General features: G+C 44.9%; 2 protein-coding genes across 4 annotated transcripts; both read left to right on the top strand.

Annotated features, from left to right (window-relative positions):
• Nucleotides 1-13,221: 13,221 nt before the first annotated feature.
• Nucleotides 13,222-23,211, top strand: LOC115476472 (cornifelin homolog A-like). The gene is made up of 4 exons (XM_030212866.1): nucleotides 13,222-13,307; nucleotides 14,257-14,387; nucleotides 18,377-18,513; nucleotides 22,998-23,211. The coding sequence occupies exons 2-4, from the start codon at nucleotides 14,264-14,266 to the stop codon at nucleotides 23,085-23,087; spliced, it is 351 nt and encodes a 116-aa protein (XP_030068726.1). The 5' UTR covers nucleotides 13,222-13,307; nucleotides 14,257-14,263; the 3' UTR covers nucleotides 23,088-23,211.
• Nucleotides 23,212-67,716: 44,505 nt separating this feature from the next.
• Nucleotides 67,717-142,098, top strand: RABAC1 (Rab acceptor 1). Of its 3 annotated transcripts, XM_030212224.1 has the most exons (7): nucleotides 67,724-67,828; nucleotides 68,200-68,281; nucleotides 77,432-77,582; nucleotides 84,032-84,244; nucleotides 114,890-114,987; nucleotides 141,082-141,183; nucleotides 141,263-142,098. In XM_030212224.1, exons 3-7 carry the CDS (start codon nucleotides 77,515-77,517, stop codon nucleotides 141,349-141,351), a joined length of 570 nt encoding a protein of 189 aa, XP_030068084.1. In that variant the 5' UTR covers nucleotides 67,724-67,828; nucleotides 68,200-68,281; nucleotides 77,432-77,514; the 3' UTR covers nucleotides 141,352-142,098. The 3 variants fall into 3 exon arrangements, with proteins under 3 accessions (XP_030068083.1, XP_030068084.1, XP_030068085.1); XM_030212223.1 differs by lacking the exon at nucleotides 68,200-68,281 and having other exon boundaries at nucleotides 67,717-67,828; XM_030212225.1 differs by lacking the exons at nucleotides 68,200-68,281; nucleotides 77,432-77,582 and having other exon boundaries at nucleotides 67,741-67,828.
• The last annotated feature ends 2,081 nt before the right edge of the window (nucleotides 142,099-144,179 follow it).

Below are 144,179 nucleotides of genomic sequence, written 5' to 3'. Positions count from 1 at the left end.
GTGATTCAATTATTGCTGCCTGCGCCAGCTCTGCAGGCTTCCATCATCTGGGTCCCGCCCTCGCTTTCATCATTTCCTGTCTGGCGGAACCCGGCTGATGGAAGCCTGCAAACAGCAATGATTGAATCACTGCAGGTGCCAGGGATGTCTGTAAGGTACACCAGCGGAACCGCTGAGAGACTGGGCCAGGACCGGGGCAAGGCCGCCCCCCAAGGTCATTGTCGTCGCTGCCCCCCTCCTTCCACCACCGGGCCAGGCCCCCCTGAATTCAAATTATAGCACCTCACCTCGACCTCGCTCCGTGTAAAAGAAGCGCAGCAGCGGCAGTCTGCAGATTGCCTCCCTTCAGGCCTTCCCTCCCTGTGTCCCGCCCTCGTGCAAGTTACGTCAGACGAGGATGGGACACAGGGGCGGAAGCCCCAAAGGGAGGCGATCTGCAGACTGCCTCTGCTGCGCTTCTTTCACACTGAGCGAGGTTGAGGTGAGGCGCTATGATTTGAATTCAGGTGGGCCCGGCCCGGTGGTGAACGGAGGGGGGCGGGTGGAGGGGACTGCGGCGCTGGGCCCCCCTTGGAGGCCCGGGCCCAGGGAATTTTGTCCCCCCTGCCCCCCCCTCTCAGCGGTCCTGTACACCAGGGAGGGATGGGGTTCAGTAATGGGCGGGCTGATGCTGGGACACCATAATTTTTAAAAATATCTCCTGTGTGACGGTGGGGGGGGGGGGGGGGGCGCTGTGGAGTGCCATGCCATGGAAGGGCATCTAAAATACTAGGTCTGTCTACCTAAGAGACTTGATTTGGCTTCCAGAACCTCCTTCTCACATTTTTAGTATGTTGTTGGTTCCCACATGTACTTGAGACAGCCAGCTGCTTCCCAGCACCTTCTAAAATCTTATTTTGGTGATGCATGAGATCCTCCACCTTTGTAACAGGCAGGCAAGTGACTAAGTGATCTTCACATCTACCTATCACCCAGCTATCTACATATCTAATGACTAAAATCTCCAACTAAAACAAGCCTTGCCTCCTGGGCAGAAGCCCCTGAAGACACATTCTCAGCACAGAGGCCACCAGACTGGAGCTGGGACTTCTCTACTATGTCCCTGTAGGTCTCTCTTATATACCTCTCTATTTGCCTCAGTTTCTCCAAGTCTACTATTCTAGCCTCAAGAGATTGGACTCATTCTCCTAGAGCTAGGAGCTCTTCACATCGAGTGCACCTGTTTGATGTCTCACCAACTGGGAGATAATCATTTTATTTTATTGTTACATTTGTATCCCGCACTTTCCCACTCATGGCAGGCTCAATGCAGCTTATATGGGGCAATGGAGGGTTAAGTGACTTGCCCAGAGTCACAAGGAGCTGCTTGTGCCTGAAGTGGGAATCAAACTCAGTTCCTTAGTTCCCCAGGACCAAAGTCCACCACCCTAACCACTAGGTCACTCCTCCATTCCATAATCATACATGTGAAACTCAGTGCAAAAGATTAGATAGCATCCATCTCTCTGATAGACTGCTGTCTTCATCTTACTATTGGTGAGTTCTGGGTGGTCCCAAGGGCCATTGTACAGTAAGCAGGGTGGGGGCGCTAGGGGGCATGCTGCACAAGGTGCGATTCCAGCTCAGGACACTCCTGCATGAATTGTTTAGTTATTTAAACTAGCCAAGAAAATACAGTAAGATTAATAAACTAATATAAGAGGGAAAGGGAAATGGGACTTGATATACTGCCTTTCTGAGGTTTTTGCAACTACATTCAAAGTGGTTTACATATATTCAGGTACTTATTTTGTACCAGGGGCAATGGAGGGTTAGGTGACTTGCCCAGAGTCACAAGGAGCTGCAGTGGGAATCAAACTCCCCAGGATCAAAATCCACTGCACTAACCACTAGGCTACTCCTCCAGCCCTTAAGACGGTTTGCTTGTCTTTATTTATTTTATTTTGTGATCATGTCTCACTGAACTGCAAATAAATTGCTCCTTAGGGTGAATTACTTTTGATGAAAATACCCTGTGGTGACAAATTTCTTTCTTGTCATCTCAATTGGAATAATTGACTATAAATTAAGAGGTGTGCCTAGAGTGGATGGGAGTTGGGGTTCATGGATTGGAAAGAAGACTAAACTAAGGCAAAATCATGTAAAGGGAAATGGGACTTGATATACCGCCTTTCTGAGGTTTTTGCAACTACATTCAAAGCGGTTTACATATTTTCAGGTACTTATTTTGTACCAGGGGCAATGGGGGGTTAAGTGATTTGCCCCGAATCACAAGGAGCTGTAGTGGGAATCAAACTCAGTTCCCCACGATCAAATTCCACTGCACTAACCACTGGGCTACTCCTCCACTGTAGACCTGATAAGTATCTAATACCTACCTTTTAGGGCTCTACCATTAAATTTATACTAAGTGAAAAGAATGTTAGACTATTTAAACAAGTTAATAACTAATGATTGCTTTTTTAATGAATTTTAAAACAGTTTTTCAATAAACCTACAAATTCTCTTCTATCCCAAGGGGCATAATCACAAGGGGCATGTCACCACAAGGGGCATAATCGAATGGCGCCGGCCAAATAGCTGGCAAGCCATCTTCGGGGCCGGCGCCGTAAGTGGGCGGAGCCAACTGTATTTTTGAAAAAGATGGCCGGCCATCTTTTCTTTCATGGGAGGAGCCAGCATTTGTAGTGCAGTGGTCCCCCTGACATGCTAGGACACCAACCGGGCACCCTAGGGGGGGCACTTCTAAAAATTAAAAAATAAAATAAAAATAGCTCCCAGGTGCATAGCTACCTTACCTTGGGTGCTGAACCCCCCCAAATCCCCCCCCCCCCAAAACCCACTCCGCACAACTCTACACCATTACCATAGCCCTTATGGATGAAGGGGGGCACCTACATGTGGGTACAGTGGGTTTTAGGGGTTTTTGGAGGGCTCCCATTTACCACCATAAGTGTAACAGGTAGGGGGGGATGGGCCTGGGTCCACCTGTCTGAAGTGCACTGCACCCACTAAAAACTGCTCCAGGGACCTGCATACTGCTGTCATGGAGCTGGGTATGACATTTCAGGCTGGCATAGAGGCTGGCAAAAAAAATGTTTTTTAATTTTTTTGGGGGGTGGGAAGGGGTTGGTGACCACTGGGGGAGTAAGGGGAGATCATCCCTGATTCCCTCCGGTGGTCATCTGGTGAGTTGGGGCTCCTTTTTGAAGCTTGGTTGTAAAAAAAAAGGGACCAAGTACAGCCAGCGAAATGCTCTACAAGCCTGGCTTTTTTTTTTCATTATTGGGCGAAGCCGGCCATCTCGTGAGCACGCCCCCGTCCCGCCCCGTCTCGCCTTCACTACCCTACCGACACACCCCCTTGATGTTTGGCTGGCTCCGCAACGGAAAGCAGGGCCGCCGAGAGCCGGAGCCGGGCCCGGGACAAGGCCGCCCCCGCCCCCCCACCCGAGGTCGCTGCCCACCCGAGATTGCCGGACTCCACCCATTCGAGGTTGCCGCCCACCCGAGATCGACGGGCCCCCCCGCCGCCCACCCACCCGAGGTCACCAGGCCCCCCTCCACCCGCTATCGGGCTGGGCCCTCGGAACTAACCTTAAGCCTCCTTTCACTTCACAGCAAGCAGCGGCAGGGCAGACCTCTCCTCCTTCCTTCCGTGCCCCGCCCTCGTGGACGTTATGTCAGGCGAGGGCGGGACATGGATGGAAGGAGTGGCCTGACCTGCTGCTGCTTGCTGCGCAGTGAAAGGAGGCTTAAGGTTAGTTCTGGGAGTGACGGAGGGTGGGCCAGGCGGCGGCGCCGGGCCCCCCTGGAGGCCCGGGCCCCGGGACTTTTGTCCCCCCTGTCCCCCCCTCTCGGCGGCCCTGACGGAAAGCAGTTGAACCCAGCCAAAATCGGCTTTCGATTATACTGATTTGGCCGGGTTCAGGAGATCGCCGGCCATCTCCCGATTTGTGTCGGAAGATGGCCGGTGATCACTTTCGAAAATGAGCTGGCACATCTCCCAGCAAAGTAATATTTCCTCATCCAGTGAGGCTTCCTCTGAAAAGAGAATGAATCCTCTTAATCTCTTATTTGTCCTGTTTGTCTGTCTTAAATAGATTGTAAGATGTATGGTGAAGGACTGTCTTTTATGTGTATATGTAAAGTGCTGTGTACATCAAGCAGTGATACAGAAATGATGAACAACAGTAATTGTACACAGGGGTTTACATATGTGAAAAGATTATTCACAGTGGGGATCCAGGAAGGTAGGCTCAGAATGTCTCTGCTGGTCAAATTGCATTGTATAGATCTTGTATATTTTTCAAATTGGGAATACTAGTGCATAAGATCATATGTGGGAAAGCTCCTCTATATCCCCCCCCCCCCCCCAGAATTCTATATATGGTGCTCAGAATTGTGTGTGTAAATTTGCGTGCACACACAATTTAATTGAATAACAAGCCAATTAGCATCAACAATTGAGTGTTAATAATCAATAATCAATGCTAATTAGCATTATTTATTTATTTATGTATTTATTTATTTATTATATTTGTATCCCACATTTTCCCACCTATTTGCAGGCTCAATGTGGCTTACATAGGACTGTAGTGACGTTCGCCAGTTCCGGAATAACAAATACAGGTGTTATTATAGTAGAATAGGTTTATGTAAGGTAGGTAAATTAGGGAACTTAGGGAGGAAGAGGGGAGTTGGGGTTTGTCCATTACGATTTTTGGTTTTGTTATGTTGCAGGTGCTCAGGTTTTTATGTTGGGTCGGTGGAATATGCCTTTCTGAACAGGTTTATTTTCAGTTCTTTCCGGAAATTTAGGTGGTTGTACATTGTTTTTACTATTTTTGGCAGTGCATTCCATAGTTGTCCGCTTAAATAGGAAAAGCTGGATGCATACGTTGATTTGTATTTGAGTCCTTTGCTGTTTGGGTAGTGAAGATTTAGGTATGTTCGTGGTGATCTTGTTGTGTTTCTGGTTGGCAGGTCTAGGAGGTCTGTCATGTATCTTGGGGCTTCGCCATAGATAATTTTATGAACCAGGGTGCAGATTTTGAACGCAATACGTTCTTTGATAGGGAGCCAGTGCAGTTTTTCTCGGAGGGGTTTGGCGCTTTCAAAATGTGTTTTTCCATATATAAGCCTGGCTGCTATGTTTTGAGCGGTCTGAAGTTTCTTTCTGATTTGTTCTTTGCAGCCCGCATAGATTCCATTGCAATAGTCAACCTGGCTCAGTACCATTGATTGTATCAAGTTGCGGAATATTTCCCTCGGGAAGAATGGTTTCACACATTTAAGTTTCCACATTGAGTGAAATATTTTCTTTATGGTAGATTTCGTTTGGTTCTCTAGTGAGAGGTTCCGGTCGATTATTACTCTGAGAATTTTCAGGTTGTCTGCAATAGGAAGGGTGTATCCTGGGGTGTTTATGTTAGTGTGTTTGTATGTGTTGTATTGGGATGAGATAATGAAAATTAAAATTCATATCTACATCTTTAGGCACTGGGTTCTGCACGTAAATTTTTTGGGTGGCTCCAAAAAGGGCACGTGGTCATGGGAGGGTCATGAGAGGATTTGGGGGCATTCCTAGAGTTTATGTGCACTGTTATAGAATAAGGGGGATCTGCGCCTAATATAGGGGCAACGATTTACACAAGGGTTTAGTTGGTATAAATCCTTGTATCTAAAGTTAGATGCTGATCCCAGTGCTAAGTATTGTTCCATAAGTAGTGACTAACTTTGAGCAGGGGCGTAGCCAGACTTCGGCGGGAGGGGGGGTCCAGATCCTGAGGTGAGGGGGCACATTTTAGCCCCCCCCCCAGTGCCACTGACCCCCCTGCTGCTGCAGCTGACACCCCCCCCCGCCGCTGCCGCCACAACTAACAACTTTGACCCCCCGACAACGACCCTCTCGATCCCCCTCCAGCCGCCAACCCTCCCCCGTCATCGCCTACCTTTGATGGCGGGGGACCCCAACCCCCACCAGCCGAGGTCCTCTTCTTCCAGCGCAAGGCTTTGTTCTGTTTCTGTCAGACTCACAGAAACAGAACGAAGCCTTGCAGATCAGCCAGCAACACGGCCGCTGACTGATCTGCAAGGCTTCATTCTGTTTCTGTGTGTCTGACGTCCTGCACGTTGTACGTGCAGGACGTCAGGCTCACAGAAACAGAACGAAGCCTTGCGCCAGAAGAGGAGCTCGGCTCGCGGGGGTTGGGGTCCCTCACCAGCAAAGGTAGCAGATGGCGATGGCGGCGGTGGAGGGATGGCAGTGGAGGGTTGGCGGCGGGAGGGGGGGTCGAGAGGGTCATTGGCAGGGGGTCCAGGGCCAAATCTATGGGGGCCCAGGCCCCCGTGGCCCCACGTAGCTATGACACTGACTTTGAGTACTATTTATAGAATAGCACTTAGCGAGTTTGGGGTTTTTTGCACTATTTATAGAATTTGGTCCTATATGTCTAAATTAATTTGTTGAATTTCCACAAATAGAATGAATACCCCATTCAATTGATCGTCTAGCTTTGACTTTCCTGTCAATTCAAAGCATTAAATATAAATCTGTTTTTACATCATCTTTTGGTTTTCAAGCAGCTAAATTCTGGAACATGCTACCTTTAAATATAAAAGCTGAAAACGATCACAAGTCATTTTTGTAGTCAGCTGAAGACTTTCATATTTAGGGAATTCTACAATTTTTAACTTTATTATATGTGGAATATTAGATGGATCTGTGATATCCCAGAAATATCTGATATATTTTAGTTGCAAATCCCCAATGAACTGAATGATTTTGGAAATTGTAGTATAGAAGTACTTATATCATATCAGAAGCAACATCAGAAAATATGTCTTCACAGAAAAGGTGTGGGGCAACATGAAACCACCTTCCGGAGAAGGGGAAACAGAAGCAAAATTAACGGAGGACACGGATAATCTAGTTCCAAAGAAGCTAAGTGAAAGACAATTGAGATCATCTAGTACCTATGTCTTTGCATTAGGATTCATATTCTATGCTTCTTTGTTAAAACTGATTTATTATTGTGATTTTTATTTATTGCATTTGTTTCCCACATTCCCCCACCTATTTGCAGGCTCAATGTGGCTTACATAGGTTTGATAATATTGTCATATCAGGATATCAGATACAGTTAGGAATGTGTAACGATTAGGAAGGGAGGAGAGAAGGAGAGAGTGAAGTGACTTAGTGAGGTTATGGGTTCTCATTGTAGGCCTTGTTGAAGAAGAATTTAATTACATTACACAAATACATTATAACACCCACCAGGGTCACACATATTTAAGCATACTGAAAGAGACTGAAGGTATGATCAACAGGAGCAGAGAGCATTCTCAGGTGTATTTGATTCCCAGGTCAGGTCTCACACTCCTCAGAGGCTGGATTTAAGGCCCAGGATTGCAAGATTCTAAAAGCAGCCCTGGCGTCTGGTCTCTCTGATCATCAACTGTCACAACAATGACTAGACTAATGTAAGTTGGAAGGGGATAACAAATAAGAGAGACATCTCCAGGTAGGTGAATGGAGGCCCATGGCATCAGATCTCACTCAGCCATAGTTTTGGCCGAGTTGGAACAACAAAGAGCAGAAAGAAGTTGCCAAGCCCAAAAGAAATCAAGTCACAAAGTGCAAGCAGTCTAAACAATGCACAATGACACTTTTTGCTGCATGAATGGGTGAAGGTGAGGTGAATAAGTGTGTGGAAGTGTGTGTATGAGTGATGGGTGAGCTGAGCATTTCAGAAATGTATGTGAGAGGAGAATGTGTCTGAGTTGAGGGGGGTGATTTAAGTGCTGCTGGGGGACAGTGCAAGTTCTTGGGAGGGTTGAGTTCTGGGGGATCTGAGTCAACCCCCTCTTCCCTCTTATTTACCTTCTTTCCCCTTCTGTCTCCTCTCATCCTCCCTTGTTCTGTTCTTCTGTCTCTTCTGCTCTCACCTTGCCATCTCCTCTGCAGGTCCAGGTCTGTTTCTGTTTCTTCTGCCTTTAGGGGTAGAAACACTGCTGTCACATCACACTGAAATCATTTCACTATCTATGCTGCCAGGCATGTGTACCAAAAGGCGTGCGTACAGAGTGATAGACCAATAGACAAACTCTTAACAATAGGTGCTGTTAGTGTAGTGCGAAATGTGCCGAAAGCAACATCTTGGGAAGCTCCTTCTGTGTGAGAACTAGTTTTTATATAAGAAAGATTGAAACTGTGAGGTGTGTTCTTGTGACCCTAGCACCAGTGCTTCTGTTCTACCTACTTCCTGTTCCCAGGCTGCCAGTATCGAGTTAATCACACCCCTGCTCTCCACCTTCACTGTGAGTTTCTCTCTCCACTGACAACAAACAAGGAAATAAAATACAGCAAAATAGGATTTACTCGATAGGCAGTAAACACAGAGTGCCCCAACTCCCTTTTATGTCTGTTAGAAACCCTGATGCTGCCTTCAGACAATACGCTGAAATCTGGCCAGTGTGCGGCAGAGGCCAAAAAAAAGCAAACAGGATGCTAGGAATTATTAGGAAAGGAATGGTAAATAAGATCATGAATACTATAATGCCTCTGTATCGCTCCATGGTGCAACCTCATCTTGAGTATTGCGTTCAGTTCTGGTCACCGTATCTCAAAAAGGTTCAAAGAAGAGCAACCAAAATGATAAAGAGGATGGAACTCCTCTCATATGAGGAAATACTAAAGAGGTTAGGGCTCTTCAGCTTGGAAAAGAGGCCACTGAGGGGAGATGTGATTGAGGACTATAAAATCCTGAGTGGTGTAGAACGGGTAGGAGTGAATTGATTTTTTTACTCTTTCAAAAAGTACAAAGACTAGGTGACACTCAATGAAGTTACATGGAAATATTTTTTTCACTCAACGAATAATTAAGCTCTGGAACTTGTTCCTGGAGAAAGTGGTAACATCAGTTAGAGTATCTCGATTTAAAAAGGTTTGGACAAGTTCCTAGAGGAAAGGTCCATAGTCTGCTATTGAGACAGACATGGGGAAGCCACTGCTTGCCCTGGGATTGGTAGCATGGAGTATTGGTACTATCTGTGTTTCTGCCAGGTAATTGTGTCCTGGATTGGCCACTGTTGGAAGCACAATACTGGGCTAGATGGACCATTAGTCTGACCCAGTATGGCTATTCTTATGTTCTAATGTTTTTAAATGATCCCTTGCCGCTCCCAATATGTGCTTTATTTTCAAAGAGAGAAGACCTTCAGTGAAGTTTGAGCCTAGGGGTTGGGGCCCTTTTGTCCCTATACTAAGGTTTCAGGGAGCTTCCAGCATCCTGACACTCTATGCTCTTACGTCTTTATTGTAAGCTGACAGTCTCTCCTCCTTAGCATTGCCAACTGGCTCCAAATTTGTCCACCAGAGTTGATCTGAGCCTGGGTTTACCCCATTGCATGCAGGGACTTGTAGTCATGTTTTTCTTAGGGGGTCTTTTACAAAGCAGCACTAGCATTTTTAGCTCACACTAAAAACCGCTACACGCTGAGATGCCCATAGGAATATAATGGGCGTCTCAGCATTTAGCACCAGGTGATATTTAGTGTGAGTTAAAAATGCTAGTGCTGCTTTGTAAAAGAACCCCTTAGGGAAGCCAGTTTGGAAATCAGAACTACAAGTCCCTGCATGCAGTGGAGTAAAATATGGACTGGATCAACCCTGTCGGGTGAATATGGAGCCAATTGCTGACCCTACTCCTCCTCCTCCTTTGTAGTTCTAGCTTAATCAGTGGCATGGCAAGAATCCAGCACCATGAGTCTTTATTCACAACCTCCCAGGGACTTTCCTCCTACGTTATATCCACTCTCCCCAGTACACCTAGTCTGATCATTGCAAAGACAATCATCAGCCAGGGGCTATTCCCCAGGGCTCTTTCTTCACCTTGCAATTGTAGGTCCTAAATCTGGCAACTAGATGTCACCCTTAAGCACTGACTATCTGGGTGCTGTTGAATGCCACCTCCACAGCAATCCCAGCTCTAGTTGAGCTGGAAAGTACAGAGCCTGACTCAAGGATTAAACTGAGGACTTCCTCATATCAGTGTACAGAACTAGTTATCTGAGCCACTAGTTTGGCCCACTTATGTGTCTTGATAGTCACCCTGCACACCTTGGCTCCTCCCTCCAGTCTGGCTGTTCTGTGATGGGATCCAAGATGGCAGATGATGCAGATGCTTGAGCTGAGCATGCTTATGTTTCTGAGCATTTGCGCCATTACTTCATGCTGAAGCATAACAGAAAGCAGTAGGGAATTCTGGTGCTTTCAATAACCAGGGGAGATGTATACACGATAAAAAGTCTTTATTAAAGAACATCAAATGACTTGACACAGCTGCTGTGTTTCAGCGCCTATGCGCCTGCCTCAGGAGTCTACAAAACATATAAAAATCATATAAAAATCATTTAAAAATAAACATAAACATGTAATCATGACAATGCAATAAACATAAAACATAAAGTTTCCCAGCACACCACTGGAAAGTGCGCTCTTTGTGCCAATTCATGTGAATGCAAGAGGGGGCTTTATGAAAGAAATGATCCATGGTTAACAAAAATTATCTTCACTATTTTTGGTATGCTGCTTCATATTCAGTCTTAGCCTGTTTGTTTTTTCCTTTGGAATAATCATGAATATGTATGAGATGTCTGTATGCAAATGAATATGTTAATGCACCAAACATCACCCTTCCCCCCCCCCCCCCCCCCCCCCCCCAATAAAACAGTCAAACTATGCCCATGATCACTGGAGTATTGTGTTCAGTTTTGGAGGCCGTGTCTTGCTAAGGAAGTAAAAAGACTAGAAGCAATCCAGAGGAAGGCGACAAATGATATGGAGCATGTGCCAAGACCTGTATGTAAACCCTAGAGGAGAGGAGGGACAGGGGAGATATGATACAGATGTTTAATTACTTGAAAGGCATTAATATAGAAACAAATCTTTTCCAGAGAAGGGGAAACTGTAAAACCAGAGGACATGAGTTGTGGGGTGGTAGACTTAGGAGTAATGTCAGGAAATTCTTTTTCAAGGAGAGGGTGGTCAATGCCTGGAATGCCCTCCCGAGGGAGGTGGTAGAGACAAAAATGGTGACAGAATTCAAAAAGGCATATGAACATAGAAAATCTCTATTTAGAAAATGGATGGTATAAAAAAAATGTAAATGGCTGCATGTGTGTGGATATGTGAGTGATACTTTGATGGTGACTTCAGCTGTGAAAAACTAAGGCCAGTGCCAGGTAGACTTTGTAGGTCTATGTTCTGTATATGGCAATCCAGTTTAGGATGGGCTGGAAAGAGCTTCAATTGCAACTTCAGTAGCCAGAACCGAGGACAGTGCTGGGCAGACTTTGATAATATGGGTCTCGCAAATGACAAGCTAGAGTGGGCTTTGACGGCAACTCCAGTAGTTGGAACATAAGGACAGAGCCGGGAGGACTGCTATGGTCTACTATGTCCCAGAAACACCAAAGAAAGACCATGAGCAAGTATATAATATCACATTCATTGTTGATTTAATCATGAATTGATAATGAATGTGACAGTTGGGCAGACTGAATGGACCGTTCAGGTCTTTATCTGCTGTCACTTACTATGTTACTGTGTTACATAGCTGAATATTAACCTCAAATAGTCTGCAAAATAGCCATTTACTGGAAATGAGGAACACTGCTTTGATAGCCTTTGGGCTTACAGGTGGTATATAAGAAATTATCAAAAAATCAATAAATCCTTTTCTATATGCCTCACTCGGGGCCTCTTTTATCAAGCCACGCTAACGGTTCCCACGCAGCAATGCTGATGGAGCCCATTCAAAGTGAATGGGCTTTGTCAGCATTACTGCACCGGGAGCCAGTAGCACGGCTTGATGAAAGAGGCCTTTGATTTGACACTTGTTCTATTTACCTTTGCTTATTCTCTTTGGATCTTAGAATGTGGAAGCATGATACTGTGGTACATTGATCTCTTTACATTGATTCTCTCTTTTTTTTAATTTATGATTCTTTGATGCATATCTTTTACTTTTTTCATTCCTTCTGGATATTTAATTGTATAAATGTATAAATTAAAAAGCTGCTCCTTGTCACAGACCCTAGTGCTGAGCTGAGAGAGAAATCAGGATCAGTGCTGGTGTCTTGTTACTATATCAGGGCATTCACAGGCTTGGTTTGAAGAACAGCACTAGGGCAGGGCTTCCTGAGACTGTCTTACTGACCTCACAGCCAGCTGAGTTTTCAGAATATCTACAATAAATATATAAGAGATAAATGTGCATGCAAATCTGTCTCATTCATATTCATATGACAGAGGTCTATAAAATTATGAGTGGAATGGAATGGGTAGACGTGAAGCGTCCGTTTATGCTTTCCAAAAATACTAGGACTAAGGGGCATGCAATGAAGCTACAAAGTAGCAAATTTAAAATGAATTGGAGAAAATTGTTCTTCACTCAACGTGTAATTCAAATCTGGAATTCGTTGCCAGAAAATGTGGTAAATGCGGTTACCTTAGCAGAGTTTAAAAAAGGCTTGGACGGCTTCCTAAAGGAAAAGTCCATAGACCATAATTAAATTGGACTTGGGGAAAATATTTCTGGATAAGCAGCATACAATGTCTTTTACTTTTTTGGGGATCTTGCCAGGTATTTGTGACCTGGATTTGCCACTGTTGGAAACAGGATGCTGGGCTTGATGGACCTTTGGTCTGTTCCATTATGTCAGTACTTATTGTGGATATCCTGAAAATCCCATTGGATGGAGGATCCCCAGGACAGGTTTGAGAAGTCCTGAGCTAGGGCATCAGACTCACAAGTTGTAGTGGTGGGTTTCAGCATGGACATACAGGAGTGAGGTTGCTGCTGTCACAGTAAAAAAATTCATGGGGCAATGTTACTTGGGCTGTCAATTGCGTCCTGTCCCTGTCCCAGAAGCTCCCACTGCTCCCTCTCTAGCACAAAGATGTCTCTCAGCTTCTCCCTGCTCTCCAGTAAGAGCAGTGTGTGAAAGTACATAGAGATCTTTATCTTCTGCACACATGCACAAAATAATCACAAATGCATACTTATTCACACATAGACTGTGCCACTCCTGTGTTTGCCAAACCGATAGCACTAGGTCCCAATGGCAGCAGCACACCCTTCCCCCTTCCTCTGCACCCCACCCATTTTCGGTTCCTGCAGACGTCACCTCATGTGACGGGATATATATACATGGTCACACCACAAGCGGGGGCGCTCCTGGATTCCTTGTTGTGTAACTGCATACAGTTGATCAGATCCAGAAGCATTACAGGAGCACAAGGTAAGATACTTCCCATCCCCAGAACTCAAAGGAAGCTGGTAGCTGGGGACTGCATCCAGACTGAACGTTTTTGAGCTTTGGGTTATGCTAGTAGGTTTTGGTTCTGCTGGTGCCACTAATTGTAGTTGGTTGGGCAGAAAGAAGACCAGAGGACCATCGAATCTGACTTCCTTCTGGTTGTTTGGCAGCTCACTTCCCACAGTGTTTTGGGGGTGGGTGGAAGGGGAGTAATGGGTCATGGATTTTATATACTACTTCTCTGTGGTACAACCAAGGCAGTTTACATTTATTATATGCCATGTTTGTGAATGGAATGGATTATTTTCTACAACCTGAAGGCCATAAAACCGATGAACAATGAAGCATTCCAAGCCATGCAGTTACCCTCTGCAGCATTTTATGCTCAGCTGCTGCCCATCACTGCACTCCATCTGCTGTTGGTGCCCACACGTTATTGTCAATGCAATGCTCTTCTTCATTGTGTCTCGACCCAGGGAATCACGGATATTGGCAAACTCCTGCAATGTCTGTATCTCAACAAATAACCATTCCCTGCCTGTTTCCACTGGTATTGCAACATCATGAGGGTAGCCTCCCTCACCCCCCTCACCCCCCCCCCCCCCCCCCCAGTCATGGAAAAGAGGTGAATTTTAGTGTGGCTGACAGCATGATGGTCATACAAATGCTGGGTAATTATACTGCATGTTGAGATAGCAGTAATTTCCCATGGTGTTTCTGAAATAAAATAATGGATTATTCTGTCACAGGCCTGATCACCACATATCCCATGTACATACAGGGCTCTGCTTACTCACCTCAGGCCTGGCTATAACCATCTGGTGCTGAGACACCCATACACACAACTCTGCCAGTATACCTCAAACCTGCCCTTTAGCATCCTCTGCTATTTCAGTACTGAGATTATGGCTCTTTTGTGTCTCTCAAACAGGCTAAGCATGGCATACCAGACCGAAATAATCTCCTCCCAGCCTCAGGGCACCACAACTTATATAGTGACTGGTGGTGGGCAGAGCAGCTGGAACTCAGACATGTGTGACTGCTGTGCTGACATGGAAGTGTGTAAGTAGTATCTAGTGTTTGTCACACCCATCTTAGGTGCCAAATTTGTAGCTGTTTAGGCAGTGTGTTTTTTCTAGCAAAAAAGGTGCCGGTACTCAAATGCTAGGCCACCCTTCAGGAGTGGGGTGATCACTGAGAGACCCACCCCAAAATAGCCAGGTCCCCTGCAAACAGTCACAGAATCTATGACAAGACAGAATTGGTGTGTAGAGCCTGAGCTCTATCATTAAAACTTGGGGTCCATGGGTCAATTTTAGCAGACAAAGGAAAAGGTGCCGGTACTCAGTAACCCAAGTACCCCCTCAAAAAAAGCCCTGTGTTTAGGTAGGGTTACCATATGGCTCCAGAAAAAGGAGGACAGATTGAGCCAGTCTGGGTTTTACTTCCATTGCTTTCAATGGAAGCAAAACCCGGACTGAATCAATGTTTCATTAATGCCTATCTGTTGAACAACGTTCCTCTGGATATTCTGTTGTGACTGTGGAGATGAAAACGGTAATGCAATTCAAACATGCGTGGGATAAACACAAATGAATCCTATTTAGAAGGAATGGATCTATGGAATCTTAGCAGAAATTGGGTGGCAACGCTGGTAATTGGGAAGCAAAACCAGTGCTGGATAAACTTCTACGGTCTACGCCCTGATAGTAACTGAATAGATATGGATAGTTCAAGAAGAGTGCTGGGCAGACTTTTACAGTCTGTGCCCTGAGAATGGCAAAGACAAATCAAGCTCAGGTGTACATATAAAATATCACATACCATGTAAAATGAGTTTATCTTGTTGGGTAGACTGGATTGACCGTCATTTACTACGTTACTATATGTTACTATGTTAAAGGTCTTTGTTCGTCATTAGGTTGCTATCCTGATCTATTAACAAAAAAAATTCTGATGCCAATACCAAAATCTTAAGTTCTGAGTTGACAGTGCCAGATAATTATAGACCGATTGCCAGTATATCTTGGCTTGCTAAACTTTTAGAATTTCTAATAAGTAATCAATTAAGGGATTACCTTTTTCTTTTGATGGATTACATCACACTCAGCATGGTTTTTGGCCTAAGCATAGCACTGGGTCTGTATTCTTGCTATTAACATCTAAAGTACGAACATTATTAAGCAAAGGCAGACAGGCAATTTTCCTTCAGTTTGATATATCAGCAGCTTTTGATGCTATTGACCACTCTTTACTGTAGTTTAAGCCGAGTGAGCTGGATATAACTGGCACAGTATTAAAATGGTTTGAAGCCTTTTTATCTACAAGATCTTATTGTGTATGAAAAAAAAACAAAAAAACAGTTTCATCAGATTGGTGAGTTCCTTAGGGATCTCCGCTATCACCACTGTTATTTACTTCCAAATTCTATAAAAAGCATTAAAAGTTATGCATGTAGAATTGGGTTCACACAGTCTGTAAAAACAAGTATATTTCAATGACTGATTCCTGGAATCAGAATGAGAATTCTCTGGCTTGGAAACTATGCTAAAATTCCAACGCAAGAATGTATCCTTTTTTTTTCAGGAGAAACATTGAAGTTTGAAAATGTTTAAAGTCTTAGGTTTCATTCTGGACTCTAAACTGATTTCTGAGCAATAAATAAATGACTTATGGAGAAAGGGGTTTTCTTTAAACTGAGGCAACTTCGGGTTATTCGTTCCTCAATAAGTGATCAGTTTTAGGATTATAACTCAGACTATTTTACTACCTCAAATAGATTATTGCAATTCGCTTTACCAAGGTTTGTCAACTAAATTACTCAAAAGGTTGCGATTGTTGCAGAATACTACAGCCAGATTGATTTTCAAGAGAGGTAAATTTGATAAAGTTTCTCCTTTGTTGGATAACCTTCACTGGCTTCCAATTAGTAAGCGAAAAAAAAATTAAGTTAGGATGTTTAGTTTTTAAATCTCTTTATGGTCAAGGTACAGAAGAATTAACTAATCTGCGTTGTATTCCAAAACACAGATATAATTCTTGATTTAAAAATAATGGACTAGATTCTTTATATCACACATAAAAATTTGGCGCCGAAATAGAATTCACTTAGGCGTGCATATTCTCTAAAGTATGCTTTAATTTAGGCGTACTTTATAGACTAAGGCTAAATTTCCACGCGGTTTATAGAATACACTGAGCACTGATCCACGTAACTAAATTTAGTTATGGTCAATTACACCAAGTAAAATCTGGTATAAATCCCGACAAATAACTTAGGTGCAGAGCGGGTGTATTCTATAACAACGTGAATAGAGTTTAGAAACACCCATGATCTGTCTGTTTCATGCACATAACCACGCTCACTTTTCAACAATGTGACTTTTATTTACATGCACCACATTACAGAATACGCTTAGCAAGTAGTGCCAATTAGTGCTGATAATTGGTTGTTAACCTAATTATCAGTGCTAATTAGTTGTTAATTAATTAAGCTATGTACATTGTTATGGAATATGCTTTAATTTCCATGCGGAAATCTGAGCATGATATATAGAATCCCAGGGAATATGCTTTCGGTCTATCCATCGGTCAAAAATCTTTGCTGTAAGTCTCATATTGAATTTACTTTCTCATGTCAAGGAGCAAAAGTGTGGAATGACCTTCCTAAACAATTACGGCAGGTTACTTCTTATTTTTTATTTCGTAAAGCTTTGAAGATTTAGTTATACACTATTTAGTTATTGCATTCTATCATGATATGTTATTCCCTTTTTGTTTAGGCTTCTTCGAGTGTAATCCACCTAAAACCCTGTGGGACATTGTGCAGAATATAAGAAATTGAATAGAATAGAATAGCCCAGGGGATGGGGAATCATGGAAGAAGAGGAGCAACAGAGGGGGACAGGAGACTTGGAATCAGCAGAGAGAGAGAGAGGTAGTATTATGTTAGCATAATACTAGTGAAACATCTAATAAGCACACATTAGAACATTCAAATCACATAGCTACGATACTAATGCTTTTCTACAATATAGCTTACCATATAGCTGAGGGGCTAAGTGAAGTTACATAGATCTGGACAAGATGTGTGGTACAGAGTCAGTTAGGATATATAGATGGTTAGCTAAACTCAAAGCAAGTTCTTTGTACAGTTAAATGAGAGATAAGGAACTGATCTAAATTGCAGTATGTGTAGCAAACTAGTCCAGATGCAGAATGAGTGTATAGCCAGTCACCTTATGTATTAAAGGCTTGGGAGAAGAGCTACGCTTTCACCTGCTTCCTGAAGTAGAGGTAGTTTCTAATCTTTGGCAGTGCCCCTGACTCTGTAGTCTGTCTGTCTGTCTGTATGTCCTGGCTGAGTCACTTTAACTGTCAGTGCCTGGGCTCTAATCCACTCTGCCTCTAACTCTGTGTGTGACACTTTGGAGAAGAAATCACATTGGGGCCCTCTTACTAAGCCGCGTAGGCATTTACGTACGCCCAACATGCGTCAATTTTGAGTTACCTCCTGGCTACCACATGGCCCCTGTGGTAATTTCATTTTTGATGCGCGTCTGATACGCGCGCCGGAAGATATTTTTATTCTCTGGTGCATGGGCAGTAACCAGGCAGTAATCAGCATTTTATGCACGTAGACCATTACCACCCGGTTACCGCGTGAGATGGTCTCAGACCCAAAATGGATGCACAGCAATTTTCATTTTGCCGCAGGCCCATTTTTGGCAAAAATGTTTAAAAAAGGCATTTTTTACAGGTGCACTGTAAAATGATTCTGCGCGCACCCAAAACACATGGCTACACTACCGCAGGCCATTTTTCAGGCCCCGTTATCTTGCTATGAGTTGTCTCTTCTAATGTGATCCTGTCATACTGCCTAACTGGCAGAAATACACTGCTAGGGCCTGGGGTGGCTGTTTCGGAAATGCCAGCACACAGTATATCCTGGTTTAGTTTGTTGTTTGATGCTCCAGAAGTCTCCATTTATTATGTTGCCAGTGATGGTTTTCAGGGTCAGTAGTGAAGTCTCTGGCTGTCTCTTGTTACAGGTCTCTGTGGCACTTTCTGTCCCTGCATTTTGGCTTGTCGGGTGGCCCAGGATTTTGGTGAATGCCTTTGCTTGCCTTGTCTGCCAGGGGCTCTGGTAGCTCTGCGTACCGGTGTAAGAGAGCGATACCGCATTGAGGTAAGACTTAGAGGAGGAAAATCATTCTGCTGTGGTATTGGGGAACACAGTGCCCTCACCCCCCCCCCCTCCAGACTGTTCATCTGTAAGCAGAAGCAGTCATTTAAAGCTGATACTTCTACAGTGTTGGGTACACTAATAAATAGCTACCCAGAAATCACAGCTGGTATTTTTACTTAGGTTGAATGGTAAACTGACACCAACAATCTTAGGGGTCTTTTTTCTAAGGTGGGATATAAAGTGACTTTAATGCACCCTTACACAGGTATTTCTTGTGTGCTAAGGCCATTTTTACTGCAGACATAAAATGGCCAATTTTCCTTTTTTGCATGAATGGCCATGCGCTAATGTCTAAACAATCTTAGAAGCTGAAGATTAAACAATATTTGTGCATCTTATATTTTATATATAATTGTTATTGTATCTCTCATCCATAAAATTACAAAAGGAGGAAAAAAAGACCTCAAATGTCCCAGCACGACAGCAAGCTGTAAAATCTTTATGCCAGCATATTTCGGACTCCAGTCATATCATTGTTCTAAAAAAAACCTCCTTGCAGAATATCTTATCTATTTTTTTATGATTTTTTTCACTTTCTATTATATATTGTGCACCAATGATATGACTGGAGTTCGAAATATGCTGGCATAAAGATTTTACAGCTTGCTGTCGTGCTGGGACATTTGAGGTCTTTTTTTCCTCCTTTTGTAATTTTATGGATGAGAGATACAATAACAATTATATATAAAATATAAGATGCACAAATATTGTTTCATCTTCAGCTTCTAAGATTGTTTACACATTTTTATTTTTTGCTGAAGTGTTTCCTGCCTAGATTTTTCTTTGAGTGAAATCAGGAATGCGCTAATGTCACCATTAATTCGTGGCCATTAATAAAATTACCATGTTATATCAAGAGCTTCTATTCTGCAATAACCTGATCAGTTCTATGCAGATAGCATAGAGGGTCTTTTACTTAGGCGTGCTGGCGTTTTTAGCGTGCGCTAATTGCTAAAGATGCCCATAGGAATACATAGGCGTCTTTAGCATTTAGCATGCACCTGTTTTTAGTGTGCACTAAAAACGCCAGCTTGCCTAAATAAAAGACCCCCATAGTCAAGAAGAAAACCAGAACAACCATCTGGGGATTTACAAAACCTAAAAGCAGTGCCTCAAATATAATCATTTCACATATTTTTTAAAATAAAACCGTCTTCAGTTGTTTACGGAAGGACCACAAATGAGATAGAGAGGACAGAAGGAAGAGAATTCCATATTGTTCCTGTTAGCACTTACTGACACCTAGTTTGTAGGTGTTAAGGGATCACACAGTAATCCTGCACCAATCAGCACACAGTAATGTGGAAGCGCTAACTGATTAGCATTGGAATGCCTACTCTCTGCCAGGGGCGTAGCCAGACCTTTCTGTGGGAAGGGGCCAGAGCCCGAGGTGTGGGGGCACATTTTGGTCTGCTGCCCCACTGCCCCCTGCTGCCCCACCGCTCCCCACCCACTTCCTGCCGCAGCACATACCTTGGCTGGTGGGGGTCCCTAACTCCCGCCAGCTGAAGCCTTGTCCAGAGCCGGTCTCCAGTGCCACCACATTATCTGCCCTGCTCTCTCTTCCCCTCATGTCCTGCATGCTCCTTTTAGTGAAACTGAGCATGCTCAGTTTCACTCAAAGGAGCATGCTGGATGTGAGGGGAAGAGCGAGCAGGGCAGGCAATGCTGCGGCACCGGAGACTGGCACTGGACAAGACTTAAGCTGGTGGGGGTTGGGGACCCCCGCCAGCAAAACCAGGGGCCCAGAGGAAATTCGGGGGGGCCCAGGCCCCCATGGCCCCATGTACCTACACCACTGTTTTCCACCTGAGCATGTCCCACAGTAAGCTATTTTAAGGTATGGTATGAGTGCGCTAGCACTTAACCCGACTTAGTAAAAGGGCTCCTTAGTGCTAAATGTTGCTCTATACCCAGTGGCATTCCTAGGCTGGCTGACACCCGGGGTGGATCGCCGATGCGCCCCCCAGGGAAATTACACCCCCCTGGGTGCAGTGCGACCTTCCCGGGTGTATTTTTACCTGCTGAAGGGGTGCCATGCGCCTGCTGGCTCCGAGTCCACTCGTTCCCTACTGCTCCCTCTGCCCCGGAACAGGAAGTAAACTGTTCCGCGCAGAGGGAGCAGCAGGGAGAGAATGAGCGGACTCGGCCAACAGGCGCGCGCAGTGGTGTGCTGGAGCAGGCTCTCACAGGCTCTCGAGAGCCATTTGTTAAGTTTTTAAGAATTTTGGGAGCCGGTTCTCCATGGCTACTTTAACAAATGGATCCCAAAATGTGGGCTTGGGCCCCTCCTGAATTCTCTTTTACTTTGCTGGCGAGAGAGAGCCTCCTGTTAACAATTTACCAGCACACCCCTGGGTGCGTGGCACCCCCCCCAGCGGCGTGCACCCGGGGCGGATCACCCCCACTGCCCCCCTTGGTACACCACTGTCTATACCCACGAACATAGAACATATTTCAAGATATTAGAAGACTTCATTACATCCCCAAGCACTCCCATCCACAACTGAACTTTGCCTCCCCCTTTCCCCTGCCCTGCAACTTCAGAAGTCTTTCTAATGTGACATCAAAACAAGGTGAATGAAAATCTCTCTCTTTACTTTTCAAAAATCAATCCTTCAGATGAAAGGAGATATCATATTAAAAAAAGCCAGAGGCAACAACAAAGAGCCTTTGGCACCATTCAATGCCTCTAGCAGTTCACCATTTATAATCATTTATGTCTCGTAATTCTTCAAAATATGGATGTATCAAACTAACTTCATAGTGCTTGCAAAATAATAAAGACTTCAGCAAGTGTGTTATTTAACTCTGAAAGAGATCAGAAGTTGGAGAGTCTACTGTAACCACCAGCTTTCTTTCGAAAGTCCCCCGACGCCAGCTTTTCCGTAGATACACTGCCCATCTCAAGGAGATCCTGTTGTGCCTTTCAAAAAAGTATGAAGTTCGGAGAAAGAAGGCAGACTGAATTAATCCTCTGCTCACACACACCCTTGAGACCAGCAAAACCTGGCACTGAGGGACTTCCATAAGAAAGCTGGTGACTCTAAATTCTAATCTCTTTCACAGTTAAGTCACACACTTGCTGAAGTCTTTAATGTTTTGCAAGCGCTATGAAGTTAGTTTGACACACTCATATTTTGAAGAATTACAAGAAATAAATGATTATAAAGTCAGTGGGGAACTGCTAGAGGCGTTGAATGGTGCTAGAGGCTCCTGGTTGTTGCCTCTGGCTTTTTTATACGATACCTGGTATTATCTGAAAGGATTGATTTTTTTTAAAGTAGAGATTTTTATTCACCTTATTTAGAAGTTGCATCGCACCATTTTTGTTGTTTTGCAGTGTTTCTGATGCCATGAGGTGCAGGGCTACAAAGCCCTGTTCCACCCCCAACTCCCCACCCCAGGCACAGGAGAGGTGTAAGGGTTTTTTTTTCCTGTAAATTTTACAGCCAGATCAAAGCTCATGTTTGGAAGTGAAGAGGATTTTGTGATCCTGGGCTTGTAAACTTTTCATTGGGTCCCTCATTTGCTTCTGAAAAGTAGTTTATTTACGCAAAACAGAGCAGTGGTTCTTAACCCAGTCCTCAGAGCACATCTAGCCAGTCAGGATTCAAGATATCCACAATGGCTATGGGTGAGATAGATTTCCATGCACTGCCTTCTTGGTATGCAAATCTATCTCATCAATAGTCATTGTTGATATCCAAAAAACCGGACTGGCAGGGTGTGCCCAGGATTAGATTGAGAATCACTAGGATAGATATCCACTGGTCTGTATAGTGCTTGTTACACATTTAGCACTTTTAAAAAGTACTAATAAAATGAATAAAGTGTTTACCATAATCCAATTGGAACCAGGTTATGTTGCTATAAATAAAGAATATAATTAAAGTGAGCCTCAATAATCCAAGGTGAGATTACATATCATCAAACACCTCCAAGCCCAGGAAAATAGCAGTGTAAAACCCCAGAGAAAACCACTGCTTCAAAAAACAGATTTGGGGATACTATACAGACAAAAATTACCAAATCAACATAACTTTGTTTCAAATAGGATTAAGAAAATTGAAGAAAACATAAAAAAACTTCTTCAAGGCTGCAAAAACACTTTTTAATGTGGAAGAGAATCAAACTCTTATCTGTGCTGTACAGTCTCGGTAATGGGTTATTCAACCCCCCTGGAATATCCACTGACTCACTGTCCACAGGCATTCATTTCAACTTATGTCTACTCCCCCAATATCTTTATGGAAGTGGAGCTTCAAGATTTTCCACCTCAGTTTTCCAGAATACAGGCCCTCCTTGTTTCATAACCCTGCTTCAGGAGAGGAAATCTTTGCTATGTGATTGTACAGTGCTGTGTACTCTGGCAGTGTTTTGTTGATTATAATGTGTTTTCTCTGTGTGTCACTTGCCTGCAGGGCTCTATCTGCTGCGACTGGGTGGCTATGGACTGTGTCGCCCTGTGTGCCCTCTGTCAGCTGGCTCGAGAACTGAAGACCAGGAACTGAGGGGTACGGGATAGGGACAGTGGGTGTGATCTAGTAACAAAAGCCATCCTTCACCAGTGACTCTATGCTTACCTGTACTTTGTTTGATTTATAATAAATTAATTTGGTGTTGTCTCTTATGATATAAACGTCATTTTCTGTAGTTCATGGACAGAAGAGACTCTCAGCTTCCCTTTATAGGACCATATGCATGCATCCCATAAGACAGTGGTTCCCAAATCTGGTCCTGTAGGCACCCCAGCCAGTCAGGTTTTCAGGATATCCACAATGAATGAGAGAGATTTGCATGCACTGCCTCCACTGCATGCAAATCTGTCTCAGGAATATTCATTGTGGATATCCTGAAAACCTGAGTGGCTGGGGTGCCTCCAGGGCCAGGTTTGGAAATCATTGCCATAACATGTGTCTTTCAGAGTGGCAGTTCCATCAGAAGAGTGCTATTAGCAGAAAACCACTTCCCAGTCTTAGTGCAAAAAAAATAGTGTGAGAACCCTCCCCACCCCACTCTCCTCATCACTAGAAATCTCTGTGTGTGCCTCCTTTCTGTACTTCTTAAGAGCTTGACTCAACAAAACTCTGAGCCACGAACATGGATGACTATTATGGATGTGCATAGCGGAACTAATTTCAGTTTGTTGGGCATTTACCACCATTTTTGTACACTTATTTCACACATTTAATTTTAAGAAAAATATACATGTTAATCAACTTAATGTGCATTACTTCATAGATTAACACACAGTAAACTGCTTTAGTGCATGCTAAATTTTTTAAGGCACACTAATGAATCAAGTGTGCACTAAAAAATACACATTCCTATGAGCTCCTGCAGATCATCAGGTCCAGGCTGAGCCAGGCATGCTTTTCCTCCCAGTGCATCCCTAGAGATTTGTGAACTCTGATGTGTGAAAGAGAATTTGGAACCAAATGTCCAAGTATAGATGCAATAACCAAGCACAGCCTGTCCATGAGACATGGAACCCAGAGCTGGGGCAAGAGAATGAGACATCTAGCCAAACCTTTAGCCATGCACCTTAACCTACCAACCCACACAAACACACTCATGCACTTTGGAAATTTTGTCTTCCCTCCCACCCCTTGAGCTCCAGCCATATCCATCTTAGAGAGCTGCACTGGAATGGGGATTGCAGGAATCTCATGGGTATGGAAGAAGCTACCATGGGATTCCCACAGGGATGGAAGAAGTTACCATGGGATTCCCAGGGGATGGAAGAACTTGCCATGGGATTCCCACGGAAGTGTAGTCAAAATCACTGAAGACTCCAGAATGAGGCTTGGAATACATTGAGAGAGGCAGCTGGAACACCAGACTGAGGCTGGGAACACTCATTGGTTGAATAGTGAACACAATCCAAAAAAACACAGGAGGCTGTTGGGGTTGGGAGGAAACAGAGAGTTGTAAGCAAGTAGCATTGACTCCTGTGGGTATGGGTAGGGATGGAGGAGATTAATTGTAGGGATAGGTGGAGATGGAATGGATCTTAGCTGGTATGTGTGAGTATGGGTTGGATTCCATTGGGGATGGGTAGGGATGGGTGACATTTCTGTCCCTATGCAACTTTTTAATCCATCTCTCCCCTTCCCCTTTCCCTGTCTCCTACCAGTAGTGCTTGGGGGCCTGCCTCCAGAACAAAATCTGCATGACCGTCAACTCTCTCTTGCCCTCTTCTCTCTTTTCTAACTGGTGCACAATGGTTCAAGTCATCCAATACTGCTGGGAAGCTCAGTTGACTTTCCTGCATACAGCACATAACTTCCACATTTTCCTATTGTTGGTGGCTATGTGCTTCACTGAATGACTTATGGGCTCATTTTCAAAAGAGAAAAACATCCAAAAAGTGGCATAAGTCTGCATTTGGATGTTTTTCTCACAAAAATGTCCAAATCAACATTTTTGAAACCTATTTTTAGACTTTTTCTCTGAAGTACACCAGAAGTGCATCCAAATCTCAAGGGGGAGTGCCAGAGGCGTGTTCAGGGCGGAACTTGGGCGCTCCTAGACTTAGACGTTTTTCAACCATAATGGAACAAAACTAAATCATCCAGGACTAAAACTTGGACATTTTGAGCTAGACCTGTATTTATTATGAATAAGGCACAAAAAGGTGCCCTAAATAACCAGATGACCACTGGAGGGAATCAGGAATTACCTTCCCTTATTCTCCCAGTGGTCACTAACCCCCTCCCACCCCCCAAAAATGTAATGAAAAACATTACTTACCTACCTCTATGCCAGCCTCAGATGTTATACTCAGGTTCAATAGAACAGCATGCAGGTCCCTGGAGTAGTCTAGTGTTGGGTGCAGTGCACTACAAACAGGTGGACCCAGGCTCCTACCTCTCCCTACCTGTTACACTTGTGGAGGAAACTGGGAGCCCTCTAAAACTCACCAGAAACCCACTGTATCCACATATAGGTTGCCCCTGCACCAGTAAGGGCTATGGTAGTGGTGTACAGTTGGGGTAGTGGGTTTTGGGGACTCAGCACACAAGGTAAGGGAGCAATGGTGAGATGTGTACCTGGGAGCATTTTATGAAGTACTACAAAAAAACCCAGAAGAACAGGTCTTCGCAAAAAAACAGAAAAACAAAACAGCCCACGACAGTGCCCCCTAGGGTGCCCTATTGCTGTCCTGGGATGTCAGGAGGACCAGTCTACTAAAAATGCTGGTTCCTCCAACATCCCAATGGCTTGATTTTGTGTGTTTTGCACTTGGGCGTTTTTTTGTTGGTTTTTTTTAAATGGACCAAAAAACAAAATGTCCAAATCACAAAACATTGTTCAAAACAGTATTTTTGAAAACAAAAGATAGACGTTTTTCTTTTTTGAAAATGACCTTCTTTCCTATTCGGATTTTGGACGTTTTTTTTGCAAAACTTCCAAAATGGGACTTAGAAATATAAAAAATGCCCTTCTTAATGTCCTAGCTGACTTCACCCATTGGAAAAGCATCACTGCATCTCAAGGACAAACGCCTTCCCCCTCCCCATACACACACATACACACACTGCTACCTATGGGAAACAGTCTCTGTACAATTTTGGACCCCCTCTCAGCCAGCAACATCTAGATCACCTGGCCACATGGCCTGCACATGAATGACACCAAGGGCAGACACTCTATCCACCCCAACTTACCTTGTCATGAAGTTATGGGTCAGCAGTTTGTATTGGCACTGTTGGATGGAAAGATATCAGTACTTTTTGACACTTAGAACATAATATACCTCAGAGCATGGCGGGATGGAAGTCAATAGACATTTCAATGATTCAATGAGGTATCTCTTAAACATATCTTGAGCAGAAATGGAAAAAAATGTTTGGGAAATTGATCAGACATAGATTAGAACATCTGACCATATTTTCCAAAGATTCCACCTTGTTTCTTAAGTCAAGACTATTTTTCATCCAGATCTCACCATGTGACTAAAGTTTGCATTTTCCCTTCAAAAGTCTCTGACTCCCTTTCCAAATCAGAGACTCTGCCAAAAAGAAGCTATCTTCTCCTCAACCACCCAAGGTTTCTATGGATAGTTTAGATCTAACAAACCTTTTGGAGAGATCAGATAAATGAGGTGGTGACTTCTACAATGTTGCTAGTACAATTGCCTGGGATTCAAATAGAGAAAGGCTTATGAGACTTTTCTTCAAGAACAGAGATGTGTTGTTTATGAACTGCAAGATTCATATGTTTTCTGATCGGTCCCAGGTAACTCAAAGAAAGAGAATACAAATTTTGCTGTTAAGACCTCTGGTGTTACAGATGGGGGCTACTTTTGTTCTCCGATATTCTTGCAAATGTGTTCTTACTCTTCAGGAAGTTTGCTATATTTTTTTACGATCCCTCCCAGTCAGAAGCAGACTGACCATTGGAACAATAGGGCAGTGCCCGAGGGCCCACAGCTGTAGGGGCCCAATCTCCCCTAGGATATATTTAATCAGTTTTGATAGGTGGTTAGGGGCCCATGACCCTTATTGCCCGAGGGCCCAGATCACTGTCAGAACGTCCCTCCTCCCAGCTTTTGGTGTTTGTTTCCCATAGGCCCGAAAGGGACTCTAGAGCTTCTCAGTGACTTGAGCATATATACTCCTAATTTTTTTGTTCTCTGGCTGAACCTCAACCGTGTCTTATGTTTAACTGTAATAATTTAGTTTCCATTTATTCCCATTTAGTTCTTGAATCTCTTTCCCAGAATGGTGGACTATTAGCATTGTATGTAACATGTTTACTAATGGAATTGAATTTTCCCTTCTTTTTCCTTATTATGATACAATGGGGCTCATTTTCGAAAGAAAAAAAAAGTCCAAAAAGTGTCATAAAGCAGCATTTGGACATATTTCTTCTCAAAAAGTTCAAATAGGTTTTCTCAAAACCTGTTTTGTAGACGTCTATGTATTTTCTTTGTCCAAATAACAAGGGGGCATTGCAGAGGTGGGAATAGGGCGGGCTTAGGGTGTGTCTAGAACTAGGCCATTTTACAGCTATAATGGAACAAAACAAAAACACTCCGGGTGAAAATCTAAATGCTTGGGGTTAAACCTGTTTTTAAAATGAATAAGGGACAAAAAGGTGCCCTAAATAGTAACATAGTAGATGACGGCAGAAAAAGACCTGCACGGTCCATCCAGTCTGCCCAACAAGATAACTCATATTTGCTACTTTTTGTGTATACCCTACTTTGATTTGTACCTGTGCTCTTCAGGGCACAGACCGTATAAGTCTGCCCAGCACTATCCCCACCTCCCAACCACCAGCCCCGCCTCCCAACCACCGGCTCTGGCACAGACCGTATAAGTCTGCCCAGCACTATCCTCGCCTCCCAACCACCAGCCCCGCCTCCCAACCACCGGCTCTGGCACAGACCGTATAAGTCTGCCCAGCACTATCCCCGCCTCCCAACCACCAGTCCCACTTCCCACCACCGGCTCTGGCACAGACCGTATAAGTCTGCCCAGCACTATCCCCGCCTCCCAACCACCAGCCCCGCCTCCCGATCTTGACTAAGCTCGGCACAGGATTCCTTTATGCTTATCCCACGTATGTTTGAATTCCGTTACCGTTTTCATTTCCACCACCTCCCGCGGGAGGGCATTCCAAGCATCCACTACTCTCTCCGTGAAAAAATACTTCCTGACATTTTTCTTGAGTCTGCCCCCCTTCAATCTCATTTCATGTCCTCTCGTTCTACCGCCTTCCCATCTCCGGAAAAGGTTCGTTTGCGGATTAATACCTTTCAAATATTTGAACATCTGTATCATATCACCCAAGTTTCTCCTTTCCTCCAGAGTATACATGTTTAGTTCAGCAAGTCTCTCCTCATACGTCTTGTAACGCAAATCCCATACCATTCTCGTAGCTTTTCTTTGCACCGCTTCAATTCTTTTTACATCCTTAACAAGATACGGCCTCCAAAACTGAACACAATGCTCCAGGTGGGGCCTCACCAACGACTTATACAGGGGCATCAACACCCCCTTTCTTCTGCTGGTCACACCTCTCTCTTTACAGCCTAACAACCTTCTAGCTACGGCCACCGCCTTGTCACACTGTTTCGTCGCCTTCAAATCCTCAGATACTATCACCCCAAGATCCCTCTCTCTGCCCGTACCTATCAGACTCTCCCCACCTAACACATACGTCTCCCGTGGATTTCTATTCCCTAAGTGCATCACTTTGCATTTCTTCGAACTGAATTTTAATTGCCAAACCTTAGACCATTCTTCTAGCTTCCTCAGACCAGTGGGCTCATTTTCGAAAGAGAAGGACGTCCATCTTTTGACATAAATCGGAAGATGGATGTCCTTCTCCCAGGGACGCCCAAATCATTATAATCGAAACCCGATTTGGGACGTCCCCAACTGCACTCCATTGCAAGGATGGCCAAAGTTCAAGGAGGCATGTCGGAGGCGTAGTGAAGGCAGGACTTGGGCATGCCTAACACTTGGACGTCCTTCACCCATAATCGAAAAAAACAAGGACGTCCCTGACGAACACTTGGACGTTTTCATCCGGGCGTGTTTTTATTATGACTAAGGCACAAAAAGGTGCCCAAAATGACCAGATGACCACTGGAGAGAATCGGGGATGACCACCCTTTGCTCTCCCAGTGGTCACTAACCCCCTCCCACCTTCAAAAAACATCTTTCAAAATATGTTGTGCCAGCCTGTATGCCAGCCTCAGATGTCATACTCAGGTCCATGACAGCGCATGCAGGTCCCTTGAGATGTTTTAGTGGGTACTGCAGTGCACTTCAGACAGGCGGACCCAGGCCCATACCCCCCCTACCTGTTACATTTGTGGAGGAAACAGCGAGCTCTACAAAACCCACAACAAACCCACTGTACCCATATATAGGTACCCCCTTCACCTGTAAGGGCTATGGTAGTGGTGTACAGTTGTGGGTAGTGGGTTTGGGTGGCTCAGCACACAAGATAAGGGAGCTATGTTCCTGGGAGCAATTTATGAAGTCCACTGCAGTGCCCCCTAGGGTACCCGGTTGCTGTCCTGGCATGTCAGGGGGACCAGTGCACTACAAATGCTGGCTCCTCCCACGCCCAAATGGCTTGCATTTGGCCGTTTTTGGCATGGACATCTTTGGTTTTGAAAATCATCAAAAGTCAGAAACATCCATGTCTAGGGACGACCAAATCTAGGGGCTTCCAAATTTAAGGATTGATGTCTCTGACGGTGTTTTCGAAACGAAAGATGGACGTCCATCTTGTTTCGAAAATACGGGTTTCCCTACCCCTGGATTTCGCCATTTTCTCCTCATCTCTTATCATTCCCTTCCCTAAACCTTCTCTTTCTCTTCTCCTCTACATTGGTACCTGAAATCCCCCCTCTATAAATCAACTCAAAAAAACCTATAATAAATTATTCACACACAAAGTAAGGGTGGAAAACCATTGTATTTTATTATGCTACTTTAAATTAACATCATATAATACACAACATAATTAAAATTTATGCAAACGTGTCACATAATTGCCAAAGACTTCCTGAAAGCTGTCACTTTAAACAAGGGGTTGTGGTTTTTTTCTCTCTCTTTTTCCAGTCTCTGGAGATAACCTGTTGTCACTATGCTGAATCTTAGAAACTTCTTCTCTCTCTTTTCTTTGTCTCTAGAGGAGGAGTTCTCAGGACACTCATAGCCAGTCAGGTTTTTAGGATACCCACAATGAATATGAGATAGATTTGCATGCAATAGAGGTGCTGCGTACAAATTTATCTCATGTATATATATTTTTTTTCTTACATTTGTACCCCGCTCTTTCCCACTCTTAGCAGGTTCAATGTGGCTTACATATTATATACAGGTATGTATTTGTACCTGGGGCAATGGAGGGTTAAGTGACTTGCCCAGTCACAAGGAGCTGCCTGTGCCTGCAGTGAGAATCAAACCCAGTTCCCCAGGACCAAAGTCCACCACTCTAACCACTAGGCCACTCCTCCACTCATTATTCATTGTGGATATCCCAAAAACCTGACCAGCTGAGTGCCTCCTGAAAACTATGTTGAGAACCCTGCTCTAGAGAAATCCAGCAGTCATTGTGTTGCAAGCCAGTTGCCTCTGTTTTCTGCATGTTTTTGTCTTCAGTGATCTTTCTTTATGACATACTGGGGTCCTTGTAGTTATATGGCAGGCCTGCATGTTTTTGTCTTCAGTGATCTTTCTTTATGACATACTGGGGTCCTTGTAGTTATATGGCAGACCTTTTCTCCTTCTTAAAGGGTCTGGCCTATGGAAAAAACCTGCAAGTTGACTGTTCCTTACAAAATTGGGAGACTAGCTTTGCTTAGTTCCTTCAAAGCACACACACCGTTGAAACAGAACAAAGGGAAAGCTGGCGATTCACTGTGCAGGTGGAGCCATGATATATTTACTTTATAAGGGTAAATAAAAGAGAAATGGGAAAACATGTGGTTTTTAAAAGGTTACTGGAAGGGTACAGATGAAAAGATTAGCATTCAAAAGGTAGCTGGGTTCTCAGAAAGGAGAGGGCAGAGAGAAATTTATTTATTGGGATTTATTAATTGCCTTTATGAAGAGATTCACCCAAGGCGGTGTACAGTAGGTACAGTTTAACATCAAACTTACAATTTTGTTAACAGCATAACAATAGTAAAATGTACAAGTATAAACATAAATACAATGAAAGAAGAAAACTTGAAAACAGCAAATTGATACCTAATAATAAGACAACCGTGAGACAGGATAAAAAATATACACATTAACAGCACTGAAATTCAAATAACAGAGATATAAGAGAAATACCTGAAAAGGTGGAAGAAGCAGGGAAGACAGTCAAAATGACAAAGGTCTGAGTGAGGCAAAACTAGCTAAGGTGTGCATGAAAAGCAAAAGGGGCAAGACTTTTACAGAAACATCAAGGGAAGGAAAGTGTGATGAGGTAGGATTGTAAGATGGAGGTGAAATGCAGAAACAGAAAGGCTGGTCAAATATCTAAGTTCACCATAGGGGGAGAGGCCTTGAGGGCCTCGGCCACCTCACTTTGATTCAGGGTGCCCCTGCCTGTTGCACCATTCAAAATTATACTATACCTAGTACAGATCCCCAGGACCTGCCAGCTGAATAAATCAAGAGCAGAATTGCAGGCCCAGTGCCAGCATAACCAAAGGAACCAGAAGAGGAGCTTGTAATGCTGCCAACATAAGCACATTCAGCACTTCCTGATCCTGATCTCATGACTGTGCTTGTAGTGCCAGCATTAGAGGTTTCTGCTACCCCTCCTTCAGTACTCATGGCTGTGACAGTGCCAGGCCTGCAGCCCTGCTCCAGATTTCTTCAGCTGGCAGGGCCTGGGAATCCCCACCAGCTATGGTGGAATTTCAGAATGATGAAGAGAGAAAACATGAGGATGAAAAAGGGAAAGGAGAGATGAAGAAAGATGATGAGGGGAGGGGGAGAAGCAGAGGCAGAGGAAATGGGTGCTGGAAAGGGGGAAGAAAGGCAGGATGGAGGATACTGAGATCCTGGGGAGAGGGAGAGACACAGGAATTGGGTGTGGGAAAAGGCAGAGAAAGGCAGGAGGGAATACACTGGGGGAATGGAGGAAGGGTGAAGCAAGTAGGAGAATACATGAGCTGAAGGTTGAGTAGGGATTCACAGTGACTCTTTGATTGGGTAGGAAAACATAGACGACAGACCCAGAAATTAGAGGGGTGTTGGGGAGAGTGAGGTCTCAAGGGCTGAGTGGCGATTGGGTAAGACAGAAAAATAAGAACTTGGAAATTAGGCTGAGCTTGAGTGAGGACTAAGCAGTTGGGTGGGGGTATAAATAGGGTTGTGTTGGATAAGCTCTGGGATGTACCACTGGGAGATGGTGTGAAGTCACAGGAGGATCTCAAGTGAGCTTGGGAGCCAGTAAAAAGGCCCAAAGAAGAAGCAGCCAAAGGGAACAGCCAGGAGCCATCAAAAATAACATTTATTACTAAAGCAACCTTTGATAAAAGTGTGTCCATATCATCCTACCATTCAGTTGTTTAGATACTTGCCCAATATGTTTCAGTAATGGATTCCAGTATCCGGAACAAAAACAATTCTTGTTTTAAGGACAACTGTCACACCTTACAAGAGCTAATCAAAGAACCAAGAAAATGTACTGATTCAAAAATCATTATTAATAAAGTAAAAGAAGCTCCCTCAGAAAAATAAACATCCACATGGTAGTCTTACTAGACCACTATCAGGTGAAACATAGCACTTCATTCATTGGGTTGTTCACTCTCCCTGTGATTTTTTTAATATACCAAAGTGCTATTAGTGCTCAGTTCTTGTGCAATTGTGCCCTTAATCCGTTTCTATCCAAAATGCACTGCAGTTTGTCACAGAAGCCAGCTTAAATAACAAACCAAATTAATGTTAAAGAGGAATGAAGAAACTTTGCACTTATCTTATGAGCCCGGCGTCGCCAAACACCCAGGGCTTCATGAAGAAAGTCACTTTACATTCATACTCTTGCTGAAAGACCGCTCTCCCCTGGATATTAAAATTCACCCGACACTGCGAGTTTCAGAACAACTTTCCTCATGGACTTGGGTTAGGGCTGTTGCTCTCTCCTGAATTGCTCAACGTGTGCCAAATTGGAGTTACCACCCGGTTACTGCGTGGCCCTTGCGGTAATTTCAATTTCAGCACACGTCCGCTACGCGCGTCTGAAAAATATTTTTTTATTTTCTGGTGTGCGGCAGCTACACGCGTCAAGTGGCATTTGAAGCGCGTAGACCATTACCACCCAGTTACCACGTGAGACCTTACCGCTAGGTTAATGGCATGCGGTAAGGTCTCAGACCCCAAATGGACGTGCAGCAATTTTCATTTTGCCGCACATCCTTTTTCAGGGGGGAAAAAGGCATTTTTTGTAGGTGCGCTAAAAATAATTCTGTGTCCGCCCAAAACCCAGGCTTACACTACCGCAGGCCATTTTTCAGCGCACCTTAGTTAAAAGGACCCCTCAGTGTGTCAAAGGTTGCCTGAATCCAGTACACACTTCATAAATGTATGAAGCATTCATGTTTGCAAGGTGTTGATGCAACTCTATCAACAATTAGCCGCCTGACTGAAGACTGAACACATTTTAGGGCAACTATTCATAGGATTGCCATGAGTTGATACTGACTCAATGCTATTTTACAACAACAACAGCTCATGTTACTTTGGGACATTGCAGGATTTATATTCCACATCATTCTTTGTGATCTGTGCAGGTCATTCTTGTGGAAATTCTATCAGTCAAACAATGTTGAAGAGTTCTTTGAAAGGTTTTGCTCTTCAGCTTAGGAATAGGCTCCTGAGGGAAATAAGATTGGAAAGAAATGTGAAATTTTGCAAACTGGTTAAAACTTGGCTATTTCAGCAGTGGTTATATTCCATCAATATACAATAAGTATATTCTCTTATTTAAATCTGGTTAGGTAGGTAAATTTATGTATTAGTGAGATATATTATAATGCTGATTGGTTTGATATTTTATTTGTTAGCAGTCAGGAGATCATTGTGCTAAGTTTATGTGGAGGGGCATAATCGAAAGGGGCGCCCAAGGTTTCCTGAGGATGTCCTCGCAGGACATCTCTGCGAAGGGACGGAGAAACTCGTATTATCGAAACAAGACGGACGTCCATCTTTCGTTTCGATAATACGGTCGTGGATGCCCAAATCGCGAAATTTATGTCGACCTTAGAGATGGTCGTCCCCGATTTTCGGCAATAATGGAAACCGGGGACGCCCATCTCAGAAACGACCAATCCAAGCCATTTGGTCGTAGGAGGAGCCAGCATTCATAGTGCACTGATCCCCCTGACATGCCAAGACATCAACCAGCACCCTAGGGGGCACTGCAGTGGACTTCAGATAATGCTCCCAGGTGGCTAGCTCCCTTACCTTTTGTGCTGAGCCCCCCAAATCCCCCCCAAACCCCACTCCCCACAATTGTACACCACTACCATAGCCCTAAGGGGTGAAGGGGGCACCTACATGTGGGTACAGTGGGTTTGTGGTGGGTTTTGAAGGGCTCACATTTACCATCCCAAGTGTAACAGGTAGGAGAGAGATGGGCCTGGGTCCGACTGCCTGAAGTGCACTGCAGCCACTAAAACTGCTCCAGGGACCTGCATACTGCTGTCATGGAGCTGGGTATGATATTTGAGGCTGGCATAGAGGCTGGAAAAATATTTAAAAACATTTTTTTGAGGGTGGGAGGGAGTTAGTGACCACTGGGGGAGTAAGGGGAGGTCATCCCCGAGTCCCTCTGGTGGTCATCTGGTCATTTAGGGCACATTTTTGTGGCTTGGTCGTAAGAAAAAAAAGACCAGGTAAAGTCGTCCAAGTGTTCGTCAGGGACGCCCTTCTTTTTTCTATTATCAGTCGAGGATGCCCATGTGTTAGGCATGCCCCAGTCCCGCCTTCGCTACACCTCCGACACCCCCCCGTGAACTTTGGTCGTCCCCATGATGGAAAGCAGTTGAGGATGCCCAAAATCGGCTTTCGATTATGCCGATTTGGGCGACCCTGGGAGAAGGACGCCCATCTTCCGATTTGTGTCGAAAAATGGATGTCCTTCTTTTTCGAAAATAAGCCTGTTAATGATGTATGAATTGCTTTAAAAAGTGTAAACCACCTTGAGCCACTAGGGGAAGAAAAAGGCAGGTTAGACATGCACAAACTAAGGTAAACTAAGGATGGAGGGGAAGCCTAATGGTTAGAGCAGTGGGAGAAGAACCAAGAAAGAAAGGGTGCAAATCCCACTACAGCTGTTTGTGATCTTGGTCAAAGCACCTAAACCTCCATTGGTTCATGGATAAAATTGGATTATAAGCTCTCTGGGAACAAGAAAATACTCACAACACTCAATATTCAAAGCAAGGCTGCTACGAGAGGTCACAGCAGTATTTATATTATATGAGACTTAGCACCTGCCAGCTCTCTCAAACTGAGATTCAAGGTGAGAATACGAATATAAAAAGAGATTGATACATACATCAGGAATTACGAAGTATAACAGGAATAAAATTATATATATATTAAAACAATTGACATGATATTCTACTTAAACTTAAACAAATACGTTTTCAATGCTTAATGAAAAGAGTAATAACAACTCAATGAGCGCAATTCCACTGAGATCATTCCACAATTGGACAGCTAAAAATAGAAGAGTGGGAAAATAAAGTCCCCCATCACCGACTGGACCCCAAGGATATGAGGTAGGCCCAGGGGGGTTGGGGAATGTTCCGGGGGAAGGGGGTTGTTATTGTCACGGGCTGGGGAAAGGGTATCCAGAGGAGGGGAGTTTAGGATCAGGGAGGGGGGGAGGAAGGAAAAAAGAGTTTATTTGAGTCTCAGCCAATATTCAGCTGGGGCCCGCATAACCGTCTTATGCGGTCCCCAGCTGAATATCAGCCAGGATCCACATAAGTACCAGTGGTTAGCAGCAGGTACATTATTATTATTATTATTATTATTAACATTTGTATAGCGCTACCAGACGCACGCAGCACTGAACACCTGACATAGAGAGACAGTCCCTGCTCAATAGAGCTTACAATCTAAAAATAATACAGACAAACAAGACAATTAAGGGCGAGGGAGTACTGGGTGAGACGGAACAAGGGGAGGCAATTGAGTAGTAGCTAGAAGCCAAAAGCAGTGGTGAAAAGGTGGGTTTTCAGCACAGATTTGAAAACAGGTAGAGATGGAGCTAGACGTACAGGCTCAGGAAGTTTATTCCAGGCATAAGGAGCCGCGAGGGAAAAGAAACGAAGCCTGGAGTTAGCAGTGGAGGAGAAGGGGGACAACAAGAGAGATTTGTCCAGTGAGCGGAGATCACGGGAAGGAATGTAGGGAGAGATGAGAGTGGAGAGGTAATAGGGAGCTGCAAAATGGATGCACTTAAAGGTCAGTAAGAGAAGTTTGAATTGTATTAGCCTGGGATACTCAATGCCCATGCCACACAGGGTCCGGCACTGAATATCCAGGGCTAATTTAGCTGGCCATTGTTAGCTGATTATTACCCCCATTGTACCTGAATGCAACTCATCTTGAGATGAAATTAAAAAAAAAAAAATCCCTGCTTACATCTTTCAATTTTGTTTAGCACAAGACAATGCATCTATTTCTCTTTCTTGAGTGCTCCACAAGAATACAGGAAATGCCTGTTTTCAGGTCTCAAACCCTCCTGTGGTACTGGCAGCAGAACCAGCTATGAATAACAATGCAGTGGAAGCAAAGACACAAGCTTCCACCACTGTAAAGGATGAGCCAGCAAGGCAAGACTTTGGCACTCTTAAGCTGCAGTGCCCTAAGCCACTTCAGTGCCTCACTGGCTTGCCCCTGAAGCCATGGGGTCACTTTTATTTATTTATTTATTGGGATTTATTTACCAACTTTTTGAAAGAATTCACTCAAGGCAGTGTACAGTAAGAATAAATCAAACATAAGCAATAAATTACAGCAGTAACAATATTCAAATAACAATACAAAGTATGGCACAGTAAGTAGTACTTACAATGTCAACACAGTACGTAATATAATATTTTAACAGACAGCATAGGGTATAAGCAAAGATGAAACAAATAGATAGGTAAGAGAGTAAGAGGAGTTAGAAAATAAGGTGACTAATTTAAAGAAAGTTGCACATGAGGTCAGAGAGTTGATTAAAGGTTATCACAGCTAGGGTAAGAGTGGATATCAGTGGCGTAGCTACGTGGGGCCATGGGGGCCTGGGCCCCTGTAGATTTGGCCCTGGACCCCCCTGCTGATGACCTCTCGACCCCCCTCCTACCGCCAACCCTCCCCTGCAGCCGTCACCTACCTTTGCTGGTGGACGACCCCAACCCCCACCAGCCGAGGTCCTCTTCTTCTGGTGCAAGGCGAAGCCTTGTGCCGGAAGAAGAGGGTCCCCCGCCAGCAAAGGTAGGCGACGGCAGGGGAGGGTTGGCGGCGGTAAGGGGGGTCAAGAGGGTCGGCGGCGGGGGGGGGGTCAAAGTTGGTGGTAGAGGTGGTGGGGGCATGGGGGGTCAGCAATGGCGGGAGGGGGGTCGGCGGCGCAGGGGGGGCTAAAATGTGCTCCCTCACCACGGGCTCTGGACCCCCCTCCTGCCGAAGTCTGGCTATGCCCCTGGTGGATATCCATTCTTTTAGAAGAATAAATAACAGAGTATTGAATATTCTGCAGTTTACAGGAGCCAAGGCAGCATGATGCTACAAGAAATGTAATTTACATCATACAATGTTCTTGCAATAAGACATATGTCGGTAGGAGCAGTAGACCAGTGAAGATATGTCTAACAGAACATAAATCTAAAATATTTACTCACGTTCAAGATGCAACATTGGTGAAACATTGGTTACTGTTAGGCCACTTATTAATTGATTTGCGCTGGAGAATCATCGATTTAGTGGTCAGTGGGTGGGAGGGTGGCAATCTTGAGCAGATTCTTAATTATAAGGAACAGCATTGGATTTTCAAACTAGATTCGTTTGAGCCTAATGGGCTCATTAAAGATATTGAATGGCTGTCTTTAATTTTAAAAGATCCTGTTATTGGTTGGTGTGTGCCATGTGACCATTGCAGTTTTAAGAACTTGAGGGGTCCTTTTACTAAGGTGCACTGAAAAATGGCTTGCAGTAGTGTAGACTTAGGTTTTGGGAACATGCCAATCCATTTTTCAGTGCGCCTGTAAAAAAGGCCTTTAAAAAATTTTTTTTTGCTGAAAATGGACATGTGGCAAAATCAAAATTGCCACGCATCCATTTTGGATCTGTGACCTTACTGCCAGCCACGTGGAAACCAGGCGGTAATGACCTATGCGCATCAAATGCCACTTGGCACATCTGAAAATAAAAGTTATTTTTCAGCTGTGCATATTAGATGCATGCCAAAATTGAAATGACTGCAAAAGCCATGGTAGCCGGGCGGTAGCTCCATTTTGGCGTGCGTTGGGCGTGCGTAGACGCTTACGCAGCTTAGTAAAAGGGCTCCTGAGTTAGATGCCGTGCCCATGTTGATGAAAGGGGTGAAGAACTAAGTACTCAATTTCGAGACTGAAAGGTACATGACTATCATGATGAATGGTACATTTTTCTTGAATATTTTGAGATTCTTCATTCATTTTTTAATTGCAGGGGCTTGCCTTGAAAAAGCAGAAGCAAAACACGTGTCAGTGTATTGCCCCATGAGAAGTGCTTGTGGATTTTAAGTCCCCTAAAAAAAACATTGCCTAAGATAAGTACATATATCTTGCAATTTCAAGAATTTCTGACGTGCTGTCAAACATGTTTCTTTTAAAAAATGGACCGATGATGAAAAAAGGTGGAAATTACTATTGCACCATTGTATAGTAACAGAGTACTGCCTCTGGTGGTCCAAAGATACCTTATTATGTGAATGACTTTTTGATTCAGTTTAGCAGCAGCATATTTTAGTGTTTCACCAAAGAGAGACCATGCTAAACAAATCTAATCAATTTTTATGATTTGGTAATTAGAGAATTAAGAGCCCCTTTTACTAAGCAGCGGTAAACAGCCTGGCGGTACTTCCCACATCCAGCTCGCCGTCATATGCGGCACTACCCAAATACATTTATTTTTGTAGCACCAGGGTGTACTCAGCGGTAATCGGGCATTGCTGTACACTGCACAGTTATCGCCGGGTTAGTGTGGTGGGTGGTAGGTGGTGGTAAGAGCTCTCTCCCAAAAATGGCTGTGCGGCATGTGGTTTACTTGCCACAAGGCCATTTCCTGCAGGAAAGAAAGACTTCCTTTTTACCTGCTGCATTAAAAGGGGGCCTCAGCATGCATGAAAAACATGCACTGACACCAGCACAGGCCCCCTTTTGCCGCAGCTTGGTAAAAGGGGCCCTAAATAAACACGTTGTTGGGATTTTTTATAGACTTTTGTGTTATGTGATTGTTAGTATATTTTTAATTATGCATGTTCTATTGTTAACCGCTTTGGGTATAAATGGAATAGAAATTTTAAAAATATATAAATAAAATCTAGGGACAATATAAAAACCAGGATTCAAGATGATTGACTGGTAGCAAGCTTAGTTAGAACTCCACTGCATATCTCCCTTTTTCTTTTCTTTATATTGTACACTTTCTTACCAACCTGTTTTATTTGATGGTAACATAAAAGGGGAAGACTCAGACCTACCCAGCTTTGCCAATTGTGCCACCATAGTGAAGACTAAGTAGTCCAGTCTCAAGCGTGATGCCTAAGTAGTAGAGAGTGAGCTGTCACCAACAATGAGTCTGGAAGTCATCTTAAGCCCAGATCAACATGCCCCTCCTCCTTTAAAAAAAAAACATGTTTTTATTGGATCTGTAAAGTGAAGTCACAACAAATTTGAATGGCTTACATCTTAACAGTTAAACATTACGCAAGAAAAACATCTTCTATAGCAAGTACTCTCACAATTGATAAGTAATAGCCCAGATTATCCATATTTTGTACAATGCAGAAAACAGGATGCTCCACAAATCCGTTTTCCCATATTTTCTGTCCCTCACATAACCACTGCGCACAACACTCTCACAAATATTCATACCCACCTTCACACTACCATGAACACCACTAGAGATTCATATATGTATGCCAGTTAGTTGTAAATGTCAGCCAAAGTATCTGAGTACAATAAATCGAAGGGACCCTTTTTACTAAGCTGCGATAAAAATGGCCCTGTGCTAGCGGCAGAGGCCATTTATGCTGCGCGCTGAGGTCCTTTTTACCGCAGCAGGTAAAAAGGCTGAAAAAAGGCATGGCCATGTGGTAAGATTGCTCTTACTGTGTGGCAATGCAGGGGAAGAACGTACCGCCACCCATTGAGGTGGTGGTAAGAGCTCCCGCGTTAACCCATCAGTAACCAGATAGCAGTGGCGTAGCTACGTGGGGCCTGGGGGGCCTGGGCCCCCGTAGATTCAGCCCTGACCTCCTGCTGACGACCCTCTTGAACCCCCCTCCCACCACCAACCCTCCCCCGCCATTGCCGTCCGCCCCGCCGCCGCATGAGGTACCTTGTTTGCTGGCAGGGGGTCCCCGTGCAGGACGTAAGGCGTCAAAAACAGCTGATCTTCACACGAACCTCGTTGAACGAAGGCGCAGGAGTCTACTAACTCCAGCGCTGAAGAAGACTCTTTGGCTGGCGGGGTTTGGGGACCCCAACCAGCAAACAAGGTACCTCATGTGGCAGCAGGGCGGGCGGCGATGGTGGGAGAGGGTTGGTGGTGGGAGGGGGGGTTCAAGAGGGTCGTACTCGGCAGGGGGGGTCCAAATTGGCGGCAGTGGCGAGCGGGGGGAGGGGGGTCAGCGGTGGGGGGGAGGCGGCTAAACAGTGCCCCCCCTCACCTTGGGCTCTGGCCCCCCGTCCTGGCGTGGTCTGGCTACACCCCTGCCGGGTAGCGCCCGGCACTGTCTGATTACCACTGGGTAATCCCCTGCGGAAATACTTTTTGACTATTTCTGCTAGCAGTGGAAATGTCACGCGCTGGGGGTGGACCTACAACCGGTTCCCGCTTTGGGCTGATGGTAGCTCCAGATTGGCACGCGGTAAGCCTGCAGTGGGCTTACTGTTGCTTAGTAAAAGGGCCTCTAAGGTAGCATCCTGCAACACCCATGAGAAATCCATCGATGTTTAGTCAGTATTCTCAATGGAGAAGGGTAGATACTGAGGTTCCGCAGGGGTCTGTGCTGGGGCTGCTGCTTTTTAACAAATTTATAAATGATCTAGAGATGGGAGTAACTAGTGAGGTAATTAAATTTGCTGATGACACAAAGTTATTCAAAGTTGTTAAATCACAAGAGAATTGTTTGAAAAATTACAAGAGGACCTTACGAGACTGGGAGACTGGGCATCCAAATGGCAGATGATGTTTAATGTGAGCAAGTGCAAAGTGATACATATAGGAAAGAGGAACCCAAACTACAGCTACGTGATGCAAGATTCCACAATAGGAGTCACCGACGAGGGAAGGGATCTAGGTGTCATCGTTGATGATACGTTGAAACTCTCTGCTCAGTGTGTGGCAGTGGCGGCTAAGAAAGCAAATACATGTTAGGTATTGTTAGGAAAGGAATGAAAAACAAAAATGAGGACATTATAATGTCTTTGTATCACTCCATGATGTGGCAGCACCTCGAATACTGTGCGCAGTTCTGGTCATCGTATCTAAAAAAAGATATAGTGGAATTAGAAAAGGTACAGAGAAGGTCCACGAAAATGATAAAGGGGATGGGACTGCTTCCCTATGATGAAAGGCTAAAGTAGCTAGGCTCTTCAGCTTCGAGGAAACATGGCTGAGGGGAGATATAATAAAGATCTATAAAATAATGAGTGGAGTGGAACGGGTAGACATAAATTACTTGTTTACTTTTTCCAAAAATACTAGGACTAGGGGGCACATAATGAAGCTACAAAGTAGTAAATTTAAAACAAATCGGAGAAAACATTTCTTCACTCAACATTTAAGTAAACGCTGGAATTAATTACCAGAGAATGTGGTAAAAGCAGTTAGCTTAGCAGGGTTTAAAAAAGGTTTGGATAACTTCCTAAAAGTCCATAAGCCATTATTAGTAAGATGGACTTGGGGAAACTCCATTGTGTATTTCTAGGATAAGCTGCCTTATAAAGACACTCAATGACCTGCCTCTACCACAGGGTATTTCCGTAGCAGGAAAAAAATGGCCTCAAAGAGCTTCCAGATCAAAATTAAATCTGTTAAAGCTGATACGGGTTCCTTGACCCTGCCTTCATCATTGGCCCAAAAACCTGATATTATATTAACTTTCCTGCTAATTACATTAGTCTCATACGAGACTAATATGAGACTAATGTAATTAGCAGGAAAGTTAATATAATATCAGGTTTTTGGGCCAATGATGAAGGCAGGGTCAAGGAACCCGTATCAGCTTTAACAGATTTAATTTTGATCTGGAAGCTCTTTGAGGCCATTTTTTTCCTGCTACGGAAATACCCTGCGATAGAGGCAGGTCATTGAGTGTCATTATAAGGCAGCAGATTTTTTGTAGTATTAACGATTATTATAGCCTGTCTGCAAACAGACTTTGTATTGTATAGTTGTTTCTAGGATAAACAACATAAAATGTATTGTACTGTTTTGGGATCTTGCCAGGTACTTGTAACCTGGATTTATCCACTGTTGGAAACAGGATGCTGGACTTGATGGACCTTTGGTCTGTCCCAGTATGGCAATACTTATGTTCTTAACTCTGGCTATATCAACTAAGGCCAGCGCTGGGCTGGCTTGTACAGTCTGAGTCCTGCATACAGCAATCCAGTCTATGATGGACTGGAGAGAGCTTCGACAGAAACTCAAGTAATTTATTTTCCACATTGGGATGATGTGGGATATAAATGTAAAAAAACAAAAAAAGAAACTTTCAAATAAGTAATAAATAAACCCAAACCTTTTGTCCTCCACCTTTTAAGGCACTGCCTATCCACGTGGAACAGCCTTAGACTGTGTACAGAATGGACCACACATAGGCAGTCCTTTCTAATAATCTTTGGCTACTCTTTTCAAATGTATTTGCTATTGTTTTGGGTGAGCAAAAATGGCGGCAATCTCTGCCTATTGGCTTCAACCCATATAGGGCCAGATTCTATATATGGTGCCTAAAATATCTGCAGGGCCGGTCTTAGCAAGTGCGGGGCCCTGTGCAGACCAATTTGATGGGACCCCATCCTAGCCCCGCCCCATCCTAGCTCCACCCCCACTCTAGATCCACCCCTCTGAGCTCCAGGGCCACCACCCCTCCCTCTGAACTCCCTCCGAGCTCCAGGACCATCCCCCCTCCCTCCCTCTGAGCTCCAGGGCCCCCTCCCTCCAGTCCCGGCTCTAAGGCCCCCTCCCCTCCCTCCCTCCCTCCCAGCTCCAAGGTCTCCCTCCCAGCTCCAAGGCTCCCCTCCCTCCGAGGCCTCCCTCCGAGCTCCAGGGGCCTCCAGCCCTCCCTCCGAATTTTAAAAATCATCTTACCTCGTCAGGGTTACAGCGGCAGGCAGCAGCAGTGAAAAGTGTGCGAGCTCGGCGCTTCAGGAGCCTTCCTTTCTCTCTCTCAGCTCTGGTCCCGACTCCTGCCCTCATTTCCTGTTTCCGCAAAGGTGGGAGGGCGGGACCAGAGCTGAGAGAGGGAAGGGAAGGCTCCTGAAGCACCGAGCAGCTCGCACGCTTTTCACTGCTGCCGCCTGCCACCGTAACTCCAATGAGGTAACTTAGATTACTGTTAAAGTTCAGAGGGAGGGGGACTAGAACTCGGGTGGTTGGGGCAGAGTTCAGGCGCGCCGCACCGGTCCCCCTTGAGCGCAAGGCCCTATGCGGTCGCCTCGCCCTAAGACCGGCCCTGAATATCTGCATGGGTAGGCATGGTTTATAAAATATACTTTCTTGATACTGTAGTGCCTAAATCTACATGCACCCATTTATGCCAATAAAAACCTGGTGTAAATCCATGTATGTAAATTTAGGTGCACTGACCCATATTCTGTAATTATATGCAGAAATTCACACCTATAAACATGCCCCTTTTAAACTACGCACATTTATTTTGAACTGTGAGCTTTTCAATTTAGTCGCAGTTCTTTATAGCATGCGCTTAGCGATTTCCATGCATAAATTCTGATAACTGCCAATTAGTGCTTGTTATTGCTTGTTTAGTGCTGTTATCAGCACTCATTTGCTTGCTAAAGCCAATTAAGTTATGCATAGTGTTATAGAATATATGCCTATTTTGGCACTTAAATCTAAGCACACTATATAGAATCCAGGGGATAATTAGCTAAATAGGCTCACCCCCATCTCCTGTTCATCAAACCTCTTTAGGGGAGATTAACCCCATTAGCTTCAGCTGTTTGACATCATGCCCAAGGAGGGTTGATTGAGACCAAGCCATGGCATGACATCAAAAAGTTGAAGCCACTTAGCTTAATCTCTGTTTCCCCTTCCCTGCGTAGCCATCATTCTGTGTACACTGAAAATAAAGCAAACAAACCTATGAGCTGCTGTATCCACGTTGTCATTCTTTATTGTTGAAAGCACTTTATTTAATCTCACTTATAATTTCAAACATGCCAGCTTGTGCAGCATACGGATGTACACAGAGGAAGTATAATAACAGAATAACTTTTCATAGGTAGAGTAGTAATTTGTTGTAAATCGTAATTAGTGTGTCATTTGGAGGGGCTGGTTATAGGGACTCCTTAGCATGTGTTGTATTCGTGCAGGTATTTCTTTTCTCCTGGTAAAGCATCAATAAAACAGACATCATGTTATGAAAATCAGGTGCTCAATATTTATAGAGTTTATATCTATTTATTTATGTATTTATTTATTTACTTATTTAAGACATTTATATCCCACATCATACATGAATTAGGTTGAAACCTGGGAACATTTAAAATCTTTTTTCCTGTGCCTAGATCAAAAGAAAAAGATGTTTTGTGGGAAATTGCGCCTTTTGTTTTGTGGAATGCACAGAATAATCGCATTCCACTGACACCTCTATTATCAATGCTGTTCTTGTATTTTTTCCTTTACCATGATGTCTGGTTCTATTGAATAGAGATTTTTAGTAGTTGAAATTGGAATATCGCAGACAGTCACAACCTTCATTTTCCATAATTCTCGTAGAGTTGTGTTCTCAATGCTTTTCTGGTACACCTATGATATAATAATGGTTACAAAATTTCCAGTGGATGAAACGTCATTTTATGGTACTTTTTTGTATTTAAACCTTTTCCTTTCAGAACTTTGCATCAGTTACCAGATGAGACACTGTTTCCAGCTCTTTCTTACAAAATCTTCATATGTCTATTTTACAGTTTTTTTTCTGTACTTGCTAGGAGTCATCTCATCTCTAATCCACTGTCCTGGCCTGCAACTATCAATCTGTCATCTTTAGATTTCAGTTCACCTCTCAAGAAACCATTCATGTCTCCCGGTTTGGTCAACGTACGATTCCCAGAACAATACTTCATATTTCCCTCTCTATATGTGCATTTGCCTCTTGTTTTCCCTTGTTTGCTGATCTAATTATTTAAAGAGTTTTCTTTTGTTTCACAAATTCAGTTGTTTCCTTCCCTATGTATACTGTTGGATTCTCATTCCTTCTACTTATCAGAATGCTTGTTCAAGTTTAGATGGAGACTGATTTTGGATGTTTACTCTCATATTCAACACTTTTTGTATATTTAGATCTGTTGAAACTGTTAAATAGTCTTCCCATGGCAGATTACAAGAACAGTTAAGATGAACCCATCAGTAAACAGGATATCCTCACTGAGGGGTCCTTTTACTAAGCTGAGGTAAAAAGTGGCCTGCAGCAGTACTGGAGCATATTTTTGGCATGCTCCGGGCCATACCACATCTGGGAAAAAGGGTATTCTTTAATTGGGCCGGAAAATGGGCGTGAACTAAAATTAAAACTAGTGTGTGCCTATTTACAGCCTAAGCCCTTACCACTACTACTACTACTACTACTTAACATTTCTAGAGCGCTACAAGGGTTACGCAGTGCTGTACAGTTTAACAAAGAAGGACAGTCCCTGCTCAAGCAGCTTACAACCTAAAGGACGAAATGTCAAGTTGGGGCAGTCTAGATTTCCTGAAGAGAGGTATAGTGGTTAGGTGCCGAAGGTGACATTGAAGAGCTGGGCTTTTAGTAAGGATTTGAAGATGGGCAAGGAGGGAGCCTGGCGTATGGGCTCAGGGAGTTTATTCCAAGCATGGGGTGAGGCGAGGCAGAAAGGGCAGAGCCTAGAGCTGGCGGTGGTGGAGAGGGGTACTGAAAGGAGGGATTTGTCTTGAGAGCAGAGGTTACGGGTAGGAACGTAAGGGGAGTATCACGTCTGTGGCCATGACCACCCTCATTCTTACCCTCTTTCTGGGAGTCAGTGGCTGTGCTGGCTTCTGCTTGTCTCTGTGTCTGTCTCTGTCTTAGTTTCTCTCTGGCTCTGTGTGCTGATTGCCTTACTGGACCTCACCTGTGTGGGCTATGCCTCTTCCAAGATGGCTGCCGACTCCTCTATGCCAGTATCCAAGATGGCTCCCGCTGTTCCTTCCTGTGGGCTGACTTCTCTGTGTGTCAAGCCTCTGTTTGGAGGCAAGGAGATTGCTGCAGCTGTGCCTCTGGTGTTGAAAGGCTTTATTAATCACTTAGAGCCTGCAGCCCTTGCCTTTGCATTTCGTCTAAGGGCCCTGGTATGTAGAGTGCTCTGTTCACTGCTACATTGTTTGCTCTGTGTGAGTTTCTATGTTTGACTTGTTAGCTTGGGCACAGCTTTGTTTGTTAGCTTGTGTACAGCTTTACTAGTTCTCCTGAGTCTGCTTTGTGTATGTTTCTGGTGTATGACTTGTTAGCTTGGGCACAGCTTTGTTTGTTAGCTTGTGTACAGCTTTACTAGTTCTCCTGAGTCTGCTCTGTGTATGTTTCTGGTGAATGACTGGTTAGCTTGGACTTTGCTTGAACCTGTCTACTGCTTTGCTAGCCGCCTGCCCAGAGACTTTGCTTTGAACCTGACTACTGCTTTGCTAGCCGCCTGCCCAGAGACTGTGCTTTGAACCTGACTACTGCTTTGCTAGCCGCCTGCCCAGAGACTTTGCTTTGAACCTGACTACTGCTTTGCTAGCCGCCTGCCCAGAGACTTTGCTTTGAACCTGACTACTGCTTTGCTAGCCGCCTGCCCAGAGACTGTGCTTTGAACCTGACTACTGCTTTGCTAGCCGCCTGCCCAGAGACTGTGCTTTGAACCTGACTACTGCTTTGCTAGCCGCCTGCCCAGAGACTTTGCTTTGAACCTGACTACTGCTTTGCTAGCCGCCTGCCCAGAGACTGTGCTTTGAACCTGACTACTGCTTTGCTAGCCGCCTGCCCAGAGACTTTGCTTTGAACCTGACTACTGCTTTGCTAGCCGCCTGCCCAGAGACTGTGCTTTGAACCTGACTACTGCTTTGTTAGCTGCCTGCCCAGAGACTTTGCTTTGACCCCGACTTCTGTTTTGCCAGCCGCCCGCCCTGTGACTTGCTTTGAACCTGCCTTCTGCTGGAACCCAGACATTCCCTGCCTGTCTGCCTTGCTTTCGCCTAGGTGCCGGGGGGCACTGCTGTATCCTGATTCCTGCTGTTCCTGCTTGCAAGTTCCAGTTCCGGTTTTCCCTGTAAGCCCTGCCGGCTGCCCGAACCTGAGGGCTTAACCCTCGGGGAAAGGTGGCTAAGCTTAGGTGAAGCCTAGGTCCTGTGTGTTCCAGTCCAGCGGGTTCCGGTCCTGTGGTTCCAGTCCAGTGGGTCCACTCCGGTGTGTTCCAGTCCAGCGGGCTCCACTCCAGTGCGCACCCGTCCGGTGCGTTCCAGTCCTGGGTATTCCTGTGTAGTACTCCAGTCCGGGGTTCCGGTCCAGTCTTGTCTCGTCTCTACCTTGAAGGTGATCTTGCCTGCCACTGCCGCTCCACGGTAGTGGCCCAAGGACTCACGAACCCAGTGCTCCCTGGGAAGAAGCCTGACAGTATGCCAAGGTCCCCGAGAACGCGACAGGGAGATGAGGGTAGAGAGGTAAAGAGGGGCTGTAGATTGAGTGCATTTGTAGGTTAGTAGGAGAAGCTTGAACTGCATGCGGTACCTGATCGGAAGCCAGTGAAGTGACTTGAGGAGAGGGTGATATGTCGGTCAAGGCGGAAGATAAGACATGCAGCAGAGTTCTGAATGGACTGAAGGGGGGATAGATGGCTAAGTGGGAGGCCAATGAGGAGTAGGTTGCAGTAGTCAAGGCGAGAGGTAATGAGAGAGTGGATGAGAGTTCGGGTGGTGTGCTCAGAGAGGAAAGGGTGAATCTTGCTAATGTTATAGAGGAAGAAGCGACAGGTCTTGGCTATCTGCTGGATATGCGCAGAGAAGGAGAGGGAGGAGCCGAAGATGACTCCGAGGTTGCGGGCAGATGAGACGGGGACGACGAGGGTGTTATCAACTGAGATAGAGAGTGGAGTGAGAGGAGAAGTGGGTTTGAGTGGGAAGACAATAAGCTCGGTCTTGGCTATGTTCAGTTTCAGGTGGCGGTTGGACATCCAGGCAGCAATGTCGGATAAGCAGGCCGATACTTTGGCCTCGGTTTCCGCAGTGATGTATGGTGTGCAGGGCCGTGCCTAGGGCCTCTGGTGCCCCCCTGCAGACTATCAGTTGGCGCCCCCCCCCCCCCCCCTCCGTCTAGCAGAGCAGGAACAGAAGGGAGCAGGCAAGTAAGCCGGACATCAGGAAAAAATAGCACTGTATGTATCCCTCACTGATAAGTCTCTGACTCTAAAGTTTAGCAATTTCATTAAAGCAAAATGTATTTTCATAACACTTCACAGATTTCCAACTCAAAATAGGAATGCTAATTCAAAATGTGAGCAAAGTCCTCTTAGTTTCCAAAGATTCTTTTTCTAATCTCCTTTGCACCAAAGGATATAATTCAGATCAAACATTTGTCTCTGATCAACTATCTCAGATCAAATATTTATTTCAGATCAAATATTAAGGTTTCCTTGCTTACAGTCACTTAAATCTACCTAGCCTTTATATAGCTTATAGGATTTAAACACTCTTAAACTGAAATTCACCCTTTTCTATTCTTCATAAACTTCAAGTAATCCTGAAATATTCAGATCCTTTTTCACTTGAGAAACCTCAAACTTCAATCTCCTCCAACCTCTTTTCATTCATATTTTCTCATTTACCACATAATCTGGCAGTCTTTTATAATTTCAGTCAACACACACAGGAACTCACAGCTGCATGTCTCTCTTGGCCAAACCCACAGTCAGTTGCTGTCTCACTCTGTTCCCTTCCCTGCAGATTTCTAACAGAAGCTGATCATCCAATCAGAGAGCTCTATTTGAATGCAGCTTAACATACAGACACTGTAATGGGAATTTTTAGTGAAAAACACTAGATAAACCCTTCGTTTTTGGACCAAACTTCACACTTTTGATCAGAGCCATGCCCTAACATTAAGGCTGTAAACACTTCCATCATTTTTTATTCATAAATATGCAAATGAGAACCTCCCAAAAACGGACTAATTTGCATATGATTTAAACAAATCTGAGCATATGACAACCAAGTACAGACTCCCAGCACCTGAATTCTGCAATTAGATTTAATACAAATACTTTTAAAACTTATTTTAGCACTTTTAAAATTTCAGGTTCTCTTTAATTTGAATGCTGTTCAAGCTCTGAAGCTCACCCTGAGTGAGGAGTTAGCCGCAAACCACAGCATATATAGCAATTTGGTTGCATTCCTTCAAATAACTTGAAGAGCCTGCCTGCCTCGGGGAATACTGCTGTGTTGCTATCACTTCCCGGTTGCCATGAAAAGGAGGGCAGGGGCGATCTCAACTTCAGGTAGAAGATTTTGCAAGTGAGTGGAAGGCAGGGACCGCAGGGCAGCAGCGCCCCTCGAAGGCAGGCGCCCCCCTGCCTTGCTTACCCTGGCACGGCCCTGATGGTGTGGAGAGATAAAGCTGGGTGTCGTCAGCATAAAGATGATATTGGAAACCATGAGATGAGATCAGGGAGCCCAGGGAAGAGGTGTAGATTGAAAAGAGAAGGGGTCCAAGGACAGATCCCTGAGGAACTCCAACAGAGAGCGGGATGGGGGTGGAGGAAGAACCATGAGAATGTACTCTGAAGCAGTGGTGTGCTGGAGCTGGCTCTGTCCGGCTCGCAAGAGCCGCTTGTTAAATTTTGACAGCTCTTGCGAGCCGGTTGTTGTTGGGGGCGAGCCAGCTCCTTTAGGGGAGGTAAGCATGGCAGGAGGGCGCCATTACAGGCCATGCTTACCTCCCCTGCCGCTCCAAAACATGGTAAACGATGTCCTTCACCCCCACCCTCCCGCTGCCGCTCCCATCTGACTTTTTAAATTACCTCCATCGAAACCGCTATTTAAAGCCCTGCTGCGTGCAGGCCATCTCTCCAGGCTTTCCCTGCTTGCTTCGGTGACGTTCGCGCCCTTAGTCCCGCCTTCTGACGTCATTCTGACGTCCTTTCCTTTTTCTGCGAAGGCGGGACTAAGGGCACGAACATCACCGAAGCAAGCAGGGGAAGCCTGGAGAGACGGCCTGAACGCAGCAGGGCTTTAAATAGCGCGGGCTTCGACGGAGGTAATTAAAAAAGACAGATGGGAGTGGGAGGGGAGGGTGGGGGCGAAGGACATCGTTCGCTGGACATGTTTGGGAGCGGGAGGGAAGGGCAGGGAAGGGAGGAGAATCACTGGGTATGGATGGGGAGAGGGGGGCAGGGGAGAGACTTGCTGGGCATGGATGGGGAGAGGGAGGCAGGGGAGAGACTTGCTGGGCATGGATGGGGAGAGGGGCAGGGGAGAGACATTGCTGGGCATGGATGGGGAGAGGGGGCAGGGGAGAGACTTGCTTGGCATGGATGGGGAGAGGGGGCAGGGGAGAGACATTGCTGGGCATGGATGGGGAGAGGGGGCAGGGGAGAGACCTGCTGGGCATGGATGGGGAGAGGGGGGCAGGGGAGAGACTTGCTGGGCATGGATGGGGAGAGGGGGGCAGGTGAGAGACTTGCTGGGCATGGATGGGGAGAGGGGGCAGGGGAGAGAGGAGAGTTTCAGGACATGGATGGAGGGGAGAGCAAGAGAAATTCTGGACATGGATGGAGGGGAGGGAAGGGAGAGAGAAGAAATGCTGGACATGGAGGGAAGATAGAGGAAGGAGATTAGATGAGGGAAAAGGAATTGAGGAGAGAAACTGCACATGGATGGAGAAAATAGGAAGAAGCTAGATCCACTGGACAGTCAAGTCTGCGGAGGACCAGAAATGAAGAAGAAAGGAGGAAAGAAAAGAAATAAATGGAAAGGAAGCCCTGGAAACGGAGTCAAGGGAACAGACAGAGAGCAGCAGAATCAGACACTGGACCAGCATGATCAGAGAAACAAAGTCACCAGACAACAAAGGTAGAAAAAAATAATTTTATTTTCATTATAGTGTTTGGAATATGTCCACTTTGAGAATCAGGTGCTGAACGTTAAAAGTTTATATTTATTTACTTATTTATGGCATTTTATCCCATATTAAACATGAATTAGATTGGAACCTGGGATCATTTAATTTTTTTTCCTGAAGAGAGTAATGCATTGCCCCCTCCCCCTGGCTATGGCCAGCTCTGCAATTTTGGGGGGGGCGCAGAGGTGGGGGGGGGGGGGGGGGCGCCCAGGTGGACGGGGGGGGGGGGGGGGGGGGGGGGGGGGCGCCCAGGTGGACCGGGGAGAGAGCCTGTTGTTAAAAAATTTACCAGCACACCACTGCTCTGAAGGTACGGTGGGAGAGATAAGAGGAGAACCAGGAGAGGACAGAGCCCTGGAACCCAAATGAGGACAGTGTGGCAAGAAGTAAATTGTGATTGACAGTGTCAAAAGCGGCGGATAGGTCGAGGAGGATGAGGATGGAGTAGTGACCTTTGGATTTGGCAAGGAACAGGTCATTGCAGACTTTAGATAGTGCTGTTTCTGTCGAGTGTAGGGGGCGAAAGCCGGATTGAAGCGGATCGAGGATGGCATGAGAGGAGAGAAAGTCAAGGCAACGGCTGTGAACGGTGTGTTCAAGTATCTTGGAGAGGAAGGGTAGGAGGGAAATGGGGCGGTAGTTGGAGGGATAAGTAGGGTCAAGTGATGGTTTTTTAAGGAGTGGTGTGACAACAGCATGCTTGAAGGTGTCAGGTACAGTTGCAGTGGAGAGAGAGAGGTTGAGGATATGACAGATGGAGGGGGTGACAGTAGGAGAGATGGTGTTAAGTAAGTTGGTGGGGATGGGGTCAGAGGAACAGGTGGTGGATTTCGAGGAGGAAAGAAGATGGGCAGTTTCCTCTTCGGTGATGTCGGGAAAAGAGGAGAAGGAGGCCTGGGTTGGTTGGTTGAGGGAGTGGGTTATAGGGTGAAAAGGAGGAGAAGGCTTGGTGGTGAATTCTAGGTTGATCTTCTGCACCTTGTCGCGGAAGTAGTCAGCGGGGGGGGGGGGGGGGGGAGCGGAGGGCACTTTGAGGAGGGAGTTAAGGGTGGCAAAGAGACGACGAGGGTTAGAGCTGAGGGCATTAGTCAATTGGGTATAGTAGTCCTGTTTGTCGAGGAATAGGGAGGACTGGAAGGAGGATAGCATGAATTTGTAATGAATGAAATCAGTATGGATGCGAGATTTCCTCCAGAGGCGTTCAGCCGATCGGGCGCAGGAGCAAGGGTGCAAGGGGTCAGCCAGGGCTGGGGATTAGTACGCCTTGGGGATTAGTACCACCACCTATTGATCAACTGGTAAGGGTTCACGCGTTTCACACATGGTAATCATTCGGCATGCACCAACTACTGATTACCACCGGAAACACTGTGCGGTAGAAAATAAAATCATTTCTACCGCCGGAATAAGCGCACGTCAAATCTGAAATTACTGCCAGGGGGTACGCTAGCCTGACGGTAGTCTCGTTTTGGCGCATACTGCATGCATGTATGCCCTACCGCAGCTTAGTAAAAGGGCCCCTGAAATTTGACCATGTACTACTGTATTGTATGGAACAGTGTACAAAAATGAGCAAAAAATGTAGCCTTTATTAGTGCTGTTTCCACCAGCTACAATAATTTTTGAAGCTGTTTTAGTGATATTCAGTTTTTATTTCATGATATTTATATCTACATATGGGAACCTTTCAAATAAAAAGCTGTCAAATAAGTAAAAACTAAATTTTTTGTACTCCACCTTTTAAGGCACTGCCTACTCAACTAGAACATCTTTTGACTTTTCACAGATAGACCACACATAGGCAGTCCATTATTTCTAATAATTTTTTACTATTGCTTTCAATAGCATTTGCTATTGTTTTGGGTGAACCAGTGACTCCGCCTAGTGCCAGCAAGCTTTGCCTACTGGCTTCAACACATATAATGAGCTAGACAGTCTTGTACCATTCCTGTTCTCAACCTAACCTCCTTGGTCATGCAATCTCTTATCTCAATCTAACCTCCTTGGCCTCAACCTCTCTGCCAAGGAGATAGATAAAACAGGAGGTGGGGTGAGCAGATCTAGTCCATTATATGGGCTGAAGCCAGTAGGCAGAGCTTGCTGGCAGTAGACAGAGATTGATGCCACACTGGTTCACCCAAAACAACAGCAAACACTATTGAAAACAAGAGCAAAACGATTATTAGAAATAAGGGACTGCCAATACGTGATCCATCTGTAAAAAGTCAAAAGCTGTTCCAAATTGGATAGGCAGTGCCTTAATAGGTGGAGGACAAAAGATTTTTTTTAAATTTATTTGACAGCTTTTTAATTTATCTGAAAGCTTTCCCATATGTAGATATAAATATTATGAAATAAAAACTGAATATCACTAAAACAGCTTCAAAAATTATTGTAATTTGTGCTCATTTTTCTACACTGTTCTATACAATACAGTAATACATGGCCAAATTTCAGTGAGGATATCCTGTTTATTGAAGGGTCCATCTTAACTGTTGTTGCAATCTACCATGGGAAGCCTGATGTTATAAAGATTGGAAGTAAAATTAAACTCTCGTTTCATTGGGGCACATGGAATCACATCTTCACCTCACCTCTTTTGTACAAATGGATTATTCTGTTTTGAGCATGTTTCAGGGACAAGTGGTTTTCATAAGTCAAAATAATAAAAATAAATATTTTCTGTCATGCAGATCTATTTGTTTAAAGATAACTAAATGGGCTATAAGCCCCTAATGCAATCCATTGGTTTCCTTATATTTTGTCCTTGTGATGACTTACACTGTGCCAAAACTAGAAATACAGTGAGACAAAAAAATAAGTAACATCCAAAACTTACTTAATAGCATTATATTTGTGTTCGCATTTGGGTAATAACTGAGAAAATACTGTTAAAAAATTATATTAGAAAGCATGAAGTCGACTTGGTTAACTTCTGCTGTATATCAACCAGTAGTAAATAGTAGTAAGAAAAAATATCAAGTGCATTTTTTAAAATATACCACTGCAATCCACAAAACAAAAGGAGCAAGTTCTCACGTGCCATCTTTTTCTTTTGACCTAGGCACAGAAAAAAAAAAGATTTTAAATGCTCCCAGTTTCAACCTAATTCATGTTTGATGTGGCTGTGGCCTGCAGTAGTGTGGGTGCATCTTTTTGGCGCGTGCTGGGCCACTTTTTACTGCGACTGGGGAAAAGGCCATTTTTAATGGGCCAGGAAATGGGCATGCACAGAAATTAAAACTAGTGTGCACCTATTTATGGCATGAGCCCTTACCACCAGCCATTGACCTAGCTGTAAGGGCTCACAAGTTACCCACACAGTGACCATACAGTGTGCGCCCATGTGGCCGTGCTGCTGATTACTGCCGGGAACACCTCCCATATATATATATATATATATATATATATATATATATAAAGACATATTTTCTACCATGGGATTTGGCGTATGCCAAATTTGTAATTACCACCGGGCGCATGCACTACCCCGGCAGTAGTGCCGAATTGGCAGCATTAGCCCTTCAGTGGCTTTGAAAAAAGGCCCCTAAATAAATAGATAGAAACTCTAAATGTTGAGTACCTGATTGTCATAACATGATGTCTGTTTTAGTGGCCCTTTATCAGGAGAAAAAAATCTCTGCATGAATATAACAGGTGCTAAGGTGTCTCTAGTCCTGCCAAGTTTCCCGCATTCAGCAGGAGACTCCCACTTTGGTAGGTTATCTCCCGCACTCCCATCAAAGCAGGAAAGTCTCCTGCTGAGGCACACTGCAACCAGGGGATCCACTGCTGCTGCTTCTCTCTTGTCTTGATGAGCAGCCACAGCCGCAGGTACAGCTGCAGCAAAACAAGGAAAACAAGCGCAGGGCCGCAGCAGCCTTCAGGCATGCGCTGTTGGCTCTGCAGGTCCTCTGACCCTGGAATGAGAAATTGATGTCAGCGGGGGCAAAGGACAGCAGAGCCAACAGCGCATGCCTGAAGGCTGCTGTGGCCCTACGCTTGTTTTTCTTGTTTTGCCAGGGCCGCTGCTGCGACATCGGGAGAAGCAGCAGTGGCCAGGAAACACAGGGTACTGGGTAGACAGGGTAGGGGAAGGGGGAAAGGTTGTTGAGAGGGAGGCAGGAGATGATAAATGGAGAGAGCAGAGGGGAGAAAAAGAAAGAAGAGTGGGGACACTGGATGGAAGAGGGGTACAGAGAGAGATGAGTGGAAAGATGGGGAGAGAAAGAGGGGACATGGAAAAGGGCAGGGGAGAGACAAGCTGCTGGAGAGAAGGAAGGGGAGCAAGGGGAAGACCCTAGCTGGTCAGATGGAGAAATAGGACAAATGCTGGATGAAAGGAGGGAGAGAAAGTGGAAAACTGCTAGAACGAGAGGGCAGAAAGAGGGAATACGCTGGATGGAAGAGGGGTACAGAGAGAGAGATAAGTAGAAAGATGGGGAGAAAAAGAGGGGACATGGAAAAGGGCAGGAGAGAGAGAGAAGTTGCTGGGGAGAAGCATGGGGAGAAACTGGGGGAGATCCTAGCTGGTCAGATAGAGAAATGCTGGATGATTGGAGGGAGAGAGAGGGAAAATGCTGGAAGTAGGGGCAGAAAGAGGGAAGACATTGGATGGAAGGGTAGGGAGAGAAAGAGGAAAGACACTGGAAGGATGGGGAAAGAGAGGACATGTTGATGGAAAAGATTAGAGAGAACTGGCTAGAAGGAAGGGGAAATAGAGGGAGACAATGGATGGAAGGATTGGGAAAGGGTAGATGGGTGGAAGGATGGGGGAGAGAAAGAGGGATGACACTGGATGGAAGGGTAGGAGAGAAAGAGGGAAGGTTCTGGATGGAAGGATAGGGAGAGAAAGAGGAGACGTTGGATAGAAAGATGCAGAGAGAAAGAGGGAGAGACAATGGAAGGATGGGGAGAGAAAAAGGGGAGATGCTGGATGGAAAGGGGGAGAGAATAGAGTTAGTGAAAGACTGGAGAATAAGAGGAAGGGGAAGAACAAAAGTGAGGAAAAGAAGACAAGCCATAGGTAGATGAAGTAAAAAGAGGGAAATTAAAAGAATGGATAGTAAGAATAAATTAAATCTGGACTTAGAGGTAGAAAAATAAATTGAAGAAAACAAAGAAAAAGGAGAGAAAAATGGCAAATGGACAGGAAATCCTGGCAAGAGAGTTAAGAGAAGATGAAGGAAAGCAGTATCAAGAGCCTGGGACCAACCAACACCATTACATAAGTACATAAGTATTGCCATACGGGGACAGACCAAAGGCCCATCAAGCCCACCATCCTGTTTCCAACAGTGGCCAATCCAGGTCACAAATACCTGGTAAGATCCCAAAAAAGTACAGAACATTTTATACTGCTTATCCCAGAAATAGTGGATTTTCCCCAAGTCCAATTTAATAATGGTCTATGAACTTTTCCTTTAGGAAGCCGTCCAAACCTTTTTAAAACTTTGCTAAGCTAACCGCCTTTACCACATTCTTTGGCAACGAATTCCAGAGTTGAATTACACATTGAGTGAAGAAAGATTTTCTCCAATTCATTTTAAATTTACTACTTTGTAGCTTCATCGCATGGCCCTTAGTCCTAGTATTTTTGGAAAGCGTGAACAGATGCTTCATGTCTACCCTTTCAACTCCACTCATTACTTTATAGACCTTTATCATATCTCCCCTCAGTCGCCTTTTCTTCAAGCTGAAGAGTCCTAGCCGCTTTAGCCTTTCTTCATAGGGAAGTCGTCCCATCCCCTTTATCATTTTCATCGCCCTTCTCTGCACCTTTTCTAATTCCACTATATCTTTTTTGAGATGCGGCGACCAGAATTGAACACAATATTCGAGGTGCGGTCGCACCATGGAGCGATACAAAGGCATTATAACATCCTCATTTTTGTTTTCCATTCCTTTCCTAATAATACCTAACATTCTATTTGCTTTCTTAGCCACAGCAGCACACTGAGCAGAAGGTTTCAACGTTTCATCAACGACGACACCTAGATCCCTTTCTTGGTCCGTGACTCCTAACGTGGAACCTTGCATGACATAGCTATAATTCGGGTTCCTTTTTCCCACATGCATCACTTTGCACTTGCTCACATTAAACGTCATCTGCCATTTAGACGCCTAGTCTCCCAGTCTCGTAAGGTTCGCTTGTAATTTTTCACAATCCTCCCGCGATTTAACAACTTTGAATAACTTTGTGTCATCAGCAAATTTAATTACCTTGTAACAAGAAATATTTGATTTGGGGATATTGCTCTAGAGCACTCGCTAATATTTATAAGTTTTAAGATATATATTGAATAATTCTCCACCAGTTACCCATTAAGGTAACAAGATTCACAATTGCAATGAATTAGAGGAATTAGATGCTATATTTATTGGATTACATTAACCTGCATTACCAGGTTTAAGAACATATGTAAAGGACAGACCATATATTTAGCTTCAAAAGGGGTTTATTTAGAATACAATTGCAAGCAAGAGGTAGTTTCTTTTAAGGATCTGGGAAACAACAAAGTAACAGGTTTAAATCAAAGGTTTTTAACTTACAGAAAAGTCTTTGTTGCAGAATTGTTGAAGCTGAGAGAGAGAGTGAAGAAGGAATCCTCTCTGCTGAAGGAGTACTTTTCTTTTAAAGTTGGTTGCTGGAGCCTAGAGAGAAGTCTTGTCTAGATGTGTGTGTGGAGTTCAGCAAAGGAAACAGGTCCCAAGAGCAGCAGATTCCCAAGAGAGTGAGGGCTTTTTCCAGGCTTTTTATACAGTCTGTTTGCAGGGAAATATGAGTGCATGTCCTGTGTGCATTTGCTTCCTGGTTTGCACTCGACCCTGAGTAGTTGCAAAGCATTGTGGTATCTGGTCTTATGTCTTATGACATCATAAGACTTCCTGTCTGGACAGTGTTGCCAGGTGGGCGGTTTTCCGCCCAATTGGGCGGTTTTCGCGGCGGGTTGCATTTTGTTTGGGCTTGTTTTGGGGTTTTTCTGCGATTTTTTTAGCGTTTTTTCGGGCCGTGGGGGCGGGGCTAGTGACGTTTTGGGCGGGGTTAGTGATGTTCTGGGCGGGGCCGGTGACGGAAGAGGTGGGGCCGATGACGGCGGGGGCGGGGTTGATGACGGCGGGGGCGGGGGTGTCAGGGGCGGGGTTTGACTTTGGGCGGGTTTTGGGCTGGTTTTGGGCTCGATTGGGTGGGGAAACAATTTTCCACCTGGCAACACTGTGTCTGGATTTTGCTGACAAATAGTCTATTGAAGCGAAAGGCTTCCTGTTTGAATCTCTGTGGCAGATACACATTATACTTTCCTTTTGTCAATAGGTGTGTGGATTCCCACCTCTACAGGTTTTCTGTCTCCTTGGGCTAGATGCATCAACCAAACGTAAAAAATTCAAAAACGTTAAACTCCCTAACGAATTTGAAAAAACGAAGCATGCACCAAAAAAAAAAAAGTTGCACATGTTCGGTGCGGTATTGAAAAGTACAATGTATCAAAAGATTCATAATCCCCGTCAGTAATCGGCCCCTAAATCATGCGCAGAGCAGCCAAGCATTATGCTGGCTGCTCTGCGCATGCCACAAACATCAGAACAACAACAACAAAACCACAAACACGTGGCTCCCTGCTTCCCCCTGCATCACTACAAAAGTACACACACCTCAAAAAAGGATCGGGAGGGGGCAAAGGCGCTCGTCAGAAGCGTCCTGTATGGACGGCCTTGCCCCCCCCCCCCCCGAGATCGCTGCTGTTCCCCGCTTCCGCCCTTTACTAAATTAAAAACTGAAAATAAAAATCTAAACTTTTATATTTTATGCAGGGGAAAGCGGGGAGCCAGTGTTTGTGGTGTTTTTATTTTTTTTATCTCACTTTTCTGTTTAAACATGCCAGCTTTGATTTTTATGGTGCAGGGGGCAGCGGGGAGATAACAGCTCAGGCCTTTACGACTGCTCTGACCATACGTTTAATATGTCGCAGTAAATGATTCGGTGTGATCGTCGGTATTGTTAGTGCATCCCGAATCACCCACATTACAATGGTAGTTACTCTTTTGTATTCCTTTTTCGTTAGCTGCTTGCTTCGTTGGAAAAAGGCCTTTAATGCATGCAATGGTTAGGAATTTCCTTCGTTAAAGGGTTGTTAGAGGGTCGTTAAGGTTTAGTGCATCTGGCTCCTTGTGTCTACTGGTTGCCTTTTGATCCTTTGTTCACCTTCAGGAAGGCCTTTTGATCAGAGGAAGGGAGTAAGTTTAAAAACACTCTTTGAAGTAGCCTCTTACTTGTTTGTATTTGAATAGTTCTTTTGTTAAGAGTCCTAGAGGTGTTAACTACCTAGCCAAGCTTTGGCTGTCAAAAGTTTCCCAGGAAAAAGGGAGGGGGAGATGAAATGCAGGCTAGCTGATCTCAAAGCTGTATTTTTATACTAGTATCTGATTCAGCACAATTAATAACTCTGACAATTAAACTTATATCATGTTACAACCTCACTACTTACTCCCATCTCTAGGTCATTTATAAATATGTTAAAAAGCAGTGGTCCCAGCACAGAGCCCTGGGGAACCCCACTAACTACCCTTCTCCATTGAGAATACTGACCATTTAACCCTACTCTCTGTTTTCTATCTTTTAACCAGTTTTTAATCCACAATAGAACACTACCTCCTATCCCATGACTCTCCAATTTCCTCTGGAGTCTTTCATGAGGTACTTTGTCAAGCACCTTCTAAAAATCCAGATACACAATCAGGTTCATTTTCGAAAGGGATCGCCGGCGATCTTCCGACACAAATCGGGAGATCACCGGCGATCTCCTGATCCCGGCCAAATCGGTATTATCGAAAGCCGATTTTGGCTGGTCCCAACTGCTTTTTCATTGCGGTGCCGGCCAACCTTCAAGGGGGCGTGTTGGTAGGGTAGCGAAGGCGGGACGGGGGCGTGGGTAAGGGATGGCCAGCTTCACCTTATAATGAAAATAAAATGGCCGGTTCGAACGAGCATTTCGCCAGCCGGACTTGGTCCATTTATTTTAACGACCAAGTCTGAAAAAAGTGCCCCAACTGACCAGATGACCACTGGAGGGAAGTGGGCATCACCTCCCCTTATTGCCCCAATGGTCACCAACCCCCTCCCACCCAAAAAAAACTACAACTTTTTTGGCCAGCCTGAATGCTAGCCTGAAATGTCATACCCAGCTTCTTGACAGCAGTATGCAGATCCCTGGAGCAGTTTTTAGTGGGTGTAGTGCACTTCAGGCAGGTGGGCTCAGGCCCATTCCCCCCACTGTACCCACATGTAGGTGCCCCCTTCACCCCTTAGGGCTATGGTAATGGTGTAGAGTTGTGGGAGTGGGTTTTGGGGGAGGATTTGGGGAGGGGGGCTCAGCATCCAAGATAAGGGTGCTATGCACCTGGAAGCTATTTTTTTTTTAATTTTTTTAAGTGCCCAGTTGGTGTCCTGGCACTACAAATGCTGGCTCCTCCCATGCCCAAATGCCTTGCATTTTGCTGGGTTTGAGATGGCTGGGCCCGGGTTCCATTATGGCTGAAAAACGAAGCCGGCCATCTCATATAAACCCAGCGATCCGGTTCTAAACCCAGCGAGCGATTTGGCCGGCGCCAAGCATATTTCGAAAATACGCTTAGCTCCGCCCCGTCACGGAGCCGGCCCCGAAGATCGCTGGCCATCGTTTTGGCCAGCGCCATTCGATTATGCCCCTCAATATCAACCAGCTCCCCTTTAGCCACATGTTTGTTCACCCCTTCAAAGAAATGTAGTAGACTGGTGAGGCAAGATTTCCCTTCACTAAATCCATGCTGACTTTGTCTCATTAATCCATGCTTTTGAATATGCTCTGTAATTTTGTTCTTAATAATAGTCTCTACCATTTTGCCCGGCACCGACATCAGACTCACCGGTCTATAATTTCCCGGATCTCCTCTGGAACCTTTTTAAAAAATCGACGTTACATTGGCCACCCTCCAATCTTCCGGTACCACGCTCGACTTTAAGGATAAATTACATATTTCTAACAATAGCTCCGCAAGCTCATTTTTTAGTTCTTTCAGTACTCTGGGATGAATACCATCCGGTCCAGGAGATTCATATGCCATGAAGCTACAATGTAGTAAATTTAAATTTTTTTTTCACTCAACGTGTAATTAAACTCTGGAATTCGTTGCCAGAGAATGTGGTAAAGGCGGTTAGCTTAGTGAAGTTTAAAAAGGGTTTGGACGGCAGGGCCGCGCCTAGGGTCTCTGGTGCCCCCCTGCAGACTATCAGTTGGCGCCTCCCCCCCCCCCCCCCCCCGTCTAGCATAAAATGCCATAAATAAGTAAATAAATATAAACTTTTAACGTTGAACACCTGATTATCAAAGTGGACATATTCCAAACACTATAATGAAAATAAAATGATCTTTTTCTACCTTTGTTGTCTGGTGACTTTGTTTTTCTGATCATGCTGGCCCAGTACCTGCTTCTGCTGCTATCTGTCCTCTTAACTCCATTTCCAGGTCTTCCTTTCCATTTATTTCTTTACTTTCCTCCTTTCTTGCCTTACATCCGTAAGTAAAAGCTGGGTCCTCTGCAGACTTGACTGTCCAGTGGATCCAGCTTCTGCCTATTTTCTCCATCCATGTGCAGGTTTTCTCCCTTTTCCCTCATCTCATCTCCTTCCTCTCTCTTCCCTCCCCTCCATCCATGTCGATCATTTCTTCTCTCTCCCTACCCCTCCATCCATCTGCATCGCCTTCCTCTGTCTTCCTTCCCCTCCATCCATGTCCAGAATTTCTCCCCTTCATCCATGTGCATCTCCTTCCTGTCTTCCCTTCCCTCTCCTCCATCCATGTCCAGCAACCCTCCTCTCCCACCTGCCCTCCCCTCCATCCACCCATGCCCAGCACCTTCCCTCTTGCTCTCCTACCCTTCCATCCAGTGTCATCCCTCTTTCTCTCTCCATCCTTCCACCCACCCATTACTCTCTCCCAATCCTTCCGTCCATTGTCTCCCTCTCCTTCCATCCATTGTCTCCCTCTATCTCCCCTTCCTTCTAGACAGTTCTCTTTCTCGATCCTTTTCCATTCAGCATGTCCTCTCTCACCCTATCCTTCCAGTGTCTTTCCTCTTTCCCTCCCTACCAGCGTCTTCCCTCATTCTGACCCCTCCTTCCAGCATTTTTCCTTTCTCACTCCTTTCATCCAGCATTTCTCAGTCTGACAGCTAGGGTCTCCACCAGTTTCTCCCCAGCAGCTTCTCTCTATCTCCTGCCCATGTCCCCTCTTTCTCTCCCCATCTTTCCACTCATCTCTCTCTCTCTCTCTCTCTCTGTACCCCCTTCCATCCAGCATCTTCTCTCTGGCTCTCACCTGCTCTTTTCCATGTCCCCTCTTTCTCTCACCATCTCTCTCTAGCTCTCCCCTGCTCTTTTCCATGTCCCTGGCTCTCCCCTGTTCTTTTCCATGGCCCCTTTTTCTGTTCCCATCTCTTTCTGGCTCTCCCCTGCTCTTTTCCATGTCCCAGGCTCTCCACTGTTCTTTTCCATGGCCCCTCTTTCTCTCCCCATCTCTTTCTGGCTCTCCCCTGCTCTTTTCTATGTCCCTGGCTCTCCCCTGCTCTTTTCCATGTCCCCTCTTTCTCTCCCTATCTCTCTCTGGCTCTCCCTCTCTCTCTCCTCCTACCGTTTCCAGCCACGTTCTCTTCTCTCCCTCCGGGCCTCTTTACAGTTCCAGTTACCCAGTTCCAGGCTGGAAATTTTGGGACAGCAGTGGCGTAGGAAAGGGGGGGCGGTGGGGCGGTCCGCCCCGGGTGCACGCACTGGGGGGGGGGGGGGCGGTGTCGGCTCGCTGGTTCCCTGCTCTTTTCTGCCCCGGAACAGGTTACTTCCTGTTCCGGGGCAGAGAAAGCAGGGAAGCAGCAGAGCCGATGCAGCTCCCAGTGACGTGCACTGGGGGCGGATCGGCCCTCCCGCTACAAGGTAGGCTTCATTTCGGGGGGGAGGGTGCGTTTTCAGGGGGGAGGCGCCGTGCGCTCTGGAGGGGGGGCACCGTGCCTGCACCCGGGGGGGGGGGGGGTGCGCAGCGGCGACCCGCCCCGGGTGTCAGGCACCCGCGCTACGGCACTGTGGGACAGTCCTGCATTTCTGCCCATTCTATGCTGTTGCATTAAGGGACTCGAAGCACTCAATGGGCACTACAAATCCCACACTATTTTGGGATATAAGTTCAAAACCAGGATTGCCCCAAAATCTCCAGCCTGGAACTGGATAGATTCCTGGCACAGGCAGCTCCTTGTGACTCTGGGCAAGTCACTTAACCCTCCATTGCCCCATGTAAGCCGCATTGAGCCTGCCATGAGTGGGAAAGCGCAGGGTACAAATGTAACAAAAATAAAAAAATAAAAAAATCTCTGCAGCCCTACCCTTCCCTACCCTTCATACCCCAACATCAGCCCTGCCCTTGCCTACCACTTTCCCCATCCTTCCTTGTAGCTCAACATCAGTCCTGTCCTTCCCTTCCCCCATAGCTCAGCATCAGCTCTCTTACCTACTCATAGTCTGGGAACAGTCCTGCCCTTCCTTCCCCCATCCCCCATAGTCTAACATCTCCTCTTCCCTTCCCAATCACCCACCCCCACCCAGAAGCCCAATATAAAAAATATATATATTGTCCACCTGTTAAGGCACTGCCTATCCAACTAGAACAGCTTTAGACTTCTTACAGATGGACCCACACATAGGCAGTCGTTTATTTCTAATAATCTTTTTGCTATTGTTTTCAATAGCATTTACTATCGTTGTGGGTTAAGTCTAGATAGCCCCCCCCCCCCCCCCCCCCAGTCCAGCACCGCTGTTTCCCCTCTCTCCAACCCCCCAGTACCGCTGTTTCCCTCCTCTCTCCCTCCAACGCTTTGTTTTCCCCTCTTTCTCTCCCCCAAGTCCAGCACCATTTTGTTCCCCCCCTCCTCTCTCTCCCCCTGTGTCCAGTGCCCCTTTTGTCATTCCTCCCTCCACGGACCGTCAAACCTTAGCAACGACGATAGCACACTGCCCACATCCTTCCCTCGCTCTACCGCGTCTCGCTCCTCCGAGTCCTCCTCTCGCTCAGACACTTCCTGTTTGCGCGAGGGTGGGACTCGTGAGTGACGTAAGCAAAGGGAAGGATCCGACGCCAGCCGGGCTCAAATCAGCTTGTTATTGCTGCAACAAAGTAAGAGAAAACTTGACAGTCAGGGCCCGGGGGTGGGAGGATGAGAGGGAGAACAGAACGTGGTTGGTGGAAGGCTTGGGAAGGGTCTGGGACTCGGGAGGCATGTTGTGGAACGGTGGGTGGGAGGAAAGGGAGGGGAGAAAGCGCACATTAAAAAAAAATGTGCCTGCCTGCATTTTTTTGAAAAATCCGTTTTAGCTACGCCACTGCGGGGAGGATATGCGAGGGGATGTTGGGTGGGCGGGCTCCAGGGCTACTGTCGGGGTCCGGGAGCAGAGGTAAGTGGCGGTGGTAAGCATGGCGCGGCGGCGGCGCCCTCCAGAGGTCGGCGCCCCCCTGCCATGCTTACCTCGCTTACTGGGTTGGCACGACCCTCTGTTGGACGGCTTCCTAAAGGAAAAGTCCATAGACAGTTATTAAATGGACTTGGGGAAAATCCACTATTTCTGGGATAAGCAGTATAAAATGTTTTGTACATTTTTGGGATCTTGCCGGGTATTTGTGACCTGGATTGGCCACTGTTGGAAACAGGATGCTGGGCTCGATGGACCTTTGGTGTTTCCCAGTATGGCAATACTTATGTACTTATGTACTGGTTTGAGGTGTACAAAAAATAGAAGAAACCAGTCTTCGCAAAAAAACACCTAAAAATCAAAACAGCGAAGATGACTAACAAAAACAAAAATAATAAAAAATTAAAAACAAGAAAAAATCAAATTTGTATTTAAAAATACAAATGCATAAAAAAATAATAATAAAAAAATATGAAAAAGATGACACTTGTTTATTAAAAAATTAAAACACTTTATTAACCAAAGGACAGGCCTGCGTCAGGAGTCTTCTCACCGTGTGTTGATTTTTAATTCTATCCAATTGTAAAGGGAATATGTGTGTCTCTTTTTAAACTGTGGCGTTAAATGATCCTTGAAACAAAGTTAAGCAAAAAGCATCAGAGCAGCGTCTCTTCTCTGTAGACACACATATTCCCTTTACAATTGGATAGAATTAAAAATCAACACACGGTGAGAAGACTCCTGACGCAGGCCTGTACGGCCGAAACACAGCTGTGTCGCGTCTCTTTCTCCCTGCTATCCTTTGGTTAATAAAGTGTTTTAATATTTTAATAAACAAGTTTCGTCTTTTTCATATTTTTTTTTATTATTATTTTTTTTTATGCATTTGTATTTTTAAATACAAATTTGATTTTTTCTTGTTTTTAATTTTTGATTATTTTTGTTTTTGTTAGTCATCTTCACTGTTTTGCTTTTCTGGTTTGAGGTGTGCCAGGGGGTGGGGCAGTATAGAGTGGGTGGAGCCAGTGCAAAGTGGGGCTGGGCTGGGGGCTTGTACTAAAATCTCCCTGTCAAAAATTGGGACCCCAGAAAATAAGGTGATACCTTTACTGATTTTAAAACATTTTTGATTAGCCTTCAGAGACCAGCACTCCCTTCCTCAGGTAGGAGAGGATAACATAACAGCATTATACTGTCCTGACCTGAGGCAGGAGGTTTTAGCCTCTTAAAGTTAATTGAAAAGGATATTAGGCTAGTAAATAAAATATTTTCTGAAATGGCCTGGGATTGAGGTGCCAGGGGGAGGAGCCATGTAGTGGGTGGAGCGAGGACATGGCTGGGGGCGTGTACTAAAATCTCTCAAAAATTGAAGTCCCATGGCAGCTCTGTTTTCCTATAACTACACCCTCCAAATGACACACTGATTATGATTTGTAACATATTACTACTCTACCTATGAAAAGTTTATTCATTTATTATACTTCCTCTGTGTACATCAGTATGCTGCACAAGCGGCATGTTTAAAAATATAAGTGAGATTGAATAAAAATGCTCCCAGCAATAAAGAACGACAACCGAGTCTGTGCGTCTTGCCCCATCCTTGGCCGTTTTCAAGTCCAGGGTAAAAGCCCACCTCTTTGACACTGCTTTTGACTCCTAGCCACTTCTCACTTGCCCTGTACCCCTCCTCTTTAATTCCCTTACCCCTTAGTTGTTCTGTCTGTCTACCTGTCTTATTTAGATTGTGAGCTCTTTGAGCAGGGATTGTCTTTTCATGTATGGTGTACAGCGCTGCGTATGTCTTGCAGCGCTATAGAAATAAGTAGTAGTAACAAGGATGCAGCAGCTCATAACAATTGTTTACTTTGTTTTGAGTGTACGTCGGTGGATGACGACTGTGAAGGGGAGGGGAAAAAGATGCATTTAATTGGCTTCAGCTTTTTGACGTCATCCTTTCTCCTGTTTTTTTATCCCCTCCTTGCTCTCGACTATTTCCGCGCATGCTTGGGTCCGCTCACAAATGTCCACGCATGCGCAGGAATCACCCGGAGGCCAATGCAGCTACACTACAGACTTTCCTGCAACTAGCGCTAAAACACGGCGCCAGCCATTCTGATGGCTCCGGAGGCACCCGCGACCCGCAGCAGCCCTCCTACCAAAGAAAGCAGGAGCTCACAACGGAGCTCCATCCTGATGCCACCAACCAGCCTTAATGAACAATTTTTAATTAAAACAACAATTTTAATTCTGTTTACACTGTGTTAGCAACAAGGAGTATTTATCTAACCTCCTCATTTAGCAACCTTAGCAGTTTTCCTTTAAGAAAATGGTGAGGGCTATGTATTTTTAATGCACGTTTTATATCCTCAGTCCCCTCGAGCTGCAGCCTTGTTTGCTCAGCTACAGACCAGTCAAACTCAAAATGTATCAATCATCGTCCCACAGCACCGACCGCTTCTCTTTTTTGTTTTGTTCTTACTACAATTCCCATAATCCCATTTGTTCAGTGACGTTACACGCTCTTGAACCCGCCCCTTTTTATGACAGTTCCGCGCACTATGCGGAATTTTGTTGCCTTGGAGGTGCATGGGGGCGGAGTTTGGTTGCCAAGCCGATTTGTGGTTGTGACAGATCACTTCCGTTGAGTTGGACTGGTCCGGGAGGCAGAAGCTGAAGAGGAGTCTACTGCAGTATACAGAGGTAAAGGAGTTTTAACCGCGTTGAAAAGGTTGGAGGGACTGAGGCGTTCGGGGAGGAGAGAAAAAGATGTCATTATTAGACATATTTTGATATAGCGCTGTTAAAGCTGTGGCATAGCTAAGAGGTAATTCATAGCTCACGCCCTTATTTAAAGCCGTTCCCCTTTTATTCTTGTTGTACAGCTTCAGTTTAAGCATCTCCTCCCCCCCCCCCCCCCCATCTAGTATTTTTCTTTACACTTTCACTTTAAATCTTTCCCCAGTTTAAAGTGCTGTTTTGTGCTTTAAAACTCTTGTCAAACTCTTCCCAAAGGCCTGCCTCACTACCCAACTTTAAGGCTCATCCCTGTTCTTCTTGCTCCGTACTTTTAGATTCGAGATGTAATTACTCCGGGATCAAGTCATGCAACAAACAAGTATACAAGTTATTTCCTTGTCTCTGTGGCCTTTCAATGTAAGTTGTACGCGAGTTAGTGGAGGATGACGTGACTTCCCCATGGTGACATGGAGAATCAGTTGGAGAAGCAGGATTTGAGCTCTGTCAAGTCAACCCTGGTTTTCAGCTCACTAGGCTACCCTATATTTCATTAAGGCTATTCAAGGACCTTATGTGAGGCATCAAATGTTTTGTCTATCTACATAAAGGTTTATATCACTGGTTCCCAAACATGTCCTGGAGCTCTCTAGCTAGTTAAGTTTTCAGGATATCCACTGAGAATATTCCTGAGAGATTTGTATGCAGTGGTGGCAGAGTATATAAATCTGTATTCATGGTGAATTTCCTGAAAACTTAACTGGCTAGGGAGCCCCAGGACGGGTTTGAGAACCACTGGTTTATGCTTTGGTCACTCTGGCACAAGCATGCATATGCTGCTTTTTCAAGGCATAGGGAGGGCAATCATATGACAGAGCACTTGGGGCCAATGTCACCAAATGATTTAGTTTTGAACATACCTTGATTACTACTTAATATTTTATAGTACTATTAGACATGGTCAGCAATGTACACTAAGACATAAAAAACAATCCCCCTGAAAAGAGTTTACAATCTGTTTAAGACAAACAGGCCAAACAGTTTAATTTATTTTGGAAATCATTAAAACAACATGGTTATTAAACAGACAAATAAGAGGTTAAGATTTATTTTTATTTTTTTTTTAATTGAATTTAACATTTTTATTACAAGTTAAACACTTGTGAAAGAAAACACAGCTTAAGATAAAGAAAGACGAAATAATATTTGACGTATAAAAAAAAGATCAGCTTCCTTAGACCACTAATGTTGAGGGGACGCAGCAGGAATAAAAGGAGTCATTTAGGTATAGTCTAAACAATTCAACAAAAGACTTAAATGTGATTACCCTCCCCAATATTATCAATCTTTAACCCAACAAAATTACAACTTTTTCAAATCCAAAAATGCCCTTAACTGTTCAGGTGAATAAAATATGTACTTTACATCCAAATATCTTATCAAACATTTACACGGATAGGCTAGGAAGAAAGTGCCCCCCAAGTCCAGAACCTCCTTTTTCATAATCAAGAAATTTTTTTCTCCTCTCTTGAGTGGACTTTGTGACATCTGGATATATCCAGATCCTATTTCCTCCAAAAGGAATTTTTGATTGTTTGAAGTATAATCTTAAAATTGTATTGAGGTCCTGTTCAAAAACAAATATCACCAAAAGAAGAGGTTAAGATTTAAAAGCAGCCTCATAAAGATTGGCTTTTGCCCTGGGTTTGAATGGAAACAGCATAAAAGTAATGACCCTCGCTCCTAAACCAGGTTATGTGGTGTGTGATCTCTGGACTCTCAAATTTACGGCTAACACCGTAGTACTTGCACCCAGCAAAAAAGAGCTTCTTTCTGGATTTCATAAAATGTAACATGAATAGGTAACTTATCAAGATGTGTTGAAAATTAGTTTTAATTGAGCCTGTGGCACCCAGTACAATGGGGAGTATAGCTTTCTGCCACATTTTCTAGGTCTCTGACAGCATTGCTTGGTACTTGAGGGTTTTCTCTTTCTCCACTTGATGCACAGTGTCACGATGGTGACTGTTTCCTTGTCTGTGCTCATCTCGCCCTCTGGTGGCCAGAACCGGTGGCTGCTATGGACTGTCACACGTTCCAGACTTCAGCCCAGTCCGGTCCAGATCTTCCGGGCTGCCAGACTTGCTTTTCTTGTTTGTGCCTGAACAGCACCCGTAGCTGCCTTGTGATTCCTGCAGCTGAACTTCAGCTGCTGATGGGCTTTATTAACCACCTGGAAACTTCTGTGTTTGCCTTTGCATCGTCTAAGGTCCCTGGTATGTGGGTGTGCTCTGTGCACTTCTGCCTAGTCCAGTTCTAGTCTGAGTTTCTTGCCTGGTTCTAGTTTTTGTGTGTAGTTAGCTTTGGTTTTATTGCTTAGTTCCTAGTCTTGTTTCTGGTCTGCATTTCCTTGTCTTGTGTCTGTGTTCCTTTTTAGTGGCTGCTTGGCAGCTTTCAGTCCTGACTCTCACCTGTCTGTGTTTCTGTCTTAGTGGCTGCCTGGCAGCTTTTAGTCCTGACTCTGTTGTGTGTTTCCTGTTGGTATCCAGTTCCTGCCCTGTCCTGTAAGTCCTTTCGGCCGCCTGCACCCAGGGGCTCAACTCCTGGGGAACAGTGGTCAAGCGCAGGTGAAGTCTAGCTGTTCCTTCTCTGCCTGTCCCAGCTTGTTTGCCTCTGCTGCAACTCCAGTCCGGGGTTCCATTCCTGTTCTGCCTTGTCTCTGGTTTGGGGGTGGTTTTGCCTGCCACTCAGCAGTGGCCCAAGGGCTCACAAACCCAGTGTTTCCGTGAGAAGCCTGACACGCAGACTAATTGGGTTCTACTCACACCTCTATTATCAATGCTGTTCTTGTGTTTTTCTCCTTTACCATGATGTCTGGTTCTGTTGGTTAGCGATTTCTAGTAGTTTATTGCAGGCAGTCATAACCTTCATTTTCCATAATTCTCGTTGAGTTGTGTTCTCAATGCTTTTCTGGGACAGCTATGATGTAACAATGGTTACAAAATTTCCAGTGGATGAAACATATCATTTGATTGTTCCTTTCTCTATTTATTTATTCACTCAAGGCAGTGTATAGTAAGAATAGATCAAACATGAGCAATAGGCAATTACAGCAGTAAAATATTCAAATAACAATATAAAGTACGGTATAGTATACTACTTACAATGTATTTAAACCTTTTCCTTTCAGAACTTTGCACAAGTTACCAGATGAGACACTGTTTCCAGCTCTTTCTTACAGAATCTTCATATGTCTATTTTACAGGGTTTTTTTTTTTCTGTACTTGCTAGGAACCATCTCATCTCTAATCCACTGTCCTGGCCTGCAACTATCAATCTGTCATCTTTAGATTTCAGTTCACCTCTCATGAAACCATTCATGTCTCCTGGTTTGGTCAACGTATGATTCCCAGAACAATACTTCATATTTCCCACTCTATATGTGCATTTGCCTCTTGTTTTCCCTTGTTTGCTGATCTAATTCTTTAAAGAGTTTTCTTTTGTTTCGCAAATTCAGTTGTTTCCTTCCCTATGTATACTGTTGGATTCTCATTCCTTCTTATCAGAATGTTTGTCCAAGTTTAGATGGAGACTGATTTTGGACATTTACTTTCATATTCAATACTTTTTATATATTTGGATCTGTTAACTGTTAAATAGGTACAGAGGCCTGTGATAGTATAATCTGTCTATATGAGATCCATTTCTCCTCCTGTTAAAGGAATGTACAGTTTTGGTATATATTGATTCTTCTAAATGACCTGGTGAGCATCGAGCAGTTTTCTTATTCATACATCCAGTTTTTCAAGATGTTTAAGAGGATCGTCTAGAATTTCAGAGCTGTATGAAAGTTCTGGAATTGCCAGCTGAGTAATGGCTTGGATCTTCTTGACGTATTAATTTTATTCTCCTGTAATATTTTTTGCTGGTCTTTTCTTTCAGTGATTTTGTGCTGGCTGTGGCTCCTTACTCTCTTCCTAGGTACTGTATACACACCATCTTGTTCGTGTTCTTTTGTGTCTCAGTCAGAAAGATGTTGTCAGTTTTGCTCAATTTTCCTCTGAGGAAGGTTGCCTTAGCACATTTGGCCTGGCCAAAAGTCATCCTGATATCATCTGAGAAGCCTTTCATAGGGCAGTGTCTCCAAATGAGTTAGTTTTGTGCATCAGGACAAAGGAATGGAGGTGGCCAGAGGGGATGAAAAAACAACCAGTAATTGCCACCTTTTCACCTTCTGGGGCACAGAAAAAAATGTCCATTGTACTGACAGATCTGTGTTTTGGCAATCTGCCTGCCAAGGGGGCCTGAATAGCTGCAGGATTCAAACCACAATAACATAGAGGCAGCACATCAATGCGATCTGTTTCCTTAGCCTTCAGAAGTTTGATTTTTTTTAAAATCTCATCCTACCAATAGATGAATCTCTATGTTCACTTAGTTGGAATGATGGGGAAGTTGTGAGAGCTTCCAGCATCTGGCACTTTGGCACTTACATTTTTGGAATGGCCCCTAAATCCAAGGAAAATTTGTCACTGCCTTCCTTAATAGTTTTAATTAAAAATAAATTACAATAAAACAGTTTTCTTAAGGGATACAGAACTACTTTGTGTGCTTTTTTTTAAGGTTGAGCACATTGTATGGACATATAAGTATCATTCATTTTCTGCTGGCGTTTGTCATATTTCTGGTGCTGTTAAATATTTATATTTCTGATAATGTTTCATATTAGTCCTGTGACTAGAATTCAATTTTGCCAACTCCAGGTTCACCTCTTTGATTGTATTTATGCTTATGTTTAATCTTTTCACTATTATGCTGTTTAGAAAGTTCTAAGTGTTATATACCGCCTTGGGTGAATCTCGTTATAAAGGCAGTAAACCCAAATAAACAAAAGCTTTACATTATTGTCTTGGCCTCTCTGCTGGGAAATGAACTTGCTCAGTGTAAGAACAGATGCACTTTTACCTGTTGTGCAATGTTGAAACAAGTGGTGTTCCTGGTGCTGGAAGAGGTCACTTTATTTATTAACTAGAGCAAATGAAACGGGCGCTAGCAGGGTTTTCGTCGCCAACACCCCCCCTCCCTTCCTGGCCAACCCCTTTGTTGTTCTGCCATTGCTCCGCCCCCAATGTCATGACGTTTGACGCGAGGGCGGGGCCCGGAGCGATTTCCCACCCACCCCCGCCTCCCTCCCTGCCAACCCCTTCGTTGTTCTGCCATTGCTCCGCCCTTGACGGCGGGGCCCGGAGCGATTTTGGTGGCTTCACCACCACGAACCTTCAAACCTTTTTGAAGGAAGTCAGGGCTTGGCTTCACTGACGTCAGTGTCCTCAGAACGTTGAGGGTGAGTTTTATTATAGTAGATTTCAATTTCTTTATTGCCTTTGTCAAAAATTGCTCCAAGCAGTGTACCAAATAAAATAACAGAGAAAACAAATAACATCTACACTAGTGGATAGCTACAGAATATTTGCGTTGGCCCCAGCATTTGTGTTCACTCATTCTCCCCCCCCCATACACTCTCCTTTCCTCAGCAAGGCTCGGACTCGCTAATCCCTACTTCTATCCTCACAGTATCTCTCTCTCTGCCCTCCTCCTTCAACTGTCCGGTTCCCCCAGCTCTTCAACAGTGACTCCAGCTCCCACCTAACACACACTTTGCACTCCACCAACAGACAGATGTCATTTCCAGCCCTTCCTCTCCTCAGGCGTCTTATGCATGTAGATAAAAGCTCATGAACAGAAAATGCATTTACCTAAAATATTTATTTATTTATTTATTTATTAGGCTTTATTTACCGCCTTTTTGATTGAATTCACTCAAGGTGGTGAACAGTAAGAATAGAACAAACATGAGAAATAGGCAATTACAGCAGTAAAAATATTCAAAAAATACAAAGTATGGCATGGTATACTATTTACAATATCAACACAATACATAATAGAACATTATAATTGATAGTGAAGGTTAAAGCAAAGATGTAACATATTGATAGGTAAGAAAGTAGAAAGTAAGGTGATTGATTTAAAATATAAAATCAGTATCAAACTTTTTTGACAGGCCCTAACACTAATGGGTAAAGAAAATGGCTATATCCAGCACCTTACCTTCTGTTTGTTATCGGTTGTCATGATTTATCATCAGACATGCTGTTCGTTGGATTGATGGGGAATAGGGGCACTAAGGCACAGCACAGAATGCAATCACCCTTTATGCACAGAACACCAGTGATCATAGCTTGAACTCTGGGTAAAAGAGTTAGGATATGGATTTAGTTCATGCCTTTCCTAGTAGTTCATTGTAATATATTAAAATGTCACTTTTCCCACATGATTTTGTGTATATGGGACTGTATGATGACCTCATACTATAGAGTGATATTAGCTTTGTAGGCTTGGGGTAGATTTAAATCTCTTTCTCTTTTTTTGTTTTTTTGTTTTGTTTAGGCATTTCACATCAAGCAATACTACTTATTGTGGAGAGTCAGATTATCTGTCTATCCGTCCGTATGCATCTGTTTGTTTAAGCACATTACAGATAGGTGCCAGCAGGAGTCCCCAGATCCAAAAGGGCAAAGAACAGGACAATGGTGGCTCATAGCAAAGAGCTGGCAGGAGTCCCCATTAAAGTTTATCTTGCTACAGTGAAAGGAAGGGGAGGAATTAGAGTGAGGGGGGAAGGGGAGGGATTGGAGTGGGGGGGGGGAGGAAGGGAGGAGCCAATTTTCACTACCACACCCGCTCCTCATTCCTTTCTATCCCTTTGCACTCAAAGCTACACCCCATACACCCCCAGAAAAGACACTCCACATTCCTATGAAGTCACAGTCATTGGTACCTTGCACTCAAGCAGACCCCATGTACTTCCATCCCTGCACTCATGCACAAATACAATTTGGCCCCCTTTAGACCCTTACTACTTACTCCCTTGTCACACACACACAACTCTCTTGCCCCATAGTCCACATCCTAAAAGCCCACAAACTTCCTAAAGTAAATATACAGGTACAAAGTTAAACAGTGAAACCTCTGGGGACAGAAAATTACTTACTGTATGTGAACGTAAATCACTTTGAACTACTGGGAAAGGCATATCCCTTTTACCCAGAGTTCAAGACACATATAAAGAGCACCTTGTCACCTTTCCCTTGGAATCTCCAGAACCCTACTCATTCCCTGAGCACTGGCACCCATTTATACTAGTCATAAGCTTTCCATCCACTTACTCCTCATTGAGATGCCCTGCTGCTCTTAAATTCCCGTCCACTAACTAACTCACAGAGACAAACCAACAGTGCACTCCAGCAGCAAAATACACTGTACAATGCTTAAAGCAGGGTTTCTCAAGCTTGTCCTAGAGTACTCCTAGCCCGTGCAGTTTTCAGGATATCTATAGTGTATATGCAGGAGGGGGATTTTGCATGTGGTGCCTCTACTATATGGAGATTATTCATTCATATTTATGGTGGAGATCCTGAAAACCAAACTAGCTAGGGGGGTACCAGAGGACTTAAAAAGTGCATGTTCTAAGCCAGTGTTTCTCAACTTATATTATGTATGCAGACAGTTAATTGCAAATTATGGGGTTAGGGTAGTGGACAGAAGCCTTTAGAAATCTTGGCATGCACTGTTGTATATTATCTTGGGGGTTTTATCCATGACAATAAAAAGAATTTAAGAAGTGATGGTCAAACTAGGAATATTTCACAGCTTTATTGTTTGATTTCTTTATCCAATTTACAACATCTGTATTAGAAAAAAAAATTCAAAGTCCAAATGTTATACAAGTGTTATGTAAAGTAAAAGAAACCCTCAAAATAGTCTCTAATTTCCTCTTCCTGGAATAGTTTCAACATTTTGCAGTACATCCAAGCAGACTAAAGAGAGCTGGATTCCACCCCAATACTTACATAGTAGATGACAGATAAAGACCTGTACAGTCCATCCAGTCTGCCCAACAACATAAACTCATCGTATGTGATACTTTATATGTATACCTGACCTTGATGTGTCTTTGCCATTTTCAGGGCACAGACCGTAGAAGTTTGCCAAGCAATGGCTTTGTTTCCCCATTACTAGTGTTGCTACCCAATCTCTGTTAAGCTTCTATGGACCCAATCCTTCTAAACAGGATTCCTTTGTGGTTATCCCATGCATCTCCACCACCTCCTGTGGGAAGGCATTCCAAGTATCTACCACCCTCTCCATGAAAAAATACTTCTTGACATTTGTAGCCTAGTGGTTAGTGCAGCGGACTTTGATCCTGGGGATCTGGATTCGATTTCCACTGCAACTCCTTGTGACTCTGGGCAAGTCAGTTAACCCTCCATTGCCCCAGGTACAAATAAGTACCTGTATATAATTTGTAAACCGCTTTGAATGTAGTTGCAAAAAACACAGAATAATGGTATATCAGGTCCCATTTCCCTTTTCCCTTCAACCTCAATTCATGTCGTCTAGTTCTACTGCCTTCCCATCTCCAGAAAAGGTTTGTTTGTGGATTAATACTTTTCAAATATTTGAACATCTGTGTCATATCACCCTGTTTCTTCTTTCCTCCAGAGTATACATGTTCAGATTAGTAAGTCTCTACTCGTATGTCTTGCAACGCAAATCCCATACCATTTTTGTAGCTTTTCTTTGCACCACTTCAAGTCTTTTTACATCCTTAGCAAGATACAGCCTCCAAAATTGAACAAGATACTCCAAGTTGGGCCTCACTAATGACTTGTAGAGGAGGCATTGACACCTCCTTTCTTCTGCAGCCTAGCATCCTTTTTGTCACCCCTCGGACACCATCACCCCAAGGCCCTTCCCCTGAGTCAAGCTTACCAAGCTTTTGGGTTTCTGCATCCCAAATGCATCACTCTGCATTTAGCAGGTGGAAGATAATTCAAGCTAGACAATTTTGAAATCTCCGCTTAGCCCGTCACTTAGGGCAAGAGGATTTCCTCCATGGGTGAGACATCAGCCTCTTCAACCTGGATTAGGGTTCTGGGAGGAAAATGTGGCACCTTTGGCTCAGATTGTGATCTGGGGGTAGGAAGAAGGTGATCTTTTAAGTTCTGATTGACACAAAGGGATGGGAGGACAAGGCATCGTTGGCCAGCTGGGCCTGAAAGGACAGACTGCTGCAGGGGTGGGAAAGTAGAGTAGGAAAGCAAGAGAGGGAAGAAATATGGAAGGTAGGGACTGAAGGAGGAGAATGAAGACTGTGTCAGTTTAGGTTGGGATTGGAGGGGGAAAGAGTAAAGGCAGCATGGGAGTGGGGAAGATCTGACTCCTTAAGGAAAAAATGCACTCGCCTAGTGCTCCTGTCATCCCCATCCTCTTTCAAAAGTAATTACCAGAGTCAACAAATTAAGTGATAGGTCCCATTGTGGTAAGATGGTTCCCCCTGGCTCTTAATTCTTGACAGAATAAGTAAAATAACAAATAGTACATTTTAACCCCACTAGTGGGAGCTCCAACACCAAGCAGCTGCTGTGCATCTGCCATCTTGAGTCAAAAGCCATTCTTTTCCTTGACAAATGATGTGGCTTACTGTTTTGTCTGGTTTTACTTCTACAGTATTCCCTTCTTGCTGTGCTGGCACACTGAAAGGCTTTTGACTGACGTCCCAGCCAGGGAAGTGTCCAGTTGCAACCAACGCTATGGCTGCCAAGGTTGGCGACCTATTTAGTGATGGAGTCGGAGAGGAGACTGGTGGGATCGGCAACAAGTAAAACCAAAATGTTTATTAATGTTATCCCTCCCATCTTCTATTCATATGTTCACTTATCCTCACCATTTAAGCAAAGAGATCACATTTCTTTATTCATTTTTATGCATAACATGCTTGTACATAATGGGCTAGATTCTATATATGGTGCCTAAAAAAGCACTATTCTATAAGCCATGCCTAAAGTTAGGTGCAGTTTATAGAATAGCGGTTACCCCAGGACTCGCGTCTAACTTTAGGCTCGGCCATTTGCACCAGCTGAAATGTGGTACAAATGTACACTCCTAAATTAGATACGTTTTCCCCATTATTCTATAACAATGTGCATAAATGCTAGGAACGTCCCCGTTCTGCCCATGACCCTCCCATTTCCGCTCCCCTTTTTTGTTTTTTACTTGCGTGTAAAATTTAGATGCAGATGTTCCAATTAAATCTAATTGGTGCCAATAACTGCTTGTTAAAGTCAATTTATGGCACTAATTGGCTCATTCAATTAAATTGCGCACACCTAAATTTTTAGCGCAGTGTTTGGAGACTTTTATAGAATTAGTCAGAAAATGCTCTGATCAAGGAGCAGCAATCAGAATGAGCAATTGAAGATAATGAGGTCAGTTTTCAGAAGCACTCACGTAGCTGGTAGAGGTTGTTGACAGTGTATATGCTTGTTTCAAAGTTGCTGTTCATGACACGGATAAATATTGACCTTGCAAGTTACTATTCAGCCAAGATGAATTCATAGCGTTAAAGGAAGGGCCAGAGGCATTTTGGTGCCAGATTTATAAGTACTGCTTATAGCAGGAACATTCAGGCTGTGATAATTCTGCCAATAGGACACCAACATTTAGGTGCCAAGAACACATGTAAATGTCCAGAATATCACTATTTATCTATGTGCTGTTCTGTATGATGGTGGCCTAAATTCAATGGCCTGTAGTTTGAAGCTGGGTGTGCACACAGGCAGAGCATAGTTACAAGGGTAAATTATAGAATACTGTAACTTCAATGCATTTTTTACTAGTCTAGGCTCTGGTATAAGCAGTTACACTTAAATTATATGCACATATTTGCCCTGCTAGACTAGTGTTCTGTAAAGAAAAGTTGGTGCTTACTTTACTTTGTAGAATAGGCTCCTCTTTATAGAATAGTTTCCTAGCCGTTTAAGGGGCATAGCTATCAACTTGGGCTACCATTAATATGTTTTAGCACAGGTTCCATTTTATGCAGTGAGGCCTAGTTACTGATAACTCAGACTAATAGTAAAATAACATGTCTTAATGGGAGCCCACATTGATAACTCCCCCCCCACCAACTTAAGTAAAGAAATGTTTCTAGACATCAAAATCACTGCTGTATGGATTAAAAGTGATCCATTTATAGGGCAATCAAGCTATTGTGACATCACTGATGAGGTTGGCTCTTAGGCATTGGTGGAATGAGGCATTATGACATCACAATATCGGTTCTGGTTACCTGAGGCTGAAACTCTTCACACTAAGTCGGGGGAGTTATCATCGTGGGCTACTGTTAAGACGTTATTTTACCACTAACTCATGCTATTTTAGCACAGGTCCCATTTTTATGCAATGAGACGTAGTTATTAATAACCCTGGTTAACAGTAAAATAACACGTCTTAACATTAGCAGACATTGATAATCCTCCCTTTAAATGAATAGGAATACTGACAATATGCACGTGGGAGTAATTTTATAAAGGTTTTTCCATGTGTAAACAAAAAGGAATTTTATAAAATTGTTTATTGTCTCCCACTTCCAGTCCCAAAGGCCACTAATGATAAACCAGTGGTTTCCACTTCCAATCCGTAAGGGTCACCAACAGGTCAGATGATTTTCAGTATATCTCTAATGAATATGCACGAGAGATATTTGCATTCAGTGGAGCTGGCAGGCATGCAAATCCCTTTCATACATACTCATTAGGTATATCCTGAAAATCGTCTGACCTGTTGGTGCCCCTTTCGGATTGGAAGTGGGAACCACTGGTTTATCGTTTTTATTGTCTTGATAAACTGCCAAATCACAGTAGACCAAAGTGGTTTGCATCATCATAAAACAGCAAGATTAGAAAAGAAGTCCAAAACAATAGGAAAGCACAAACACATAATAATCCGGATTATTTGTATCCATTCACAGGTACATTACTGTCCCACTAGGGACCCAAATCCTTTTTTAAAGAAATATTTTTTATTTATTTAAAAACTTATATCTTGTCTTAACACTAAGCAGCTTACAATAAAAACATACATAAAATGAAACAAAAATAAAACAGTAACACACTTTTGTTATGTTTTCTATAGAGTTTGTCATTTTTTATAAGTAACTTCCACCCCAGTGTTTTTTTTAATTTGTATTATATAATCTGTATTACAATAAAATAATACAAGAAAATACCATAAGAAAATTAAAAATAAAGCAAACCACGTAATCTAGTACAAATTCAACATCAAGGGAGAAACATAGGAAAAGAAAATTACAATAATCATTCAAACAACCCCGAAGGGACCCCACCTTGTAGGGGTTGGGGGGGGGGGGGCTTCCGTGTTTCAATGACTCAGAGGGCTATGCTGAAGGGTTACCCATATCAGACAGGCCTCTGAGGAGAAACCAGACAAAGAGTGTCCCAAACTGGAGAATCCAAGATGGCGTTGAGGGAGGACGTATGTTAGTTGAGTTCCCGTTTTAAACCAGAATACCTGAAGAAGTAGGCGTGCTCCCCAGAGAATGGGGAAGAGAAAAGGCAAAGTCGTGGTGTTGTCCTCTTCGAACACGGCTGGGGTTCCCACGACTTCTCAGCCTACTTTGGAGAGATTCGAGGTCATAACGTCGGGGATATCGGTTCCTGCTTCGGGGAACAGCAAGGCTTTATCGCCGAATCTCAGTGGAGAGGGAGTGACTTTGAGTCCTCCTGCTGGCACGACCCCTCCAAGACCCGGAAACAGTAATGCTGCGCTATTTAGGTCGACAGTGGAAACGCCTGAAGTGGGTTAGGATTTTCACGTGACCCGAGGAGGTCCTGGCACAGCATCGACTCCGGATAATAAACCAACTGGGGGATTGGAGAGTGAGCTCCTCCCCCTGAAGATATCTGGAGCGGTTTCTGTGGAGAAATTGGATCTGATGAAGCCAATAATGTCACAATGGACGTACTATGGGAAGTGCTGCAGAGTGTGAATAACTCTCTTCTTCAGATGTTTAAAATTTTTCAGGAATAAACATGCGAGTTAAAGAATTTATATTAATACTTATCTAACAAAGTGGAAGTCCAAGATATAAAAATAGAGACTTTGACTACGGAAATGGTTTCTCTACGAAAATCAGTTAATTTGGCAATGAAGGACAGCCATGTTTCTTGTAAAAATTGGAATTTCTGGAGAACCATTTAAGGAAAAATAACTTGAGAATGATACATTTTCCTATAACATCCTATATGTCAGCTACTGAACTGTTGAAGAAATATTTCTCTGATATTTTGCAAATACCTTCTGATAGCCACCCTCTGGTGTCTAAAGTGATTTATATTTCCCTTAAAATTTTCTTTATCAGAGAAAAGAGATGTGAACTTAACTGACATTTTGGAAAATTCAGAAATTACAGATAAGAGTTATATTATTAGTGACTTTCGCCTTTGATTTAGATAGGAACAATGTTTTGAAATTGTATTTCCGACACATGGCGGCTAGTTTTTTGGGTTCAAAGATGAATATATTTCCTGACATATCAAGGGAATCGCAGACTAGGAGACGTGAATTCTTGGCTTTTAAGCCAGGAATCATTGCCCTAGGTGGGACCTTCCTAGTGCGATTCCCTTATAAGTGTTTTATTTCCTTATTACTTATTTGTTGAACCTAAGAAATTACAAGTTTGTGGAGTTGAAAGAACAGATGAAGAACCCTCTGCAGCAACTTCCTTTAGTTACCACTGTACCAGCTGCAATTACCGATTAACCTTCCTCCCTCAGAAAATGTGAATTGTAAGATTAACCATTTTGAGTTTTTCTTATTTTCTTTGAGATTGTTTCCCTGATCTTGGATCTCCCAATTGTGGACAATTACATAATGATGAGAGAAAATGTTTTCTTTTTCCTTTATATTAATTTCTGTTTTTCTTTACATTTATGTGATAAATGTGAATGTAATTAAGTAAAATGATAAAAAAATATGAAAAAAAATCATTCATACAGATAAATAATTGGAAAAGGCAGAAAATATGTTTTAGACCCAATATTACTTACTCAATCCAAATGTTAACACATCACTTTAGTCTCCTCCAGCACTACTTTATCATGCAAAAACTCCTCTAGCTGCTGAGAATCAAACGTGTGAGAGAAATCAATATGTGCTGCCTCCACTGTATGCATGTGTGGCTCATACATATTCATTGTGGATCTCCTGAAAACCAGGTAGGCTACATGTGTCCCAAGAAATGAGATGAGATGAACCGTTGGCTTAGCTTAAGTCCATCCACTAGAAGTTTCCTAAATAACAAGGTTTTGACTACCTTATAAAGGCTGAATACAGATGTGATTATTAGGCTTCCAGGGCTGCCTGGTTCCGAATTGATGGATCAGGACACTAAAAGACATGCTCATAAGTAAACAAAGGTGAGCTATATTTAGGAAGACAGCTTACCTTCCCACTGCAGCTCCTTGTGACCCTGGGCAAATCACATAACGCTCCATTGCCCCTAGTACAAAAATTTAGATTGTAGGCCCTCTAGGGAAAGAGAAAGTACCTGAATAATATGTAAACCATTTTGGTTGTACCACAGAAAGGTGGTATATCAAATGCATGACCCTTTACCCAAAAAGGAAAAGAGCCTCAGAAGATCTCATGGTGCCCCTCCACATATTGGTTTAAAAATCAGGCACACTATTTTAAAACTATCCACAGGCAGACCGGAAGCCTAACCTGTGTGAAACGAGAACCATCCTGTCCCTCTAGTTTGCACCAGATACGATCCCGGCAGCAGCATTGTGGACTGGCTAATTGCAATGTAAATAAATATTTCTAAGAAGTTCATTTAATGGCTGTTAGAATAATCTAGCCTTGTTACTTTTAATAGTTGGTCCTGAAAGTGATGAGCAGCCTGGTGAATCAGCTGGGATTTCATCAAAATTGTTTTGCACATTTGCAGAAATTTGGGGAATCATAGATGAGTTACTATCAAATGCAAACCGTAACTTGGGTGGTGGGTTCATTGAAATTTCTAACCAATCATTCAGACAATAATAAGGTCTATTCTTACCAATCCATAAAATTTGCACTTTTTAATAGATATATTCAGTTGTAACGTATTCTTTTCCAGTATAATATGCTCACAACTAAACAGTCTTTTTTTTGTTTTTTTTTTGTGAGTGTCTGCCTTAACTTGTCCTAGTGAAATGTAAAGCTGTAACTCATCTGCATGAGAAAATATCTCATTTCAGAATCATGGATAATTTTGCCCAATAGTAGGGAAAAAAAAAAAGATTGACCCCAAGGTACACTGGACAAAGCTGAGAGTGATCAAGAGCAAAAAGTCCTCTTCTAGAGGGAAATTTTAAAACAGATTTCCTAGGTTTAGCAGGCAAGAAAGTGCCTATTTGTCTTTATAAAATACTATCGCAAATACAGCAGCAGTAGCGCCGAGGTTGAAGGTGGAAACATACCTACTTGAGAGCAGGTGTAAATGTGTGTGTGTGTAGATTGGAATACTTTAGAATCCATGCATATACTTCACGACTCCACCCACACCCTTCCCAGACCACACTCCTGACAGCACCTACAATAAAACTATGTTCATTCAAGCCAATGTGTGTACCTTTTACACCTTACCTAATTTTATAAAAAACATTTTACCCGTGTATGTTCCTAGCTCCTGTTGGTTTTGTAAACAGTCGACAGATTCTTTTAAACACATGATTTTTAAATCCCCTTACATATGGAAGATTTGCTTAGATGTGGGGTATAAAAGTCCTCATGTTCTTTTCTTTTTACTTATTTGTTACTGTTTCTTTTTCCATTGTTTATGCTAAAATTCAATAAAGATACTAAGACTTAAAAAAAAAAAAGTACTCCCTGTTGTGTTACAATGAGTCAAGCCAGGCTAAAACTTTCCCACTTATCCCTGAGTAAGTCAGACTTTCAAGCAAAATGGAGTGATCACTTTAAAAGTCAACATGAGATTCAAACAGTCAACAGACAGTTGTATTACTTCTATCTCTTTCCAGTCCAGGGTCATGAGACAAGGCCAGCATGAGCTTTACCCATTGCACATGCTTACCCTTATACCTAGGTAGCCAAACACTAAACATCAGGGTAATGTATAAATCCCTTCAGATTCATGCTCAGGGATAACATACCTTATGTACCAATCCATCTCATATTGCAATGCAAAACACTAGCTAGTGACATCTCTAATCTCTCTTCCTTGTATTTTGTTTCTTTCTGCAGGATTTACCTCCCAAAAATGATTTCTCAGGGTGCAGCCAAGGAGTGGCTGGATCGGCGCCGTGCCACTATCCGCCCCTGGGCCAATTTTGTGGATCAGCGACGCTTTTCCAGGCCACGGAATTTTGGAGACATGTGCAAACGCCTGGTGAAAAATGTGGAGTACTTCCAGAGTAACTATGTGTTCGTCTTCCTGGGGCTCATCATCTACTGCATGTGAGTTTCTGCTGTTTCTGCGGTGCTCTTCTTCCAGCCGCTGTCTTGGAGCTCATCCTCTGCTACCTATGAATCCATGCCACCCAGTACATCCGCTGTACTCCAGGGGCTCATTCTGTGCTGCCTATGAATCCATGCCACCCAGTGCATCTGCTGTCCTCCAGGGGCTCATCTTCTGCAGCCTATGAATCCATGCCACCCTCCAGGGTACCTAATGTGACATGACATAAAGTAGATGTCTGCAGATGAATACCAATTGACCCATTTAACTTGTCCAATTATTCTAGTCTACATGGCTAAAAATATAATTACTCCTTAAATCAGTTACTATGGTTCAGTTCTCTTTGGTTCTGTGTCATTCAGGGTGGATGAGCATACATATTCTCATATTTGTTCCAGTACCCAGCAACTACCCTTCAACCCCTTCCTATCGTGTTCTTAATAACCCAAAACAGGAGTGAGCAAATCATGTGGTCAGGGGATCATATTGAGATCTATAACAGGGTTGGGGGGTGCTAATGGGGATGTTGAGTCAGAGGAGTGCGGGGGAAAGCCTTGGTGGAAGTCTGGAGTCAGGGGGGGCAGAGATCTAAAGATGTAATCATTTGTACTCACTGGGATGGCAGTGGTCAAAGTTTGTGCTAAAATACTACAATGATACCTAGCTCTCCATTTGCTCTTCTGATGTCATCATTGAATGCCCAAAATTTCCACTTTTTGACACACATATCAGCACATCATCAAAGATGGACTTTTTGGGCCTTGATAACATCACATGAGCAACCTCAGAGTTAGACCAGAGCTGATGCAATTTTCCCAGTGCCAAACAGACCAGAAAACATGAGTGATTGTAACTGTTTTATAATTCACGAAAAACAGTTGTCACGTCTCTTTTGAAGGAGCAACATTGGCTGCCATCAGAGACAGAATCACATTTAAAATTATTGATATTGGCTTACCCTGCCTATTATTCTGGTCTGCTTCATCAGAATGAACGTAGAATTCAATCTTTGCATTCCTCACAAATTAATTTATTTACTGTCCCCACTTAATCAACCCTGTTTTTCTGTATATCGGCCCCTTCTCTCTGGAACTCAATGCCAATAACTTTATGTATGGAAAGTTCCTATCCTAAATTTAAGACCAGGATCAAAGCTTGGATATTTGACCAGTGTTTTCTTAATTGTTGATTCCTTGGGCATCTGGACCTAGTGGCTTACTCCCTACTTTTACAATTTACCTTGTTTTATGGGATTTTTGTTTATAGGTTTTGTTATGAAGTGCCACTTCACTCTTTCCTATTTAATTTATCTGTGATTCCCTGATTTTTATAGTTTGTTCTGATGGTGATTTTTATTGAATTGTAACCTGCCAAATGGTGTTATATCAAATACAGGAAGTAGTTTATTAATCCCTGACCTTAACAGCTACCAAAACTAGTGAGTCTGTCCTTGCCTTTACTTTGAAGGTAGTGAAGGGTGGATTGTTTGCAATATTACAACTTCCCAAACCTGTTCCTAGTACTTTTCCCATCATCTGTCAAAAGCATGCTGGAATTCTGTCTCAGTGCTGATTTCAACCACCTCTGCTGAAAGGTTATTCCAGGTATCCACCAGTCTTTCAGTAAAGAAGTGTTTTCTCATGTATTCCCTGACTCTTTCTCCAGCTTTCTCTAATGACCCTTGTCCTTGAAATTCTTTCTGTGAAAAATGTCCCCTTTCTGTGTTGTAGCTTAAGTCAAACTATAACAGAAGAAAGACCTCCACTGAGGGAAAGCACCAGGCATCAAACAGTAGAGAAAAAAAGAAGAGAAACCTCTTGCAGATGGTGTCCAGGAAAGATCTTTATTTAACAGTCTTCAAAAACAAAATAGGGGACCTGACACCACTCGTATTTTGGCCCTACCAGTCTGCATCAGGGGTCTAAAAAAAGTTTTAAAACAAATAAATAATATACATAAAAACCATAATTAATAAAAGTAATAATAATGCATAAATGAATCATAGAAAGAAGTATAAATAATACATACCTAGGAATTTATCATGTCACACACATTCCCAGACAAGTAATGAAACAAAGTCTCGTAATTACAATCTAAACATATGCAAAGAATAAATAAACAAAATAATACATGTTACAAATGTATATAAGATAATGTGTAAAGAAACACATAGAAAAATCAAATATTAAAACATTAATAAACAATATAGAAATCTATGTTTAGAGACATCAAGATCATAATTGAGCTTGTGTGGTATGGTAATGTAAATGCATAAATACACATGTATACCTCATGTCTTTTATATAGTTTGTATACTTATGCATTTATATTAACCATACCAGACAAGCTCGGTTACGATCTTGATGTTTCTATGTATAGATTTCTGTATTGCTGTTAGGAGACTTTGTTTCATGACTTGCCTGGGAATACGTGCGACATGATAAATTCCTAGGTATGTATTATTTATACTTCTTTCTATCATTCATTTATGCATTATTACTTTTATTGATTATGGTTTTTATGTGTATTTATTTTTGTTTTAAAGAGTTAAAAACAGGGCGTTGGGAGCGGTTGCGGTTTGCTGAGCTCTGGGAGAATTTCTTCTGTTCATTTCCACTGTTGCAAATACTTTAAGTCTCCATGCCTAAAAGGAAGGGGAAAATTAGAGGAGGTTTCTCCTCAACCTCTGATACCCCTTCCTTGCGACAGGCGCAGATCACTGCATTCGCGACTCCGATTACTACACGAGACGCTTCATTGGCCGGTGCGGAGAGGAGCCCCGGCCTGGAAAGTGATCTTTCACTTAGTCCGCGGAGTCCAGCGAGGAGGGTTGAGGTGGCAGAAAGTCATCTGGGAGATCAACGCGTCAAACCGCCGGAAGTAGCGGCGGAGACTCACGCTGAGGAGAATCTCCTTCGGTCTCGGACACTGCCCCAACCGGGAGTTTCTTCTCGGACTACCAACCTTCTGTTTACCACCAAGGAAGTAGGAGCAGGAGAGCTTGTCTCAGAAGAAAGATCTGCTGTGATTCAGGAAGTGGAGATGCGGCCTATACCTGAGACAGCCCTACTAACCTTGGAAAAACCAACAACGGTAACTTTAGATTCCCTGTGGTCTGCTGTGGAATCGTTGCACAAGGTATGTCTTGCCTTCGTTACTAAAACAAACACTAATACAACAAGGATAGACTCTCTTTAGTCTCAAATAGGTTTTCAGGAATCTAATATTAAAAAGTTTGAAACATCTTTAACCCAAGTAAAAGAATTGGAGACTAAATTGCTTCAAAATGCTGATGTGGCACAACGAAAATTGGAGAATTTAGAAAATATGGCAAGAGCATTAAATTTGAGATTACTGAATCTTCCATCTATTAAATACACCCTGATTAAAGAAATATTTCAAAAATTCTTAAAAGAAATTCTCCATTACTCCGAAGATACAAAAGATTTATTATCTGCCCAACCGAGAAAACAGAGCTTCTGCTTTATTACCTACAAATGTTTCCTCTGAAAGTCTAGATGTTTCTGTTCTTCTCGAGACTTCGCAAGAAATAGTAGACTTTCGGTCTACTTTACTGGTTTCATTTGTTTTTCTTCAAAATAAGGAGACAGTAATAAGACTTTACTTAAGACAAAAGACTCTAGTATCTTTTATGGGAGAGAGGATTCAGATATTTCCGGATGTGTCAGGAGTGACACAGGAAAGAAGAAAGAAATTTTTGTCTATGAGACAAGAGACTCTGTCTTTGGGAATTAAATTTCAACTAAGATTTCCATGTAAATGTGTAATACGGTTAGATAATACGATGTATCATTTCTTTGAACCATCTCAATTACGTACATTCATTGATGCAAGGCTCCCCAAATGACTGCAGAGATCTATTTTAATTGTTGGAAAAATAGAGTGTAATCTTAACTCTCGATATCCATCTTTTCCATATCATCAAGCTGATCAATCCATAGACTGGTGGGTTGTGTCCATCTACCAGCAGGTGGAGATAGAGAGCAAACTTTTGCCTCCCTATATGTGGTCATGTGCTGCCGGAAACTCCTCAGTATGTTCTCTATCTCAGCAGGTGGTGGTCACACACAGCAGCAGCTCTGGCTAGGCCTCCAAGCCTAATTTTTAGGTTTTGTTGAGTGCCTGGGGTTGAGGGCTCTTTTGAGCAAGTGCAAACCTGGTGGTGCCAGGTCCCTCCTTTTCTCCCCCCTCCCGCTGGCTCCGTTTAAAAAAAAAACAAAAACAAAAAAAAAAACTTTGAACGTCCTTAAAGGCGTTTATTTCGACGTTTATTTAAACGTTTATTGCAGCTACTCACTGGGACACCAGGTCGTTACAGCTCGGAGCGGACAGCAGGTAATTTTTACCTTTTTATAGCGGGCAGGGGGTTCCCCGATTTATCTCCACGTGGCATATGGCGTCGGAGGGCGAGGGCGTAAAGAGTCGCTCCCCGGATTGCTTGGGCGCTTCTAGAGGGGATGCGGGGGTCTTAAAGCCTGATTCGCCCTTGTTGGGTGACAGTTTCGTGGCCGATGAATGTCCCGGTCCTTCCTCCGGCGTGGCGATTTTTCCCGCCATAAACGCCCATCCCCCGCTCCTCGCCTCCGCCATCTTGGCCGGCCAAACGGCTCGGACGGCTTCTTCTTGGGCCGCCCTTGAGCTGGGAGACATTAATGCCATAAACGCCCTTAATTTGGGCGACGGCACAAAAGCGGCTAAAGTTAAGCGCCGTTCTTCCCGCGCGGCTCCTTCGCGGAGTGTCGCGCCGGACGCCATTTTGGATGCGCAGCATGTCTCTCCCCCGCTCTTGCGAGCGCCGGTTGAGGGTGCGTCTAGGGCTGTTGCCCAGGCTGCGGAAGTACACAGTCTGGGGGGTTTCTCCCCCGAGTTTGTTTTGCTGCTGCATCAGGCCTTCCTTATGCAAAACGCTGCCCCTGCTCCCTCGTCTGGTAAAGAGGTTGAGGTTCCCAGAGGTAAACGCCCTCGGGTTGATTCACAGGCCTTGGAGGACTTTGTCTCCTCCGATGTAGATGAGGGCAGCGTATCTGAGGTCTCCCAACGGTCCTTTGCGGATTCCTTGGAGGAGACGGATCCCCGCTCGGTTGGAGTGGATGACCCCTCTGCAGCGCGGCTTTTTAGCTCAGAGGATTTGTCCAACCTGTTGGTACAGGCCATGGACACTTTGAAGATTTCCTCTCCGGAGGACGTCTCTCCCTCAGCCCCTGTTGGCTCTGCCATTATGCTGGGGACGAAGCGCCCGCCTAGAACCTTCCACGTGCATGATGCCATGCACACCTTAATTGCGGCTCAATGGGATGTCCCGGAAGCGAGCCTTAAAGTGGCTAGGGCTATGTCCCGCCTCTATCTTTTGACTGAAAGTGAACGTGAGGCCTATCTGTGGCCTACCGTGGATTCTTTAATCACTCGGTGACTAAGAAAACGGCGTTGCCGGTGGAAGGTGGCACGGCCCTAAAGGACGCCCAAGACAGAAGATTGGAGGCGGCCTTAAGGTCGTCCTTTGAGGCAGCTGCTTTAAGTTTGCAGGCCTCAATTTGCGGCTCCTATGTGGCCAGGGCGTGCCTGACTATGGTGCAGCAGGCTTTCCCCTCGGATCTTTCCTTGAGGGCTGATTGGCCGGCCCTGGAATCGGGCTTAGCTGTATGATGTCTTGAGGGCCTCAGCGAAAGGCATGGCTCAGACAATCTCTGCGCGGCGGTGGCTTTGGCTGAAACATTGGTCTGCTGACCACGCCTCTAAATCCCGCCTGCTAGATTGCCTTTTAAAGGCAAGCTGCTCTTTGGGGTCGAGCTGGACAAAATCGTGACCGATCTTGGCACGTCTAAGGGCAAGAAGTTACCAGAGGTCAGGGCTCGGGCTAGTACTTGCCCTGGTACCTCCAGAGGACGGTTTCAGGAAACCCGTCGGTACCGCCCGGGCAGGTCGGGCTCCTCTGCCCCCTCTTCCTTCAAGAGGAACTTCTCCCCCAAGCAGCATTCCTTTCGCAGAGACCGCCGTCCCGGAGGTGCTCCCTCCGGTCCTCCCCCAGGGTCTCGTACCCAATGACGGGGCCTTGGTCCACGCCCCAGTGCAGATTGGAGGACGGCTGTCCTCGTTTATGGGCGAGTGGACCACAATAACTTCAGACACTTGGGCGCTGGAAGTCATCAGAGACGGCTACAAGCTAGAGTTCTGCCGACCCTTAAAAGACGGGTTTGTACTCTCTCCCTGCAAGTCTCCGGTCAAAGCTGTGGTAGTGCAGCAGACCTTGAACAATCTGATCCGCCTGGGGACTGTCGTTCCGGTGCCAGAAACTCAGCTTGGCAAGGGATGTTACTCCTTTTTCTTTGTAATTCCAAAGAAAGGAGGTTCTGTACGGCCTATCCTCGACCTCAAAGGGGTCAATTGGGCCTTGAAAGTTCGGCACTTTCGCATGGAGACCCTCCGCTCTGTTATAGCGGCAGTGAAGGCAGGAGAGTTCCTGGCATCCTTGGACATCAAGGAAGCGTACTTGCATATTCCCATCTGGCCTCCTCATCAACGCTTTCTGCGTTTTGCAGTAATGGGCCGACACTTCCAGTTCAGAGCCCTCCCGTTCGGGTTGGCTACTGCTCCGCGGACCTTCTCCAAAGTAATGGTGGTCTTCGTGGCCTTCCTGAGGAAGGAAGGAGTTCAAGTCCATCCTTATCTGGACGACTGGTTGATCCAAGCCCCCTCTTATGCAGAGTGCGGCAAAGCTGTGAACCGGGTGGTTGCTCTTTTGAGCTCCCTGGGTTGGATCATCAACTGGGAGTAAAGCCAGCTGCGCCCGACTCAGTCCCTGGAGTATCTGGGAGTTCGATTCGACACCCAAGTGGGCAGAGTGTTCCTGCCAGACAATCGGATTGTCAAGTTTCAGGCTCAGGTGGACTAGTTCCTAGTAGCCTCTCCTATTCGGGCTTGGGACTACGTGCAGCTGTTGGGCTCTATGCCGGCCATGATGGAAGTAGTGCCCTGGGCAGGGCTCATATGAGACCACTACAACAATCTCTGCTGCTGCGCTGGACTCCGATGTCGGAGGATTATGCTGTGCGCCTTCCCTTGGACCCAGCAGTGCGCAAGGCGCTGAGCTGGTGGACGCAGACAGACAAGTTGTCTGCAGGAATGCCTCTGGTGACCCCGGAGTGGATTGTCGTCGCGACAGACGCCTCTTTGATGGGCTGGGGAGCCCACTGCTTGGGAAGGACAGCGCAGGGGCTCTGCTCTCCTGCAGAGGCAAGTGGTCTATCAACCTCCTGGAACTCGGAGCCATTCGGTTGGTGTTGTTGGAGTTCATCCCGGTACTGTTGAAGCCTGTACGGGTCCTGTCGGACAATGCCACGGCTGTGGCCTAAGTCAACCGCCAGGGAGGTACCAAGAGCGCCCCTCTAGCCAAGGAGGCCATGAATCTATGCCAGTGGGCGGAAGCGAACCTGGAACAGCTGTCAGCGGCCCACATTGCCGGAGTCATGAATGTCAAGGCGGACTTTCTCAGTCGCCATACCTTGGAGCCCGGAGAGTGGCAGCTATCTGCTCAGGCGTTCTTGGGCATCACGAAGCGCTGGGGCCAGCCGAGCCTAGATCTGATGGCGTCATCGGCCGATTGCCAAGTGCCGCGCTTTTTCAGCAGAGGACGGGACCCTCGATCCCTGGGATCTCCAACGGTGGCCGACACAAGAGCTTCTCTATGTGTTCCCGCCCTGGCCCTTGTTGGGCAGGGTGCTAGACTGGGTGGCAAAGCATCCCGGCAGGGTAATCCTGGTGGGTCCGGATTGGCCCAGACGTCCCTGGTATGCGGACTTGATCAGGCTCTCAGTCGGCGATCCTCTGCGGCTGCCAGTGGAGCAGGGCCTGTTACATCAGGGTCCCGTGGTGATGGAGGATCCCTCCCCCTTTGGTCTTACGGCCTGGCTATTGAGCGGCAGCGTCTGAGACAGAAGGACTTCTCAGACAAGGTCATCGCCACTATGCTGAGAGCGAGGAAGCGCTCTACTTCTACTGCTTACGCCAGGGTTTGGCGTATCTTTGCAGCGTGGTGTGAAGCAGGCTCACTTTCTCCCTTCACTGCTCCAATTTCTTCAGTGTTGGCGTTCCTGCAAGAAGGTCTGGACAAAGGTCTGTCGCTCAGTTCCCTGAAAGTTCAGGTAGCGGCTCTGGCTTGCTTCAGGGGCCGCCTGATGGGTGCTTCCCTGGCTTCGCAGCCAGATGTGGTGCGCTTTCTCAAGGGAGTTAATCACCTGCACCCTCCTCTGCACTCAGTGGTGCCTGCGTGGAATCTCAACCTGGTGCTAAGAGCATTGCAGAAGCCGCCTTTTGAACCCTTGTCGAGGGCATCTCTGAAAGACCTGACGTTGCAAGCAGTCTTTTTGGTGGCTACCTCTTCAGCCAGAAGAGTTTCCGAGCTCCAGGCACTCTCATGTCGAGAGCTTTTTCTGCAGTTCACTGAGGCAGGAGTGACTATTCGCACAGTGCCTTCCTTCCTGCCCAAGATTGTTTTTCGCTTCCATGTGATTCAGCAGCTCTGTCTCCCTTCCTTTCGTAGGGAGGTCTACCCAGAGGAATACTCTGCTCTCAATTTCTGGATGTGAGACGAGTCATCATCAGATACTTGGAAGTGACCAATGATTTCCGGAAATCGGATCATCTGTTTGTCCTGTTTACAGGTACTCGTAAGGGTCTGCAGGATTCTAAGCCTACAGTGGCAAGATGGGCAAGGAAGCCATTGCAGCGGCTTGGGTGGCCGCGGGGAAGGCCCATACCTTTGTCAGGCATTACCGCTTGACTGTGGCTGCTCGGGCGGAGGCCCGGTTTGGAGCTTCAGTGTTGCGGTCAGGGATTTCTATGTCCCGCCCTGGGTGAGTACTGCTTCGGTACATCCCACCAGTCTATGGATTGATGAGCTTGATGATATGGAAGGTAAAATTATGTATCATACCTGATAATTTTCTTTCCATTAATCATAGCTGATCAATCCATAGCCCCTCCCAGATATCTGTACTGTTTATATTCTGGTTGAATTTTAGGTTCAAGTTTAGCCTTCAGTTACTTCAGGAGGACTTCGTGTTCAAGTTCTTCTTTCACTTGGATTCTTCAAGAGTTGAGACGAGTTTGTGTTACAGTGAGCTGCTGCATTCCTCTCCCCTCCGTTTTACGGGGCTGGATTGAGATTTAAATTCTGCCGGCACTCCCTCCCGCTTCGTGCGGCTGTAGGGCAGCTTTGTACCCCTCCCGCTTCGGCGGTGTTAGGGTCAGTCAGCTCCTCCCGCGGTTGCGGTTGCAGGATAAGCCAGATCCCCCCGCATCGGCGGGTGTGGTGTCCCTCCCCCGCTCCGCGGGGATGAGCTGGACGGATTCCCCTCCCCCACTTGTGTGGGGATGAGCTGGGTTAATTCCCCTCCCCAGTTTCGGCGGTGGTGAGCTGGGCAGAGTGTCCCTTTGTGGGTGTAATTCTCTAAGTGCTGAGTCCTGCGGATGGAGCTTTGATATCGACATACTGAGGAGTTTCCGGCAGCACATGACCACATATAGGGAGGCAAAAGTTTGCTCTCTATCTCCACCTGCTGGTAGATGGACACAACCCACCAGTCTATGGATTGATCAGCTATGATTAATGGAAAGAAAATTATCAGGTATGATACATAATTTTACCTTTTGTTATTATTGTTTTTCCTTTTGATTATCCTTATCTTCTATTAAGGTTATATATATCAGTCTCCCCCCAGATAGTAGACTACTGCATTGTTAATTTAATAATTGATGGGGTATAATATTTCCCCAAAATATTGTTTCTTGATAATCAAATGGCATATTTCTTGACAAAGTTCGCTTTGGAAATGTATTGAAAAATTGAATAAATAAATAAAGAATTAAAGAGTTAAAAACAGCTAACACAAAAATGTTTGTGATAATCAGCAATCAAAAAACAATACGTTGAAAGAAAAAAATGAAGGAAAAAGCCTCAGGAAAAGAGAAGCAACATCTATGACTTGGTGCACCAATTTTTTTCAGTCGTGGGCAAAAAAACTTCCAAAAATCCTTAATGCATAAATATTTTTAAATTGTGCATTCAATCAAATAGTCAATAATATATATTGATTCCAAATATCAAAAAATATTTTACTACTACTACTACTTAACATTTCTAGAGCACTACTAGGGTTACGCAGCGCTGTACAAATTAACAATTAAGGACGGTCCCTGCTCGGAAGAGCTTACAATCTAAAGGACGAAATGTCAAGTTGGGGTAGATAAGTTTTCCTGAGAAGAGGTGAAGTGGTTAGGTGCCGAAGGCGATATTGAAGAGGTGGGCTTTGAGCATTGATTTGAAGATGGGTAGGGAGGGGGCACGGCGTATGGGCTCAGGGAGTTTGTTCCAGGCGTGGGGTGAGGCGAGACAGAAGGGGCGGAGCCTGGAGTTGGAGGTGGTGGACAAGGGTACTGAAAGGAGGGATTTGTCTTGAGAGCGGAGGTTACGGGTAGGGACGTAAGGGGAGATGAGGGTAGAGAGGTACGGAGGGGCCGCAGATCGAGTGCATTTGTAGGTGAGTAAGAGAAGCTTGAACTGTATGCGGTATCCGATTGGGAGCCAGTGAAGTGACTTGAGGAGAGGGGTGACATGAGTATATCGGTTAAGGCGGAAGATAAGACGTGCGGCAGAGTTCTGGATGGACTGAAGGGGAGATAGATGGCTACGTGGGAGGCCGGTCAGGAGTAGGTTGCAGTAGTCAAGGCGAGAGGTAATGAGAGAGTGGATGAGAGTTCGGGTGGTGTGCTCGTAGAGGAAGGGGCGAATTTTGCTAATGTTGTAGAGGAAGAAGCGACAGGTCTTGGCTATCTGCTGGATGTGCGCAGAAAAGGAGAGGGAGGAGTCGAAGATGACACCGAGGTTGCGGGCAGATGAGACGGGGACGATGAGGGTGTTATCAACTGAGATAGAGAGTGAAGGGAGAGGGGAAGTGGGTTTGGGTGGGAAAACAATAAGTTCAGTCTTAGACATATTCAGTTTCAGGTGGCGGTTGGACATCCAGGCAGCAATGTCGGATAAGCAGGCCGAGACTTTGGCCTGGGTATCCGCAGTGATTTGTGGTGTGGAGAGATAAAGCTGGGTGTCGTCGGCATAAAGATGATAGTGGAAACCATGAGAAGAAATCAGGGAGCCTAGGGAAGAGGTGTAGATTGAGAAAAGAAGGGGCCCAAGGACAGATCCCTGAGGAACTCCAACAGAGAGCGGGATAGGGGAGGAGGACGCACCATGAGAGTGTACTCTGAAGGTACGATGGGAGAGATAAGAAGAGAACCAGGAGAGGACAGAGCCCTGGAACCCAAGGGAGGACAGTGTGTCAAGAAGTAGGTTGTGATTGACAGTGTCAAAGGCGGCGGAGAGGTCGAGGAGGATGAGGATGGAGTAGTGACCTTTGGATTTGGCGAGGAATAGGTCATTGCAGACTTTAGATAGTGCTGTTTCTGTTGAGTGTAGGGGGCGAAAGCCGGATTGAAGCGGATCAAGGATGGCATGAGAGGAGAGAAAATCAATACAGCGGCTGTGAACGGCGCGTTCAAGTATCTTGGAGAGGAAGGGTAGGAGGGAAATGGGGCGGTAGTTGGAGGGACAGGTAGGGTCGTGATGGTTTTTTGAGGAGTGGAGTGACCACAGCATGCTTGAAGGTGTCCGGGACCGATGCAGTGGAGAGAGAGAGGTTAAGGATATGACAGATGGTGGGGGTGATGGTAGGAGTGATGGTGTTGAGTAGGTTGGTGGGGATGGGGTCAGAGGAACAAGTGGTGGCTTTCGAGGAGGAGAGGAGATGGGTGATTTCCTCTTCGGTGATAGCAGGAAAGGAGGAGAAGGAGGCCTGGGTAGGTTGGATGACAGAGTGAGATATAGGCTGAAGAGGAGGAGAGGGAGTAGTGGAGAATTCGAGGTTGATCTTCTGGACCTTGTCACGGAAGTAGTGGGCTAGAGATTGAGGAGAGAGTGAAGGGGGGGTGGGAGCAGAGGGCACTTTGAGGAGGGAGTTGAGGGTGGCGAATAGACGACGAGGGTTAGAGCTGAGGGAATTGGTCAATTGGATATAGTAGTCCTGCTTAGCGAGGAATAGGGAGGATTGGAAGGAGGATAGCATGAATTTGAAGTGAATGAAGTCAGTAAGGGTGCGAGATTTCCTCCAGAGGCGTTCAGCCGAACGGGCGCAGGAGCGGAGGTATCGGGTGCAAGGGGTCAGCCAGGGCTGGGGATTGGTACGTCTTGTGGGCCGGGAGGTGGACGGTGCAAGGGTGTCAAGAGCAGAGGAAAGAGTGGCATTGTAAGTGGAGACAGCTTTGTCAACGGATGTGGAGGACAAGATGGAAGGGAGGAGATCAGAGATAGTAGAGGATAAGGTGGGGGGGTCGACAGCCTGGAGATTTCTGGACGTAGTAGTTAGTGTTGGGTGAGATTGAGGGGGAGGGTGCTGAAGTGTGAATGTGATAAGGTGGTGGTCGGAGAGGGGAAGAGGTGAAACGCAGAAAGTGGAGGGTGAGCAAGTAGAAGAGAGGACGAGATCAAGACAGTGGCCAGATTTGTGAGTAGGGGTGGTGGGGCTCAGTTGGAGGTTGAAGGAGGAGGTAAGAGTGAGGAACTGAGAAACATACGAATCGGAAGGGTTGTCAGTGTGGATGTTGAAGTCACCGAGAATGAGGGATGGGGATGAGGGCTCAAGAAAGACGGAGAGCCAGGCATCGAAGTCGGTAAGGAAGGAAGGAAGGGATTTCTCAGGGGGGCGGTAAATGACTGCAACTCTGAGTGGCAGTGGGTGGAATAGACGGATGGAGTGAACTTCAAAGGATGAGAAGCTGTGAGACTGAGGTAGGTGGAGAGGTTGGAAGCTGCAGGCGGGCGAAAGTAGTAGTCCGACGCCGCCACCGCGGCCGACTGGGCGGGGCGAATGGGAGAAAAGATAACCTCCGTGGCATAGGGCTGCGATTGAGGCAGAGTTGTCCGGGGTGAGCCAGGTTTCAGTTAGGGCAAGCAGGTGAAGGGAATGGGAGATGAAGAGATCGTGGGTGAAGGGAAGTTTGTTGCAGATTGAGTGGGCGTTCCATAGGGCACACGAGAAAGGGAGGGAGGAGGGGGGGAGGAGGGGAATAGGGATGAGATTGGAGATATCGCGGGATCGTTTGCATAAATGAGATGAGGATGAGGACAGGTGTGGGGGACCTGGGTTGGGATTGATGTCACCCGCGGATAGCAGGAGAAGGAGCAAGAGAGTGCGGAGAAGGGTGGGTGATGAAGGGTGACGAAGGCGGCGAAGACGGGATGCGCTTAGGAGGAAAGGGGAAGGGTTCATGGCAGGAAGGAGGTGTTGAAGGTTGATAATAATAATATTTTCATAATAAACATTTTCTGGTTCAGTCTTTTATACTTTCTCAGCTGGGTTACTGTAATTCGGTTTATGTTCTACTTCCACAGAATGAACTTGATAGATTACAATTATAAAGTACGGCTACTAAAATGATTTTTTGAGACAATAAGTATGATAGTCACTACTTTTTTAATTGATTTACACTGGTTACCGTTGATAGCTAAGATTATTTACAAGATTGATTGATTGATTTTGACTTCTATACCCCATGTTATCCCAAACATACTCGAGTTCAGTGTGGCTTACAATAAATAAAACAACAGGCAAGATTTACAATACCATAAACAGAATATCAGGTAAGAGCAGAGTAGCACAAGTAAGATACAAATAAGAACTAAATAATAAACCATTGATGGCAAGTTACAATCTAATTTCTTGTCTAGTTTTTAAATCTTTTCATGGTCAGGCTCTTGTTTATGTACATGATTTACTTTTTCACTAAGTTAGCATTTAAATTTAAGGATAATGATTTTCCTCTTTATCCTCTGGCTCATTCTAGTATCAGAGAGACAGTATGAACGTTTATACCCTTTTCAGGCAGCCTTTTATTGGAATTCTCTGCCGATTGAATTAAGAACTGAAAATTCATACTCTTTATTTTGCAAAAATCTTATTATTTTTATTTAATTTTTATTTAATGACTATTTACTTGGAACTTCTGTTTAATGAATATTTAGCTGTAATTTTTGTTTTAACATATGATTTATGTTATTTTGTACTTTTTAACTTTTGTACACTGCCTTGGACCTTCTTAGGATTTGGAAGTTAGTAATCATTAGATCTGATAAAAGAGATCCTTGGTTTTTCTAATCTAGCCACCCACTTTGAACAGGCTCCATCAGCATTGCAGTTCGGGAACCACTAGTGCGGCTTGATAGATTAGGCCCCAAGTTATCAAAATGCAAGAAGTATTTAAGACTTGTCTGAGCATATCAACAAACTTTGTGTGCTTCTGATGATGGCCAGTGTTTCAAAAGTCTGCATAAGGAAAGTTTGGGCCACAGTGTCTGGGAAGAGAAGCATAAAGTCAAATCCAGTCAACCTAGTCTATTGAATTTCTCAAATCCTGTTGCAATTCTTACATACTTAAATTGATGCTTTCAAATTCTTCAGCATTCACAGCAAATAATCATGACCATGGGCAATTTAAAACCCCTCCCCTTCTTTAACCAAAAACTATTTTATTGAACAATAGATCACAACCAATATAAAATATTTCACCCGACCATATAAGAAACCGTTAAAAACATTTTAAGATGATACATTAAAAAAAATGCTGGCATTCCAGTCTAGCATTCAACCCATTCAGTTCAACTGTATTTAAACTTTAAATCCGTTGTTGTTCAAAGCACAACAGTTGTATTTTCAAATCACTTTCCCTTTTCTTCAAAGAAATGTGATCACCACAAAAAGTTTAATGACATCAAATTTATGGTTATACTATTGGAGACTCCTATCTTTTATGTTCAGCCATATAAACACTGTGAATGCTGAAGAGCTTGATCAAGTCAATTTAAGTATTTTAAGAAATGCGACAAGATTTGAGAAATTCAATAGTGTATTGACTGGATCTGACTTTGCTTCTCTTCTTGGACATCGTGGCCTGAACTTCCCTGATGCAGACTATCGGAATGCTGGTCATCATATTGGGTGACAAGATTGCTGATATGCTTAGATAGATTTTAAATACGCCTTGCGTTTTGATAACTTGGTTTTTGATAAAGATTTTTGGAAATTTGGAACTGACATGATTGAAATGTACAGTTTAAAAATATATATGTAATGATTTTTGGAAGGTTTTTTGGAGCACCAAGTCATAGGTGCTGCTATTATTTTTTTTAAGCTTTTTTTTTCCTTACTTTTTTTCTTTCTTTCAAAGAATTTCAGTTATTTGCTGAATCTTGCAAAAAGTTTAGTTGGTTATTTTTTTTTTGCCAATGTAGCTTGACAATTATTTAAATGTTTCTGCCTTATCCCTCCAGTCAGTATGTTTTCAGAGTCTTTGGCCTTTCTTCACGAGGGTTATATTGCTCTTGCTTCATCTTTTCCTTTCTCTCAATATTCTTACAAAGTTATGGTTTCTACAGCTGAACACAGTACTCTAGGTGGCAGCATTCCCTTCTTTGACCTGCTGTTGCCACTCTGCATATGCAGTCAAGCATACTGTTAGCCTTCCCTGGTGCTTTGCTACATTCACTGGCATTCTTCAGAACATCGGAGTTGACTATTATTCCTCGTCTCTTTCTGGTTTAATAGTTGTTAGTCCTTATCCTTGTTGGTGTGAGGCTTATGAATTTCTGCTCCACAAATGCATGATTTTATGCATTTTAGCACTGATAGTATGTCTTCCAGACATTCATATAGCCCCTTTAATTTGTTTTAGGCGCAGTTTGCACAAAATTGTTAGTGCCTGCTGTTAAGGGTCTTTCCTTTAGTCATTCATCTGTCTGCACTTTTGCCTATACCCAGCATTATGACTCGGCTGACTTGCAGCAGTAAGACTGAAGAGCCAGCGGGGGGTGCCCAGCTTCCGCCAATTGAAGGTGTGGTCACACCTGCCGCATTGTTGAAGAGAATGAAGAACTAGTGTGGTTCCTACCCCTCAACAGTTGTATTTATTTATTTAAAAACTTTTATTTCATGCTTTATCCACAGATCTAGGCAGGGTCCAATAAAACATTCATAAAATCAACAAATAATATATACATTAAAACAAACAATACATAAGAGAACAAAGAACTGGTCAGAGGAGAGAGGTGGTGGGGTTGGGGGGAGAAAAGTTGGAAGAGGAGGGATAGTGAGGCAAGAAAATGGAGGGGGAAAGAATAAGGAATGGAAGAGGGAAAGTGGAAAAAGGGGTTGACTCGCATCCCCTTGCCACTCCCACACTACCTAGTTACCAATTACACATGCACACCCCACCTACTCAGTGAATTGTACCTTTATGCAGTGCTTTGAACATACATTTTTCAACTTGTTCATCCCTTCTGGCATCTCTGCTCTATTACAGGTTTTGTATTGTTTGTAAGCAGGCATCTTTTGCTTTAAATTTCTCAGTGGGGTACCTAATAAAGATATTGAAAAGCACCAGTTCCAGTACCAAATCCTGTAGGTCCCCACTGCCCCCTTTGCCTTTCGCAGAGTGGACTCTTTTTACCACTATTCTTGTGTCCTTCTGTACAGCCAGTTCCTAATTCACTTTACAACTTTTTGGCCCATTCCTATACTATCCAGTATATTTACTAGTCTTCTCTACGGAATAATGTCAGAAGCCATAGTGAAGTCGAGATAAACAACATCTACTGCACCTTTCTGTCACTGCTTTTGGTGCCCTGTTTAAAAAAATGTAATTGTCTGACAGGGATGTCACTTCAAGAAACAGGTTTTGGAAACCAGTACTGTGACAGGATTCAAGCATGCTTGGGACAGGTAATGAGGACACCGATAGGAATAGGGTTGGGAGGCTGCAAGCCAATTAAAAGCCAATAGCAGCAAAGGAAAAGAGAGATGGATAAAGGAAGCAAGTGGTATTGACGCTGCATGCCACGGTAGCCAGAGAGAAACTCTCAGACTACAGACTGATGCCAGCAGATTGGTGGTAGTTGGGTGACCATCCAGCTCTTTTTCGAAAGAGAGCGCCGGCAATCTCCCGACACAAATCGGAAGATGGCCGGCGATCTGAAACCGGTATAATCGAAAGCCGATTTTGGCCAGCTTCAACTGCTTTCTGTCGTGGAGCCGGCGAAATTTCAAGGGGGCGTGTCGGTAGGGTAGTGAGGGCGGGACGGAGGCGTGCTCACGAGATGGCCAGCTTCGCCCAATAATGGAAAAAAAGAAAGCTGGCCTTGACAAGCATTTCGCCAGCTTTACTTGGTCCCTTTTTTTTCACGACCATGCTTCAAAAAGGAGCCCCAACCGACCAAATGACCACCGGAGGGAATTGGGGATGACCTCCCCTTACTCCCCCAGTGGTCACTAACCCCCTCCCACCCCAAAAAAATCAAAGTGCTCGTCAGGGACATCCTAAATCAGAACTATTTTTGCTCGGCTTTTTCAGTAGTACAAGGGGCGTGTCGGTAGGGTAGTGAGGGCGGGACGGGGGCGTGCTGACGAGATGGCCGGCTTCGCCCAATAATGGAAAAAAGAAAGCTGGCCTTGACGAGCATTTCGCCGGTTGTACTTGGTCCCTTTTTTTTTCCCGACCATGCTTCAAAAAGGAGCCCCAACCGACCAAATGACCACCAGAGGGAATCAGGGATGACCTCCCCTTACTCCCCCAGTGGTCACTAACCCCCTCCCACCCCAAAAAAATCAAAGTGCTCGTCAGGGACATCCTAAATCAGAACTACTTTTGCTCGGCTTTTTCAGTAGTACCGGTGGGATTTGAACCGGCCACCTCTGGATTACAAGACCGCTGCTCTAACCACTTGGCCACAGCTCCACTCCATTTTGATTATGCCCCTTCAGGTCTCTCTCAGCCAATCACAGACAGGGGTCTCTCTCAGCCAATCACAGCACATTTAGCTGTTTGTGATTGGCTGAGAGAGACCTGAAAGAGCATAATCAAAAGGGAGGGACATCCAAGTAAGTGGAGCTGTGGCCAAGTGGTTAGAGCACTGGTCTTGTAATCCAGAGGTGGCCAGTTCAAATCCCACTGGTAAAAAGCTGAGCACTTCAATTTTTTTCTCACTTTTTTGAAACCAGCCATCTGTAAACCTGGCGATCTCAACATTTGACCTAAATGTTGAGATTTAGCCGGCCCCAACCATATTATCGAAAGAAAAGATGGCTGGCCATCTTTTTCGATAATACGGTTGACACCACCCCTTTGCGGAGCCGGTCCCGAAGATGGCCGGCCATATAGATGGCCGGCGCTGTTCAATATGCAGGCAGTAGCCTAACTAGCTTTGTAGTCTATTGCAAAGCTTTGTTGGTAAGACGTGAGTGGGAGGGCCTAGGGTTTTGATTAAGAATGGTAATAAGAGTAGAAAGACTTGGATAGGGAATGATGGAATGAGAGATGGTTTTAATTCCTTCCTTTTCTGGTAGTAGTTCAAGGCAAATTACTCACATCCATGGTAGATATTTTCCTGTCAGAAGAGCCCACCTAGGTCATGATCCCAAAAGCAGGTTTTGTTACTCCATTTGGGGTCCCGGCCCCCAGTTTTGAGATGCTCTGGCTTATAATTTTAAGTTCGTACCTGAGACAGTGGAGGGTGAAGTGACTTGCCCAAAATCACAAGGAGTGGTAGTGGAACTTGAAACCTGGCTTCCTTGGTTCTTAGGCCAGTGCTCTAAGCTTCTTGAATGAGGTGGTTGGTCTTTGATCTGCCTGATGCTCTATGGTTTGTTTCAAGGCAATCTTTTTTTTTTTTTTTTTTTTTCCTTTAGCAGTGTTTTCACTGCTGAAGTTAGACTGAAGTGGGGGGGGGGGGGGCTTCTTGTTACCGCTTTGTTTATGAGGACTACCTCCACCCTTTCCCTTGAAGTGGGGCCAGTGTCAACATGCTGCCAGCAGGCTGTGTCTGCTTCAGCTTCTGGCTAACTTGGAATCCCTTGGGAAATGGGAGCCCGGGCATTTGCCGTGATTGCCCCTCCCTCTATGCCATCCCTGCTTGGAACCTCCCCCATCTTCAAGTACTCTAATAGGTAGCATATCAAATATAAATTTGAAACTTGATCATTTGAAGAGAGTTTATTACTTCGGAGAAAATACAAATATAACATAAAACAGACCAAAAGACTACATTACAAAACAATAATAGGACCAAACTACAAAGACACACACAAACTCTTCAACCTTGTGAACAAACTGTTAGACACCACACCAGTTACAAACAACGGAAAAGATATACCAGATGTTGACAACCTTGCGAAATACTTCAAGGAGAAAATTATACAACTACGACTCAAAATACCCGCTAGCCCTATTGAGTACGCCACTCTTTTAGATTGTCTAGATCCAGAAGAAGGAACATACCCAGCAGACAGAACCTGGACCGAATTCGAAATACTAACAGAAGACCTCATCTCTGAAACTCTCAAAAGATATGCCAAATCCCATTGCAAACTAGACACATGCCCAAATAACCTCATGAAATCTGCTCCTCAACAATTCATAATAGACCTAACGAACCATGTAAACTTCATGCTACAAAACGGACTGTAGAAAAGGCCAGACGAATTTCCTATTTAATATAAAAAGTTTATTCACTTTTTTTGTTTACAAACTGAATACAATTAATTGTGTACTCAGGAAGCATTTCTTTTATAAGCAATATAAACAAGCTATGTACAAGAGAAATCAGAATGCTTAAGGCAAATCAAAATGCTTACTGCTCAGATCTCTCATTGGTCTTATATAGCATTTTTCTTTGGCATCTGACTATACAATATCCCTGTGCAAGTCTCTGAATACCACAACGCTATTGTGCAGAACATGCTACATCTGTTTCCCCTTATTGGCCCCCCTTCTTGCCAGACTTTCTGGAGCCGTGCCTTTGGCTGATGTGGGCCACATTCTTTTCTCATGTCCCAGGAGATTTTAGTGTTGAAACAGCTAGTTGTAATCATGGAGCCTTCCACTCCTCATCTTTCATACTTTTGTTCAACAAATCCTCCCTTTGAGGACTGATTGTTTCAGGCCTCACACATCTGTTTCAGCTCCAGTCTGTTTCTTTACCTCCCTTCTAAATCTCCTCCCCCCTTGTTCGTGGCACCCAGTCTCCGCACGCCTCTTCAATATTTTTGGCTGACATATTAAAGTTCCATTCATTCCTGACCTCAGTCACCATTGTCATTTTAAAAGCATCCTGGCACATCTTTGCAAACATGCTAATACACATGTTACACAGCATTAAACAGATTCAATTGTACTAGGGTACAAAATTTATATTTCTTTGTATACAGACAGTGAGTTTCATCAAAGGAAAGTACACTGTCATTCTTACTTTTCATATAAGAACAATTATAAGGATAATGCCCAATTGCATTAACTGATGTGGCATTAAGAATTACACAAATTAAAAGCATATTCCAAGGTTATCAACATTCATTGAATCAGTTGTTACATACCATTGAGTTAAAGTCTTATTGCAGCTTGTTTTATTGCCACACTTTTCTTTGGTGGCTGTGACATTTACAATCACTGTACTTTTTCCTATAGACCAATTACCTGTTACAACATTGTGCGTGTAATTGCACTTTATCAGGGGAATGTTTCCAGTTGTCATACTATTAATTAGACACCAAAATGATGTCTGTGGGTACTTGTCCATAAGCAAGGCTTGCTTATAAATAGTCTCATTTGTCCAATGAAGGTTTCCATCATCCCTTACACAGGTATTATTGGGATAACAGACATGATTTTATCATTGTAGTCCCATATATCATAGCTGGCAAGGACAAGGATGATGTCAGTCAGTGGGCACATATGATACAATCAGTCAAATTCAACATCTTGGCCGCTGTAACAAGTCTATATGTGTTCATTGTCCATTAACAAACAACAACAAAACAACAACAACATCCCAATACCATCATGTTTAGGGACATGATGTTTGTTTATTCTCCGTCCACTTCAATATTATTAGTTCGTCGAATATCTGATAAGTGTATCCAAGAAGTATGACCTTCCAGACGGGCAGCGGTCTGAGTAAGGGCTGTGATAGCAAAAGGTCCCACATACACAGGATCCCTCCATGTTTCATGTGCAAAGTTCTCTCGCAGTACTAGATCACCTACTTTAAAAGCACAAACATCATTAGTAGTCCCCGCCTGTGATGCCACACCTGCCCGGATCACATCACTCGCCAGGTTCAACATCGGCTGTAGCCCCTGCCAGCACCGAGCTGTGCCATCAGTACTTGCCGTCTGCACCGGGAAGAAATGACGTCCCGTCTGAACCTGGAACGGGGACAATTTTGTACGCCCATTTGGTTGGGCCCGTATTGTCATTAATGCCAATGGCAATACATCAAGCCATGTATATAATTTTCCCACCATTTCTCTATTGAGAGATTTTAGTAAAACTCTCAATTTTGTTTTTAAAATGCCACTGTAGCGCTCCACCAAACCATTGGAGGTGGGGCGATACACCGACACTTTCCCGTGTGTTAAACCCATAATCGCCTCCATTTCTTTCAAAATACTGTTATTAAAATGTGTCCCGTTATCAGAAATCATTCTAGACGGACACCCATGTCCCGGCACAATATGAGCCACCAGGCACTGCACCACCCCACGTGCTGTCCCCCCTCCACATGGAAATGCCTCCATCCACCCCGAGAAAGCATCCACCCAAACTAACAAATATCTCTCTCCCTGCACTGGAACAATCATATCAGTGAAATCAATATACCATTCCCCTGCTGGGCCCTCTGGCACTGGAAGTGTCCCAGGCGATATTCTAGGACCTCTTTTAGGTATGTTAATATCGCATACCATGCAATTCTGCACAACCTGCTGAACCAGGTTATCAATTTTTAAAGTCCAAAATCTTTGCTCAAATTGTTGTTTCATTGTTTCCCTGTTCCAATGCATGGTTGCATGCCACCCAATCAATACCTTAATCGCCTGGCTCATTGGCATACAAGGTAATCCTTCTTCTGCATTAAACCATTCACTTCCCAATTTCATACATCCTCTCTTCAACCATTTTTCACTTTCCTGTCCCTCTGGCTGCCACATTTCAATCTTATCTACATTCGTAAGTGGCCCTTCCTGTGTCTGTCTAGTATTATACAAAATCTTTTCACTTTGCTTAACCACCTCCGTTGCTGCTGCATCAGCCATTGCATTACCTTGTGCCTCAAAGGTTGGCCTTTCAGTGTGGGCCGGGGTCCACACAACTGCAGTTTTTCTACCTTCACGTTCCCTTCTTGCCAAAATTTCAAACAGCAATTTCCAATATGTGTAATGTTGTAAATTTTTACCTGCACTGGTTATCATCCCCCTACGCTGCCATTTTAATATATGATACTGTAGTGAACTTGCAACGTAACCACTATCAGTATATATAGTGACATTTTGAGTCATTTCAGTGTGTTGTAAGGCCGTAATAACGGCTAAAAGTTCAGCATGCTGTGCAGTCTGGTCAGGAGGGGTTTTATATTGTACTTGCATTATCTTTCTTAGATTCTCATCTACCTGCACGCAGGCAAAGCCTGCAACAGTCCTTTCACAAGCTTCATCTGTAAACCATATTAACCCATCAGATAAGGGTTCAAAAGTAAGACAGTGAAATGTAGGGATTTCTATAGTATCGATCTCACCCTCTTGATCGACAGGAAAAAGCAGATCTATCTTATTTCTCTGTTCTTTAGTTAATGGTATTATTCTTATATCTTGTCCTAAAAGTACTGCTTGATATTTTCCAAATCTAGTGGCTGTCAATGCCGTCTGGCTAGGGCTCAACAGCGTTTTAATCGTGTGGTTGGTATGTATTACAATAGGAACAAAAGGCATTTGTGCTCTCCATTTGCCTACTGCTGCCACAATAGCAGTCAATAACTTTGGTATTTCTTTCATTCCCTTTTCCACATGACTAAAAGAGCCTGACAAAAACGCTACTGGTGCATTTACTTCATTGTTTTGATTAATCATAGCTGCCCAACTATTTCCCATGTCTTTTACCCACAAATGCACAGGTGATTGGATATCTATTACTGCTAAGGGTCCTGGGGATAACAAATCCCTCACAATCTTAGCCAGCACTATTTTATCCTGCTCTTCCAACACAATTAGTGTATTCTTTGGTGTGGCTGCGGGCAGTTTCAAATGTTTATAAAGTCTCATTACTTTTTGTGTATAATTTGGTATCCATTGTCTGCAGTAATTTAACATTCCCAAAACAGCACGTAACTGGGTAACTGTTTGCGGTACCGGAGTCTCATTTAAAATAGATATAACTTCCGGTATAATGACCTTATGTGCTGCTGAAACATTTTGTCCTAAAAAGGTGACAGTAGACTGAGCTATAACACATTTTTCCTTGTTACATTTATATCCTAACTCTCCTAATAACAAAAATAATTTTCTAGTCCATTCTAGGCATTCTGCTTCAGTCTCAGCAGACAGTAGAATATCATCTACATAGACAAACAATGACACCGTGTCAGGCAATTGACTCCTGAAATCCTTTAAATCCATCATTAGTTGTTTTGAGAATACCGATGGACTATCAGTAAAGCCTTGCGGCATCCTAGTCCACCTGTATGCCTCATTCTGTACTATAAATGACGTCAAATCCCTAGACTCTGGATGAAGAGGTATTGAAAAGAATGCATTAGACAAGTCAATAACAGTGTTATATGCATATATATTTTGGGTATGCAAAAGAGTAGCAGGATTTGCACAAATCGGAAATTGATTTCTTGTAACCTCATTTAGCTCTCTTAAATCATGTACTATCCTTACATTGTTTTCCCCTTTTGGAACCGGAAACAATGGGGTATTGTACGGGGATACTGAAGGTTCAATAATACCACATTTCAATAATTTACCAATGTGTTCCAGGGTTTTGGATACTAATTTAGGTCGTATGGGGTAAGGGTCTTGCTTCGGCCCCTGTGCCCCTTCTATTAATTCTATCTTATGGGGTTTTGCATTTACGGCTAGTCCATATGGTGACTCACTTGTACTCCAAATATGTTGTGGTAATTCTTCCATAACCCTTACTTTATTTTCATTATTCAACTGTTGGACCATAGTGAGCAAACTTGGTATTTCTTTATTTCCAAAATCTAAACACAGTCCTAATTGAGACAACAAGTCTCTACCACACAAATTTACTGGGCAATCAGGTGCCACTAAGAAGGGTACCACAACCTCCCTTGAACCGTGCGGTTGGCATTCCAGGCGCACCAGAGTCGGTTCCGTTAGCCTTTTTCTTTGTTCTATCCCCGTAAATCCCACTGTTGTTCTATACTGATTTGAAAGCTTAACTCCCTGTGGTTTTGCACATAACACAGAGGTACTCGCCCCTGTATCTATCAAAAATCTCACAGGAGTTTCATATTTTCCAATTGTCAATGTAATAAAGGGCTCCCTTGTGTCTAACCTGAAAATCATTCCCTCCTCCTGACATGGGTCTGTTTCCAGTCAATAGCATTGGTCTGGAATATTCTGCCAAGTTGGAAAGGCATTTACAGTACCCTGTCTCTGTACTGCTGCCCCTGGTCCCTGTGACTGCGTCGCCGGCTGCTGTATTGCAGTCTGCGGGGCACTCGCAGGCATTCCTACTACTTGTGGCATTAATCCTTGCTGCGTCTGCATTTGTACTTGGGGCATTCCTGCATTCTGATAACATTCTGAAGCATAGTGACCAAATTGATTACAGCCCCAACATTGTACATGCGTCCTTCTATTAGGTGATGGTCCTGATCCTTGCATCCCTCGACCTCTACCCCTGCCTCTAACCATGCCTCGTCCCCTTGGTTGGTACGGCCGGCTATATCCCGGTTGTACATAGTAAATGACCTGTGGAGGTGAGGCAGAGGGCATTACCATTGTTTCCTGTTTTTTGTTTCTATCCTGTTCCTTATTTTCCAAATCTTTTAACTGCATAGTCATTAACTTAGAAGTTAATTTAGCCTGTTCTTTCTGTGGGGTCTCTATCAGTTTACGATGCACATTACTAAAATGCATCAACGTCTCTCTTATTTCTGGCCACGGCTTTGAGGACAGGGCAATGACAGCGTCTAAATTCTTACGCATATTATCAGGCAGTGTGGACATGAATAGGTGTAAAAATACTGCTACATTATGGTCCACATCCGCATCTTGCCCTGTTTGAGCCTTATACAAATTTATACATTTTGTCAAATGTGCCGAAAAATCAGTTTTAGGGTCCCATTTATTTGCCGTTATGGCTGAAAAATCAATTGGGGTTGGATACATCACATGCAGTGCTGCAGAAAGAGCAGCCTTATTATTCCCTGCATATACATCCCCATCCACAGTATGTGATGGCAGGCGCTGATATCCACACTGCACTGCCAGTTGAGATATACTAATACCTGACGCTGCACACAGGGCTTTAAAATCTCCAATAGTCAATTGAGTCCCTGCAGTTGCCTGTTCTATCCCATCTAACCACATACGAGCTCCTTTCACTATACTGGGAATTTTTGCAACTAAAGTTGTAACATCTACGGGGGTGTATGGTTTGTAATGGCGTACTCGATTGCCAGCTGCGTCTAAGCGCGTCATAACTGGCATGTGTAAAGCACTACTATCTAAAGCGCCGCAAATCTCCTGTTTATATTCCTCTTCCACCTCTTCTTCAGCCTGTTTTATTTTGTAAAACCAATTGTCCCAGTACTCCAACCCTGCTTTAATAAAGCCCAGGCTTCCCGCCTTGGGGCAATATTTATTTATTACTTCTGTCAAATTCTGTATGTCCTCATGTGAGGTAGGTCCTCCCTTATCACAGGGGAAAAGGAGGTTTTTAACTTCCAACAGGTTCTTAGTAACTCCCCACCATTCTTCCCCATATTTAGTTTTATCCAATCTCACAAGTTCTGCAGCTACATGGGTTTCCCTAAAAATTGCCTTTGACGGTCTGGGTGTCAATTTGGGTGGTGTTTCCCTGATTTTAGACGTGGGTGTCTGAGGATCCCTTTTAAGGGAAGGTTCAGGGGGTGGCTCAGTACATAGCCGAAGCCGTCCCTCAATTTCAAATTGAGTTGCCAGGTCATATTGTTCTGATGTAATTAGGGTTTTCAAATCAGGGTAAGTGCCTGATTCTGCACTAGATTTTCCTTTTTCTTTCTGTCTCACCCGTTTTTTCTCCTTTTTCTGTTCCCTAGTCCCCACATCACTGTCCTCATTATCCCCTCCCTTTTCACTTTCTGAATCACTGGGGGGGTCATCAAGAGCCGAATACCCAGCACATGGCACAGAGCGCTTTGGCTTTAATTCCTTCATTTTATCAGTCGCCCTTAGGGGGCACAACGTGTCCCTGCTAGATTCATACGACGGGGGATTATTTCTTTTATACATTTCTGCCTCTTGTTGTATCCTATCTACATCAGCATGAAAAAGATCTGCTGCTACAGAAAATAAATTCCAAATTGTAAGATGCTTCTCTAAGCTTTTCTTCTTTTTCTTATTCTCTTGTATATATTTCAGGAGAGATAATAATTTTGGACGATCAAAGTATGGACGATCAAAGTATGGATATACTGAGACCAGTTTGCATCATATTTGACCCATTTCTCATGTATTTTTTCAATCTGTTTTTTTTCTAACGGGAATAATTCTATGACATGCTGCAAAGGGGAGCATTTTTTTTTGACTATCTAAATCTAAATACAAAGCATATACAGGAGGCTTTTCTTTCTTATCTACCCCTTTCCCTTCCATTTTATTCTGACTATTACAATTTCTCCTATAGAGCCACAACCTACAAAAATATACTAATGCACTTAAACAAAGAAAATATACAAAAAAGAAAACTACAAAGCTAAACAAATATACCACTAATAAGTCCACAATGTAAGCTTACTCACGCGTCTTCTTATTTCTCTTTAGCAAGCCCAGGAGTCGTCACCTGTATGTCCACGTCAGTAGGTTGATCACTCCCAAATCAGTAGTACACAGAAATCAGGCTTAAACAACGCTTGCTCTCTCCTGTAAAAAACTTCGTTAACAACAAACACTTAATTTGTCATTCGTCTCGCCTTCTCTTTTCCGTGTGCGGCATAAATCTTCTCTCCCGGCTGGCTCGCCACTTTTGTAGAAAAGGCCAGACGAATTTCCTATTTAATATAAAAAGTTTATTCACTTTTTTTGTTTACAAACTGAATACAATTAATTGTGTACTCAGGAAGCATTTCTTTTATAAGCAATATAAACAAGCTATGTACAAGAGAAATCAGAATGCTTAAGGCAAATCAAAATGCTTACTGCTCAGATCTCTCATTGGTCTTATATAGCATTTTTCTTTGGCATCTGACTATACAATATCCCTGTGCAAGTCTCTGAATACCACAACGCTATTGTGCAGAACATGCTACATCTGTTTCCCCTTATTGGCCCCCCTTCTTGCCAGACTTTCTGGAGCCGTGCCTTTGGCTGATGTGGGCCACATTCTTTTCTCATGTCCCAGGAGATTTTAGTGTTGAAAGAGCTAGTTGTAATCATGGAGCCTTCCACTCCTCATCTTTCATACTTTTGTTCAACAGGACTTTTCCCAAAAGAAAAAGGAAAAATCTTACTCACCCCAATTCCTAAAGATACAAAGAAAAGCACGAGTGAACTAACCAATTACAGGCCAGTAGCATCCATACCACTAATAACCAAAATAACCGAAGGAATGGTAACTAAACAACTCACAAACTATCTAAACAAACACTCAATACTGCATGATGCCCAATCAGGATTCCGGTCGAATCATAGCACAGAAACAGTATTAGTCACCCTTATGACTAAATTTAAGCAAATAATTGCGACTGGCAACAATATACTCCTCCTACAATTTGACATGTCAAGTGCCTTCGATATGGTTGACCACGGAATCCTATTACACACACTTGAATACTTTGTCATTGGAGGAAATGTCCTGAATTGGTTCAAAGGGTTCCTAACCCAACGTTCGTATCAAGTCACATCAAATTCAACTACATCTAAAGAATGGACACCTGAATGTGGAGTACCACAAGGATCACCCCTCTCACCAACCATTTTCAACCTAATGATGATCCCTCTGGCAAAACTCCTATCAAACCACAACCTCAACCCATATATATACGCTGATGATGTGACAATATACAGCCCTTTCAAACAAGACAACGAAATCTTTAACGAAATCAATCAAAGCCTACACATCATGAACACATGGGCAGATGCATTTCGTCTGAAATTAAATGCAGAAAAAACTCAATGCTTAATACTCACCTCCCAATACAACAGAAAGGAATTTACAGCTATAAATACACCAAACCCAAACCTTCCAATCTCAGAAACGCTAAAAATCCTTGGAGTCACTATCGACCGCCACCTAACACTCGAAACTCATGCAAACAACACAACTAAAAATATGTTTTACTGCATGTGGAAATTGAAAAGGATAAGACCATTCTTCCCAAGATCCGTTTTTCGCAGCCTAGTGCAATCCCTCGTACTCAGCCATCTGGATTACTGCAACTCACTATACGCAGGTTGCAAAGAGCAAACACTGAGGAAACTTCAAACAGCCCAGAATACGGCAGCCAGACTCACCTTTGGAAAACCAAAATATGAAAGTGCAAAACCATTACGAGAGAAACTACACTGGCTTCCACTCAAGGAACGCGTCACTTTTAAAGTATGCACATTAGTCCACAAAATCATTCACGGCGAAGCCCCAGCATACATGTCTGAGTTAATAGACTTACCACCCAGAAACGCCAAGAGATCATCCCAAACTTTCCTCAACCTCCACTTCCCCAATTGCAAGGGCTTGAAATACAAGACGCTACACGCGTCAACCTTTTCTCACATGAGTACGCAGTTTTGGAATACACTGCCGCGCAACTTAAGGAACGATCCACGAGCAAGATTCCTTCCGCAGATTATTGAAGACCCATCTTTTTGAAAAAGCTTACGGAAAGAGCCAAAACACATAAAGTCCACACTTACTGTTCATTAATGCATCATACATCAACTTCTGAATTCCCATATCCCCCGTAATCTCACATCACTCATACCTTTACTCACAGAAATATTTATACCATATGTTTTTATGCCTTAATATTGCCCTCTAAGCTCCCATTGTCTCCTTCCAATGTTTCAATGTTTGTGTTCCATTGTTACATTCCTTAATGACACTTCGATTGTCTCGCATAACGCTGCACAATGTAATCCATAACCAATTTGTAACAAATTGTATTTCCATCATTCATTTCATATTGTAAGCCACACTGAGCCCGCAAAAAGGTGGGAAAATGTGGGATACAAATGCGATAAATAAAAAAATAAATAAATTATCCCAAACAGAATTCAGGTTCAATGTGGCTTACAATTCAGACAATTTAGTACATACAAATTATAGTTCTAAATCTTTTGATAAAATAAAAATGTTGAGTAAATTTTCTATATATGGCCATATGAAACTTACAAAAATTAGTTTATGAAAGTATTTTACAAAGTTGTATTGTGTAACAGACATCACAGTATAAGTACTCATTTAGTTCTTAGGGGTAGGAGATCATATTGCATTTTTGACGCTCATTTATACAAATATGTCACCTAACTCCCTTCTGTAATTGTAAATTGGGCTTGTGATATTTCATGTTTATCAGTCCTTTTCCTGTCTTAGATCCGTCACATTCCTTTTCTATAAATACTGAGCAAAAGGACTATTTTAAGATTTTTCCATTCCATTGTTCTCCTCTTCACAAATTCCAGATTCTCCTTTTATCTTACCTATTTCCCTTTCGTTTTTTGTCCTCTTTTAAAACTCTTTCTTTAGTTAAATAATCTTCTCATTTTAATGACTGACAGTTTAGACCCTTGCATTGCTTTTATTTTTGATCTAGAAGGTCCTTCTTTCATCCCAGTTGAAACCAATGCTGGCATTCCAGTTCTATGAACCTCCACTTACAACTCCACAAGGATTTCCCCCTGCTTTTAATAGACCCACCACCATCCCCCACTTCTATTCTACTTATTACATCAACAGTCTTGAGAGTATGAGCTATGCACCAGGACCCCTTCTAGGGTCCCATATCATGGACTCGATATCCAGCCACCAGATCTCACCCTTAACTATCAAGACTGTTCCCCCAGGAGCTGTGACAACTGCCTCTGCAGTATCCCAGATGTGAGAATCACACTGGAGACACTGGGTCTTTGCTCCTCTGAGCACTCTTCCTGCCTCTTGTTTTTCATAGTTCTACCTCTGCCTGTGATTTTATTTATGCTAATCTCTCTGCTCTTACAACTTGATTTACAGAGAGGGTTACAGATGCTGGGAGCTGACAGACATTTGTGCTGTTCCTCATTCCTTCTCCCCTTCCCTCGCCTGCCTCTTTTCAGTTGCTGTCTTCCTGGAGCTTATCCTCACATGAGAGTTTGTCCAACACTTTCTCCTTTCTCTGTAAAACATGCCATCCCGAACCATGCCCCCATGACCAGTAAGTTTGTACCCCCACCCCCTCCATCCCACCACACATACACATGCTATGCTGCCCTGATTTGAGCTGTTTGAGTTTAACATTAACCATTTTCCTCCTTCTCTCATCACAGCATCAGCTCTCCTATGCTTCTGATTGCCCTGGCTGTCTTCTTTGGTGCTTGCTATATCATCTACCTGAAGACTCTGCAGACCAAACTGATCCTATTCGGTAAGTGAGCGACATCTTCTGCCTAAGCAACCTGATCATCCTGGCTAGACCTTTATTGTATCTCTGCTGTGTAGCAATTCCTTTGACAGCCCAGCAGGGGGCACTGTTGGAATTAGTATCTAGGAGGACAGGGCAGCATGCATGTTTGTGTCTGTCTAAACCAGTCTGTAGGTGAGGTCATAGGCAAAATACGGGTCTTCCACTTTTCTTAGCAAAATGGATCCAAAACTAATCTACAGTTGCCAAATCTGGTAATTTTTCTTCCATTACGTTCATTCCCACTATTCCAGGACGAGTGGGTAGTTATGTCCATCGACCAGCAGGTGGAGATAGAACATACAGAAATGAGCACCACTACATAGCTCCCTGCTAGCAGCTCAGCTCCTCAGTATCTTCTATCTCCAGCAGGTGTATGGACAGACTTCCTCTGTCTCTGGTTCTGAGGCCTTGCTCCTGGTCCAGTTGGTCAACTGGTTCCCAGCTGAGCAGAGTGAACAGTTGAGCAGACATACTTGGTGGTGCTTGGGTCCCTGTCGTGCCTTCCCCCTGGGGTGTTCGCCTTTTCCCTGTTTTCCCTCTGTGTGAAAGCCTGCTCAGCAACCAGTGTGCTCAGAAGATGAGGAGTCCCAGGCAACACAGTGAGTCTGGCAGGCTGGTGCTGCTGCCGTGCCCTGCTCTGAAAGTGCGGGGTGACTGTGTTCCCGGGTAGCTTGGACACAGGGTGGTGGGTCCTTTCTGCTGTTCTTCAGGCCTTGGGACATCGATGGGAGCACTGTGTGTCGGTGCTACAAAAAAATAAAAACCATGGAGGAAGTGGAGGAGCAGTTTAATGATTAGATCAGTGGAGTGAGAACCAAGGGAGCCTGGTTGAAATCTCACAACTGCTCCTTGAGGTCTTTGGCAGATACAAACAGAATGTGATTCCTCCGAAGACAGAAAACTGCCTAATCTACCTGAATGTAAAAAAAAAAAAAAGAACATATTTTTGCTTGTTTTGTGCTCTGCTCCGGTTAAAAAAAAAAAAGCGGGGGGTTTAGCTTGGTGCGCCACATGTTTTCCCACGCAGCGGCAGTCTCTGGCCATGGCAACCCCCACTTAGTGTGTGACCTGCTGCCCGTCTTGCAGTGAGCGGTGTTCCTTCTTGGGCCGCTGCACGATGTGCAGTCCGATTCCCAAGTGGAGGAGCTGATTCAGGGCTCGCACATACAGGGCACGCTCGGTCACAGCAGTTTGTTTCTTTTGGCTCTGGTCCCCGGTGCAGGGCCTTGGTGTTTCGCCTCAGAAGGAGGTGGAAATGGCAGTCATTTTGGTTTTTTTCGGCAGAAGCCAAGCCCCTGCGCAGGCTGCTGTGTAGGTGGGGGAGCCCTGGGGGGGGGGGGGGGGGGGGGGCTCTGGGTCAGGGCCAACCCTTCGTCTGCTCCACCGGGCCTTGGGCTGGTGCTAGGAGCCTTTTCTCCAGCAGGCCTGGCAGCTCCAGGGAGAGAGAGGAGATGGGTCCCCAGGGGATCGCGACTGCTGCCCCGTGGAGACTTAGTCACAGATTTCGCTGCAGTTGGGCTGCTAGGAGGTGGCCCCCTGATTTCAGAGACACTTGCAGCACTCCCTTGGGGAGTTTCCGGAAGGTAGTCAGGTGGCTAGCTTTATGAAGAGCCTCAGGGGACCGTCCAGAGTATTTCTCCATTTACCTGGACATTCAGGTCCTGCTTGCCGCAAGGTGGAGTGCGTCTGACACAGGCCTACAGGTTGGGAGGACCGTGGCCCGTCCTTTTTCTCTTGTGCCAGAAGGAGGAGATGTTCCCTTACCTAAGTTGGACTCAGTGTGTGCAGTCATCACCTAGAGTACTACACATTCCACAGTGTACTCCCGGTGGTTGGCGGCCTTGCCTTGAGGGATCTGCTAGATAGGAGGCCGAAACAGGCTTTCCAGCACACCTTGAGGTGACTGCTTTGTAGCTGCAGGCTTCTATTTGTAGCCCTTTGGTGGCACAGACCTGTTTGCAGTGACATCAGCAGTCCTTTTTCCCGGGGCAGTCCTGGGCTGCCTGGATGGAGGCAGGCTTAGCCTGTCTGATGGCCACTGTGTATGTCAGTTTTTCAGCCACAGGCACGTCTTTGACGCTCTCTGCGAGGCGTCAGTTCTGGCTGCAGGCGTGGGTGGCCACTTCAAAGACCTGCGTGGTCAGGTTACCCTTTTGAGACACATTTCATTTTGGGAATGACCTCAGCAATTTGGTTCAGGAGCTAGGTGAGCGGGCCCCAGCGTCCTCCAGAAGACATTCCTTGTTCCTCTGCTTGCCTTGTGGGCTCAGCAGGTGGCCTGTTTCATGATTGCTCCTTGTATAGGTCTGGTCGTCAGACCTTTGGCCAGAGGGCTCAGTTTTGGGACCGGCAATCTTCCTTCCAGTGGACGGAGAGTCAGCAGGGCACCCAGAGTGAGTGGCTGCTGTCTCCCAGCAATCCCAATATAGCTAGGCCGGATGGTCCCTCCGGGCCTACAGGGAGCTGCTTCAGGCATTTCGGGACATGTGGTTTACTTTTTCCTCAGCTCTGGCGCTGGTTATTCTGGGTGATGGCGTCCAGTTGGAGTTCTCCCCTCTGGTAGCTCCTCTCTTCTTACAGTCTCCTTGTTGGGGGGCCTCTGGCAGCTCAAAGCTCAGTTGATGTGCTGCTGGCCCTTCGGGCCATTGTTCCCATCCCTCCCGCCAAGCGCGGTCTGGTCGGTTCTCCTCCTATTTTGAAGTTCCCAGGAAGATGGGAGCAGTGCAACCCAATTGGGATTCTCGAGGGGTCTGCTGGTGTCCATTTTCGGATAGTGACCCTGAGGTCTGTGCTCCTGTCTGTTCTGAGAGAGAGTTGTCTTTGCTCTTGAGACCAAGGAGGTATAATTACCTTCCCCTCTTGGAGCTGCTTCTGCAGTTCTTTTCCAATTCCGGTCCCGACCATTTGGTCTCCTCACGGGCCCGGGGACCTTTTCCTAGGTTGTGCGTGTAACAGTCTTTCTGCGGAGACGGAGGTTTTGTTTCCTCCTGAACTTGGACAGCTGGCTAATCCGAGCCTCCTCTTCCCAAGCCTGTGTAGAGGCTCCTTCAACAGTGGTTCGCCTCCTGTTTTCTTTTTTCTTTTCTGGTTTGGGTGTTCAATTTCAGTGGGGGTGGCTGGCGCCAGCACACCAACTTGGAGCATCTAGGTGTTCTTTTCGATTCCCTGTGAGCTTGAGTGTTTCTCACAGAGGAACGGTGCTTTAAGTTAGCGCACTGGATTCTTCACTTCGGCTTCATTCCCAGCTTCCAGCCTGGGATTTTGTGCAGCTCCTTGGTTCTGTGACAGCGGCCCTGGAAGTGGTACCTTACCCTCGGATGCGGCCAATTTATAGGGCCCTGTTCAGCTCCTGGTCTCCGATTTTCAGAGGGTTACAGCCTCTGGCTTCTTTGCCCCTGGCGGTCAGACAGACCTGAGGTGGTTGTAGCTTCACCAGTCGTTGACCCTAGGGAGGCCCTCCCTGCTCCTGCCTTGAGAAGTGGGGGTCTACGTTTGACAGTTTATTGGGCTGGGGGGGCCCTTTGCAGGGGGCCCCTGGCACGACTCTTGGTTTCCAGTAGAGGCGCATTGACCCTCTGGAGCTGTGAGGGGTGCACTAAGCTCTGGAGGCTTTTGCCCCGCTGTTGGGAATGCTTTGGTTTTGGCCTTTTCGGACATTGCTGTGGCACTAGCCTCTTCTACTAGCTAGGGGGGGGGGGGGGGACTCCTAGCAGTCTGCTGGCTCTGGAGCCCAGTTGGTTAATGGCCGGGGCAGAGAGACACCTGTTGTGCCTTTCGGTGGTTTTGAGAAGTCCCTCTTGTGAAGACCGACCTTCTTAGCATGGACGCTCGGACTTCCAGCGATTGGGAGCTGTCGGTTGACCCGTTACAGCTGCTGATGTGTCGATGGGGCTTGGTTCTCTTGGCCTATTCCTATGTCACTGTTCTCTAGGTCTGGACACCCTGCTACGTTTGTGTTTGAGTGAAGGACTCCTGTATGCCTTCCCCCTTGCAGAAGTTAGTTCGGGAGTGGGAGACCTTTGGTGTACAGTGCTCCTGTTCTCCAGCCTGGATTCGGCTGCAGTACTATGCAGATCTTGTGAAGCTCCTAGTTGAGGAGCTAACGCGATTCCCTCAAGTTCGAGGTTCTTCTGTTAGGGCCTGGTGGTCATGGAGGATTCTTCTCCCTTTGGTCTTAACGGCCTGGCCCTTGAGAGGGCTCGGCTGAGGAAGAAGGATTATTGGTTTCAGTCCTGGCTTCCCTGCTGCGGGCTAAGAAGCGCTCTTCTTCCTTGGCGCCTGCCAGTACTTTGCTTCCTCCCTGGGCCATTTCCTGGCATTTTTGCGGAATGGAGTGTCAAGGGCTAGCGCTGGGTTCCTTGTGGATTCCAGTGGCAGCCCTGGCTTGCTTTCAGGGTCGTTGGCAGACCTCTTTTTTAGCGGCTCTTTCGGTTGTGATTCTTTTTCAGAGAGGTGTAGGTCGCTTACGCTGCCCTTCGCGTGCCTTTTTCGAACAGGATTTTATGCTGGTACTTCGGGTGCTGCAGCACTCTCCATTTGTGCCCCATCACTAAATGATCCTGATAGTTCTCACGTAGAACTCGGTGTTATTAGGGCGCTTCCGTTGGCCTGTTGCTTCTTGCAAATTCAGGCTCCTTCTTAGGACCCTTTCTCTGTCGTTGTTTTGGAGGCGGTGTCTCGTTTCGGGCAGTACCATCCTTCTTGCCCGAGTGCTTGTTGGTTTTTTTTATTTAGTCATCTATATGCCTCTTGCAGGCTTCTGAAGTTTCACAAGGTTCTCTTCTGTTTTTTCGAGGTTCCCGATGTCTTCCGTCTTTCGTATAGACCTTTTGTGCAGTTTGGTAAACAGCAGTTGGGTCTCATGGCTTCCTTTGCCTGGGAGGCTCTTCTCTTCCTCGTTTTGGAAGACATACTCTTCTGGGCCTGTGACTACATCTCGGGCAAAGGCTTCGTTGTCTTCTCTGATGGATATTTGTAGGGCAGAGGCATGATGGTATAGCGGGGGCCACACAGGCAGCGGTTGCATTTGGGGTGTCAATTCTGCTTATGGCAGGTTCGGCTTCCCACCCTCGTAAGGATAGCTTTTGAACATCCCACTCGTCCTGGAATAGTGGGAATGAACGTAATGGAAGAAGAAATTGGGACTTACCTGATAATTTTCTTTCCATTAGTTCTTCACACTATTCCAGGAGCCCTCCCATGGTTCGACGCCCTGATTGGTGTCTCTATGCACGGTCTTTGTATCCTGTTTTCCAGGGACACCTTGTCTTCGGATGGTTCTTGGGGCTGGATGTTTTGGTTGCTGACCATGCGCCTGATTGGGCGTTCTTTCTTCCTGTCTTGAGCACTGATACTGAGGAGCTGAGCTGCTAGCAGGGAGCTATGTAGTGGTGCTCAGTTCTGTATTTTCTATCTCCACCTGCTGGTCGATGGACATAACTACCCACTCGTCCTGGAATAGTGTGAAGAACTAATGGAATGAAAATTATCAGGTAAGTCCTAATTTCTCCTTATCTCATCTAGAACGGATGTTAATTTTAACTACTTTTTTAATGTTCCTGGGTGTTTGCAACATTTTTCAAGGTTTCATTGATCAGGTTCTAGTGAAATTCTGTTTCTATATAGGATCCCATTTAGCATATGAGGTTCAGTTTGAAACGCAGCCTTTAAAAAAAGCATCCAGATTTTAGAAAAAGTACAGATAAGAGCTAGTAATCTAATAAAGGGAACACAAGGGCTTCTTTAATTGCTTTATTTTATTATTTTGTATTTCACACCTTTTCAGTAGTAACTCAAAGTGAGTAACATTCAGGTCTAGTAGGCATTTTCCTCTCCCTGGAGGGCTTATAATCTATGTTTGAATGTGAGGAAATAGAGGGTTAAATGACTTGGCCAAGATCACAAGGAGCAGCAACAAGGTTGGAACCTTGCTTTTTATGCTAAAAAATTTCTCAGAGAGGGCCAATTAACTATGATGCGATACCTTTTGTGTAATATAGCTAAGAGCACATGAAGACCAGCTCCTAGCCATAAAAACATGACCATTTGTTCCATGTTCCTCCTTTTTTTTGTGGTCTTCCTCTTTGCGTTCCTGTGGATGAGCATTCAGCTTCCCATTCTTAGTCTAATCTCCCACATGACTGAACACAAAGCTTTGTAATGATCTGAATGGCTGCAAATACTAGTGAGGCTGCTGCCTAGTCCCCTGTGGCCTTCCAGCATGGACCTGGCTGGTTTTTGGGGAGGTCTAACCTCTCAGGTTCCAGCCTGGCTATTCTGTGCGCTATGGTTTTGCTGGGTAGTGCCTCATTTTTCTGCTCTTGCTTTCTCAGAATTGCCTCTCCTTTTGCCGCTGCTCTTGAGGGAGTGAATGGTAGACTGATTGTACCATTGTGACCTTCCTGCCTTTTTCATATCCGTGTCCTCTATATCCTAAGCATGCTCGAATTCTCCCTCTGTGCTTGTTTTCACTAACTTTCGAGCATCTCCTACCCCCTCAGCAAAGGAGTATTTTCTCATGTTGGTTGTTTTTTTAACTCTTCTCCAACTTCATACCATGATTCCTTCTTGAAATTCCTTTTCTATGACAAAACGTCACCTTCCTGTTATTCACTGAAGCTGGTCACATGAATGGTAGTATGGCAGATTTGTGTTGTGTTGTGTCCTTCTTTCTTCCACTGAGTATCTATCTTTTGAGTGTCTTAAAGATTTTCTTTGTAGCTTTGCATGGCTAGCCCTGTATCATTTTATTATCTTTTTTCTAAACTGCTTCAATCTTTTCTAAAAGAGATTTAATTATACTATAGAAGTATATGAAAGGGCCCTCCAGGGATCTTAAAAAGCAGCTACAAACTAACCAAAGGAGCCCTCTCTAAGGCTAAAGGCTAGAGAATTCCATTATTCAGAGTGGTAAGATTATGTAACACTTTTTTTCCAATCAGAAGTAGGTATAGCTACTTTTTTTGCTGCTGCAGAATTGGCTAGAGATGCACAGTTTTTCACCTTCCCCTGGATTACTGCAGAGGCAGAGCTGTGAGGCAGCCAAAAGAAAGTGGATCTGCATGGACCTCTTGTCTTTTACTCAACCAGCTATTTGACTGTGTAAAACAGGGAAAGTACTGAAGAGCAGAGTATCTCCTCTGGTTCTGTATGGCTGGAAAGATGTGGACTAGTCAGTGTGGTATGAAAGAGTGAATCTGAGAACATCTTATTCAGTATTTCTGTGGTGGACTTGGGAAAAATCCACTGCTTATTTCTAGATTAAACAACATAAAATGTATTGTGCTGTTTTGGGATCTTGCTGGGTACTTGTAACCTGGATTGGCCACTGTAGGAAACAGGATGCTGGACTTGATGGACCTTCGGTCTGTCCCAGTATGGCAATACTTATGTTCTTAGGATGGTGGTTAGATTTAGATGAAAGAGTATGCCAAATAAAGGCAAGTTGCAGGAGCAGATGGGAACTTTAGACTGAAGGGAAACTGTCATAACCCAGATACACTGAGTTAGTCCATCTCAGGATCTACCTGAGGCATGTTCCACTGAAGGATTTAAAAGTAAATTAGAGGCATCCCTATCGGATAATAATCTAAGGGGGTCAAGAGATGTGTAAGGTATAGAATCACCAGGGAATGTCATTGAATTTTACACAGAAGAATGATAGTGATGGATCATATTTTCTGATGCTCGATCTCACCCAGTTGATCACTTGCTGCTGCTTCTTAAGCTATTGACTCTGGGATTTAGAGATTAGGACCAGCCCAACCATGGAGCGACAGGTTTTTTTGCACATGGTCCTGCTTTTTAGCCCCATCCTCTGTGTATCACCCCTACATGCGAGAGTGGTGAAGCTCTTAGAGACAGGTTGCTGGCTTAGATGAACTGTTTTGTGAACCAGCCTGGCATTTTTTTAATGCTTGTATTGAATATGGAAGCACAGATAACACTGACTAAGAAAGCCTTTCTACACTTAAGATTCATTAAACAGCTATGCGCAGATCTTCCTTCTACAGATCGTTTTCAGGTAATGGGCCCGATATTCAGACTGCAGGAGAAAACCCGCATAAGAACCACAATCGATGCTGACCCTGGATATTCAATGTTTCTGGGACCGGCATTGAATATCCAGGGGTATTTTGGCTGGCTTAAACTTAACCAGCTAAGTGGATATTCAGCACTGGCCGCTATTTAGGCGGTCTGATTTGGCCGCTAAATTTAGTCGGCCAGTGCTTGAATATTTGTAGATAGCCAGTTATATCACATGATATAGTTGGTTAGCCACTATCCCCTGGATTCTATATAGCGCGCCTAGAGATCCTTGCCGAAATCCAAGCATATTCTATAACAACGCGCATAACTTAATTGGTTTAACAAGCTAATTGGCATTGATAACAGCTCTTAAGCAATAATGAGCAGTAATTGGCAATAATTATAATTTACGCGCACAACTCGCTAAGCGCATTCTGTAATGCAGTGCGCTTAACTTTTAACATGCGCAAGCAAAAAGGGGTGTGGTTATGGGCAGAGAAATTAGCGTTTCATGGGTGTTCCAAAATTTACATGGGTAAGTGATAGAACATGACCCAGTGTGCCTAAATCTTCGCACTAGGATTTATGCCACGTTTTCATTGGTGTAAATGGAGGTTCATAGTTTTAGGTGCTGCGATATCAGCTAAGCATATTCTATATACCGTGCCTAAATCTAGGCGCTGCTTATAGAATACGCTTAGTCGGCATTAATTTCCACGCTGATTTTTTTTTTTTTTGGCGCCATATATAGAATCTTCCCCTATATACTAACTGTGAGTATTCAGCAGAGATATAACGTCTGTCTCCCGCTGAATATTAGCGGTTAGCCGGCTGTTCCTGGCCAGTTAAACAGCGCTAAATATCTGCTGGAATGTGTATAGAATTATGTTTCAATCATTTTTATGGTTCAATAATTTTTATTGGAGAAATCTTAAATCATCATTAACATACAAACGATTCTGCGTAATTATCTAACATTGTATACTTAATGCTTTGAACAACATAGCGCATTACCCTTCGCCCAACAACAAAAGTCTCACAGCCGTCTGGTCTACCTGATTGTTTCTCCAGTAATTTTCCAGTTTCTCCCCCTATGCTTCTCCCCCCCTCTCCTCCCTCCCCTTCCAACACCCCCCCCCCCCCCCAATTGCAACTTTTAATCACAGTCCTCACATTCTAACTGTTATAGTAGCGCTTATTGCACATCTATTTTACATGTTCATTGTGTCCTCTGGCATAGGGCGTCAGCGTAAGCCAAAACGGCGTCCAGCATTTCCAAAAAGACCTGGCGCTTATCGGCCTCCGGGTTCGTAAACTCATTCTTTCCATGCATAGGATGCAGATCATCTGCCCTCTCCACTGAGATATCGTTGGGCCCTCCGCAGATAGCCATACCGACAATATTGTTTTCTTCGCCACCATCACTGCTCGCATGGCAAAGGCTCGGCATCCCCCCGACATGGGCCTGGATATTCGCGAAAAGAAGTCGAGCATCCATCTGCCAGTTTACATTCCAAATAATGGCAACCTGCTTAGTCAAGTCCCTCCAAAACTTCCAAATCCACGGACAATTCCAAAACATATGGCCCAACGTTGCACCTTCCGCTGCACATTTGGGGCATGCCCCATCTGGCAACACTCCCATGTGGAATGCTCGTCTGGGAGGCACATATGCTCTCAGAGTAAACTTAAATTGCACTTCTCAATAATTTGCTTGGTCCATGTGTCTGTGGTTGCCAATAAGATGTTCACGCAATAGTGTGGTTGTAATTTCCATCCCCAGTTCCTCACTCCACAAGTTGGATAGTCTCTCAAAATCCGGTTCTTTTGCCATGTCTTTAAAGTGTCTATGATAGAACGTTAGTGGCACTTTGTCTAACACCCCCAAGGAGAGCGCCGAACCCAGTTCCTCTTGTACATCTTCCACTAGTGCTTCCGGCGGGAGGCTTTCTATATAGTGCTTTAGCTGGTAATAATGAAACCAATCCAACGAACTTAGGGAAAATTGGGTCTGGAGTGCTGCCCACGATTTAGGCCGGCCTTCTTCATCGATGGCCTGCAGCACATACTCCAGTCCTTTCTCCTGCCAGCGGGTAAACGTCTCGTAAAGCTGACCCGGTCGGAATTCCGGGTTGCCGCAGATTGGGAGGTATGGGGTAGTACGAGGCGAAAATCAGTGGTGTCGGCAGAGCCAGCGCCAGACTGCCTGCGCCGCCGGCAAAAGTAGCACCTTACTCAGTAGGCTAGTTTCATCTTTGCTTTTCCTGTGTAGTAGGTAACTTATGTATTTCTGTTCAGTCTCTAGTAGCTCTAAGCTGGATGGAGTAAAGTACTGCTTGCACCTCATCCAGTCATTCAAGTGTCTCAGGCCACTGGATATTGTCATATAGCGCAGGTTCAGCAACCCCAGGCCTCCAAATTCCACCGGGAGTTGCAGGTTAGACAAGGCCGTTCTATGTTTTTTCTTTTTCCACAAGAAGGTCTGTAAAATCTTGTTTAGCCACTGCTCCTCAGCTTTGGTCAGATATAATGGCAGGTTCTGAAACACATACAACCACTTGGGAACTACTACCATGTTATATAAGGCTATTCTACCCAGTAGTGATATGGGGAGGCCCTGCCACATTTGTAGGCTCACTCTTGTATCATTCAGTAACTTCCTCACATTCCAGGTGTACACTTGAGAGAGGTCTCGAGGTATTTTGACTCCTAAGTACTTGATTGCCTCTTGCTCCCACTCTATAGGTAATGGGATCCTATGCTGTATTCCATCGCCTGGCAGGATCCCCAGGGCCTTGGACTTTTGGATGTTAAATAGGTAACCCGAGTGCTCCCCATATTCCTTGATCACCTCCAGAATTCGGGGTATAGATTGTTCAGGCTCCTGAGTCACTACAAGCAAGTCATCTGCGAAGGCTAGGGCTTTGACTATCCCACCCTTCAAGGGCACCCCCCTCACCCCCCCATCCCCCTGCAAGGCGCGGAGCAATGGCTCCATCGCCAACACGAAAAGGAGGGGGGATAGTGGGCACTCCTGTCGCGTCCCCTGATGAATCTGAAAGGACTCTCCCCTTACACCATTCACTAAAACTGCTGCTTTGGAGTCCCTGTACAGTGCTGCTAATGCATCTCCAAACCAACCCCGCAACCCCATTTAGCTCAGGAGCCCAAACAGATACCCCCAGTCCACCCTATCGAACCCCTTTTCGGCGTCCAGACTAAGGATCACTGCAGCACTCTGTTCATTTTGGCACTGCGCCATTGCCAGCAAAAGGCGCCGGACATTACTGCCCACCTGTCTATTCCGAACGAATCCCACCTGCTCTTCACCTATAAGTTCCAGTAGCAGGTGCCCCAAGCGTGCAGCCATTATCCGCGCTAAGATTTTCACATCTACATTAATCAGGGAGATGGGACGGTATGAACTGAGACACACCCCATCTCTTCCTGGCTTAGGTATCAGCGTGATCAGGGCTTCGTTCGCATATAGGGGGAATCTCTTCTCCTCAACTGTTTGTTCCAGATAGCTCCCAAGCACTTCCAACCCAGCCTTAGGCAGTGATTTGTAGGACTCTCCCATGAATCCATCCGGACCCGGGGCCGAGCTTAAAGCTAGGGATTTAATTGTGTCTTGCAACTCTTTGCCGCTAATAGGTTGATTTAACATGTCTATGTGTTGCTGCTGGAGTTTCGGGAGCCCTACCTGCTCCAGATAATCTGGCAAGCTAGTCGATCCCGCTGTTTCCCTCCCCTTATAAAGTGTACTGAAGTATTCATGAAAAATCTGCCCTATTTCTTCGCTATTATTTTTGATCACACCCTGGGGGTCTTTCATTGCTGTTATCACTCTTCCAGGGCCTGCTGCTTGCACCAACCGCACTAGGAGGATGCCCGTTTTGTTACCAAATCTCTGCAGCTTACACTTATAGTATAGGAGAGATCTTTTGGTTTGACTATGGATTAGCGTATTAAGCGTCATCTGAGCTGCTAAATACTGCTCTCTACTTACAGCAGATTGGGTTTTTATATATTGCCGTTTGGCCTTCCAGAGTTGAGACTCCAAATGTAAGATCGCCCTGGCCCGCTTTTTCTTCCGTGCCTGCACAAATGCTATTATGGTTCCCCTGAGGACCGCCTTAGAGGCTATCCATTAAAGATGGGGGTGATCCGCATGCTGCCTATTGAAGCGCTCATACTCCCTCCATTGAGCTGCTATTCAATCATTTTTATTAAGTTGACATAATCAGCTGTAACATTTCACATTACACAAGTAAGTTCCATAACAGCAGTTGGCATACCTTCACATTTTGCATTTTTATTAATATTAGTAGTTTCCCCCACTAAACTAATCCCCCCCCCCTCCCCGTTCCTACCCCCCTTCCCTCCCCAAAGCCTCCGACCCCCAGCAGCGGGGATTATAAGTTCAATATCTGGCTCCGGACCATTGGGATCAAGGTTTCCCAAAAGGGTGCCCAGCTGCATTCGAATTGTTGTCGTCTTATCCGTGGCTGGTTCCGCATTGCCAGATGCTCTGTACGTAAAAGTATAAGCATTTGAGTTCGCCAATATTGCAGTGATGGTGGTCTGTACCCCAGCCACTCCAGCAGGATTGCTTTTTTTGCAACTACTGTAGCTCTTTTTACAAAGTCTGTGAATCCCTTCGGCGTTGGCTTGCTTAGCCTTGGGTGTCCAAAAAGCAACTTTGGATCATATGTCCATATTCGAGACCAGAGTTCTGTTACTTGTCGCAGTATATGTGTATAGAATTATAATATAGAGATAAAAAGGTAAATATGTGGTGATAGAATTTACGGAAGAAATTCAAAAATCAGAAGTTGATTTTGAGAAGTTGCAGGAGGACCTTAAGAGACTGGGCAACCAGACAGCAGGATGAAATTTAATGTGAGTGCAAAGTGGTGTACATAGGAAGAACATCCGAAACTATAGCTACGTGATGCTAGGTTCTATAATAGGATTCACCATTTCCCCAGGTACAAATAAGTACATGTTTGAACTATGTAAACTGCTTTGAATGTAGTTGCAAAAAACCATAGAAAGGCGGTATATCAAGTCCCATTCCCTTCCTTTCCCCTTCTCCCCCCTTATTTGAATTAGTTTTTCTGTATAAGTTTTGCTTGATTTGTCTTTATTTGAAATTTCATAACTAAAATGTGAAAACGCATCTTGTCAACAAGGGGTGGGGGTGGGGGTGGGACTAGGCGCGGACAAAGGACCCCACTGAACAGGGCCCCACAATTGCTAAGACTGTCCCTGGTACAAAGACAGGGAACATGCCATGAAGTTACTAAGTAGTACCTTTATAGCAAATTGGGCAAAATATTTTTTTTATTCAATGCATTATTAGGCTCTGGAGTTCATTGCTAGGGGATGTTAAAAACTGTTATTGTAGCTGCGTTTTAAAAAGGTTTGGATGAGATCCAGGAGAAAAAGTCAATGGACTGTTGCTAAGTTAGACCTGGGGAAAGCCACCGCATATCCTTTAAGGTGAGCAGCATGGAATGTTGGTACTTTTTGGGATCTTGCCAGGTTAGGAACCGGGATGCTGGGCCTGAATATGACAATCTTGTATTCTTATGAAACAGACCTATCAGATTCTGAGCCTGGTAGTAATCACACTTTGGTTTTTTTTTTTAGCTAAAAGGTTTTTCAAAAATCAAGTTTTTAATGAGTTTCCAAAAGGTTAGTTGATTTCTACACTCTTTGACACTCAAGGACAGCTCATTCCAAATAATTGGTCACACACAGATAAGTTCTTTTGAGGGTCATGGTGACTCAAGTTGTTTTCAAGGAAGGAACAGTGAGTGAAGTGCTGATTAAAGGGGCCATTTTTACAAACTTTCTTTGCATGTAAAACACTGTTTTACACAGACAGGAGCTTATAAATTTGCCCAGGGTTGCACACATAGAATAGTACAAGCTACCAGCACATACCATGAACTTTTACACGGTATACGCATAGGCATTCCTTAGGATGGAGGTTGGGCAGAGTTAAGGATGCACGCACACATTTTCATCGCCCTTCTGTGTACCTTTTCTAATTTAGCTATATCTTTTTTGAGATGCGGTGACCAGAATTGCACCCCCCCTCAATATAAGAACATAAGAGTAGCCATACTAGGTCAGACCAATGGTCCATCTAGCCCAGCATACTGTTTTCCAAACAGTGGCCAAGCCAGGTCACAAGTACCTGGCTGAAACCCAAATCGTGGCAACACTCCATACTACAAATCCCAGGGCAAGCAGTTGCTTCCTCATGTCTTGTCTCAATAGCAGACTATGGACTTTCTTCAGGAATTTGTCCAAACCTTTGTTAAACCCAGGTACGCTAACCTCTGTTACCACATCCTCCAGCAAAGAGTTCCAGAGCTTCCATATCATCAAGCTGATCAATCCATAGACTGGTGGGTTGTGTCCATCTACCAGCAGGTGGAGATAGAGAGCAAACTTTTGCCTCCTTATATGTGGTCATGTGCTGCCGGAAACTCCTCAGTATGTTCTCTATCTCAGCAGGTGGTGGTCACACACAGCAGCAGCTCTGGCTAGGCCTCCAAGCCTAATTTTTAGGTTTTGTTGAGTGCCTGGGGTTGAGGGCTCTTTTGAGCAAGTGCAAACCTGGTGGTGCCAGGTCCCTCCTTTTCTCCCCCCTCCCGCTGGCTCCGTTAAAAAAAAAAAAAAAATTTTGAACGTCCTTAAAGGCGTTTATTTCGACATTTATTTAAGCGTCTATTGCAGCTACTCACTGGGACACCAGGTCGTTACAACTCGGAGCGGACAGCAGGTAATTTTTACCTTTTTATAGCGGGCAGGGGGTTCCCCGATTCTTCTCCTCGTGGCATATGGCGTCGGAGGGCGAGGGCGCAAAGGGTCGCTCCCCGGGTCGCTTGAGCGCTTCTAGAGGGGATGCGGGGGTCTTAAAGCCTGATTCGCCCTTGTTGGGTGACAGTTTCGTGACCGATGAATGTTCCGGTCCTTCCGGCGTGGCGGTTTTTCCCGCCATAAACGCCCATCCCCCGCTCCTCGCCTCCGCCATCTTGGCCGGCCACGCGGCTCGGACGGCTTCTTCTTGGGCCGCCCTTGAGGTTGGAGACATTAATGCCATGAACGCCCTTAATTTGGGCGACGGCACAGAAGCGGCTAAAGTTAAGAGCCGTTCTTCCCGCGCGGCTCCTTCGCGGAGTTTCGCGCCGGACGCCATTTTGGATGCGCAGCATGTCTCTCCCCCGCTATTGCGAGCGCCGGTTGAGGGTGCGTCTAGGGCTGTTGCCCAGGCTGCGGAAGTGCACAGTCTGGGGGGTTTCTCCCCCGAGTTTGTTTTGCTGCTGCATCAGGCCTTCCTCATGCACAACGCTGCCCCTGCTCCCTCGTCTGGTAAAGAGGTTGAGGTTCCCAGAGGTAAACGTCCTCGGGTTGATTCCCAGGCCTTGGAGGAATTTGTCTCCTCCGATGTAGATGAGGGCAGCGTGTCTGAGGTCTCCCAACGGTCCTTTGCGGATTCCTTGGAGGAGACGGATCCCCGCTCGGGTGGAGCGGATGACCCCTCTGCAGCGCGGCTTTTTAGCCCAGAGGATTTGCCCAACCTGTTGTTACAGGCCATGGACACTTTGAAGATTTCCTCTCCGGAGGACGTCTCTCCCTCAGCCCCTGTTGGCTCTGCCATTATGCTGGGGACGAAGCGCCCGCCTAGAACCTTCCACGTGCATGATGCCATGCACACCTTAATTTCGGCTCAATGGGATGTCCCAGAAGCGAGCCTTAAAGTGGCTAGGGCTATGTCCCGCCTCTATCCTTTGGCTGTGAGTGAACGTGAGGCCTATCTGTGGCCTACCGTGGATTCTTTAATCACTGCGGTGACTAAGAAAACGGCGTTGCCGGTGGAAGGTGGCACGGCCCTAAAGGACGCCCAAGACAGAAGATTGGAGGCGGCCTTAAGGTCGTCCTTTGAGGCGGCTGCTTTAAGTTTGCAGGCCTCAGTTTGCGGCTCCTATGTGGCCAGGGCGTGCCTGACTATGGTGCAGCGGGCTTCCCCCTCGGATCATTCCTTGAGGGCTGATTGGCCGGCCCTGGAATCGGGCTTAGCCTATTTGGCAGACTTGCTGTATGATGTCTTGAGGGCCTCAGCGAAAGGCATGGCTCAGACAATCTCTGCGCGGCGGTGGCTTTGGCTGAAACATTGGTCTGCTGACCACGCCTCTAAATCCCGCCTGGCTAGGTTGCCTTTTAAAGGCAAGCTGCTCTTTGGGGTCGAGCTGGACAAAATCGTGACCGATCTCGGCACGTCTAAGGGCAAGAAATTACCAGAGGTCAGGGCTCGGGCTAGTACTCGTCCCGGTACCTCCAGAGGACGGTTGCAGGAAGCCCGTCGGTACCGCCCGGGCAAGTCGGGTTCCTCTGCCCCCTCTTCCTTCAAGAGGAATTTCTCCCCCAAGCAGCATTCCTTTCGCAGAGACCGCCGTCCCGGAGGTGCTCCCTCCGGTCCTCCCCCAGGGTCTCGTACCCAATGACGGGGTCTTGGTCCACGCCCCAGTGCAGATTGGAGGACGGCTGTCCTCGTTTCTGGGCGAGTGGACCACAATAACTTCAGACGCGTGGGTGCTGGAAGTCATCAGAGACGGCTACAAACTAGAGTTCTGCCGACCCTTAAAAGACGGGTTTGTACTCTCTCCCTGCAAGTCTCCGGTCAAAGCTGTGGCAGTGCAGCAGACCTTGGACAATCTGATCCGCCTGGGCGCGGTCGTTCCGGTGCCAGAAAGTCAGCTTGGCAAGGGACGTTACTCCATTTACTTTGTGGTACCAAAGAAAGGAGGTTCTGTCCGGCCTATCCTCGATCTCAAAGGGGTCAATCGGGCCTTGAAAGTGCGGCACTTTCGCATGGAGACTCTCCGCTCTGTTATAGCGGCAGTGAAGGCAGGAGAGTTCCTGGCATCCTTGGACATCAAGGAAGCGTACCTGCGTATTCCCATCTGGCCTCCTCATCAACGCTTTCTGCGTTTTGCAGTCCTGGGACGACACTTCCAGTTCAGAGCCCTCCCTTTCGGGTTGGCTACTGCTCCGCGGACCTTTTCCAAAGTAATGGTGGTCATCGCGGCCTTCCTACGAAAGGAAGGGGTACAAGTCCATCCTTATCTGGACGACTGGTTGATCCGAGCCCCCTCTTATGCAGAGTGCGGCAAAGCTGTGGACCGGGTAGTTGCTCTTTTGAGCTCCCTGGGATGGATCATCAACTGGGAGAAAAGCCAGCTGCGCCCGACTCAGTCCCTGGAGTACCTGGGAGTTCGATTCGACACCCAAGTGGGCAGAGTGTTCCTGCCAGACAATCGGATTGTCAAACTTCAGGCTCAGGTAGACCAGTTCCTAGTAGCCTCTCCCCTTCGGGCTTGGGACTATGTGCAGCTGTTGGGCTCTATGACGGCCACGATGGAAGTTGTGCCCTGGGCCAGGGCTCATATGAGACCACTTCAACACTCTTTGCTGCAGCGCTGGACTCCGATGTCGGAGGATTATGCTGTGCGCCTTCCCTTGGACCCAGCAGTGCGCAAGGCGCTGAGCTGGTGGATGCAGACAGACAAGTTGTCTGCGGGAATGCCTCTGGTGACCCCAGAGTGGATTGTCGTCACGACGGACGCCTCGTTGTCGGGCTGGGGAGCCCACTGCTTGGGAAGGACAGCGCAGGGGCTCTGGTCTCCTGCAGAGGCAAAGTGGTCTATCAACCTCCTGGAACTCAGAGCCATTCGGTTGGCGCTTTTGGAGTTCATCCCGGTACTGGTGTTGAAGCCTGTACGGGTCCTGTCGGACAATGCCACGGCTGTGGCCTATGTCAACCGCCAGGGAGGTACCAAGAGCGCCCCTCTAGCCAAGGAGGCTATGAATCTTTGCCAGTGGGCGGAAGCGAACCTGGAGCAGCTTTCAGCGGCCCACATTGCCGGAGTCATGAATGTCAAGGCGGACTTTCTCAGTCGCCATACCTTGGAGCCCGGAGAGTGGCAGCTATCTGCTCAGGCGTTCTTGGACATCACGAAGCGCTGGGGCCAGCCGAGCCTAGATCTGATGGCGTCATCGGCCAATTGCCAAGTGCCGCGCTTTTTCAGCAGAGGACGGGACCCTCGATCCCTGGGAGTAGATGCTCTTCTCCAACAGTGGCCGACACAAGAGCTTCTCTATGTGTTCCCGCCCTGGCCCATGTTGGGCAGGGTGCTAGACCGGGTGGCAAAGCATCCCGGCAGGGTAATCCTGGTGGGTCCGGATTGGCCCAGGCGTCCCTGGTATGCGGACTTGATCAGGCTCTCAGTCGACGATCCTCTGCGGCTGCCAGTGGAGCAGGGCCTGTTACATCAGGGTCCCGTGGTGATGGAGGATCCCTCCCCCTTTGGTCTTACGGCCTGGCTATTGAGCGGCAGCGTCTGAGGAAGAAGGGCTTCTCAGACAAGGTCATCGCCACTATGCTGAGAGCGAGGAAGCGCTCTACTTCTACTGCTTACGCCAGGGTTTGGCGTATCTTTGCAGCGTGGTGTGAAGCAGGCTCACTTTCTCCCTTCACTGATCCAATTTCTTCAGTGTTGGCGTTTCTGCAAGAAGGTCTGGAGAAAGGCCTGTCGCTCAGTTCCCTTAAAGTCCAGGTAGCGGCTCTGGCTTGCTTCAGGGGCCGCCTGAAGGGTGCTTCCCTGGCTTCGCAGCCAGATGTGGTGCGCTTTCTCAAGGGAGTTAATCACCTGCGCCCTCCTCTGCACTCAGTGGTGCCTGCGTGGAATCTCAACCTGGTACTAAGAACATTGCAGAAGCCGCCTTTTGAACCCTTGTCGAGGGCATCTCTGAAAGACCTGACGTTGAAAGCAGTCTTTTTGGTGGCTATCACTTCAGCCAGAAGAGTTTCCGAGCTCCAGGCGCTCTCATGTCGAGAGCCTTTTCTGCAGTTCACTGAGGCAGGAGTGACTATTCGCACAGTGCCTTCCTTCCTGCCCAAGATTGTTTCTCGCTTCCATGTGAATCAGCAGCTCTGTCTCCCTTCCTTTCGTAGGGAGGACTACCCAGAGGAGTACTCTGCTCTTAAATATCTGGATGTGAGACGAGTCATCATCAGATACTTGGAAGTGACCAATGATTTCCGGAAATCGGATCATCTGTTTGTCCTGTTTGCAGGTCCTCGTAAGGGTCTGCAGGCTGCTAAGCCTACAGTGGCAAGATGGGTCAAGGAAGCCATTGCAGCGGCTTATGTGGCCGCGGGGAAGGTGCCGCCTATCCAGCTGAAGGCTCACTCCACGAGAGCTCAGGCGGCCTCGATGGCAGAGGCCGGATCCGTCTCCTTGGAAGAGATATGCAAGGCGGCAACTTGGGCTTCGGCTCATACATTCTCCAAGCATTACCGTTTGACTGTGGCTGCACGGGCGGAGGCCCGGTTTGGAGCTTCAGTGTTGAGGTCAGGGATTTCAATGTCCCGCCCTGGGTGAGTACTGCTTCGGTACATCCCACCAGTCTATGGATTGATCAGCTTGATGATATGGAAGGTAAAATTATGTATAATCATACCTGATAATTTTCTTTCCATTAATCATAGCTGATCAATCCATAGCCCCTCCCAGATATCTGTACTGTTTTTATTCTGGTTGCATTTCAGGTTCAAGTTTAGTCTTCAGTTACTTCAGAAAGACTTCGTGTTCAAGTTTTTTCACTTGGATTCTTCAAGAGTTAAGACGAGTTTGTGTTACAGTGAGCTGCTGCATTCCTCTCCCCTCCGTTTTACGGGGCTGGATTGAGACTTAAAATTCTGCCGGCACTCCCTCCCGCTTCGTGCGGCTGTAGGGCAGCTTTGTACCCCTCCCGCTTCGGCGGTGTTAGGGTCAGTCAGCTCCTCCCGCGGTTGCGGTTGCAGGATAAGCCAGATCCCCCCGCATCGGCGGGTGTGGTGTCCCTCCCCCGCTCCGCGGGGATGAGCTGGACGGATTCCCCTCCCCCACTTGTGTGGGGATGAGCTGGGTTAATTTCCCTCCCCCGTTTCGGCGGTGGTGAGCTGGGCAGAGTGTCCCTTCGTGGGTGTAATTCTCTAAGTGCTGAGTCCTGCGGATGGAGCTTTGATATCGACATACTGAGGAGTTTCCGGCAGCACATGACCACATATAGGGAGGCAAAAGTTTGCTCTCTATCTCCACCTGCTGGTAGATGGACACAACCCACCAGTCTATGGATTGATCAGCTATGATTAATGGAAAGAAAATTATCAGGTATGATTATACATAATTTTACCTTAACTATTCGTTGAGTGAACACATATTTCCTTCTATTTGTTTTAAAAGTATTTCCATGTAACTTCCTCGAGTGTCCCCTATTCTTTGCACTTTTGAAACAAGTAAAAAATCGATTTACTTCTACTCATTCTATACCACTCAGGATTTTGTAGACCTCGATCATATCTCCCCTCATCTGTCTCTTTTCCAAGCTGAAGAGCCCTAACCCCTTTATTCCGTCCTCATAAGAGAGGAGTTCCATCCGCTTTTTTCATTTTGGTCGCTCTTCTTTGAACCTTTTCTAATTCCGCTATATCTTTTTTGAGATACGGCGACCAGAACTGAACGCAGTACTCAAGCTGCGGATGCACCGTGGAGCGATACAAAGGCATTATAGTATTTTCAGTGTTATTCACAATCCCTTTCCTAATAATTCCTAGCATCCTGTTTGCTTTTTTGGCCGCAGCCGCACACTGAGCAGAAGATTTCAGTGTATTATCTACAACAACACCCAGATCTTTTTCTTGAGCGCTGACCCCCAAGTTGGACTTTAGCATCTGGTAGCTATGATTCGGATTATTCTTTCCAACGTACATCACCTTGCAGTTATCCACATTAAATTTCATCAGCCATTTGGACGCCTAGTCTTCCTGCAATATTTAACAATCTGCATGTGTTTTAACAACCTTGAATAGTTTTGTATCATCTGCAAATTTGATCACCTCACTTGTCATTATGATTTCCATATCCTTTATAAATATGTTAAATAGTACTGGTCCCAGTACAGATCCCTGCGGCACTCCACCCTCCTCCATTGAGAGAAATGACCATTTAAACCTACCCTCTGTTTTCTGTCCAATAACCAATTCCTAATCCACACCAGAACCTTACCTTCTATCCCATGACTCTTAATTTTCTCAGGAGTCTCTCATGAGGAACTTTATCAAAAGCTTTCTGAAAATCTAAATACACTAAATCAACCGGCTCATCTTTTTCCACATGTTTATTCATGCCTTCAAAGAAATGAAGCAAATTGGTGAGGCAAGACTTCCCTCGGCTGAACCCATGCTGACTCTGTCCCATTAAACCATGTTTGTCTATGTTCTGTAATTTTATTCTTTTTAATAGTTTCCACTATTTTGCCCAGCACCAGCATCAGGCTTAACAATCTGTACTTTCCTAGATCACTCTTAGAACCCTTTTTAAAAATTGGCGTCAACATTGGTCACCCTCCAGTCTTCAGGTATAATGGACGATTTTAACGACAGGTTACTATTACTAACAGCAGATCATCAATTTAATGCTTCAGTTCTTTGAGTACCCATGGATCTGTGCCATCCAGTCCAGGTGATTTACTACTCTTTAATTTGTCAATTTGGCTCAGTACATTTTCCAGGTTCACCGAGATTCCTTTCAGTTTCTCTGCATCATCACCCTTGAAAACCATTTTCTATACAGGCAGATTTCTTACATCTTCTTCCGTAAAGACAGAAGCAAAGAATTCATTCACAAACAGATGATCAAAAGCCCCGCGCTATTCCAAACAGCGCTCTAAAATAGCGCTGGAACAGCGCGGGGCTTTACCGCACCAATGATCAGAGATAATTGCATGCAAATTTAAGCACACAATTATCGCTAATCATGGGGTAGAAGTGTGGGCGAATTGTGCCTGAGCATGCGCTCAGCACAGTCCTCCCGCACTTGTTTGACAGGTCTGGGCTGTCAAAAGCCCAAACCTGTCAAACACAGGGGCTGGAGGTCCATGGGACCACCAGGCCCCGACTACCCCTGCCCCGAGCAACGGGGGCTGGAGGTCCGGCAGACCTCCAGTCCTCCCGATGTTCCCCCCCCCAGGTTCAGGGAGGGCTGGATATCCGGTGGGTCTCCAGCTCCCCCAGCCCCTCAGCAAATGGTCCCTGGTGGTCCAGTGGATGCGCTGGGCAGGGCTACACACCATATAAGTTCCCTTATATGGTGTGTAGCCCTGCCCTGCACATCCCAGGATGCACTGGACACCACCATTTTGCAGCGTCGAAGGAAGAGGAGGGAGGCAGGATACCTCCCTCCTCCAACCCAAGATAGGGGGGTAGAGAGGGGGGCGGATTGACACTGGACCACCAGGGACCCTAGCCAATGCTGGGGGGATGGGAGGGCTGGAGACCCACCGGATCTCCAGCCCTCCCTGAACCTGGCGGGGGGGGGGGGAATCAGGGGGGGGGGGGAACCCGCGTCCAGCGGACCTCCAGTTCCCCTGTCACTTGGGGGGGGGGGGTTTAGTCGGCGCCCACTGGACCACCAGGGACCATTTCCTGGGGGTTTGGGGGGCTGGAGACCCACCAGATCTCCAGCCCTCCCTGAACCTGGGGGGGGGGATCTTCAGGGGGAACCAGCGGTCCAGCGGACCCCCAGCCCCCCTGTTGCTGGCAGGTTTGCTTGTTGGGGGGAATGGGGGCCTGCCAGCATGCAAATGCATGCTGGACAGGGCTCACCATTCCTCTCCAATGATCTGCAATCCCTAACGCCAGCTCGGAGCTGGCTTAGGGTTTGCCTCGGCCAGCGCGCCAATCTTTGGCGCGCTGGCCGCTGATCATTGGGGAGGAATACCTAATGCCCTGATTAGCATGCATTTTCATGCTACTTGCGTTCAGAGCCCTCGAGCACGAGGGCTCTGATCATGGGGCCGTAGCAAACGCCGACGCTAACAGCCTCTAGCGCCGGCGTTTGCTCCTGATCACCCCCCTGTCAGTTTCTCCACTATGGCCTTGTCCTCCCTGAGCTCCCCTTTTGATCCTTCATGATCTAACAGTCCCGCGGATTTCGTTTGTAGGCTTTCTGCTTCTGGTGTACCTGAAAAAGTTGTTACTGTGAGTTTTAGCCTCTGCGGCAAGTTTCTCTTCATAATTCTCTTTTAGCCTTCTTTATTAATACTTTACATCTGACTTGCCAGTAGTTATGTTGCTTCTTATTTTCTTCATTTGGGTCCTTTTTCCATTCTTTGAAGGACAGTCGTTTGGCTGCAATGGCCTCTTTCACCTTTTAACCATGCTGGCTAACGTTTTCTCTTCTTTCCACCTTTGCTAATACAAGAAATGCATCTGGATTGGGCTTCCAAGATGGTATTTTTGTATAACGTCCATGCCTGATTTAAGAGGCATATTTTTGAAGCACTTAGGCTTCCAAAGTTCCATAGGTTTCTATGGAACTTTGGAAGGCTAAGTGCTTTGAAAATATGCTTCTTAGTGTCCTAACTTTGCAGCAGATCCTTTTAGTTTCTTTTTAACCATTTTCTTCATTTTATTTTAGTTTCCGTTTTCAAAAATTAAATGCAGCTACAGTAGATTTTTTTTGTGGGTTTATCATGATCACGGATTCCCAGGAGACTCAACACCGCCACCTCTCGCATTATGCCCTGCACGCCACCAAGGACCAGATTCAAAATGGCTGCTCCTCTTATTGGTTCCTGGACCAGTTGCTCTAAGAAGTAGTTGTTTATTACATCTAGAAATTTTATCTCCCTGGCACTCCCTGGTGTAACATTTATCCAGTCAATATCAGGGTAATTGAAAAAAACCCATTATATAGCGTTGCCCAGTTTGCCAGCTTTCCTAATCTCAGTTAACATTTCTTCATCCATCTGTTCATTCTTTCCTGGCGGACGGTAGTACAGCCCTTCAAGATTACTCCTTCCGTTCACACATAGAATTTCTATCCATAATGATTCCATGGTCCTATCTAGGTCATGTGTAATGCTTATTTTATTTGACTCTGTATCATATACCGCACCCCCTTCCAATTTGATCCTCTATCATACAATTTGTACCCTGTTAACACAGTGTCCCATTGATTGTCCTCTTTCCACCAAGTCTCTGAGATGCCTATTATATCTACCTCATCATTTAGTGCTATATATTCTAACTCTCCCATCTTATTTTTTAGGCTTCTAGCACTTCAAATTGTGTTTTTTCTTTTGGTCTATAAGCTGCTTAAAAGTTGAAAGGGATAATTTGCATCCTTTATCCTGCTCTCTCATTAAGTACACCTGGCTTACTTTCAGCATTGTTGAAATGAGAGGTTTCAACAATGCTGAAAGTATGCCAGGTGTACTGTGATTCCCTAAATGTCCTGTTTCAGTAGTATCCTTCAAGGATACTCCACACTGAACCATGCACTCCTGGGCGAATGCCGGCTTCCCCCCTCCCCCATTCTAGTTTAAAAGCTGCTCTATCTCCTTTTGAAAGGTCAGCGCCAGCAGCCTGGGACCTGGCTAATTAAATGCCCTATAACCATCTTATCTGCAAATTTTCAGGAAGACATGGCCGGCCGTGCCCTGCTGTAAATTCACTGTTGACAGATAGCTGGCTATACCGCGCGATATAACTGGCCATTTGCTGATTTTTGGCTGCTACATTTGGCTGTGTGAATACCAGGCCTATCTTTGGCCTGTTCAGACTTAACCAGCCAGTGCCGAATATCAGCTTGTCCAGTTATGTTTGAACTGACCAAAAGTGAACCGGATATTCAATGCTGGTCACCGGAAACAGCCCAGCATTGAACATCCGGGCTCGGCACCGACCAGGGAGTTAGCTGGGCTATCTCCTGCAGTCTGAATATTGGGCCCACAGTATTCAAGGTGCAGTCACACCATGGAGCAATACAAATATGATAATCTAGTTTTATTTTCCATTCCTTTCTGAATAATTCCTAACATGATTTCTTAGCCGCTGCTGCCCACTGAGCAGAGGGTTTCTTTTGTACTTATGACGATAATTACTGTTCAGGTAGATCATCATAATGAACTGAAACGAAAGCAGGGATTAAGTCCTTACACATCTTGGTTACTGCAACTCAGTATTTGATCATAATTCATATAAACAATCATCAGATTGTTGAACCCACAACAAGAGGAGGTGTGTTGGAATATAAACACCAGGGCTGTACCAAGGGTTGTATGAGCAGTGTGTCTGTATAGGGCATAAGGGAAGCAGGGCACCAAAATTGCTCCCTGTCCATTGTCTCCTCTTGGCTGTGGTACAATGGGTAGGGCAGGGGCACCTGGGACCATTTTGCACATGGTACAATTCCAGCTTGCTACACTACCGGTGAACACTGAGATAGGGCCACTCCATTACTGTATGCATTTAGATTGGTCACTTATATAATTACAGATCAGATGTAAGATACTTATATTGTCTTTAGAGACTAGAAAGACTATTTTCCTAAATACCTTGCAGGAAAGACTAACTTGAAACCATCCTGCTGGAAATTTGAAATCTGGTCAAGTGTATCAACTGGTCTCTGCGTCAGTGAGAAATGTAACATTGACAAGAGTAAGAACTTAAGCCCTCTCCATGATGACACTAGAATCTGCTGGAGTTTAGAAATCTGGAGAAATACAGGCTTTTCTGTTTGCACCTAGAAACTTGGGTGCTTGATCAATTTGTCACTTCAGAGGGGACAATTTTCACAGCCAGTTCAGTGTTTTTAGTCATATCATGAAGGGTGGAGGACAGGTTGTAGGGGTGACATTGCCCAGAATAGCTATTGCATTAACTTGCTGGTGTTATGTAATACTGGGTTCACGTGTTTTATATTATGCTATGAATTTTTTTATCTTTATGTTTTTCTGCTTGTGACTTGTATTTGACTAAATCCAAAAATGTGGTTTGAAAGATAGCATTAATCTACTTTATACCTCTATATCATTTTGTTGTTTTCTTATTGGTGAAAGAAGTGCAAAATAGAAGTATTTTCATTTAGATTTAAAGCTGAAAGCAGGCATTCTCTCTTCTAGGCCGGGAACTGAGTACAGCGCATCAGTATGGCCTGGCTGGTGCTGTCTCCTTCCCCTTCTTCTGGCTGGCTGGTGCAGGCTCAGCTGTGTTCTGGGTTTTAGGTGAGTGAGGTTCTACCTTCTCTCTGGTTTAGGGCTTGTTGCTGCTCTGTCACTGATGTTTCACTCCCTTCCATCTCAGGTGCCACCCTAGTGTCCATCGGGTCCCATGCTGCTTTCCATGAGCTGGAGTCTGCAGAGGTAGAGGAGCTGGAGATGGAGTCAGTGTGAACTGGAAGAGAGAGGGAGCCTCCACCAGCTGTGATGTGGACCTTCACCCCATCCTTCAATAAACATTCTATTTCTTTCTATTTTGTCATTTGCTGGATTTACCCTTTTTTGAGGTGGGAAAGGTGCAACACAGCACTTTTCTAGGAATGGCATTCCTTGGCTATTAACATTAAATGACTTCTCTGACAAAGATCCGGGTATACTTTAATCATTCTGAGTTAGTACTGGGTAAAGAATGAAATGCGGGTAGGATTGCTTGTTATTATTTAGCTTGGCGCTGAACAAGTTGTATTTAACTGAACTACTTACAGAAGTTCTACTCAAGTCTGTCTCACTTGTGTATGTTGATGGTGAGGCCAGCAGGCCATTTATAGAAATCTATACAGTTTAATTTATGAATTGCAGACAGTAAGGGGAGTGGATATGTTATCCTTAATAAATAGTCCCACAATATAGCATGTGTATTGGGAATTAGATAGGGAACAATGTTGCAATTAGAGGGAGCTCTTTTTCTCTCCAAATGTCTAGTAATAGATGCCTCCTTTTCTTAGTGTGTGGCCTGATTACACATTGTAGGGGTCTCTTTGAGCAGATTGCCGGGGGCATTCACAGAAGCAGGCATCTGCTGGACATGGCAGTGCTGTTGAGGCCAGTGTGGTGGACAGGTTCTTGTCTGCAGTGGTATACATTTGAATATTAATCACAGTTATTCAATTGCTAATAAAATACAAAACATATTTCATGTTTCTTTTGTGTTCTGTGATATTTTTATTCTCCCTAAGGCTCTTTAATAGGGCATATTCCAAGATGCGTCTCTCGCTGTCCTCAGGGAGTCATCATGCCAGTCTTCTTTCTTGCCATCTGAATTAGTCAGTAGCCCTTCCACACTAAACCTTTGCCTTTGTTTAGCTGATAGATTGCACACCGTGCCTTGTGTTGTGGCTGTTTTCATTGAACATACCCGAGTTGTACAATAATCCTAACACAACAGGGTGTAAGTGCAGTGAATGCATACCCCTATTGTGTTGGACTCCAGGGCATGCTTATAGTGTAGTGCACACCCTTCTTGGGATGCTGTGAAGCTGGGAGCACTTTGACCATTTTGCTCAGCATGTATGTTTCAACCTAGCTGGTACACACTGTTCTGTTCTTCATGGTTATAAATATCTGCTCTGTCCGTCAGGACTTTCAATTACACAGGAACAAAATGCTTTCTGCCACATTTTCTGCTTAATCTATCTATTGTTGGAGAAAGGTGGCAATCATTATTATAGATCGTGCTGTGAGAATGCTACACATAGTACTGCAGTCATAGTTACACATGTGTGTGTGTGTGTATCTATGTATGTATATGTATGTATGTGTGGGGGTCTCTCCCCTCCCCCCTACAGTCATGTATACATGTAGTCTTGGATTCTATATATTGTCACCAAATGTGGGCACAATCCTGAGATTCAGGCTCAAATAAATTAATGAGCTGTTAACAATCATTTGACATAAAATTGGCTCTTATTTGGATTTGCATGCAGATCTGGCTGCATTTGAATCTATAAACATCCACAACCAAATCCACTTGTAGGCAACCCAAAAGGGGGCATAGCTATGGGAGGGGCATGGGCAGGTCATGGATGTTCCTTGGGGGCAGCGCACCTAAGTTGGGTGCTGAAATATGCACTAAGGACTAAATTCTATATATGGCGCCTGAAAATTCCGCATAGAATAAATTTCAACCTAAGCGTATTCTGTAACTATATAGACTATGCTTAGTTGATATCCCAGTGCTGAAAACTATGCACATCCATTTACACCAATGAAAATGTGGTGTAAATACCGGCACGTAGATTTAGGCGCAGAAGGGGCATATTCTATAACGGTGTGCATAAATTTTGGGATGCCCATGAATGCCCATTTCCCCACCCATAACCACACCCCTTTTTGGCTCTGCACATTAGAATTTAGGCATGGTATATTACAAAATACGCTTTGCGAGTTATGCACATAAATTCTAATTATTGCCAGTTAGTGCTCATTATTGCTTAAGTGCTGTTAATGCTGATTGGCTTGTTAAGCCAATTAAGTTGTGTGTCATTTTAGAATATGCTTGGGTTTTGGCACAACGCTAGGCATGATATATAGAATTCAGCATTAAGCACTGTTCTATAAAGAATGCTCAGCCCAGTTCACCCTTTATAGAATAGTGCTGAGTGTGAGTTTTTCCCAGTGCCTACTTTTTGGCGTCATGTACTGAATGCAACTCTTAGAGCTTAACAGTATCTCTCACAGCACAGTCAGTATCATCCACACATACAGTTCAGGGGTTGGCACTACACTTAGTGTCTCACATACATTACCTGCAGTCAAGTGTAGACTCACAGATTAACAGACTCACAGCGCAGTCAGTGTCTCTCTTTCTCAAACACATGCATACATACAGACAACTCAGTGGTTACAGCCTCACATACAAACACAACATAGTCATACACAAACACCACAGTTATAACTCAACAGTCTCATGAACACACATCACCACAAACATGCAAGGGAAAGCACCTTTTTTTTTTTTTAAGGCTCCAGTTTTGTGGAACCAACTCCCATTGGAGATGAGATTAGAAAAATCTTTTATGCTATTTAAGGGTAGATTAAAGGCCTTTTTTTTGCACAAGAATTGAGGTAGGATAAGGGGTAACAATCTGCAGTTTAGTGAGTATTTGGCATTTCTGTCTCCTTTTGTATTGCTGAGTGTGGATGATTGGCCCTTTTACTATAATTAATGGCATTCTTTTATAATTAATTTTATAGTTTTATTATAAACCACTTTGATAAATTTT

The sequence above is a fragment of the Microcaecilia unicolor genome, chromosome 8 (genome assembly GCF_901765095.1).
Source record: "Microcaecilia unicolor chromosome 8, aMicUni1.1, whole genome shotgun sequence".
In the NCBI taxonomy this organism is placed as follows: domain Eukaryota; kingdom Metazoa; phylum Chordata; class Amphibia; order Gymnophiona; family Siphonopidae; genus Microcaecilia; species Microcaecilia unicolor.
This window is presented reverse-complemented; position numbering and strand designations above follow the sequence as displayed.

Excerpts from the sequence above, each read along its gene's own strand:
- LOC115476472 (XM_030212866.1), top strand. The coding sequence starts at position 14,264 with ATGGCATACCAGACCGAAATAATCTCCTCCCAGCCTCAGGGCACCACA. Across the intron at positions 14,388-18,376 it reads CTGTGCTGACATGGAAGTGT|GTCTCTGTGGCACTTTCTGT; the intron begins GTAAGTAGTATC and ends CTCTTGTTACAG. Across the intron at positions 18,514-22,997 it reads GAGAGCGATACCGCATTGAG|GGCTCTATCTGCTGCGACTG; the intron begins GTAAGACTTAGA and ends ACTTGCCTGCAG.
- RABAC1 (XM_030212223.1), top strand. The coding sequence starts at position 77,515 with ATGGCTGCCAAGGTTGGCGACCTATTTAGTGATGGAGTCGGAGAGGAG. Across the intron at positions 77,583-84,031 it reads ACTGGTGGGATCGGCAACAA|GATTTACCTCCCAAAAATGA; the intron begins GTAAAACCAAAA and ends TTCTTTCTGCAG. Across the intron at positions 141,184-141,262 it reads AGCTGTGTTCTGGGTTTTAG|GTGCCACCCTAGTGTCCATC; the intron begins GTGAGTGAGGTT and ends CTTCCATCTCAG.